Below are 144,179 nucleotides of genomic sequence, written 5' to 3' on the forward strand. Positions count from 1 at the left end.
TAATCCTACCAGGCTTTCCCTCTTGCTAGCTGCTTGACCTTGGGCAAGGACATACCTCCAGTTGTATGCCACAATTGTACTTTTCCTACTTGTTGTAAATATTCAATTAGGTAGTCCATGTAATTAATGTCTTTAGCATACTACCTGCAACACAATAGTCTCAATATATGTAGCTATTACTGATAACTCAATTACTTTGGGGCCCAGTTTTATTTAGAATAAGTTGGTATCTCTTGGGTTACTTCACTCCTCAAAGTCAGGTTCATCCAACAAGCCATCCTAGGATATGCTATTGTCCAGAGAATTATGCCTGCATTTAAAATAAATGATACCTGAAGGAATGGCCCTTAGTTCAGGAAAAATCAATACAAAGTTTTAGGTGTCAGGGATGCCTGAGTGGCACATTCGGTTAAGTGTCTGCCTTTGGGTCAGGTCATGATCCCAAGGTCCTGGATTCAGCCCTGCATCTGGCTCCCTGCTCATCCAGGAGCCTGCTTCTCTCCCTGCTGCTCTGCCAAATAAGTTGCTCTCTCTCTCTCTATCAAATAAGTAATTTTTTAAAAAGATTTTTTTTATTTATTCATGAGAGGCACACACAGAGAGAGGCAGAGACGCAGGCAGAGGGAGAAGCAGGCTCCATGCAGGGAGCCCTATGTGGGACTCGATCCTAGGACTCCAGGATCATGCCCTGAGCTAAAGGCAGACGCTCAACTGCTGAGCCACCCAGGCATCCCTAAATAAGTACATTTTTAAAAGAAGTTTTAGGTGTCATTTCTTAGGTAAAATTGAGACCTGCCTCTATGCTTCTTCTGAAAATCTAATGGCAGCAGCAACTAAAGGTGTCTTTTCTCTCTGATGAAGGCAACACTTTCTGACTTGTGGTTTAGTTGACTTTTCCATCAGCTCTCCAAAAGTTTCTGAAAGAGGACTGCAGGGTGAACACTGCAGACTGGAAAATCAGACTGGCCCTGGGTCAACGACTTGCTCTAGCATCATGAGCTTAGTTAAACCCAACTCTCTAGAGGGCTCTGAAACTAGCACACTAAAACTCCACTGCAAGAGGGACTATAATTTTATTTTATTTTATTTTTGTTTTTTTTTTTGTTTTTTTTTTTGTTTTTATTTTTATTTATTTATGATAGTCACACAGAGAGAGAGAGAGAGGCAGAGACACAGGCAGAGGGAGAAGCAGGCTCCATGCACCAGGAGCCCGACGTGGGATTCGATCCCAGGTCTCCAGGATCGCGCCCTGGGCCAAAGGCAGGCGCCAAACCGCTGCGCCACCCAGGGATCCCGGGACTATAATTTTAAATGCTGTTTTGGACAAGGGGTCTCATTTAATTTAGCAGAAAGTTACCCTTGGCCAACATCCCTTCCAGCTCCTCTTCCAGCCGAGAGGAGGTCTGGGACCAAAGGCTGGTGGGAGGTTGTGCTCAGTGGGAAAGCTGCTGGTCTGAGTTGAGAGCCAGAGCCTCTCCAGCATGGGATGAGCTCGGGAGAGCACCCTGAGGGTGTAGGGGATCCAAGGAGAGTGTTGCATTTTGTTCTCAAGCTTTTTGGCACCAATACATCCTACAGACCCGTGAGCAGGGAGCAGATGAGCTTCCCCTCCTGCCCACTCATGAGGCCATCACTGTGACTTCTGCTGATCCCGTACTTTTTTGTGTATGCATCTTTAGTTGTCTGGATTTTTCCCTTGAATTAAGAAAGAACTCCAGAGTGAATCAAGGGGTATGAGAGTAGGAAGTGAAGGCCCCCAAACCTGGAATCACATCCCTGGTTATTCTTTAGGCAAGGAGTAAATATTTATGAAATATTTGTTGAATACTGAATTGCTACATAGACACGTGTCTGTATTCCTAAGCATTTACTATAGTAATGCTTCACCACCTTTGCCCATTGGGAAGCACTCATATATTATCCCATTTTTGACAGGTTAAAGTGACCCACACCAAATTAAGCAATTTCTTAATGGCAGCAGAGACATCAGTTAGCAGAACTGGAATTTCAGATCCCTTCATGATGAGCTGTGCTAACGCACATACCTTTCAGTATTAAAAATACCATGTATAGACTATTCCTTGATAAAAAAAAATGCAGAAAATAGGTGATGAGTAACATGTATGTTAAATGTTAAATTGTTTTCTATATTTTTATGTTAGGCAGAAAGGGCAGAACACATGACCATAATTCTGATTTTTTTGACGTAGTGCTGGCCTAGGGTTATTTCTGTTTCTCAGGAAACAGCTTGAACTGCATTAACTACGCAGTTGCGTTCTTAAAAAATTCATTTTCAGTATAATCCCAGCAGACATCAGATGAGACACTTCCAGTATTTGTAGTCACCTGGAATAAAATACAGAAAGAAGTACAAGCTTGTGTAAAGAAGGACAAGTGTCACACCATGCACAAGTTTAATACTGTTAATAGCTAACTGTGTATGGTAATTATATTTTCTAAACCAAAGTCTGGCATATGATCTGGAAAATACATGTGGGAACAATATGGCAAATATTAACAACCAGAATGGTCTCAGAATATTTGGATGATCTTCTTCCTGTATTATTAAACATGAAGAAAGTATTTTGGGATAACTTGGAAAGACATGAACATTCAATTCATATTGACTTTAATTGTATCTTTTCAATTCCTGTACTGCATATTTGCCTACCTCTCACATATCTGAAATAACCATTAGTAATGACAATTCAGCTTTAGAATCTTAAATATTAAAATCTTAAATGTTAAACTTCAGATCCTATGTTGTTGATTTTTCCCCTAATAAACTCCAAAGACTATGGTCTATAAAGGTATCAGAAAATGGTACATTGAATGATGTCAATGTAGGCAGACATAGTGGCCTCTTTGATTTAAAAATCTCTGTTTTCTCTGAATTATGGAGCTGCTTTGATTTATTCTGAAGTTTAATTACTGCCAGATACATTGTTATTTCCTTGATTTGAAAGAAAAATAAGAAGAACTCAGAGAATTAAAATAGCTAGAAAAACTCGACTTACTATCTACCACTATCAATGCTCAGATACAGAAAAAGAACAAACAGCCAAACCAACATATGGCCGATTGGCTCCTGGCCTCAAGGAGCCTCTAAGGAAACCAGACCAATATAGAGATAATTGCAATACAATGTGGCAAGGTCTTGATGGGGCAAGAGTTCACACCAGGAGCTAAAGAACAGCTACTTGCCCTCCATCACACAGCCAATGAGCAGTTGGACAACATCATCCAGCATGGTGGATACCTCATGGCACCGCCTCTCAGATAGCTTCCATTGAAGCGGAGTGCTCAGGATTTCACAGAATGTATAGAAAACATACTTAAGGGGATAAAGATAGGTGGTTGTCTTGAGGATAAGCCTTACATCACCTAGCATGCTGTATATAGTGATCTGTTTCTGCTCAAGAAGGTTTTAATGTCCAGTCTTAAGAGTAGGTACAAAAAAGTAAAGCACAGGAAAGCAGGCACTTCTTGACAAGCTGCAAATTGTAAACTTAATACACAGTCGTTTCTATGGTCAGATTAGACTTGATTAGGAACCAACAATGTATTTGCTCATTTACGCATTCTAAGAATTTGATATTGGCCCAGTTACTAACCTCATCTTCCTCATCTGTAAAATGGGACATTAGTATCTATCTCAGAGGGTTGGGGTGAGGATTAAATGAGATAAGCCATGTAAAATACTTGGAATTTCACCTGCTACATAGTTCTGTTTTCCCTATATATTTTTAAAGATTTATTTATTTATTTTCTATATATATAAGAATGCATGTGTGCTCCTGTGTGGGGAGGGACAGAGGAAGAGAGAAGCAGAGAGGCAGACTCCCTGCTGAGCAGGGAGCCCAACATGGAGCTCGATCCCAGGACCCCAAGACCATGACCTGAGCCGAGATCAAGAGTCTGCCACTTAACCAACTGAGCCACCCAGGCGTCCCCATAGTTCTATTATATTTTTAAGCCAAAATATAGTGTCTGAAGTAGAGATATTAATGAAAGGGAATACAGTTTAAATAATTTGGTTTAGGAGAAAGGCAGAATTTATACTCTGAAATCTTCCTTTGTTCTTTTATTTATTATTCATGTGAGAATCATTTGTTAAAAATAGCATCCTTATCTTTCAGAGTGTCACACTGAAATATTTGTGGATGAAATTATGTGGTAGCTGGGATTTATGTAAAAATATTATAGTGGGTGGGGGCTTAAGAAGGAGGGAGTATAGAAATGAAGCACGATGAGCCATATGTTGATCATTGTTGAAGCTGCAATAGGCATGTGAAGCTTAGTTAGATTCGTCTTTATTTCTGTGTATGTTTGAATCTGTACATGAAAGTTAAAAAATAATAGTAAGGTCAGGATTCGTAGCTACTCTCTGTTTCTATGTATATATTCTCTGATGGAGATCGAATGTCCAATTTTTCTTTTCAAACCAGGCAAGCATGAATTTATGTCAACCTGATGCAGAAATCATGTTGCTACGGCAACTCGTCACCATATTAAATAATTGCAGAGTCAAAAATGGCAGCAGGTTTCCTTCAGGAGATGATCTGAGTATCAGAGAGAGAAACCCACCTCAAAGATCCTTCCCAGCCATCCCACACCCTCAAAGAGCCTCCATCCTTTGCTTACCTTAAAGGACTGAAAGGTGTAGATGCCAACTGAGTTTGGAGCCCAAAAGATTGGGGGATGGGGAGCCTCTGCTACAGACCCCTGGAAGAAGTCACCTATATTCAGAGCGAGCTCTCTCCCTATGACTGGGCTTCCCATGGGGTCTGCAGAGCCTGGGGAAGGGCCCCTGGTTGTCAAGCAGTGAGATCTCCCTAGGAAGAGAGACCATCAGCAAACATCTGTTTCTTTTCTTTTATGCTCTTTCCCAAATTTGGGAATGACAAATGGTCAAGGACAAGAAACGGAGCTCAATCCCAACTTCCTGCACAGAGGACCGTTTCCAGAGAGGTTCACCATGTGTTTTTAGAATCATAAGTAAACCGTGATGTGGTCAAGGATCTCTGGGCATCATTAAGTCCATGTCTATGCCTTCAGAAAGATCTCCTCTAAACACCCCAGAGGGGGCTTAAGGAGCAACCTGAAAGCAGAGGGACCCCAGGACAGAGGCATGTAGGTTCATTCTGCAATACACACTAGGCCCTCTCGGCTTTGATCATTAGGGATCGGTGGTTGCGGTCCCCACTCCTTCACCTGTTTGCCAGATCATCCTGAGCAAGTCATTCAATCTGTGTGTTCATCTGTTTGTTTGCTTAAAAAAAAAAAAAAAAAAAAAAAAAAAAGATCCCAAGGTTCTGATGAGGATGAAACAGGATAAAATCTGAGGAATGTGTGAGTAATTGCTACTCGAGTGAAGTGGGGCGCCGTCATTCCTTTTTCCTGTCCCCCCTTCTTTCCTCTTTCTCCCTTACTCTCTCATTCCCTTTCTCTCCCTTCCTCCCTTCTTCCTTCTTTTTAAAGAATTCTACAAACCAGCCTGAGGTGTTGTTTTTTTTTTTTTTAGCATGTCCCCTGGACATAGTCCTCTCACATTTTCAGCAATTAGTTTAATTCTAAGCATCTGGGCATCATCAGTAAGCACCCAGTGCACTGCACGCTAGTTCTTGGGTTTAATCGTGCATCGCATTCCCTGATAGTGAGTACACTAACCCTCAGTGCAGTCTTTCTCCTTCAAGCTCCCTCCAGCCAATTGAATTCAATACTTTATTCTTCACACGAATGTGAGGTGTCTCTGAAAATTGCCTACACGGCGGTACAACCTGGGAAGCTAGCTACCTGGGATTTCATCTACTCAATCAAGAAGTTGCCTTTATTATGGGAGTAATGAAATGTTTATTTTGGCTGAGCCAACAGGGAGAGAGGTTTTTTTTGTTTTTTGTTTTTTTATGTTTTCCCAACACTTGGTGCTGGCTGCAAGAAGCCCCCAGCATCCTGCTTGGCATCAGGGATTCAAAACATTTTTAAAGTGACAGAACGTCTGTGCTGGTGTGTATTTTAATATATCTCAGTGGTTTTGAACAGGCTGTTTTTCACGAGGCTGCTTCTGTTCTGGTTGATTTTTTTCCCCCCAGGTAGAAATACTGACAAATGTAAACAGTCCTTATTTAAAGCTTTTTTTCTTTTTCTTTTCACCCTTGAAAATGGTCATTCCAAATCCTGTCTTTGGCTTTCAGAATACGTGATGCCCGTCAGGCCATTGAATGGTATGTTAATTACAAATTGATTGAGCATGTCTCCATTTAGTTGCCACAGCATGCTGGCTATGGAGAGTGAAGCACATTTCTCCTCACGGGCTCCCCATGGGGTAGAGGCCCCAGAGCATACAGGGGCTGAGGCATGAAATGCAGCACACACAGGAAGGAACCTGCATGCATGAGGGAGAGGAATAAAAGTGTAGGACAAAGTCTCAGGGAACCCAAAGGGCAATGGGGAGCCACGGTAAGTCCTAGAGCAGTGACACAATGAAACCTGTTAAGAACCACCTAACTTGTGGTTTCCTCTGGTTTCTCTGGTAGTCTATAACAATCAGATCAGATTGTAAGGCAATCTACTCAATGGCCAGTCAAATGACAGATAATGGTCTAGATGGGGTTCAAACCTACTAAGTCTGAGATGCGCCAGTATGAGACAAAAACACTAATACACTGTAATCATACTTATTAACCCAAAGATTTAAAACTAGCAATGGAGGGGCACCTCGGTGGCTCAGTGGTTGAGCATCTGCCTTCGGCTCAGGTTGTGATCCCAAAGTCATGGGGTGGAGTCCCACATCGGGCTTCCCACCGGGAGCCTGCTTCTCCCTCTGCCTATGTCTCTGCCTCTTTCTCTGTGTCTCTCATGAGTAAATAAATAAAATCTTTTTTAAAATTTAAAAATATATAAAAATAGCTGTAGAACATCTTCATTTCTAAGAAACATATGCCAAGGATTTGTTAAGAAAAGGGTCCTTTGGAATTAAAGAGCTTTGTGAAGAAGATCCCTCACTCTTAGCAATATTTGCAACATCATAAAAAACAGATGTTGAAATTCATGCAACCATTGCAAAATCCTGCATGAAGAAACAGGTAAAGTCTTCCCATTAAAGCAGCTTAAACTCCAACTCAGAAAATAGCTACATAAAAGATGCCAAACCCATCCATCAAACACACAGACTATTTATATGCTGTAAATGTCAGTCATATTCCCAGGACTACCAGTTTAGAAGTAAAAAAGGTGTCCAATCAATAGGCACCATCTCATATTTCTCAGAACTTGGTGTGACTCACTTGGTAGGAGCTCCAGCCCTACCCTCAGATTCCCAGATTCCTCCCAGACACTTCCAAGGTTTGAGGAAGAAGGGACAGTTGGAGAGGTGCAAGCGGTCTTTCTTGGTTTCCGAGACTATTGAGCAATGTTCCTTCTCCCCTGGGCCAGCTCAGGGCAGGCTGTCATGGATGGCCAGGAGTGGGAGAAGGAGGGCCTACAGGACTAACTGAGACTCCATGCTAAGTATGAGTATGCCTCCACCTCCACAGCTACTAGGACTGCCTTTTTCTGCTTCCTGTGTTCCATGGAAGCTTTAGTGAAGGCAGCTCTTCATTTTTCCCTTTCCCATTTACCCAGTCTAATTATTATAAGCAAGAGCTCTGAAGTCAGACACACTTGGGATTTGAGACTCAACTACTCTTCTAACTTTGTGGCCAAGGGCAAGTCACTGAGTCTCAGTTTTCCCAGCTATAAAATGGGAACGATCATAATAGTACCTCTGTAATTAGAGTGTCTTCAAGATTAGATTAACTGATTCATGTAAAAGGCTAATCCTAGTGCCTGATCTTGGTAAACGTGTTCCCATGGACGTTACTACACTTATCAGTGTTGCTGTACTTCTGCCACCAGTCCCCTTCACGGTGGCATTTGCCCATTCGGCCAGGAGTCAGTGGGAGACAAGGCAAGAGGGCAATCTGCTTGATCCACACTAAGCTATTGTATGGAAACCGCGAAGTGCTTAACACAATGTCTGGCATCTGCCTTCAGTGCAGGTCCTGATCCCAGGGTGCTGGGATCGAGTCCTGAACTGGGCTCCCTACAGGGAGCTTGCTTCTCCCTCTGCCTGTGTCTCTGCCTCTCTCTGTGTCTCTCATGAATAAATAAATAAAATGAAAAAAAAAGAAATAGTCCTTCCCATCTTTAAGCACATGTCTATTGCTTGTACGAAGGGCACACTTCTGTCCTTGGGGTTTTCTTTTTATCATTTTTAAGCTTTTTGGAAAGATCAGAAATATATCTATCTCAGCGTTGTTATTGTTAACCTTTGTGTCCCCTGGAGCACCTCTCTTGTTTCCTTCCCACCTCTTGAAAAACTCATCCTACCCCTGGATCAGCACCAGGAGAGTCCCCATCTTTCATGGGGAGTGTGTAGCATCCTCAGCCCCCAGAGCATGGACAACAGCTGCTCCAGCCTCCCCTCCTCTCCAGATTCTGCTCTGCTCAACACAGCAAGCCTTGGCCTGTCAAGAGTCTTCATGCCAGTGAAGGAGTCCTGAGACTTTTTTAAGTAAACGCGACACCCAACATGTGGCTCCAATTCACAATCCAAGATCAAGAGTCACATGCTCTACCAACTGAGCCAGCCAGGCATCCCTAGACTATTTTAAATATTTCATAAAGGGACACCTGGGTGGCTCAAGGGTTGAGCATCTGCCTTCAGCCCAGGGTGTGATCCTGGAGTCCTGGGATTGAATCCCACATCGGGCTCCCTGAATGGAGCCTGCTTCTCTCTCTGCCTATGTCTCTGCCGCTCTCTGTGTGTCTCTCTCATGAATAAACAAAATCAAAATTAAAAATTAAAAAAAAATAATAAAATAAATATTTCATAAAGTCTAACAAGAGTCATCTATGGGCATGCTATAAAAGTACCCATGTCTGATTAAAATGCCGTGAGTCATGGCAAGAGGCAAGAAGTACATCGGCGACATGAGGCAGTACTTTGTCCCTCCTGCTGATCAGATGCTCTGAACTTAAAAAGCAGAAAACCAAAAAATGATCATTTCTTGGGGATCCCTGGGTGGCTCAGCGGTTTAGTGCCTGCCTTCAGCCCAGGGCGTGATCCCAGAGTCCCGGGATCGAGTCCCACATCGGGCTCCTTGCATGGAGCCTACTTCTCCCTCTACCTGTGTCTCTGCCTCTTTCTCGCTCTCTCTCTCTCTTTCTCTCTCTCTCTCTTTGTGTGTGTCATGAATAAATAAATAAAATCTTTTTTTAAAATGATCATTTCTTTTTTCTATGATGGGAGGTAATAGGAAGAGTTCTTGGTGGTTAAAGCCTGGCTGCCTCTGCCTTACTCAATTCTGTTTTACCAATAACAAATTTTCATGAAAATTAAACCAAAGGAGGGCAAAACAGGTTATACAAAAATGTAAGGATATTATGAGCCTTAAAGGGCCTGGTTTCCATAAAACCCAAAAGCCATGCTTAGCTTCATGAGGGAAATGTACTGTTGCTTTTCAAGAGCATCATACTCAAAAATGCTTAATTTTCTGAGCACCTATCAGGTAAAGGGTAGAGAAACTTGGACTGGACTCCTCTGCCCTCCCTAAACCGTAGAGTAAGGCATCCAATAAGCTATTTTGATCATACTTTTAAAGAACTTTCATTCTATCTTTATATTTTTCTGGTGATGACTCCGACCACATTGCTTAATGAGGCCTCAGAATCCATACCACTTTAAACCCACAGAAGAGAGGGGTAGCCTGGAGGGACTATTTCACAGCTTGGGCAAGGTGATGAGTATTTCCAGTTTGTGCTCTTCGGCCTCATTAACACTCATTCTTATAGTTTATTGTTCTCTGAATTGATCATATTAATAAATAAAGCATGTGTAGGGAGGAATCTCCTAAAAAAGGAGCTCACTCATCCTTGAAAGATTTGTTTCTTTAAGTGTCTGCTTGGGGAAAATGCTGTGGTAGCATTAATAGACAACAGCATTTTAATTATGAATCTAATATATTTGTATCACAAAACCTGGCATTTTCAACGATAAAGCACTGTGATTACAAGAAGCATTTTTAGAAATAATAAAACCTCTGCTGAATATGTTCATGAACCACATTAAGATTCAATTTCAGCTCTCATTAGTAATATCAACTAATACAGGTGGGTTGATTATTTTAAAATGTATTAAGTGTAAATTGATTTTGTATTCTCAGAAATAATATTGAGGGACATTCTTTAGTCACTCCCAGGCCTCCTGCCCCAGCTCCTGACCTTTAGGTCTCTAATTGTGGAATATTCTAATTACAAACAGCTTTTTTATTTTCATTATATTATCTTGACTATCTGAAAGATCCTAGCTGCACTTTGCTTCCCACCAAACTTGGGTTTGTCTGTTTAATGGGAGCCAGGGTCCAGTTTGGGGATAAACTCAGGACACCAAGTCCAGGGCAGAAGCTGGGGAGACAGGCGGACAGTGTCCCAAGGGCAGGCTCATGAGGCAGCTGCATCATTTCCAGACTTTTCCTCTCACAAGACAGAAGAATAGCAGAGCCAGTGACCTCACATCTAAGTCACAGCATTAGTTTGTTATGTAACATGAATTAAGACTTTTTGACTATGACTTTATTCCACTTCTGGCTAGATCATGAAGCACTGATTGCCAACGTCCCCTGGGACCTGTAGCAAGGGATCTGGATATTCATACCTCTTTCGTTTGTTCACAAAATCCATTTCAGAGTATGTCTCATAAACATGCTAAAATAATTATATGCTTCCTAGGAGATTTCATCTTTGCCCCAGATAAAGAAAGAAAGAAAGAAAGAAAGAAAGAAAGAAAGAAAGAAAGAAAGAAAGAAAGAAAGAAAATGAAAAATTAGAGAATTCAAGACCTTAACTGATTAGCTATCCAGTGCAGAAAACACTGGTCAAGGAGGACTTAGGGTGCAATAAGATGGGGGAAGGGAGAAGCATTTCTGGGCAAAAGAGCAGAAGGTGCAAAGGCTTGGAGGCAGGACACGTTGGAGAGCAGGCTGGTCTTACCACGTGTGGGGCCTGAGGGGGTGCTGGGCCTAGTTGAGAATTGCCTTAAATTTCAGGCTTTTGTCTGAGGAGGAGGAGGAGGATTATCTCCATAAACACATTTTATACTTAGGTTGTTTTGTTTAAAAAACAAACATAGGTGTGGTTGGCCATACCCTGTGTTATATAGCCTGCTTTTTTCACCTAAGCTGTATATCATAAACATTTTCAATGTTTTTCATTAGAGTCATTTTAAAATGCAAAGTAGCCATTCAACCATTCCTTGGTAATTAGGTAGTTAGATTTTTTCAACATTTTTATTATTATTATAAATTGGAGTAGTGCTGAGTAACTCTGTGCATAAAGCATTTCCTCTTATTTAAAAGTAATTCTGTGTCAGGTTATGTTCCTAGATGTCACACCAGCAATATGTGCCAACGTCCCCTTAATTTCCTTGCTAATGTGACTGTTTGCTTGATGGGTAAAAAATCACGATCTTCTAGTTTCAGCTTACATTCCTTTGATGTCTAGGAAAACTTAATAGGTCTCTGTGTTTTTCAACAAGTATTCTTAGAGTGATAGGTAGGGTCATAAAGTAATTTAGTGAGTAGATAAAGAGAACAAGTTTGGTATCTTACATCCCAGTATATCTGTGGAATGCACAGACCAGCAAAACAATTTTAGACTAGGCTAAAGGTCTTTTTTTTTTTTTCTAAAGGTCTTTTTAAAGCTATATTATTGTTTAAAAAACAATGTTTTTTAAAGGCTAAATTCTGCTTTGGAAGAAAGATATTAAGACAAGTTAATAAACTCTATCTTTAGACATGTACAGATAGTGAAATCAAATATTCATATGGCTGAGATACGAGAGGAATCTGTTTATGTGGTTTGGGCACAAATCTATGCCTAAACCAGTGTCCAAGTATCTAAGAACTTTCCTTTTCTGTTAATAGGAACATCTTTTTTTGACCACTGGATGTGTCTGAAAAGATCTCATGGGAGGGGAGCTCTGTGGGAAACTCCGATGGTTTTATCTATCATTACTATTACTATTTTATTACCATTTTTTACTATTTTGACCATTTTTAAAAATTGAGACATAATTGACATATAGACCAATGATTTAAAATAGTGGCTTCATTGAACAACCCCACACACAGGAAAGCTGTGTTTTCCAGCCTATTAGGACAAACTCCCAAATCAATTTACAGCTGTATTCATGAAACGCTCAGAGCAAGATAGCTGGTGAATCCACTTCAAAGCTCAAGTTCTAAGTGGAACTTTCTCCCCTTCCAGCTGCCTCCAGGGTAGGACCCTGCTCTTAAAAAGATTTGTTTGAAAAGTATGTAAAACTGGACGGGTTCTCCATGAAATAATTACCACCACTGAGCCAAAGCCAGGCCTCAGATGGCACAGAAGCCTGAGGTCTGCCTATTACGTGAAAAGCAAGCCCGTGGACTGAGAATGGTTCTGGTGGTGAGTAGAACCATCCTGTGCTTGGGGTTGTTTCCCACCATTAAGTTGATGCACCCTAGAGGCCAGCCCTGGAACCCCAGCACTGAAAGCCCCACAGACCAGTGCAGAGCTGGCTTCTGGTGGCCCAACCCGTAAAACCCTGGATCTGGCCTCTTAGGGACTGGGAGCCTCTCTTTGCTGACAGCGCTGATTGGGTCATGGACAAGGAAAGCCTCTGGAGTCCACAAATTGCCACAAATTACTCAGTCCTGCTCTTAGCCCAGGCCAAGGAGAAATGCATGTGGAGAAACCTGAATGGGCTTTTTTCCATTGCTGCCATTCCTTCAGCAGGTACGGTGCAGGGGCCACAGCCCCCACCATCAATGTGTGTGTCCTGCAGTCCCAAGCCCAGTGCCTATGTAATACGTTGTGGAACGCCTGGATGGCTCAGCGGTTGAGCGTCTGCCTTCGGGGTCGAATCGAGTCCCACATTGGGCTCCTTGAGGGGAGCCTACTTCTCTCTCTGCCTGTGTCTCTGCCTCTCGCTCTGTGTGTGTCTTTCATGAAATAATAAAATCTTAAAAAAAAAAAAAAAAAAAAAACCTTGTGGAAGCCAGTTGTTTAAAACTGCTTTTAGAAAATGCTGTCAGAACTCCAAATGGCACTCCAGGCTAAACACTGAAGATAATGACTCCTTAAGGTGCAGTCAGCATAAAGCCACCGAGGATAAGGCTTAGCCTCTCGGCCATGGTAGCATGTTCTTATCTTGGAGCCTCTGACATACTCTTTTGGGCCACCTCCATATGCATCAGATTAAAGGAGCAAGAGCGTTTTTGCCAAAACCCTTCTTGTGGAAAGCCAGGGTGACTAGACCGACCCTCTTTGGTTCAGTGTATTTGGGATAATCAACAAGTGGGGCATGAGCAAAGGACCTGAGGAGATCTGAAAAGTCACTCTAATGTATTTTCTGCCTTGGGACAGAGGGAATGTTCATTTAGGGGACTTGTTTTCTTCCATGCTCCTGAAACTGGACACTACTCTGGGGAGGGAAGAGCATGGAGAGCTGAGACAGCATAAAGAAAAGGATAATTAATCAGGTTGTTACTTGGCATACAGCCACAGCTTCCTTGGCAACATGGATCCTTCAGCTGTCAGCAATCAGAGTACGGGCAACTTTCAATTATCAACGCTATTGGAGGGGGCAGTGATGTGGATAATCCAAAACAGCAGATAATCCCTCCAAATCATTTAATTTATCTTTTGAATGGTTTTCACATGTACACATATGCAAACACACGTGATTCTTTCCTTCCTCATTATGTTCTGTGTAGGCCAAAAATAAAATTGATGTGCTTTCCTTGGGCATACACCAATTGATAAGAAAGTTGACTGAAGGAAGCTAGTCCTTGGATTAAACATTTTCCATGGATCATCCACTCATGGATAGTCAAGGGCTTAATATATTGATTTCATAGACTCATAGCACTGGAAGGAACCAGGAAATCATTCAATTCCAACCCTTTGCTTTGCAGAGGAAAAAACTAAGTCCTGGAATATTTGCCTAAAACCCTATAGCTAGCTAAATGCCCCTCGGTTGTCATCATTTAATTCACAAGATTTCTCCTCCCACTGACTGTCCTTTTAACCAGTTTCTTGCCCAGTGGGGAAAGTCATAGGAACTTCTCATGACTGCATTGATGCTAAGATGCCAGGCCCCAGACCAGAGGCCCTAACCCTGGCAGCAATTCAGAATTGCCCAAGTACATTTAAAATACCTCTGACCAATTATAATATTTTTTTAATTTTTTTATTTATTTATGATAGTCATACAGAGAGAGAGAGAGAGAGAGAGAGAGAGAGGCAGAGACATAGGCAGAGGGAGAAGCAGGCTCCATGCACCGGGAGCCCGACGTGGGATTCGATCCCAGGTCTCCAGGATCGCGCCCTGGGCCAAAGGCAGGTGCCAAACCGCTGTGCCACCCAGGGATCCCCCTCTGACCAATTAAACTGGAATCTGGAATTGGGGCTGGAGCATACCTCAGATGAAAACCAGGCATCAGAGTTTTAAAAGTTCCCAGGTGAATCCAAAGTATAATCAAGGTTGAGGATCACTGCCCAGACCCAGGATCCTGACACCCTCCCCTACTAGCTACGTGGCCTCAGGAAAATCTCACCAATCTATGCCTCAGTTTTCTTCCCTATAAGACAGAACAATGAGGATGATAGTTTTAATAATTACCTGAGTTGTTGGCAGGATTAAATGATTTACTATATAGAAAATACCTACTGCAGTTCTGTATGGACCAAATGTTTGTATCCTCCCAAAGTTCATATGTTGAAATCCTTTTTTAAAAAATATTTTATATATTCATGAGAAACAGAGAGAGAGGCTGAGACATAAGCAGAGAAAGAAGTAGGCTCCCCGAGAGGAGCCTGATGTGGGACTCAATTCTGGGACCCTGGGATCACAATCTGAGCCAAAGGCAGATGCTCAACTGCTGAGCTACCAAGGTGCCCCAATATGTTGAAATCCTAACCTCCAGTATGATAGTATTTGGAGGTGGGGATTTGGGGGGATAATTAGGTCATGAGGGTGGAGTTCTTGTGAATGGAATTAGTGCCCTCAAAAAAAAAAAAAAAAAAAGAGTTTGTTTTCTCTCTCTGCTCTTTGTCATGTGAGAATACAACAAAAAATCAGCTATCTGCGCACCAGGAAAGGACCTCACCAGATACCAGATCTGTCAGCACCTGGATCCTGACTTACTAGACTCCAGAACTGTAACAAATAAATGTTATCTGTTTAAGCTGCCCAGTCGATGGTATTTATTCTTTTTTTTTTTAAGGTTTTTATTTATTTATTTAAGAAAGAGAGAGAGAGAGAGCTAACAGAAGCTGGGGAGAGGCAAAGGGAAAGGAGAAGCAGACTCCCTGCTGAGTAGGCAGCAGAACATGCAGTGACCTGAATTGAAGGCAGACATTGAAACAACTGAGCCACCCAGGCACCCCTGGATATTTATTCTGTTAGAGCAGCCCAAACTGACTAACTCAAGTTCTTCATACATAGAAAACATCATGTAAACATTAGCTATTATTTTTATTGTTGTGGTGGTTACTATCCCTGCTAGTACTATTTTACAAGACCCCAAAGAAAGAACATACTAAGGGTTCTGGAAATATTGAGCAAAAGGAGATCCCTTTTAAAAAGTTGACTTGGAATCTAGTCCACAAAATATCCAAGGAGGAGAATGTGCAGGAGAAAGTGCAGGGAAGAAAGAAATCAGCTTCTGAAAACACATTTATGGTTCAACTTGGTGGGAAAGGAACAGTATTTAAATGAGCTGGACTAAAGTGCTAACTCTGTTTAAGTTACTACAGCATTTGGCCATTTTCACTTAACACTTAGCATATTGATTTGCACTTAGCATGCAACAGTGTATGCTTAGAGTCTGAATTTAAAGCATTACTGATCCTATTGCATTACAGTCACAAATCCCTCACCCCCCCCCCCTTTTTTTAAAGATTTTTACTTGTTTATTTGACACAGAGAGAGCACAAGCAAGGGGAGCGGCAGGCAGAGGGAGAGGGAAATGCTGGATCCCTGCTGAGCAGGGAGCCTGATGGGGGGTTCGATCCCAGAACCAGGGATCATGACCTGAGCTGAAGGCAGACACTTAACCGACTGAGCCACCCAGATACCAGATACTCCTCACAGATCCCTTTGAGCACCTGTGATGCATGTTATATTGGTATGAACGTCAAAATGTATGTTTGCTTCCTGAGGCTTATAGTGTCAGGGAACACATTTGGTATCAGTTTACTTGTGATTTTAAATTGTATATTATAATTTCACTCTGATGCCAGGAATTTTTAAATTTCCCATGTTATATTTTATTAGCAAACTGAAAGATCAAAAATGATCAGTTACTTGCCTTTAGAAATCGGCCTATTTACCATTCCTTCACAAAGTGGCAATCAGTTTTGTTCTAAGGAAGTAAAACTATAAAAGCAGCTTCAGGCAGCTGAAACTCACATGCTTCTCACTAAATGCTGCTTATAAAAATGTTAGCAAATGAGTTCCTTTCTAAACCAACAATTACTATCTACAAAAAAATTTGAGACTAATCATTTCTAATAACACAGATAAGCATCATGATATTTGTATATCATAAGTGCTACAAGATTTCAGAATTTAGTTCACTTCTCCCAGTAAAGAAACAATGTCAGAGTTAACTCATGACTTTATTTATTTATTTATTTTTAACTCATGACTTTAAAGACTTTCTTTAATAGAGAAGTTTCACTCACTGCATTTTTTTGGCAAGTTGTATTTATGTGTAACATACATCCAGAAAAGCATACCAATCGCAAGTGCACACAGCTTGATGAATTTTCTCAAAGTGTACAAACCCGTGTAAGGAACAGCTTTATGAAGAAGCTGAACATTCCCAATACACAGGGCCCTATCATGCCCAGTACAGCCTCCACATAACTCCAATCCTGATTTCTAACACCATAGGCTACTTCACCTTTAGAAAATGTTCTCTTTTAAGATAAACACCTATTTTTACGGAAATGGAATCATATGGTGTGGACCCTCTTGTTCCTGACTTTTTTTGCCCACCATGTGACATCCATGTATCCTGTCTCATACAGCTATAGTTTCCTGTTGTTGCTGTGTAGTATCCCCTTGTATAAATGTGCTACAATGTTTTTATCCACTCTCCTGTTGGTAGACATTTTGATTGCTTCTGGTCTAAAGCCAATAGAATAGTGCTGCTATGAGGATTCTAGTACATTCCTATACCTTTTTGTGGGCTCTATGCCTAGCAGTAGAATTGCTGAGCCTCAAGGTATAGGACTTGTATGTGTTTAGCTTTAGTAGATATTCCCAGTTTTCCAAAGTGATTGGACTACTTTATACTCCTACCAGCAGAGTATGATCATTCCAGTTGCTCTACATTCTCACCAACCTTTGATATTACATTCCTTTCTAATTTTAGCTATTTTCCCACTAAACACTTTAAGAGGGGCACCTGGGTGGCTCAGTGGTTGAGCATCTGCCTTTGGCTCAGGTCATGATCTTGGGGTCCTGGGATCGAGTCCTGTATCAGGCTCTCTTCAGGGAGCCTGCTTCTCCTCTGCCTATATCTCTGCATCTCTCTGTGTGTCTCTCATGGATAAATAAATAGCTTTTTAAAAAAAAGAAAAAAAGAATCTTGTGAGTGATGATATTGGGGAAGGCCAATAAGCCTGTCCTTGCACTGGGCCAGGTCTGTCAGTCTGTGGGGACTGGTAATGCATAACAGTCCCTGTAGGCCCCACACATTCCTGGCTGAGCTCCTTCAGAAATGAGAAAAAGGGAAGATGATGGAAAGGGACCTAGTTCTTACTGAGGATGCTCCCATGAATGTCACACACTCTAATCCCTGAAACAGTTCACAAATATTTGCTTAGGGGCTCCCATGTTGGAGCCTTATCAGGAACCCAGGACCTGCCCTCACACAGTTTACAGTAATTCCCTTGATGCCTTGGAAGGGTGTCTCTGGCAGCCAGCCACACTGGGCACAGCAAACTGGATCAGGGAGGAACTGAAACAGGGAGGTGCTACACATCTAGGCATAGAGGAGCAGGTGCTAGAAACAGTGAGGCAAAATTTCCAATGGTTTCACCTACTCACTTTCCACCTCCATAAAAGTGAGTTTCCTTTCTTTGAAAATTCAGACTCTCACCCTAAAGTGAGTTAATTTTTTGGCTTAGTATTTTGAATGCTAAATACTTTCTGCTTAAGACTTCCTTGGGGGGTCTTGGGCTAGTCCTACATTACTGGGCCTGTTGCCATCATGGTTTTCTCTGTATCTCTAGGGTACTGCTCCTCAGTAACTCTGAATGCTTACAAACTTTTACCACAAGAACTCATTAAACACAAATCTACTTTCCTGACACTATTGGCCCTCCTTACCTGGTGTAACACCTATGGGAACACACCTAGGGTTTAGAGTTCAACAGACTAATTTTTGAAACTTCTAGCTGCAAAATCATAGCTCCCTGAGCTTTAGTGTCTTCAACTGGTTCTCTGAAGATTAAATTAGATTAACTTGTGTAAAAATATTTAGTACTGCCCCTGGCAGACATTGGGCATACAATAAGCAATAGATAATGTTATTAGCTATAATTTAACATCTCACTTGTATTAGTCTGGATCCTCCAAAAAAAACAACAATAGGATATAAATAGAGAAAGAGATAGAAAGAGAGGAAGAGATGGCAGGGGGGGTGGGTTGTAAATTTGTCATAACCAGCTGGCTCACACAATTAACTAATTGGCTCTCCACCCAGGAGACCCAATGGTGTACTACCAGTCTGATTCCAAGTCTGAAGGCAGGAAAAGACCAATCTCCCAACTCAAAGTCAGTCTATCAGAGAGAAAATTCTTTCTTGTCCTTCCTTTTTGTTCTATTCAGATCTTCAGTGGATCATGAGGCCTACTCATAGTGGGGAAGGCCATTTGTTTTACTCAGTCTAAGATTCAAATGCTAATCTAGAAACACCCTCATAGACACACCCCAAATAATGTTTAACCAAGTATCTGGCACCTCATACCCAGTCAAGTTGACACATAAAATTAACCATCATACTAGTCAGATCATAAAGCAGTTTGAATGAGATGCCTCATTTCTGATGAAGCTGTGCTGATCCCATGGATAAGGCCACAGCTTTATGCCCAGGGAAAGTCAGGCAGCTACACTCACACACACCTTTAAAAAAAATCTCAGGTATATTTAAAACAAATATTTTAATTAAACTATATATAGTTTAATTAAACTATATATAGCATATAACTAACATTGCTATATCAATTAAATGCACACATTTAGTAGCAACCATCAGTTCCAAGGACAAACTGATTCAGTATTCATATATCACAGGGTGAGATATATCTGGGTTTTGGGGGTGCAGGATAGTGATTCTTCATCCTGAGATTACATTGGGCAAGTCTGACAAAGGAAAATAAGAGTTTTGATATGTAACTTTAGATTTTTGAAGATATTTACCATTTAAAAAACCCTCTAAGGTAATGTTATTTGAAGATACAGATAATAAAATATTCTAAGTAACCAATATTGTGCAAACTGATTAAATGAAGTTTATGTTTTTTCAAAAGCACTGCTCATATGGGAATCACCACACCTTGTTTAACCATAGTGATAAGCACCCTTGGAAACTCACTGTTTAACTCATGGAACTTTGGACTTTGTGGAAGTGAACAAACTTCAGAATCTATTGATTGCAAATGTTGTTGGTGACTCTGCTTGGAAAACATTTCCCCAAATTTGCTTGGCACCTAAAAACTGTCTGCAACTGGTAATAATATTAAAATACTTGAGCTTACTAGTTGATAGATTCAGCTGTTACCACTACAGATATCCCTTTGAAAAAACATGTGTTTCTACACATTGACTAAAAGAGTGAATTTCTAAATATTAAGACTCTTTTCTAATTGGTTTCTTAGTTTTTTATTTTTTATTTTTTAAAAGATTTCATTATTTGGGAGGAGAAGGGGTAGAGGGAGAGGAAGAGAGAATCTTAAGCAGATTCCTGCTGAGCACAGAGCCCAAAATGGGGTTCAGTCTCACAACCCATGAGAACAGGACCTGAGCCAAAACCAAGAGTTGGATGCTTAACTGACTAAGCCACTGACATATCTCCCTTTTCTTTTAAGATTTTACTTATTTATTAGAGAGTGAGTGAGCAAGCAAGAGAGAGAGAGAGCACACAAGCAGATGAAGAGAGAGAAGCAGATTCCATGGTGAGCAGGGAGCCCGACTCAGGTCTGGATCTTGGGACTCAGAGATCATAACTTGAGCTGAAGGTAGATGCTTAAATGACTGAGCCACCCCGGAGCCTTGCCCCTATTTTTTTAAAATAAATATGTTCCTTTGAAAAATATTCTGGCACCAACAAGTAATAAAACTACACATATGCATGCATTAAATTTTAAAACTTTTCACATTGAGGTGAGGAGCAATCATTTTAATTCTGTTATTAAAATAGCTATTGTACCATATGGGGCACCTGGGTGGCTCATTCAGTTAAGCATCTGACTTGATTTCAGCTCATGTCATGATCTCAGGGTCAGGAGATAGAGCTCCACATGGGGCTCTTGCTCCACACTCAGTGCCAAGTCCGTTTGAGATTCTCTCTGCACTCCCCTCTCTAAATAGATGATAGATAGATAGATAGATAGATAGATAGATAGATAGATAGATAGATGATAGAGTATTTTAAAATAAATTCACATAAAATGTGAACGTGAAACATAAAAGGTTTTACTTTTTGCCTATTATTTGTAAACAATGCAATAAAAATTTCAAGCATACATAAAAATATGTGTATGGTAATTCTTTCTGAATCCACTGCTCAGCTTCAGCAACCACCAACCTCATGGCTAACCCTGCCCCATTCACACTGTCATCCACTTCCTCCCTCCTATAGTATTTTGAAGGGAATTCCAAACATTACATAATCTTACCTATAAACATTTCAGCACTTATCTCTAAAGTGTAATGTAGGGGGCCTGGGTGACTCAGTGGTTGAGCATCTGCCTTTGGCTCAGGTTATGATCTTGGGGTCCTATGATTGAGTCCCACATTGGGCTCCTCGGAGGGAGCCTGCTTCTCCCTCTGCCTATGCCTCTGCTTGCCTGTGTCTCCTTTGAATAAATAAAATCTTTAAAAAATATAGTCTACTCTCTTTCCAGACAAACATAACACCATTATCACATCTAAAACAATTAGTAATCAGCCCTTAAAGTCATCAAATATGTAGTCAATGATCAAATTTCCAAAGTCTCATACATATCATAATTTAATATTTTAAAAAATCAAGATCCAAATAAAATCCATGCTTTGCAATTGACTGATTAATCTTCTAAGTCTCTTTTAAATTACTGGTCCTCCTCCATCTCTCTTCTCCCCACTTTGAAGTTTATTTTTCAAAAAACTGGGTTGCTTGTCCTAGAGTTTCGTCTCTCAGGATTTTGCTGATTGTATACTGGGATGGCATTTAGCATCTTTTTCTGTACTCTATTTTCTGTAAATTGGTAGTTGGAAGCTTGATCCATACGTATGATTTTTTAAGTGTTTTCTTTGGCTTTTGTCCCCCTTTATTCATTCAAGTGTTACTAAATACCTGCTATGTGTCCACTCTTGCTGGCTGCCACGTAAACAAAGATGCCTCAGGAATTTAGATAAGAGTGAAGGAAATGCATGCAAACAGAATTTTAATCAATGTGTTCAGTGTTTTTAAAAAGTGTAAAATATCTGCTAAGGAAACCCCAAAGAGGTAGCAACTAGCTCACCCAGGGAGCTAGTTTTTGAGGAGGTGCCTTTTGAACTGGGTTTTGAAAGTTGAGTAGGGGTTTTCCAGATGAGAACATAGGAAAAGAGGAAGAGGAGGCAATTTCTACTCTAAGAGATCAGCATGGGTGAAGGCAGAAAATTGTATGAGAAAATAAGTACAACTCAAAGCTCTACCTGTCTAAGGTAGGAACACTGATAGCTGTGTTGCTGAACTACATAAAACATCTTTAACTCAAAAAAAAAAAAAAAAAAAAAAAAAAAAAAAAAAAACATCTTTAACTCACTCTCCCCCATTTCTACTTCAGGAAAACCAGCTGTTGGCTCCTTCCTTCTCAGTGTCTAGAGAAATTGGTGGCTTTTACAGAGTTGATGGTCTTGCCCAAGGGGAAAAGGAGCAGTATATGGAGAAGATTCCAAGAGCAGCAGAGAAGGAATAAGAGGAGATAAGAGGTCAGGGGATCTGAGCCCTCATGACAACTCTGGGCAGTGCCCAGCAGACTGGCCTGTGTCTGGGGCTTTTGGCAATTTCAGTCATGGGTGTAATATTTTACACACATATTTCGAGGCTGGCTTTGAGGGTCAGGTGAGTGAAGTTTATTCTTATCATTTCCTCAGCCCCCTTAGCACACTGTTTTCATCTCCTCTCATCTCTCTCATTTCCTCCTGCTGCCTCCTTCGCACCACCCCATTAATATCAGAGCAGAGTCTGATTCTGCCAATATGAGAAGATGCTAGGGAAGAAAGAACTGATGAATGGAGTGGAGAGTGATTGAAGCAGAAAGCTCCCAGGACAGCCTTCCTGGTATAATGTTCCTGACTATCCCAGGCTGCTGTCTCTGACACAGTGTGAATCCCCACCCCTGTTCGTATGCTAACCACATGTGATCCCCCATCCCTAACCCTCGGTGGACTACCCAACATTTTTTTTCTCATCATTTAAAAAAATTTTTATTATTTTTTCCTTCCAAGGTTTTACTTAAATTCAAGTTAGTTAACATATAATGCAGCATTAGTTTCAGGAGTAGAATTTAGTGACTCACCACTTATGTATAAAACTCAATGCTCATCACAAATTCTCTCCTTAATGTCCATCACCTATTTAGCACATCCCACCCCACCCCACCACCGCCCCCTCCTCCAGCAACCCTGTTTGTTCTCTATTGTCAAGAGTCTCTTATGGTTTGCTTCCCTGTTTTTATTTTATTTTGACACTTTGTGATCATTTCCATCCATGATCATGCTGATCCCTCTCATGTGGTACTCACATCTCTCCCTTCTCTGATTGGCCAACTCCTACTCATTCTTTAAGGCCAGCTCTAGGCCTTCTGGAGCCTTCCACTCTGTCTAGCCTGGATGAACTGCTTCCACCCCTGTGCTCTCACAGCACATGCACAAATCTTTGTTCCTGTGTCCATCACTCTGTATGGTGACCATCTGCTTATATTCTCCATTTCTGTTCCATTTACCTCTTTCGGTATAGGGATTGTGATCCATTCCACTATTAGTCACATGCCTGGTCTAGTTCTGGCACACAGAAATATTCAGTAAACATTTGCTATGTGACTAATTGGAAGTATTAACTAGAAAAGTGTGCATCCTTTGCCTCACTCTTTTTTTTCTCCCAGTTATAAGAGGATATTATAGATAGTGATCTAGAAATAATGTCCTGACTTTACTATTGTGGCATAAGGCCTAAAAGTAAGACCCAATCTTATTTATGTCTTGACATCTAAGGAAAACTGCAAAATCATAAATGGCCTAAATGCAAGTTCTCCTTCCTACCCTACTCCAGAGGAAAAAGTGCCCCGGCCAAACAACCCTCCCTATCAAACCGATCAGGTGCCACTCCTGTTTATCCCTGAGTAATGGGTTTCAGTTCCCATCCCAGCCCTCGAAATTCAAACAAGCCAAAAACCTCCTCCCAGAGGAACCAGGGGCACCCTGCCCTCTTGAAACTACAAACAAGTTTGCCCCTAACAAGTTCATTCTGTTCCCAAGTGCAGACTGACCCTGTATGTGGTGTCCTCCTCTCTGGTCATCTGTATGAATGACTAATAACTTGCTCTCAGTCTCATCTGTCCAGTGTCAGATGTGTATTTGGCCTTCCCCAAAACCCTAGGATGGTAATCCCTCCTTCACCAATGGCATGAATAGGAGGCAATTAAAACAGCCATCAATTCCAGGACAGCAGTGATGGGGGGCGGGGGGGAGTGAGAGCCAGGTTGGCAGGGATGTAGATCCAAAAGTTCTGATTCATCGTCCTTGTGAGTTTCATGCCATGCTGGGTTTCTGAGTTCCTAAGGTAGTACCAGAAATCTGTTTGGGCTTCCCAATGCCACTGATAAAAATTGAACAAAATGGGTGCCGCATATCTGAGTAAAGGCTACAGAGGTTCTGGACAATAATACTACGTATTGTGTAGTCCAGATATTTCAAAACATGGTAGCCATGAAGTGGAAATGTAATTTTTTAAAAAGATCTGCAGTTGAAAATATCTGGCTTAGGGGATCCCTGGGATGCTCAGTGGTTTAGCGCCTACCTTTGGCTCAGGGCGTGATCCTGGAGTCACAGGATCAAGTCCTGCATCGGGCTCCCTGCGTGGAGCCTGCTTCTCCCTCTGCCTATGTCTCTGCATCTCTCTCTCTCTCTCTCTGTCTCTCTTGAATAAGTAAATAAAATCTTTTAAAAAATATCTGGCTTAGACCAAAGTAAGTTTCATAGGATTGCTGAAGGTTAAACTCTAAGAGAGCCCTAGGCTAATTTCCTTATATCCCATATTGCTTTGCCCTCTTTAACTCAACTTACTACAAGGGGAATCAGTTCAGAACCAAAGCACTGCCCAGCTGGGGTAACCCAAACAAGAGTATACTTCTTTGGTTTGAATGGTTTCCATAAATGCCTCACTTTCCACATGGCATTAGTATTGGAACAGAAGAGTTATTCTGAAACTGCATTTCAAGTTTGTGAAAGAACAGGCACATTCCAATCAGCAGCTTTGAGACAGAAACCACAATTTTAAGATGCAGAGCAGTATTTCTTCACTTAATAAAATACTTACCATATAGTAATTTTTAAGATCTAGGTACTAGAAAACCCTGATGAAAGAAATTGAAGTCACAAAGAAATGGAAAGGCATTCCAAAAAGAAAAAAAAAAAAAAAAGAAAGAAAGAAAGGAAAGGCATTCCATGCTCATGGATTGGAAGAAAAATTTGTTAAAATGTCTATACTGGGATCCCTGGGTGGCGCAGCGGTTTGGCGCCTGCCTTTGGCCCAGGGCGCGATCCTGGAGACCCGGGATCGAATCCCACGTCGGGCTCCCGGTGCATGGAGCCTGCTTCTCCCTCTGCCTGTGTCTCTGCCTCTCTCTCTCTCTCTCTCTCTCTCTCTGTGACTATCATAAATAAATAAATAAATAAATAAAATTAAAAATAAAATAAAATAAAATGTCTATACTACCCAAAGCAAGCTACACATTTAATGCAACCCCTATTAAAATACCAACAGCATTTTCCACAAAACTAGAACAAATAATCCTAAAATTTGTATGGAACCACAAAAGGCCCCAAATAACCAAAGCAATCTAGAAAAAGAAAAATGAAACTGGAGGTGTTACAATTCTGAACTTCAAGTTCTATTATGAAGCCATCATAATAGTCATCAAAACGGTACAGTACTGGCACAAAAATAGACACAGAGGTCAATGGAACAAGATAGAAAACCCAGAAATAAACTCACAATTATATAGTCAATTAGTCTTTGATAAAGGGGGCAAGCATATGCAATGGCAAAAAGATAGTCTCTGCAACAAATGGTGTTGGGAAAACTGGACAGCTACATGGCTGGAGCTACAGAGTATAAAGCTAAGCAAAATAAATCAGAGAAAGACAAATACCATGTGATTTCACTCAGATGTGGGATTTAAGAAACAAAACAGAGAACAAAGGGGGGGGGGGTGGGATACAAAACAAAAAACAGATTCTTACCTATAGAGAACAAACAGATGGTTACCAGAGGGGAGGTGGGTGGGGGATGGGTGAAATAGGTGAAGGGGCTTAAGAGTACACTTATCTTGATGAGCACTGGGTGATGTATGGAAATGTTGAATCACTATATTGTACACTTGAAACAATATGACTGTATGCAAACTACACTGGAATTAAAATAAAATAAAAATAAACCACCTAAAAAAGATATAGGTATCAGAAAAATGGGAAGTAACAACCACCAAAACTAAAATGAAGAAAAATCTAAGCTTCAGAAATCTATCAAAGTGATGTTCTAAAAAACAAAACAAAACAAAACAAAACAAAAAACAAACTTTCATTGCTGAATCATTCTTTTTTTTTTTTTTTTTTTTAGCGTTTTGGTAACTAATTTCAAAAGTGACTTTAGTGAAAAGCTTAGATTCCATCCATAGTTGAAGTCCATAGTTCTCTGCATAATTGCCTGAGATCAGCAGGGTATTACTTAATAATACTGGGCATTATCAGATGAACACATCTGATAAATGTCTGGGACACTTTGGACAAGGCTCAAAGTCATTTTTTTTTTCTGGGCAAAAAACAGTATACTAAAGATAAAGAATGGATTATATTCATTTCTCAAATTTTCTAAGTCTATTTTGACGTTTGCATATTACTATAAATTGCAATACTGTGTGTTATTATTTCAACTTGATCTTACTCTAGGAAGCACTTTATGAAAGCTAGCAATAACTATTACCTCAGCCTGAAAGGTGTGCTTGTTAATTTAGAAAAATCTAAATAAATAATAATGTTTCAGTAGTTCCATAGCTCTCCTTGTCATTTCCCACCAATATCCTCTTAGATAACCCAAAGATAGCACAGCAGACAACAGGTGCTGTGGCATAGATTGCCCCCCACCACAATGTTCAGTTCTATTTATAAATATTGTTCCATTCACCTTTATAGCAGAACATTGTTATGGAATAGTTACAGGAATCATCCATAGTCTCTCAGAACTAGAAACAGAACACAGAACTCTTGCTCTTGACTTTTCACACTGACTACTGGACCCTTGAAACTTCTAGTGTGCTAAGGGATATTGACAGCTCTCGTGGTCCAGCCCTCATTTCCAGACATACTCACATGTAAGTGAATCTCAGGGAAACACTGGCCCAGGGTATCCTTTTCGCCAGTCTTCTAAGAGGCTGTGGGAGAAGTGATAGGAAGCCTGTGGTCAGAAGTCTGGGTTCCAATCCTGGTTTTGTCACTAACTAGCAGAGTATCCTTTGGCAATTTCCTCTTTCTGGGCCTCACTTTCCTTTATCTGTAAAATGAAGACACTGGACCAGATGATCTTCAAAGGTTCTTTCAGGTACAAATTTTTATGTACACTAGATGATATCGAAAGATAATCACAACAGTCCCTTCTACTTCCTATTTCCTGCCCTTCAAAAAATAATTTACCTAATAATTATACTAAAATGCACACATTTTGACAAATGTATACACCTATGTATACACCACCACAATCAAGGTGCAGACATCTCAATCACTCCAATAGGTTCCCCCATGCCCTTTTGCTGTCAATCTCCACCCTCCAGCCCTAGGCAACCAGTCATGTGAAGCTTTTTGTCACACTAGATTACTTTACCTTTTCTAGAATTTCATATAAAAAGACTCATACAGGGGCACCTGGGTGGCTCAGTGGTTGAGCGTCTGCCTTTGGCTCAGGTCATGATCCCAGGGTCCTGGGATCAAGTTCTACATCAGTTCCCCCAGAGGGAGCCTGCTTCTCCCTCTGCCTATGTCTCTGCCTATCTATGTCTCTCATGAGAAAATAAACCCCAAATCTTGAAAAAAATAAAACAATAAAGAGAATCATACAGAATGTATGCTTTCACAAGAGTCTTCTTTCACTCAGCATAACCACATCTTTTTTTGTAATGTGCCTGTATCATTCTCCCATCCAGAGTGGGATCTGTTTCCCAATCTCTTGAATCCATGCTGGCCCTCCGACTTGCTTTGGCTAACAGAATGTAGGGAGAGTAATGCTTATGTGATCCCTTTCATCCCCTTGGAAGACAGCCACCATGTAAAAATGCTTGAGCTAGGCTACTAAATTATGTGAGACCACAGGGAGAGAGAGAGGTATGGCATCTGGAGGGGAACCAGACATGTGGGTGAGGCCACCTTGGATCTCTAGCACCAGTTAAGGTATTCTAGTCAAGACCACATAGAGCAGAGCCATCCTCACTGAGCCCTGCGTGAATTCCCAGAGTTGTGAGCAAATAAAATGGTCTTTGTTTCAGCCACTAAATTGGAGAGTGGCTTGTAACGACAGTAGTTAACTGAAACGAGTATTCTGCCCTGTTTTCTTTATCCATCAGATTTCTTTCAGACCCCAGAACTATTCAACAACTATACAAATGTTTTACCTGAAATCACTTCTACTTCTCTTACTCCCTTTTCTTCTCATTTTAAATTGAGGTATAAATGGCATACAACATTATATTAGTTTCAAGTGTAGAACATAATGAGTCAATATTGGTATATCCTATGCAATAAAATGATCACCATAAGCCTAGTTAACATCCATCACCACAGTTACAGATTTGCATGTGTGTGTGGTGGAAACTTCTAAGATTTACTCTCTTAGCAAGTTTCAAATGTGCAATATAGTATGATTAACTGTAGCTGCCGTGTTGTACACTACATCCCTAGGACTTGTTTATTTTATAGCTGGAACTTTGTACCTCTTGGTCCTCTTCATCTACTTTGGCCCTCCCCCCAACAACCTCTAGCAACTATCACTTTGTTCTCTATTTATGAGGTTGGGGTTTTTTGTTTCTCTCTTTTTTTTTTTTTTTAGATTCCATATAGAAGTGAGAACTTAAAACATTTGTCTTTCTCTGCATGACCTAGTTCACTTAGCATAATGCCCTCGAGGTCCATCCATAATGTCTTGTTCCCTTTTCATATGGTTCTTCTTCAAGTATCATAAATTGCACTAAACGCTAACTGCATGATAACCCTGTTACTTACATGGGCTTGAAAACTGTAAGGTGTTTTGGTTTTGTTGTTGTTTTGTTTTGTTTTGTTTTTAGATTTCACTTTTGCAGGTTAAAAAAAATCTCAAATTCCTTTTCTCTTCCCTTCAGATCTATTGTCTAGCATTTGGTTTACAGCATGTTCTAGGGAAAAGAATGCCAAGTTGGGAGCTAGGAGCACTCACTTCATACCTAACGAGCTGTATGGTTCCGGGCAAGTTTGAAAGCTTCATGCACCTGATTTTCTCCATGTAAGCTATGTCTTGGGCTGGTAGAGAGAAGATAAACTGTCAAAACAGATGGAAGAGTTCTTTAAAAGCAAAAGTACTTTTCATTTCCATAACTCTGACAGCCTCTCCGTGTGTCAAGTTCTCTGTGATAGGATTAAACATGCAAGATACTTTCACCAATCACCTGGAAGACAAGATAAACACTATTTCTGCCTTACAGCTTCTTGTTGGGAGAAATGAGAGATGTGTGAGGGGGTGGGTGGGGGAATGGGGGGTGTATGGGGGTGTGTATGTTTTACTTTTCTTCATATAATGTTTTGTTGTGGGCCATTAGGACTTGTTATGGTCAGGCAAAATCTGGTGAAGGAGATGCTCTCATGGAAGGATGAAAGCTGAGGTTTACGGGAAGAGATGCACTGGTCTGTGGGGGACTTAATAACTATAAGGCTTAAGATTTTTAGAAGCCTCCCCTAGCAACAAAAAAATTAGGGGAGTCCCATCTCTCTCCCCAAATATAATTCTAAATAAAAAATCATGTAAACCATAAAATAAAGGTAAAGAAGCCTTTACTGATTTCTGATTTGCACCATGATAGTTAACTTCAACGCTTTGTTTGAAATAACAAATACAATCTGATTTTTTTCTTTTCTTTTCTTTTTTTTTTTTTTTTTTTTTTTTTTTTATGGTGCCCCTGTTTGGGGGGATTATATCATGGTAGCAGCAGTAGCATCATCTGTGAACTAGTTAGAAGTGCTAATTATTGGGGCCGTACCCCAAATCTACTGAATCAGACTCAGGGTGTAGGAACTAGTGATTTGCGTTTGAACAAGCCCTTTCAGGTGATTCTGAAATGCTGAGGTTTGAGAAACACTGCTTTAGATACTTAGCTGCCCACTGCACTGTTTCTCAAACTGGCTTTCATTCAAATTTTCCAAGACCTTTAGAAAAATGCGAGTGTTGGGACTCTACTTCCAAGGATTCTAATTCTTTGGTCGGGGCAGGCCCAAGAAGCCAGTATTTTTTAAGGTCTCCCAGGCGATTCTAACATGCTAACCAGGGTTGAGAATCACTAGCATGCTGGAGAATACAACTCTAACCCTTAGGCTTGAGCAATTCCGGGTGGGGAAGAGATGAGAAAAGATGGGGAGGACAGAGAGGAGGTATGCTTTCAGTTTAGGGTGAAAAGAATGAGCAGGAATATAGGATAGCTCAGGAATGTTTAAGCAAAGTTGAACTTTAACACATTTAAATGTGAAATGGGGAAGGCCACAGTTCATAGTTATGCCAGGATCTTATGTGAGCATTTTAGACTGAATGAAAGGAAGAAAATTTAGAGGAAATTGGTGGAAGAGAGCAGAATTAGTACAACTATAATAACAGAGGTTTGGATTCCTTCTGGTACTAGAACCTTATTGTTCATTTATATTCTGAGTTTCCACTAGAATCTTACTGTTCATTTATATTCTGAGTTTCCACATCAGCATTTAGTTTATTCCTTAAGAAAATAAAATCTGGTAAAGGAATACTTTTGTTTTTAAAATTTTGTTTAATATTGCTGTTCTCCATATTATGTTTTATTGTATGTTACTATAAGATTGGTATGGTCAGGTAAAGTCTAGGTGAAGGAAACATTCTCATGGAAGGGTGAAAGCTGCTTGGATAGTAATTATCTTCACTTACAGCCAACTAAAGGAATCCAGGAGAGTCATTTTTAAACTTTCAAAAATTATAGCCATAAAAAGAAAATTTGAGAAATGGACTTTTTCTGGCCAAAACTTAGGTTTTAAAAGGATTTTATTTTTAAAGGATGCAGTGAAAGGATGGAAGGGGCCTGAAAGTGGAACAATATAAAGCAAGGGAGAGATTTGTTTCTTTCTTCCCACTGCTGTATCTACAGCACCTGGAACAATGCCTAGCACATAATATTCAATAAATAAAGTGTATTTGTTGAATGATCTTCCAGGATACCTCCAATTTTGCATACCAGGATGCCATGATTACTGGATGACTGAGGCATTGACTTATAAGATTTTAAACTTAGTTTTCCAACCTATCAGGTATACTCTGACAGGTTATTATAAACTCTCCTAGTCAAGGTTTGGTTGTGGTCCTTTCCTAACCAAAGTGTCAGAGAAAAGGAGGTTGAGACAGGATAATTCCTTAAAGGAGTTGGTTATTCTGATTCTCTTCACTCTCAAACACTCCATTTTCATTTCCTTGGAAACCAATCCGGGGCACCTGGGTGGCTCCTTCGGTTAAGTGTCTCTTGGTTTTCGCTCAGGTCACAATCTTAGGGATGTGAGATCCAGTCCCGTGCCTGGGGCTGGCACTCGTCAGAGTCTGCTTGTCCCCATCCCTCTCTTTCTGCCTCTCCCCTCACTCTTGTGGGCACGTGAGAGTGCTCTCTCCCACTCGCTCAAATAAAATTCTTAAAAAAATCCATCATTTATGAATCAGCCATTTTTGAAGGGGCGTTCAGGTAGTAAGTATTCAGCCAGCTAATTTTCGTGTAAAACACACTCTTCAGATGTGTAATAGACATGAGAGGCTCCAGGACAGAAAAATATATACGTAACATTGACATGTATAATGTGTTCTCGATGTCCCGAAGCCCCATGTCTTGCTCATCAGACAGGCCACCTAAACTCTCAGAGGTGAGCATGTGCCCAGGGTTACCAGGAATCCATCTTCCTCACAGAGTTTTCGGTAGGCTTCCCTCAGAAAATCAAGCCCCAGAAAGAAGAGAAAGCAACCTGAAAGCGCCAGCTCATTTATCTTCCTATTCTTCTTTGGAAAACGGAATGGTGGTGTGACTATCTTTTGGCTTATTCCTTATCAATTACGGCTCCACGACGCAAAGCGCACGTTTGACGAGATCCATTCTCCTGGCGTCACGTGGCTTCCGGGTTGGTGATTCCCTCACAAGGCCTTTACGTCACGCGTCACGTCTGTTTGGAAATCACCCATTTCACTAAATATTTGCAAAGCCCCCAGTACTTTGCCAGGTACCGCTCTAGGCTCCAGGGAACGACAGTACACAAGTAGCAAGTGGGGAGAGACGCCAATAAATGTGTAAAAATACACGTTATCAGGTGGTTATAAACGCAGTGAAGAAATAAAAGAGGGGTATGGGAGAGCAGCAGGAAGGAGTTGTAAATCCAAACCTTGCTGCTATTATTATATTGTGAATAGAATATTACACAGGCTGCTGTGTAATCCCACAGTGGAGGGCTTCTCGGGGGACTGCCAGCCCTTCCTGGGCCCAGCTGCCTCTCCTCCTCCCGCTGGCACCTTCCCTGGCTCCCCAAGTGGCTGTGAGCTCCCTGTCCTTCCCCCCCCCCCCCCCCCCCCCCCCGCCGGGGCCTGCGTCGGAGGCACCCGGGTGGATTCAACCAAACAAACGCGGGCGCTCCGTGTGCCTGAGCATCGCCCACCTCCACCGTTTCCTCATTATTCCCGAGACAGCTCTGGATGCTGCTGAAGGGCCCATAAAGCCCTCGGTTACGTCAACAGTTTTCGGGTGGCTGACGACTAACATAAAGGAGGTAAAGTCAAGGCGGGTGGCAGCTCTTTCCTGCGGCAGACACCGGGGCTCAAATCTGAAGAAAAAGGTGGGGAGGAAAATGCAGATTTTTCCCCCCTCTAATTGATATGGGAAAAAAAAAAATTGCGGGCGGTCCCCGCGGAAGGCGGCCGGGCGGCCATTCAGGAGAGGCCGTGTCGCAGCAGCTCTTCTGCAGACAAAGCCTCCTTGTAAGTCCCTCTGCTGCCACCGGATCACCACGTTGGGAGTAAGAAAAATAGCGCTGCTGCTCCGTCAGGCGGCCACACAATAGCGGCGGGCGGGCGGGCGGGCCCTCCGCGCCACCGGGCCAAGCGCCGTCATCTTTGTTTCCCTTGCCGCCCGAAAGTGAGGCTCCACATGTTATCGCCCCGAGGAGGACCTGAGGGCCGGCGTCCTTCCGGGGGCCGGGACCGCGCGGCGAGCCCTGGAAGCGGCGGACCCCCCGGACGCCCGCGCGCTCCGCCGTGGCCCCTCCAGCAGCTGCGGTCGACGGTTGACGCCGCGCCCACGCCGACGGCTCGGCGCCCGCGCCCGCGCCCGCGCCCCCGCCCCCACCCCCACTCCCTCGCGCCCAGCGGCCGCGGCTGCAAGTAGCGCCGTCCGCGCGCGGAGGGAAACGCCCGGGCGGCGCGGGGTGAAACGCCCGGGCGGCGCGCGGTACGGCCTGCGCCTCGCCGTGACGCGTCCGCACAAACGCCGCGGCGCCCTCGCTGCCGCCGGCCCTCGCTCGGCGCCCGGAGCCCGGCCCGCGGTGGCTACGGAACTCCGCGGCGGCCCCGCCTCCGCCCCTGGAAGTGGCCACGGCCGGCCGCTCTGCGGGAGCAGACAGGTCTCGGAGGCCCGGGCGGCCGGGGCGGCCGGGCCGGCGGCTCCGACGTCGTGGGGTCTCCGCGGGCCCCACGTCCCGAGCCTGTGAGCGGTCGGGCCCGTCGGCCCCCCCTCGGGCTGGACAGCAGGTGCCACGGGTCGGGCTGCGGAGCCTGCTGTGCCGAGTCGGCCTGTCTCCCCCCACCCCCCACCCCCCCCACCGCTGGGCTCCCTGAGCCTTGGGTCCTTCCACTGTGCAGCACGATGGTTGTGAGGATTCCAGGTGAGATAATGCAGGTAAAGATGCCCGCCCCACGTTTAGCATGGAGTGTCAGCGCTCCGGAATAGGAATAAAAAGGGACACACTCTTCATACACGGAGCTACATGGATGGACCTGCAAAACCTTGTGCTGTGGGGGAAAAGGTAAACACAGAAGGCCTTAGTCTGAATGATTCCATTTATATGAAATTCTAGAAGAGGCAAAACTAGGGTGACGGGAAGCAGTTGCCTAGGATGGAATGCAAAGGAGCAGGAGGGGACCTTTTGGGGGTGATGGAACAATTCTATGTGTTGATAGGAGGGGGGGTTATGAGACATATAGTTGACAAAATTTATGTCACCGTCAGATCCAAATAAGTGAATTGTATCATATCCAAATTACACCTCCCAAATGGGGGAGAGGGATAGTTGAGGACTAAGGGACACGTTGGTTTACAAAACTTGAGACCTGGATGTGTGCTCTCTCTGAATTGAGGGGCTCCTCCTCCCCTAAGAAGCCGTGAACACCACCACTAGGAAGAGCTCAAGTCCTAGAAGGATACACTATACCAGGCCCGGTTTATGCACCTCCCCGCATATGCACAGTCCCGCCCCCAAACCCTTTCTCAGTCTCTTAGTGCAAAGGCCTGGCCTCTGCTTCTGTGGCTTCCTCTTGTGACGGTCCCCCTCTGGTTGAGGGTCAGGCTTCAGCACTGCCTCTCAGACCACGGTTCTGAGGTAGGAGGCTCTGGCTCCTCCCATCAGCCCCAGTGTCAGGTGAAAACCCTTGCGCTTCAACAGGCTCTGGCTTCCCAGGCACTAGCCTGGAGAGGTCATCTGGCAAACCCAGAAGAATGGGGCCATTTGAGCTCCGTGAGACAAATTTGCACCAAATAGAACAAAGCAAGAAGTAGCCATCATATAAATTCCTCCCCTTTTTTCTCCACAGACAGAAGGTCTCAAGACAAGATGGTTTTGTATGGTTTGTCTGGAAGCTTTCCTTGGGGACTGAGCAATCAGCTCTACTTTCTTGTGAAGTTGTTTTCGGCTCAGTGATGTACTGTCTTGTATTTGCTTCCTTTGCATTTCCTCTTACCCTTGCTGCCCTGGGATTGTACCTCCTAATAAAATCTTAGCACTTAAACTTGGCCTCAGGCTCTGCTTTCTAGGTAATCCTTTAGCAGCATTTGGGCTTTAGGTCTGTGCTTTACTGAAAATTTCACAGCCGCAATAACAAACAAAATTAAGGTTATTTTTGGCTCTGGCTTACTGTCTTGTTAACCCTAAACTGCTACTTTAAAAGGCAACCTTTTCAGTACTGAACACGTAAATTTATATATACATGCCTCTGTATGAAGTTGATAGAGATAAAACTTTGCTTTTCCATTTATTGGTTCCTAATATCTCAAAGTAAATTCCTAGAACACAGACATTTGTAGGTTTTAAATATTTGGAAGCTTAAAAAACTTGAACTGCATGTAGGTGCAAAAGAAATACGTGTATATTTCAAATGTATTTGAAAAATGTTTTTCATCATGATCATAACGTTACTAGTTGGGTGACTAGTTATGTATTTTGTTTATTCATAAAACCATGCTGTCTTTCCTAAAATTTTATGTAAAAGCCTTTTAAAGCAACTTTTTCTTGAATGCTTTGCAAAACAGTTTTTCTTTGCATTATTTTAATTTTTGAAGCCTTCAGTAAGCTTATATTTTTAATGATAACTGCCACTCGCTTTGTGGCCTGTTTTTTGCAACTTTGTCAGACCTTTCTCTTCCCTCCCACATGACTTGCCAACCATCTGTAACTTGATCAACAGTTATTTGAGATGGGATTGGTTAGGGTCATATGTTAAAAAGGACATTTCCACTTTCTTGACCACAAAATCCTTCCTTTCCTGGCCACTTAAATACTGTTACATAATCTACAAACATGTGGATCTAATGATATTCTACATACGTTGGCAAAGGTCACACCTGCAAATCTACCTTGGCACAATATTTTTTATGACTCCTTTTTATTGCTTATAATGTGGCCTATCAGAGTGTTTAAAAATTATTTTAGAAAAATGCTCTACCTTCATCAACATCGTCATAGTGAATTGATTTTTACAGAGAAAACTTTGTCATCCTATCATGTGAACAATTTTTAATCTTTGCATTTGAAAAATCTGCATTTCTATTTGGGATTAATTTCAATTACAAGTAAATATGAAACCAAGCTGTACACAGAAAGTATATAAACACATTTTCACAAAACAAAAAATCATTTAATCATACTTTCAGTTATAATATGTGGTATCAGAGGACATCCCATTAAGCAAATGTGAGCTACCTTTTAAATCCTAGTACTTGATTCTCTTCAAATATATAAAGACAGTTAATGTTCTTGCAAATGTACAGGTTTTATACATACAAATAGGTGTTGGCCCCTTCAGAATAGGCCATAAGCTTGCTGCAATTGTATTTCCATTACTCAAAACATTTTAAGAATTCTTTAGAAATTTGCCAAAAGAGACTGAGTCACATTTCTTTAAATGACATCATCCCATCAGTGGTAGAAAATCCTCCTCCTCTGAGATTAGATTTAATTTTTAGAAATACCCAAAACTCATTTGAAACCAGACCAACTTTAGTAACATTGCTTAGCAGGAGAAAATTCAACAAGAAAGAATAAAAATAAGTGAACTCAGTAATACTTAAATTAACTTTGAGAAAAGGAGAATTAAGGAAAGATTGAAGCAGAAATCAGTGAATTAGAAAACAAAAAATACAGTTACTGATCAATTCCAAAAGTTATTTTCTTGGAAAAAATAGGAAGAAAGTAGGGAAATATCTGGCAAATCTATAATAGCAATGGAAAAGTTTTTTTTTTTTTTAATTATATGAGAATACTATATAGTTAGCTACATATTACTACATTTTTCTGGAAAAACACAAATCACTCAAATTGAATAAAGAAATAGGAAAAAAATAAGTAGATTAAAACCAGAGAAGAAATCAAAAAAGGTTTGGCCCTGTAGGCAAATTTTGAAGAACATATATTTTCTAAATGTATAAAGATATAAAAATTTAACCCATTTTATGAAGCAAATGTAATTATTGTAAAGCCTGTCAAAAATATTACAAAAAGTACAGTTAGAAAATATAAACTCATAAGAAATTCAATGCCAAAATTCCCCTTGAAAATATGACAAAATCAGGGGCACCTGACTGGCTCAGTCAGTGGAACATGTGACTTGATCTCCGGGTTGTGCACTTGAGCCCTACATTGGGTGGAGAGATTACTTAATAAAATCTTGGGGGTGCCTGAGTGACTCAGTTGGTTAATTGTCCAACTCGTGGTTTTGGCTCAGGTCATGATCTCAGAGTCATGGAATCAAGCCCTGTGTTGGGCTCCACACTGAACAGGGAGTCTCTTTGAGGATTCTCTCTCTTCCTCTCCATCTGCACCTCCCCACCATGCTGTCTCTCTAAAATAAGCCTTTAAAAATAAAATCTTAAAAAAAAAAAAAGAAAGAAAATATGAACAAATTGAATTCAAGTAATTTTTAACACGATTAGGTATATTTTGCCCTAGAAATGCAAGGAATTTAGATAATACAATAATTGAAGTAACAAATCACATATGAAAACCCCTATCATCTTAATAGGTGATAAAAATCTAACACTCCTGATGAAAACAACAAAATTTTTAAAAACTTCTTGGTAAATACTAAACTAAGACCTAACATCATATCCTTAAATAAAGTTTTTTTTAAAAAAATAATCATGCTAGGGGCACCTGTTGGCTCAGTGGTTGAGTGTCTGCCTTTGGCTCAGGTCATGATCCCGGGGTCCAAGATCGAGTCCCTCATTGGACTCCCCACAGGGAGCCTGCTTCTCTCTCTGTGTCTTTCATGAATAAATAAATAAAATCTTTTAAAAAAATAATCACGCTAATGGGTAAGACATCCAAATATAAGAAAGAGGAGAAAGTGTAAAGTTTATTCTTCAACCTCCCATTACCACCACTCTTCATTCCCAGAGGTGACCTCTATTAACAGTTTTACATATCCTCCCAGAAGTTTTCCATGCACATTAAAGGATATGACCATCCCCCTTGAAAAAAAACAGAATCATACTTTACATATTGTTTTGCACTTACTATTTTCATTGTGTAAAATACATTGGATATCTTCCCACATCAGTACATAGGTCTATCAAAATTTTTCATAAATCTGAGTTAGTGAATATACCATAATTTTTCACCTACCTACTGGGGAATATTTTGTCTAGTTTTCTACAATTATATATAGTTACAGTGAGCCTTCTTGAATACCTATGCGTATTGGTGCTAGTATAGGATTAATGCCTAACCATGGAATTGCTGGACCCATCTTTGGATAGATATTTGCAAATTAGCATCTAGAAAGGTTAGATTAGTTTATAATTGTACTAAGAGTGTTTGCAGAAATGTTGATAATTATCGAGGCTAGGTGATGGGCACATGAGAGAGTTCATTTTACTATTCAGTCTCCCTTTATGTATATTTTAAAATTTCAGTGCTTAATGATATGACGAGAGGCATTCTCATTAAAATCAGGTATAAAGATGCCTGCTATCAATACTGTTCTTTAAAATTATGCTGAAGTAATTCTTTAATAAGAAACAAATAAGTAAAAACAAAAAATAAAATATTGAAAAGCAAAAGAATATTTGCCTTTATTTGCTGATGATATTTTTTTGCCTAGAAATCTCAAGAGACTTGATTGAAAAGCTGTTATAACAATAAGTATTAAAAATCAGTAACTTTTCCAGTGATCCAGCAATAACCTGTTGGGATATATGTATTTTTTTAAAAGATCTATTTACATATAAATAGTATTGGCAAGAACTGGAAAGGATGGGTGCCCCAAAAAAAGAAAAAAAACCCACAAAAACAAGAAGATTTGAATAGATTGAGAAATCTGTTATGTCCCTAGAGAAATCTGTTATGTCCCTTTATTTGCAACTTTAACCAAAATCCCAATAGGATTTTTTTTTAAGTTGAAAAAATTGATTTCCATTTGGAGGAAAAAAATAGGAGTAACCAGACTACTTTGAAAAGGAAGAGTAATTACAGGAGATTCATTGTACCAGATGTTAATACGTACTGTAAAACTGCAATAATTACAGTGATTTTGAACTCCTGAGAAAAGATTGACAAATAGATTAATATTTCAGAAAAAATAGCCATGAAAGAAAATTCAACATACCAATAAATGATGCATCAGGCAATGAAGAGAACATAGATTATTCAATAACTAGTACTTGCAAGACTGGCCAATCATCTGGGAGAAAAAAAAATCATTTAGATGCTTATTTCATACTGTACACTGAAATCCATCCTAGATAAAGAGACAAATGGGAAGATGAAGCTGTAAATGAACTAAAAGAAAATACAAGTGAATATTTAAGGGATTTTGGATGGGAAGAAACTAACCACAAAAAAAAGGAAGATATCTTATAGATATATTTGCTTAAGCATTGAGAACATCTATATGTCAATTATACAAACAATATTAATAAGTTGAGAAATAGATATTTGTCATAAATATAAAATGGCAGAGTTAGTATTTGTACCAAGGTCCTTGAAAGCTTTTTTTTTTTTTTTTAGTTTATTTATTCATGAGACGCAGTGAGAGAGGAAGAGACATAGGCAGAGGGAGAAGCAGGCTGCCCTGTGGGACTTGATCCCGGAACTCCAGGATCACGCCCTGAGTCAAAGGCAGACACTCAACCACTGAGCCACCCAGGCATTCCTGAGATTCTTGATCATGCCCTGAGTCAAAGGCAGATCTGCTCAACTGCTGAGCCACCCAGGTGTCCTTTAAAAAAGCCTTTTCAAAAAAGAAATCCCATCTGTTTTTATCCAAAAGCAGCATTATTACATTTTGAGTTATGTGTTATGTGTTACAGATTCAAATGGGACCCCTTTGAAGAAGAAAATTCATTTGGAAGAATCATTTACCTCATTTTTAGAATGCTAGGTTTTTGTTGTTTATACGTTTTTTTTTTTTCTATGTCATTTCAGGTGATGATAGTTGGATTACAAATGCTTTTTGCCCAGTTTCTTTTTCAAAAGCACCCCTAAGATATTGTGCTTCCCTCTCTCCTCTGTCAAGAGGTTCACTTAACTCATCTCACTACACACCCAGGGGCAGATACTCTTACTGTCCCCATTTTCCGGATTAAGAAGGGTTTATCTTTGTGATGTAAGTACAAATAGGCTGGAAACTGAAATATCAAGATAATCAAATCGTTCAAAATAAAGTCATTGGAGAAGAAGCCAAGTCCAGTGAATAGGATTTAAGAAAGAGGCAGCTGTTAAAAATACCTGCCGGTTATACATGTGCTCATCCAGAATTCTTATATCCTGCCCCAACCTTGGCTGTCACAGACCATGCTCAAGTGAGATAACCTAGCACTCCACAGTTCCTAAATGAGGACCGGTCCCCAAAGGCCCAGGGCTGGAGAGAGATGGAGTTGTGGATGTGAACTGATGCCTAGACTTGTGCTAACACTCACTGGGGCATAAAACGGACTGTTCGAAGCATGTTCTGACCTTGTACTATGCACGAATTGTCTCATGAAACCATCACCAAACAACCCCAGGATTTGGGTACTTTTATGATGTCCATTTTCCAAATTAGGAAATGAGTACAGAGAAGTTAAGTAGCTTGCTAACAATCTCACAGCTAGAAAATAATATTTGAACCAGGCAGTTGGGACTGGAGCCCAAGCGCCGTGGCCACATGTAACTGTGTAATAAAGCCCTTTCATCTACAGGAGCTCATTGGACCCTCACAACTTGGTGAGGTCAGAAAAATTCTCCCCAGTTTACACTAAGGTCAGAAATAAGTGAGTTATTGGAATTAGTAATTTTTTTTTTTTAATGATCTGAAAGAAGCTGACAGCAGAGCATATATGAGCATGTGATAAGAAATGACTGCAGGGGAAATAAGCCTTAGAAGACTTGGATCAGAGAAAGAAATGCCGTGAACTTTAAATAAAGTACAAACTGCATGGATGGGAAGGGAGCTGGGAACAGGCAAGAAGAGTTTATCCTGAGCACAGCTAGCTCAGGACCCATCAGGTTTATAACAATGCTAGATGATAAACAGTGAAAGAAATCACATCCATCATGTCGAACTCGTCTGCCTTCCTGAAATACTACCTCCTACTCCATGTCACTGTTGGTCTAAGAATCCTGTTGATAATTTATGTCTCTGTTTATGTACCTGGCCTTTACTGCTTCAGATAACAAGGCTACAAGTTGTGTAAACCACCAAAACAAAGCTCCCCTCACACAATAGCATCTTCACCTAGTTTTAAAATACAATCATGATAATAAAGTTGGGACAAATACTTTTAGAATTTCCTTACCTATAACCAAACTAATATTAGTTGACTTCTGAACTTGTTGCTTACTTTTCGATTACATTATTTTTTATGCCTGCGGTGTTGCAAATACAAAAGAACTTCACAAGAAGCGTACGTGTTTTGAGAAACTTACTTTTATGAAATAATCCATATTAATTGCCCTGGAACTCTATTTAAAAGGAAAATAGGGGCTCCTGGGTGGCTCAGTTGGTTGGGCATCTGCCGGGGTCCTGGGATCAAGCCTCCAGTCAGGCTCCCTGCTCAGTGGGGAGCCTGCTTCTCCCTTTCCTCCTTGCTTGTGTTCTCTGTTGCTATCTCTGTCTCTCTCTTCAAATAAACAAAATCTTTAAAAAATAAATAAAAGTAGGAAAATAATTTATGTAACTCTCACCTACTCATTTATCTGATTTTGTTCAAGTCTGAACTGACAGGTATCAGAAAAGATAAATATATCCTAAACTCATTTCAAAATATTCTTGGGATGCCTGGGTGGTTCAGTGGTTGAGTGTCTGCCTTTGGCTCGGGGCATGATCCTGGAGTCCCAGGATTGAGTCCCACGTTGGGCTTCCTGCGTGGAGCCTGCTTCTCCCTCTGCCTGTGTCTCTGCCTCTCTCTCATGAATAAATAAAATCTTAAAAAAAAAAAATGTTCTTAAAGTCAAGATGCCCCATCAACTACAAGGGAAATTCTTTTACCTACTGTAAATTACAGCATTTACCTCAAGTTTTATGTAATGTTATATCAGTATCATAAGATTTATCACAAGAACATTATCTCTTTATATTTTCATAAATAAATTTCCATCCAAGTCATCTCTCAAAAGTGAGTGAATTCCATTCCTTCCTAACTTCCCTTTCCTGCTCCAAACACACATTCTTCTATAATTTTTGGCCATCAAAATCTTTCAGTGACCTGTAGCAACCAAACAGGTTTCCAGTATTTGATCTCAAATTGTTTTAAAAAAAATGGGGGGATTGTTCAGACTGAAATATTTGGCTATGCCTCAGGGGAAAAAATAAAAGGCACTCTTAATCCATGGTTCTAACAACATTGTTCTGATTTCTTTTCTTTCCTTTTTTTTTTTTTTTAATTGCTGGTGCTGGCATGAATGAAATGTAGGATGATTCATCTCATGAGAATTTGAATGCTGGTGGAAAATTGTACAGAAAATCCAGGTAAGTTGAAAGAGGAAAAAGATCAGGGATTTGTGAGAAAATTCATCAGAAACTGATGAGAGGCTCTGTGAATGCAGGAAAACAAACATAGCCGGCTGGAACTCTAATATTTGAAGCTTGCTAAAGACCAGCGACATAGGACACCAGGACAGCAGAAGAGCCGAGGGTGAAAAGTTTCTGAGCTGGCTATTAAATAGATGTAACTCACGGACGAATGTGCCCATGTGGGATTTTAATTACTCAGACATCTGTTTAGCGAAGTGTACTACTAAATAGGGATCAAATACAGAGATCAAATTACGTGGGGAGGAGAGTGGAGATGACATTCATGACTCAGAAAGGAGAGCTATCGGCCAGGGGAAAATCAATCCTGGCTTTACATCTCACCAACAGAGAAGCAATTATTTTAGATGTGGGGCTGGTTAGCATCCTAGGTCATGAATTTAATTAAATAACCCTCGAGTGGCAGAAAACAGAACAAACCACTGTATTTAACTGTCAGTAAGACATGCTGCAAATAAATGGTCCAAATTCCTGCTCTCTTCCTTCCCTCCTCCCACACAGATTTGGTGTAGTCCTCTTAAATTCACAGCTCTCTTCCCTTTCCTAATTTAGCCCACCCTTCCCAGCGGCAGCCAGTAAACTCATCTAAGCAGACGCTTAAGTCGGAGGCAGGATTTGACTTCAACATTTTCACAATGAGATGCTTGGGAAGATGGAAGAGATGGGGCAGGGATTTGGGCACCTTCCTCAGGCTCAATGAAAATGCCTGATAACTCCGAGAAATAATCCTGGAATCAAAAGAATTCTGTGGCCCTCTTGTTGACAGCACCTTGGAAAAGAAGCTGAAGGAGACTCAAAACAAGTAGTTTGGGGGGGGGGGGTACCTGGGTGGCTCAGTGGTTGATCATGTGCCTTTGGCTCAGGGTGTGATCCCGGGGTCCTGGATTGAGTTCCATATCCGGCTCCCTGCAGGGAACCTGCTTCTCCTTCTGCCTGTGTCTCTGTGTCTCTCATGAATAAATAAAATCTTAAAACCAAACAAGTAGTTGGAGGAAGAACTGTTGGAGAGATTCCTAAGCAGAAAAGAGAGGAAGAGAAGGTACTCAACTTTTAAAATGAATACTTAAAACCCACCCTTCCTGGGCTCTGCCCCTCACAGTCCTCTGCTGAGCTCCAGTCAGCAGTCTATGCACAGTCCCTCGCCTGTAGCTGAAGAAAGACGGCTTTTTAGAGCCTTCACCCCAACTCTCCACTCAGCATTCCTTTCCACCTCTCACCACTTCCTTCTGTGACACTATCATTCTCTCAGCAACCAGCTTAGGACACTGGTTTCCTCTAAAGTGCTTTTCTTCTGCTTGCAAATAACAGAAACCAACTGGAGAGAACCTAAGTGTAAATGTACTGGAAGGATACTCAGGACATCATGGAATCCAGGGAAGAGTGAAACCACCAAGCCTTCCCCTGGGAGAGTTGGCCCAGGAAGCCCACCGGTTCCTCCAGAGCATGGCACCAGCGACCCTGTCAAATCCAAAGTTTCCGGCGTTGATTCACATGCACAGAGTATGTATTCAAGCTTGCACAGTTTAATAAACTGAGAATTATACTACATGTGGGCTCATTCCTTTGAAACAGGTCTTTTTGGCTACCATGTTAAAGCCCTAAGGAGAACTGCTTCAGGCAGTGCTAACTTGAGTTGAGTGGCTGTGGCTGACAATATACCCAGATTCCAATGCCCAGTGTAAACCAAGTGGCAGCAGCCTTGGCAGTGCAGCTTGAAGAGAGCCTGTTCTAGCTTGGGCAGACTACTTTCAGAGTGTCCTTGCCAAAGGCTCTGGTGCCAACCACCATCAAGGCCCCAAGGAACTCTGCAGTGACTACTGATCTACTGAGTGCCAGGCAGCCAGGCTAAGCGATATGTTGAATACAAAGATGAGTTCCTGACCTCATGGTGCTGAAACCCAGACCTGTATCTCTTGTGTGAGCAGCAATCTGAAGACTAAGAATAATTTTTCACATGAAAACTGCTTTTTTTTAACTCCCTCCCTACTCCCACTCCTATCCCCGGTCTTCGTTGAGAAATCCAAAGATTTGCCTGACCCGTGAGGCAGGCTCATCCTAAATGAAGTTAAGATAAATCACCCCTTATATTCAGAGCCTTTGTTAGGCTTAATTAGAGGAGAATCGAGACATGATTAACCACAGCCAGGTGTCACTTATTTATATGATGTGACTTGGAAGGGAAGTGGTTATGATATTGTGTGGGTGTGGAATTACTTTTGGAAATACAACCAATTTTTTCTTCCCCATCTGAGTAAGTTAGAAGCTTCTGATCAGCAAGAGCTGCTAAGGCCAGAAAGAGGCTAGCCAGGGTTAAATTCACACAGTGTCTGAAACTGTGGCTTGGGCCTAGATCTGAGAAAATCTGATGTTCTGGTTTGGTTTGATTCCAATTTAAACTAGTTGCCTAAGTGCTCTTGAGTGTTGGGGGGATTCAAGTGAAGGTGTTAATTTTAAGAGTTAGCAAATTATTAAGGCTCGTTCAGGTTGTGGGTTGAGGATTTAATTCAGTTCATATTTGTGGTAAGGACAGAAACTAGGTCTGCCTAGGAAAGAGCTGCAGCTGGGGAATGGGTGCCTGGGCCTGTGGGTGCGTGGGCTCGCAGCTTTGAAGAGGAGCGTCCATTACAGTTCATCCCTTGTGCTGCTCAGACCCAGCTGCTGCTGCTTCCCTTGTTTTACTGAAGTGCAGTGGACACTCAGTGTTACGTTAGTTGCAGGTGAACAACACAGTGATTCCACACCTCTCTACCTTATGCTGTGCTCACAACAGGTGTAGCTCCCACCTGTCCCCATATCACGCTGTTACAGCACCCCTGACTATATTCTGTACACTCTGCTTTTCTCCCTGTGTCTTATTCATCCCATCACTGGAAGCCTGGACCTCCCCATCTCTAGTACCCATTTTACACAGCCCCACACTCTTCTCCCTTCTGGCAACCATTAGTTGTATTTATGGGCCTGTTCCTGCTTTTTGTGTGTGTTCCTTGTTCATTTGTTTCTTAGATTCTCTGTATAAGTGAAATCATATTATATTTTTCTTTGTCTTGTGTCACTTAGCATAATACTCTCTAGGTCCATCCATGTTGGCACAATTGGCAAGATTTCAGTTTTATAACTGTATTATTCCAGTGTGTGTGTGTATATGCACACACACTCTGCATCTTCTTTATCCGTTCATGTATTGATAGGTGCTCGGGTTGCTTCCGTATTTTGGCTGTTATAAACAATGTTGCAGTAAACATATGGGGGTACATATATCTTTTCAAATTAGTGTTTTCATTTTCTTTGGGTAAATACCTAGTAGTGGAATTATTGGATCATGTGGTATTTCTATTTTTAATTTTTTGAGGAATCTCCATGCTGTTTTTCACAGTGACTGCACCAGTTTACATTCCCACCAACAGTGCATGAGAGTTACTTTTTCTCCATATCCTCACCAACACTTATTATTTCTTGTCCTTTTGTGTCTAGTCATTTTGACAGGTGTAAGGTGAGATCTCATTGTGGCTTTTATTTGCATTTCCCTGATGAGGAGTGATGTTGAGCATCTTTTCCTGTGCCACCAACTGTTTCTTATGGTAAATTCATCCACCTAATAATCCCAACTCTAGGATTCTGATTGGCTTTTATTGCTGGGGAAACTTACAAGATTTGTGGGCAAGCTACAGTTGCTACAGCTGCAATAGATCTCAAGCCTTCAGTAATTGACACTTCTCCACCACCCATTCTAGGTCTGCCTCAGCTAGCATCCATGCTGTCTAGGCATATTGTCTGGTAGGGTGACCCAAATCCTCATCTCCACCATTCCCATCTTAGATTATGGCTTCTGTTCTTGTCTGTTTACTGTTAAAACTGGGGATGGGAGCATCAGGAGATTCCATTGGATCATTTGTGTGCCAAAAATTGTTCCCTCTCTGAATTCTGTAACAGAGCTTTACCCTCCCCTGATGATCAGGATCAATGATGTCTGCTAGTTTAGTGACTCCTTGACTTCCTGCTGGTGTCTCGGCCTAAGGAGACTAAAGTGACTTGAATTGCAGCTATAGAATAAAGTACAGTGAGACTCTGAAGTGAAGTATCATCCCCCTAGGTACGAGACCTCCTGACCCACAGATCTAAAATGGGGACATGAAGCACAAACCTTCCAAGTGTACCACTGGGAATGCCACCCACTTTCCCACATAGTTCTACCTACTGGGGACACAGTACCACATAATAGTTACTGATTAGGGTGGCATCTCAACCTCAAATGTATCATCTCCAAGCCAGAGCCTTAACTGTATCTTTAAGAGGCCATCCCACCATTCTGTCATGCTGGTGGCTTTATGCAGTATGAGATTGTACTCTTTGGTCCAAGGCAGTATTCTATGGGATCTTGTGTCAGTAGATCACACATTCTTACTCCTCAGATGGGTGCTGTTGGCTGGGTCATGTGGATAGGAAAGGAAAGTTCATTCTTAAAATATATAACAACCTTAGTCAAGATGAATACCTGCTTCTTCCAGGGTAGAAGAGGTCCACTTGTAGTCGGCTTACCTCCAGATGGTAGCTTGGTTACCTTGTGGGATGGTGCTGTAATTGGGAGGTCAGCATTGATTTCTCTGATTGACAGGTTGGATATTTGGCAGTAGCTGTGGCTGGGTCAGCCTTGGTAAATTGAAGCCCTGTTCATAACCACCATGCCTGCCCATCACCATGGCTACTCCACTTAAGTACCCGTTGTGCCAGCACTACAGTTGGGGATGAGAGAGACTGACTGATGTCCATGGCTGGACCATGAACATATTTAGTGGCTTTAAGACAGTGGCACTTTGATATGCATGAACTTGGGACACAAAATTCTTCACATTTTGTGTTCACACCTTATCCATGATATTTTATTATTTCTCCTTCTGAGCCTCTAGCCAGATTGTCACCCCATTTACCACTGGCTATGACCCTGTGTATATTCTTACCTGGAACTATTCTTGTTTCCATGCAAAGCAGACAACTAGGCACATGGCCAGAAACCTTCCCTCACCACTCTCTTTCAGGGTCCCCCTATGTAGGGCTGTGGCGTAGCAGCATCTCTTTTCGGCTTGCACTCTTATGCTGAGCCAACTCATCTGTGAAGAAAAGGTGGCCTTTTTTCTCTTCTGTCAGCCAGCCATAAGAGATACCCCCATGCAGCCATAGTTGTGAGCTAGTTGTGAACTCACAGTTGTGAATGCCAGTACATTCGTGGAGATCTGGGCCACCAACTGGAACAACTTACTTGTGCACTCTAGCCCTCCTGTTCACGCCCAATCCTGTTTCTTACATTTCCATTTTATGATAGGTTGCTGCTGGGTCCACCCAACTTATGACCTGCTGGGTCTGCTAGAACCTAGTCCCTATTATCTCTGGTTGCAGTTACATAATGTCGCACAATCAGTTGCTCTGTCTCAGTCAAGGCCATCTTTTCAAATGGTGTAAAGTTCTTTACTATAGATGGTATGGCCATGCTCCCAAATCCCAGAAGCCTATGCTGTGGGTTCTCCGGTTGGAGTTACCAGTAACTCTGCACAGTGTCCTTTCCTCCCACAAATCCCTCCAATACCACAGGGCCTGCTGACTAATCTGGCAGGGCTTCCTGCCTCCGGCACTGGGGCCTACACCTTGCTGCGATGCTTTGTCACCCAGGAAAAGGCCTGGGGCAGTATCTTGAAGTGCATGGGAAATAGTCACTAAATACACTTAGGGAAGAATTTTAGGCTCTATCCTCATAGTGACCAAACTGTCCTTCAGTCTGTTGGTTCTAGAATTGACTTACCCAACTGTAGTCAATCTTCTTTATGATTGTACTGCTAGGTATGCAAATTAGCCATATTGTTGCCTTTCGTGTACAGAAAGGTCCTACAATGATCCCTTCAATAAAGGCTATTTGGCTAGAAGAGAGAGTTACCTGTCATATCCCATCCCAGGTTCTGGGATGAAGAAAGGTGAACAGAGCCCTGGCAGAGCTGCTTTCCAGAGATCTGCCACCTTGCAATAACAATGTAATATTCTGAAACCACTTTTTAAAATCAAGATTAAAATGCTACATGGATTATTCCAAAACATACTTTGATTTTGCATATATATGTCCTTTGTTTGGTCTTTCAGTTTTTATAGATGCCAGAATAATGGTTGAATTAGTATGTCTGCTAACTTAAATTGCAGATTTTACTATAGAATGTACTTTTCTGTGTGAGAAGTAAGAGAAGTAGTAAGCCCAAATGTGTCCAAGCTTTGTAACAAAATAGACATGAACTGTTTATGGAGATTAACTTGGACTCCTTGATTTTTTTTTTAATCAATTGCTTCATACAATAGTATTGTTTATCTGGAATTCTCTTCCAAACCCCATATACAAAAGTGAAAAGGAGAGTAGCAAATATGATCTATTGAGCACCTATGTGCACAGTTGTGCAGGTTGTGTACTACCCAAGGAAACCAGCACATCTAAGGGGATGTGGTTCACATCATAGAAATCATGGATTTGCATATTTACTAAGAGAATTTTCCAGCAGATGGCAGTAAAGTGTCTTGGTCTAAAAATCAGAGTATTACAACAATTTCTGCCTAGATAAAAGTAAAGTGTCTTGAGGACTGTGCACCTTTTTCTAATTACACAAGGATACCATATAGTTAGTGCTGTCACTGCTTACTACATGCCAGGCTCTGTGCTCATTCACCCTGTTTAACCCTCAGGATCCTATAAATTGGGTACTATTAGTAACTTGCTGAAAGCCACTGAGTCAGGGCATAGCAGTTTTGAGATTCTAAAATGGGTCTCTAACTCTAGAGTCTGTGCTCTTCTGCACTAAATGATGGTCTTTCAGAAAAGCAAGGTGCCAGGACTTGAAGAGACATGACCACAGAGAACTGAGCTGCCCTGATCCTCAGGCTAGCCTGCCATTAGTGCTGCTGCATGCTCATCACAGTGTTAGTGCCACTGGGGACAGAAGAGCACACTTCATCCAAGAAAAAGGTCAGACTTGAGTTAGTGAAGAAAAGAAAGTGGGAGAATGATGACATTCTCTTTGGAATTTTAATTACATTTGTTTTAAACTATACATGCTACAGAACTTCAAAAAGGAGAGAAGTCAATATAGGTTGCAGTAGTTCTCAAAGGACTGGACTTCTTTATATCCCAAAATACTTTGAGTAAATACTTACCATCAGTAATGTATACATTCGATTCTTTAGTATAAATTTTAGCAGGAGTGCATTACCACCAATTCTGTATACATTGGAAAAATTATAGGCTTTATTTAATGTGTAAATAGCTATACCAACCCACCTTGCAAAATGATATATCTTTAGTATAATATTCTTGAACAAGTGTTGTAAAACTGATAACCCATAAATAGCACTCAGTTTAAAATCTCTGTAGCATTTAGGGGCACCGGCCTGGCTCAGTTGGTTAAATGTCCAACTCTTGATTTCAGCTGAGGTCGTGATCTTAGGGTCATGAGATCAAGCCCACACTGGGCTCTGTGCTGGGTACAGAGCCTGCTTAAGATTCTCTCTCTCCTTCTCCCTTTGCCCTTCCCCCTACCACACACACACTCTAAGAAAAATAAAAAGTAAAAATAAAATCTCTATAGCATTTGCAAAGTCATAGGTTCATGTATAAAGAGAAAAGAAAAAGACATTAAACCTTGTGGTCTGTTTCATAGAATCACTTAAAAATTATGAAATAAAATGTCTCCTAAAAAGACCAAAAATATAAAAGACAAAATCTCTGTAGCAAATACTAGCCAATCATTAACAAAGGAGCCCATTTATAAATATTTTATATTGGTCCTTAATTTACCACTGAGAACTTTTCCTTACACCAACTGAAATAAAAATAAAAAAGCCCCATCTTCAGTGAAACAAGCTATTATAGCTTTTTCTTTTTATTTTAAAATAGCATGGATAGCATGAATACACTTTTCTAAAATTTTTTATTTGTACAAAGGCTCAGGGAGATATCTAGAATTAGGTCAGCTTCTTAATGACATTTTCTGGGCTGTGAGTGATGTTTTGCATTTTTCTTTATCTTTTCCTATATTGCCTAAATTTTTTTAAAAGCTTACTCAAATACAATAAAAGTTACCATTCTTTAAAGCAATATCACTGATTATCTAATTTTATGCCCTATGAAATCCTCTTAAAACAAAGGTGGAGCACTTGGGTGGCTCAGTCTAAGCATCCAACTCTTGGTTTTGGCTCAGGTTGTGATCTTAGGGTGGTGAGATTGAGCCCTGTGAGGGCTCTGTGCTCAGCAAGGAGTCTGCTTAAAAATTCTCTCTTCTCCTCTCCCTTAGCCACCACCCCTCTCTGCCTCTCAAATAAATAAATCAATCTTTAAAAAATAAGTATTCATATTACTAGAAAAATAATTGCATAGACAAATCATATTTTAAAGGTCCACAGTCCCTTAATGGACTGTTAAATGCAATAGAGTTATGACTGTCATTTAATCCTTTTAATCTCTGAAGCAGAATAGCCACAAATCAATATTTTCCATACAGTGAATTTTGTGGCAAAATAAGCTACAGAATACACCAGCTTCAACATTCACTAGCACCTAACTTAAAAGAGTTGGCGATTTGAAAACAGACAAATCATTCTTTCAAGGTCAGTTTCTATACTTGACACTTTGGAATGGAGATGATCTCACCTAGGAATTTAAGGTCAGGGTTTATGTTATGCAGGACCTCACATCAAGATTAGAAGGGAGCAAATCTTTAATCCTTTCTTATTTAAGAGGGTAGTTTGAAAGGAAAAGATTAGAAAAACAGATCAAAACCAACTAGAATTAAAAACTTGGAAAAAAAGAAAACAGAAAAACAGGACAACCTCCTGTAAATATGAGGCTGTCATTTGTTTATATATGAAATAGGCCTGTTTTGTGTTCAGTGTCTCGTGCCTATTTTACTCTCTGCGTGTGGGCAAATGTGTTTTTATTAGAAAACTCCATGAGGACAGGCAATGTAGCTTTTCTTTATATAATCATCTAGTATCAACTCCACTTACCTAAGAGGATGGGGCCCGGTGTGCCCATTTGCCAGCCAAAATGTTTGATCTGCTATTGGCTGTCAAGATTCCCCTAAGATCATACATCAATTTCCACAGACTGGAAAGGTTTACAAAACCTTTACCTGCACCATTGGAGGTTAATTCATGAGCATCTTATGAGTAAGCCAAACAAGTATTTTAACCCCTTACTATGTGACAGAAATGACTAGAACCCAGATTTTCAACATCTCTTTTCAGCACCACTTATATGCACCTGTTTTCATAACAAGTGAACTGTATGAATAATGTTTCAACCAATAATAAGTTTCAAGTATTCTATTCTTGAACTGAAATCCTAAAAATAAAGTGCTGTTCATATAAGCTAAATGAGATATCTTAATGATAGCTGAATTTTAAATAAACTGCAGTGGGGGGAGAAGAGCAGTGAGACAGGGTTGGTCTGCTTGGAGAATAGGAATTGACAAAATTCAAAGCAGGGATGAAAATATCAAAGAAAATACCATCAATAAGACATACTATTTTGCTTTAGCACAAGTAGATAAGATTTTTTTAAAAAAGTCACATCACAAACTTTTCTAAAAATAAAGCAAGCCTAATTTTGCTTTAAGTGTGTTATATTAATGTTTCATAGCATATATTTTCCAAATTTCATGATAAAATTATAGTATTCATCCAAACAATATTAAACATTTTATTTCTTTAATAGTATTTGATAAGTGTGAAATGATGAAATGAAATCTTCAACTACAGTAACATGCAAAGACAAGAAGTAATAATAGGAAAGTCACGATTCCTAGAACAGCTGAGGAGGTTTCATTCCAGAGAGACTAATTTTTGTCATGACCAACATGGCCATTCTAAAACAATGGTACTAAGGAAGAAACATGAAAACTTTATTTTCTCAGATTGTTAAAAGGTTCAGAAGAGATGCTGGGCAGGCATGAAGGAGAAAAAGGAAAGCTACCACAACTGAAAATGAAAGTTATTTTCTTATGTAATAAATCAAAGAAATTACTACAAGAAAACAAAGTAGACCCCAAGAGGTATTAAAAGTCAAATTCCAAGTAATCCTAGGCTGATACAAGGCAAAAAGAAATGGGACAATCTTGGGTATGATGAAATTTAATTTAAAAAGATGCAGCAAAGTTATGCACTGTCAGGAAATGATGACAGAGATGAATCCAGAAGATACCAAAAATAGATGGGTAGGTTCTTTTTTTGGGGGGGGGGCGGGGAATCCAAGAAGGAAATCTGAAAGCTGGCCAGTTTGGGAACACTGTGGCCTGCAGGCTCTCTGGTTATCATTTGCCTCCTCTCCAGGCTGCTAGGGAAGAGCACTGTAAGAAATGTCCTTCTAAATCCAGACAGTCAGACAGGCAGACACACACACACACCCACACACATACACACACACACGCCAACTAACCAAGACCCTTAAACCTAATCATGTATTCCCCAAGGTCAGAAATACACTACAGGAAAAATGCAAAGGACAATTCTAATGCTGTTTTTCTTAAAATTTTATTGAAACCCCCTCTCACCCCTTTACAGCCCCCTAAGTGAAAATGCATGTAAAGTCTAACCTTAGTGGTATTTTTAAAAAATTATTTCTTAAATCTCTGAAAATGTGACTTTTGAAATTCAGGGAAATGAAGTGAAGACAGGGTATGCTGAGGACCCATTTTATTTGCCTGCTTCCTGGTTTATTCATGAGCAAGGCTAGACTCAGAAGAAACCTTTCCATGAAATGGGAAGCATGTCTGTAGTGGAATAATGCTTAATATTGACTTCCTCCCTCTCCAGCCCCATGATAGGTAAGGAACAGTTTGAATGAGGTGAGAAAAGAGCTTAGAAAATTTGGCATGAAGAGGAGAGGGACAGCTTCCTAAATTAGTAGGAGAACTCAACAGGTTACCAGAGTTTCCCTGTGTTTAGTGAATGCATTGATGTAAAGAGCATCAGAGTCTCTTCAGGTGCCCTATAGTTCTGTCATTAGTTTCCTTATTCAACTATTTCCCTGCTATGTCCTGCTGAGGAATTTGCAAGGCCAGTTTTTCTTGCCTATGTCTAGGAGGAACTGGTCAAATAACAGAGTTTTCAACATCATCTTTCACCTATATGTAGATGGGAGTGTGAGTGTTTGAGACTGGGAGTGGGGTGGTAACAGAACAGCAACAAATGCCTTAATGCCCTTTAGTGTCTTCTAAAAATTGGCCCTTAGAGCAAATCCTATGTAAATGACCAGTATTTCCACATCTTTCAGGCCACTAATTCTTAAAGTATTACGTAAATTTAGAAAAAATTATCCAAAGGTACTTCACACTGAATAAATCTAGAATGTACTTAGTTCAAATATTTAGAAAGAGCTTTAACGACTGTCATTCATAAATACTCTGTTGTGAATTAGAGTATAAAAACAGAACTCTGCTTATTAGTTAGTAATTGGTTGATAGCTGTCCACTCTCTGCAGAAGTGTGTCTGAATATCCAGGGGAATAATATCTGAAAAAGAAAATTTTCTTTTAGATACTTGTAAAAAGATTTAGCACAGTAGGCACAAAAGATTCAATATAAGATATTTATCTAAATTAATTCTAATAGTGAAACCTCAAATATCTGAATAGTTAAGCTTTGTGCATAAGGTTAGAGACTACCAAGGAAGAGAACACCAATTTACAAGACTGTGCTAGATAAAGAGCAAGACATGTAAGGGTTATGAAGTGGCACAGAAGGGGCATTTTTAAAACTAGATATTTGGATCCAGTGATAGTATTTTATTACAAAGATTATTTTTATTATGTTAAATGACTGATGTTGCTTTAATGATCATAACTAATAGGTTTTTTCATAAGTTAGACATTACTAATTGATGTCTGCATTCTGATTGCCTTACAGATTATTCTCACTGTATGTCTTAATCAGATCTGGTCACCCATAAAAACAAAAATTTCTGGGAGTATAATTCACATTAAAAAACTATTTAATAAATGGTTTGCAAATATCCCATCATACAAACTTAGGAAACTAGTCATTTTCATTGATTGGGGGGAATCTAAAGTACTAAAATTTATATTTATCATTTGAGCATTTTGTAAAATATATAGTATAGAAGTATTAGATATAATGATTAATGCATTATGGGATGCTTCATATCTATGGAAAGAAATTACATACACATAAAAGTATGTCAAAATTTGGCAGGCATTCTAGAATATAATAAACAGATAAAAAAATCTAAGCATAATTTGAAGTTTTCCAAAACACTCAAAATAATTAAACTTCCTAAGGTATTCTTTCCAGATAAAATCTAATGTTCAAGATTTGCTTTGACTTTGCTATACCTGTGCTTGACTTAAAAACTCACAATTTATATTACACTAATTTATCCTACAATTTGTCAAGTGGAGGTGGACAAAACAGAACAGTATTTTCTCAATAGTGTATTTATAGGCAGTCATAGTTAAGCAGACACATACACACATACATAAAAAGTTACCCAAAAGATGTTTCTCCTTGAAAGGCAGCCTACCCTTGAAAAATATGTCCTTCAACAGTGGGTCTCTTTCAAGTACTCTTACACTGAGGAAGTCAAAACTGTTCCTCTCTCTGAGTTAGTCACAAATTTTAAAACAGGCCTCACCTTCCTAGGCCTGATAAATAGGTGAGATACAAGAGAGGTACTTCTTATAAATGGTAAGAAGTAGATTTAGAAAAACCAAAACTTAAGAAATTGTGCTATTTCATGTAGTAGCCACTAGCTACATGTGACTGCTGAGCATTAGAAATATGGCTAGTGTAACTGAGGAACTGAATTTTTATATTTAGTTGTAATAAAAATGTAAAAACTAATCCTCCGAGAGAGAGAGAGAGTGTGTGTGCACATGCCCATACACATAAACGGTTTTAAGGGAGGGGAGGAAGAGGGAGAGAGAGAATCTGTAGCAGGCTCCATGCCTAGATCATGCAGAGCTCCTCATGACCCTGAGATCACAACCTGAGCTGCAATCAAGAGTTGGGCACTTAACCCAGCCTCCCAAGTGCCCCTAGATGAAACTTTTAGGTGTCTTTGGAACAACTTGTAAATCTACTGTAAACGTTATAGAATTCAAATACAGATAAAATATTTCTAATAAAGTTTAGCATCTGAATTGAAATGAACTGTATATGATAAAATCCCTACTAGATTTCAAAAACTTAGTATAAAAAATGAAATAGCTCATTAATAGTTTTTTTTTTTTTTTTTTTTTTTAATTTATGATAGTCACAGAGAGAGAGAGAGAGGCAGAGACACAGGCAGAGGGAGAAGCAGGCTCCATGCACCGGGAGCCCGACGTGGGATTCGATCCCGGGTCTCCAGGATCGCGCCCTGGGCCAAAGGCAGGCGCCAAACCGCTGCGCCACCCAGGGATCCCTCATTAATAGTTTTTTATACTGATTTCAGTATAGTCTAGGCAGAGATCCAGAAGACAGAGGAGTTCCAAAAATACCTTCTGTCTGTGGAATGGGCCAGGATTAGAACTCAGGCCTTCTAGTCCAGAGCCCCTTCCTGCTCATCACACCAACCACCTTATTTGAGATCTTTAAAGTTTACTAAAACGGCAAGGCAATATGAAATAATGTTTAGGCTAGTAACAGCTGAAAGAATGTATTCATTGATAATCTGTCTTTAAAGAATAATTAGTTCTAAAATGTCACCAAGTAATTCCTGAGAATTATATGATTACAAAAATAAAACCATTTCGAGCTTATATTTGTCCATTTTCATTGATAATGTTTCAAAGATTTCTATAGAACATTTCTAAATTGTATAGAACCTAATGTTTTAAAAAATATAATAAACATGAAAAGTCAGCTAATCAGAATTCTTCATGATAATTAGCCAATTTTTAAAATAAAATCCCAGATCACAGAGTGTGAGGCTAAAATTTTACAATGGTATTTTGACAAAGCACCAGATTAAATTCTAATGTGACAGAGTTTTCATTTTTCCCTAGTATTCTGTAAAGTAATTCTAGAAAGGAGTAAAAAGAAGACTTCTATTCCAGAAAGTACCTCACTGCCGGTTAATTCTGATAGGTCATTCCATTTAGGCCCCTTTGGCTTTTTAAATTTTTTTCTATAATTTTATTATGTTAGAAAATTACATTGAAAGTTATTTTCAACTTATATAAAATAGCATTCTTCCTGAAGGGAAGAATGTATGCAAATTAACTTTATTTTTTTCTCAATAAAAGATTTTCATATTTCCTTCACTTACTGGTTTTACACATATTTTATATAACCTTTTTTGTATATTATATATATATTTTATACAGTAGATATACATTTATGATATGCTACTCCTTATATATGTTATTCTATATTAATATCTTTAAAGCTAATTTATTAGAACTCTCTTGGTCAAGCAGTTCTCATAAACCTCACAAAAGTGCATGAACTGTACCTCTGGAAAGAATTTACTAGAAGAATATATATGTACAGAAAACAAACCTTAATATTAAAGAAGATTATTTTATGCTTTTACAATGAATGTTACTATATATATTAAAGACCACTGATATTAAATAGGAAAAAGTATTTATATACCCTATATAAATTACAAGATTTAAACTCTGTAATTTATATTCTCTAATAATTAACTAGGGAAAATAAATGAATGTAGGATTAGACAAATACAGGTAAATATGGTCTTTAATTCTGAATATTTTATGGGCATTTTTCAAGATTCAGTTGTTTAAATCATTCTATATTTTCTTGGTAACTTTGCTTTTATTTCTTTTGGGTTTAGTGGCATAGTTCTTCTTTAGGCTTATAAAGACCGAGGCTTAGGTTTAATGCTCTGCAAATCAACCTTATTTTAAAAAATTAATCTTCAAAAGAACTTCCTGCTATGTTACGATGAGGCACCTGCAGATCACAAACATTATTTTTTTATAGTAATATAGATAGTAACTTTCTTTTTGCCATTCAACATCTCTTTTCTATTTATAATACTCCTAATATAAATGTGAGCTTAGGGCAGAAAAATAATATGCAGGGAACTTTGAAAATCAGAATCTGTAGGCCCTTTCTAAATCAGTTTAACATTAAAGATTGTTAATTTAACTTACTCTCTGTATTTGGGTACTCTTTAGTGTTGGATTAGTATAGATATGTCTCAGATCACATTCCAGTTTGATTTGGAGATGTGGGTGTCAATCAGAACATTATTAAATTGAGGGGGGAAAAGATATCAAGAGAAAAGTAAAGGTATACATTGGTCTTATGTAGTATTTTAAAGACCACATTTTAACACAGTGGATATAAAATCTAGATTTGAAAACAGAAAAACTCTAACTTTGAACTACTCAAAGTCCATTTTTCCCACCTTACTATTTCCTCTGGGTAACAGTTGTTAATACTGTTGATGTATTCTTGAAGGAGAGATTCAGGCTCTGCTTTTATCTCTTGAATCTTTTTAAGTCCACCACTTGTTACAAAAAGTCGTCGAGCTTTGCTGTCATGTGGCAGTACCTTGAAAAGTTAAGCACATGAAAATGTCAGCTTTTCTTTTCCAAGTAGGAATATTATTAGTGAAAAGAAATAATATATCTGAGGAAATGTAAAAGAGAATTTATGTCCTATATATCTGTAACAGAATGAGCCTAAGTTTGCTGATGATTAGAAGTAAAATGTAGCCTTTTAAAAAATACATTTGCTTTTTATGTTATGGAGATGGAATAAAGGCAATGAACATGAGCAAAGGTAATGGGGATCCACTCACATATGTAAAAGTAAAGCAGCGTCCCTCCTCTGCTTACACTCTGTCAGGGTCTCTCCACTACCCACAAAATCAAAGGCAAGTTCCTTCAGCAGGCACAGAGGGCCTTTTGTGACTCGGGTCCTAAATCTCTCTCCAGCTTTCTTCCCCCTACCAGTCTGTAGGCTAAATTTCACTTCAGTAAGCTCAACAGATACATGCAGGGCCATTTCTTGCCTTTGCCTTTGCTCTTTCCTCTTCCCAGAATGCCCTTCCACTCTTCACACTTCTCCCCACATTTATTTGGCTCTTATTCATCTTTGAAGATTCAGCTCAAGTATCCCTTCCTTTAAGAAACTTTCTTTGGGACACTCCTTCCCTCTTATCCCGGGATGAAGTAGATGACTTTTCTTCTCTTGTAGCATTCTGTTGAACCACTGCCAGTGCACTTGCCACATAATATTTTAACTATCAGCTGCTATGTCTGTCACAAATAAATGCCATTGAAGACAAATGATATATTCACTCGTTCATTTACTCATTCATTTATTTCTCTAGTGCTTGGTGCCTAAAAGATGTTCAACAAATGTTTAACAAATGAATGGACATACTAAAGAGTAGCAGAGAAAGAAAATTGAGGAGATGATACAAAGACAAGAAAAATCAAAAAAGTAAAGGAATCAACAAATCCAAGAGAAGATTTTGAGAAGCAACCAATGAAAACTTTAAAAAGTCGCTGGATTTGACAGTGGATGTTCATGTGTTGAGATGAAGGAGTCAATGGAGATGAAGAAATAAATTATGCAAGACAACAATGACTGGCCAGACAAGAAAGGTCCTGGAGAGAGGGTGGGTTTGCATTATGGGAATCGCTGCTCCCTTCTGTAGTCATTGCTATGCTCTCTGACAGAAACACCCTTTCTTTTCCCCTCCATTCTCTCTCTTTCTTACACGACCAGCTGTATTCCCTTGTACTTCCTGCATTGAAGTCCTCTCTGAATACTTCAGACTGCATTCATTTATTCCTTCTTAAAAAAAAAAAAAAAAAAAGGTCTACTATGAAATCCAGCACACTGAAGCATTTTCTAATTGTTTTGTCTGGTCTCCCAGGTAGGTTATAAAGTTCCTTGAAGAAGAACTTTGTCTCATTCTTTTTTGTCTATCCTCCAGTGTTTAACAGAGTACTGGGTACATGTAGGCATTTAACAAATACTTAAAATTACAAAAGGATCTTGCTGACAGAATGATAATACACATCAGTGGACAATAAAAGATGACACTAGTGGAGTACCTGGGCTCAGTCAGTAAGTCTCCAACTCTTGATTTTGGCTCAGGTCATGATCTCAGGGTTGTGAGATCAAGCCCAGCATGGGGCTCTCCTCTCAGCATAGAGCCTGGCTAAGATTCTCTCTCTCCCTCTGCCCCTCCCCAGCCCCCTTAGGCTCAGGTCCACTTGTGCTCGCTCTAAAAAAAAATAAAATAAAATAAAAAGATGATACTAGTGTGTATTTCTAAAAAATGAAATAGCCTACAGCTACGTCTGTTTTAAATATCTTGTTTGGCCTGGAGAGTTTTCATTACCTCCTGTCTCAGACCCCAGCCACACTAAATTAATGTCTTTTTTACCTTCTGCCTTGCTTTCTCATCTCCTTCTAGTGCTCTGGTATCCTTAGATTAAGAAAACACAAAATTCTGCCCAAAGCAAATATTCCCAAAGGCACATTTCTAAGAGGATATGATATGTGGTACTGTCTTTATTTTATCTTGGCTGGCTAACTTCCACAAATCCCACTGGTTTACTCTAATGACTTATTTTAAACTCAGTTCAGGTTAGTGTTCATTTTCATAGTAAGTTCAATAAAACTAGAATACCTCACTCGGTAGCCTAAAAGATGAGACCATAAAATAAAACTTTCAGAAATAATGTCAGCTACTCATTTTCAAGAGCTGATGACTCCGTAGATGAGCCACTCAGCAACTTACTCCCTCCCCCTTTTAGTCGATCAAACTGGCTGATCACTTTCTTACCTAGTACCCAAAGGGGGAAAAGGTTTGATTATTTTCCTAGAAGGGGACAACAGAACCTAAGTGTCTAATACCCAGAACCATATCCTGAGGCAGCCTCAGCAATGTAAAACCTTCTGCTATCCAGTGACTATGGTGCTTGAGGGTCACCCAAGCTGTTAGAGATCATGGAAGACAGAACTGAAGCCTGTTAGTAGATAGTAGCATCTTTCAGATGTGTACCTGAAACTAGACCTGTTGCAGGGCCTAATATAAAAGTTGTAACACTATATAGTTTTTGTTCATTGTAGAAATATAGTATACAAATAATGTTAACTCCTTTATATAGCGTTATACCTAACTATTCACATGAATATGTGCCCCTCACATTCATTTCCATTAATTCTTTAAGAGTCAACCTTAACCACTTCTATGCTTTATTTCTTAAAAGCAACATTTTGGGTTTCTCAGTGCGGGGAGGAGGTTTGAATGCTTAATATGTGCCCGGCATTAAACTAATGTTTATTGCCATTACCTATTGTTATATGTAAACCTGTTTACATATAACATCTCATTTAATCTTTACAGTGACCTTATAAAATAGGAACTCTCATTACCCTCATAACCATACTGAGGTTCAGAGACATCAAGACTTTGCTAAAGATATAACAACTGGCAAATGGGAAATCCAGACACCCTAACTCCAGAGCCTGAGCCTGAGCTCATAACCCACTATGGTATGCTACTTCCAAAGACCCCATTTTCTTAAATCAAATCTCCTGATCACAATTTAACCAGTTCTTTATAGCTCAGGGTTGTCCCCCTGGCCATTGATGGCTGTGCAGATCCACTCATTCTTTCTCAGCCTTTGCTATCAATAGTTGATCCTGCTGGCTAAGCCTACATCTAGCAGCTTGACCTTTCTACCTTACTACTTTTAATCTGCAATGACTAAGAAGTATGATGGCTATATTTGTTAAAACTGTTCATAAAATAATTCAATAAACTCCAAATGACTGTCTGAAAGCATCTCCAGTAAACTGCACGGACTTTGTCATAAATGACTCAGGCAGCTTTTTAGTTTTCTTTACAAGATCCTTTTTTAAAAAATTTTTTTAATTTATTTATTCATGAGAAACACACACACACACACACACAAGCAGAGACACAAGCAGAGACACAGGCAGAGGGAGAAGCAGGCTCCATGCAGGGAGCCTGAGGTGGGACTTGATCCTGGGTCTCCAGGATCAGGCCCTGGGCCAAAGGCGGCGCTAAACCGCTGAGCCACTGGGCTGCTCTCTTTACAAGATATTTGCAGTGTTCCCAGATGAGTGAGACCAACATATACCAGGATAATTACTAAATTACTATCAATATAAATTATCTGTATTATGAGGTGTTTATATATTGGCATACTATTTACTCCCCAAGATCACTGAAAAAGCCAGTACAGAGGCCGTGAAGAAAGTGAGGAAGAAGGAAATGTGAATTATTTATATGTGAATTTTATTAACTTATGTTAATTTTATTAACCTATGTTACCCCTCCTGTTACTACAGTCAGTGAGAATTAAAAAGTAAAGCCTGCCCCCATCTTTCAGAAGACATTGACCCACCAGAAAAAAGTTAACAAGTCATTTAAGTTTTCTTCCCTCACTTCCAGAAAAGAGAGCATGCCTTACCTTACTGAACTGTCCAACCACATGCTTCAGAATATTGGGAGGTGCATCATACAGAAATGGCTCAAGGGCTGGTAGATAGGTGCATTTTTGTAGGATATTCTTGATGGCTTTTTTACTCTATTGAAATACAAAGTAAAATACAGACCAAAGTAGTAATCAAAGCTTGACCAAAATTCATACCTCATATTCCTAGAATTTGAAAATGAAATGAATTTCCAGGTCTAATCTGCAGTTTCATTGTTTAAGATAGTTGTCAAAAGGGCAGCCCACGTGGAGCAGCGGTTTGGCGCCGCCTGCAGCCCAGGGTTTGATCCTGGGGACCCTGGATCGAGTCCCACGTCAGGCTCCCTGCATGGAGCCTGCTTCTCCCTCTGCCTGTGCCTCTGCCCATCTCTCTCTGTGTGTCTCTATGAATAAATAAATAAAATCTTAAAAAAAAAAAAGATAGTTGTCAAAAAAACTTCTATAGGGCGTTGGTTTTATCATAGAATATCCTGCCAGTTGTATCATGTTACATTTTAAAATGTATTACTGATGCCTTAAAATAACCCATGAGGAAAGTAAAATTGAAAAGCAAAAAGCTATAGACTGTAAATTAATATGTATTATATTTTATTAGTGTCAAAATTCGTACATATTAAACTGTGAGATAACCAAGAGGTCCTCCTCCCTAATCAACAAATAGAAAATAGTTTATTGTAGAAAGTCATTATCAAACATTCTCTAAAAGGTCTCATGGCTTATAGGTATATAGTCAGGAAGATTCTATCATATGCATGATGCAGTGAACATTCGCAGATAACGCTGTGGTAGCTCATGGGGAGAAACCACCCCATCCACAGGTAGAAAAGAGCAGAGGTCTACTTGAGCGTATAGGAAAGCTCCGTCAGCAACAGGGAGCGCAGCCCCCACAAGCAGAACAACAGGCCACAGCTGGTCGTGATCGTTGTATTAAATAAAGCCTGCCCTCTTCACTTCGGAAGGCTTCACGCTTGGATTTGTCTGTGGATTTTCCACTGGAATTCCACACCGGCTTGTATGTGGTTTTGTGCGTCAGTGCATTCTTTCCTCTGATCACTCAGATTCTCTGAATCTCTCTCAGGCCTTAGCCTACCTGGTCTTCTGGGATCTTGCTATTGAATAGTTAGCAGTGCTTTTTGAAATGTCAAGGAGGATTTGGGGATTTTTTTGGTTTTATTTTTGCTTTTGTTTTTCTTTCTTTTTTTTTTTAACGGTAGCACTAGGATTTATTAAACTGTCTTAGTAAGGGTGCTGGGGCTTGCCCATGGTGCTCTTGATGCATAAAGTCCGGACATTGATCCAATTCTTCTTGAGCGAGGACACTAGGAAATTGACAGCTCAGTGGATGTTGTGCACGAGCTCATCGCCTGTCATCTTCACGTGGCCAACAGCCACTGCCAGACATAGCACCTTCTTCATCTGGAATTTGATGGCAGACTTCACTTCATCATTTTGGCCACCATGTTCTCATGGTGGGTCAGCAAGGAAGGGAACTTGCTTTATTCAGCCAGCTTTATTCAGGCCTGGATCCAGGATTCGTGGGATCTGCTTGATCAGAGATTCTGGAGCCAAAAAGGCATCATACTTCTTGACTAGTTTATTATTCTTGTTGAGTTTCTTCAGCGCCTCAGTGTCCATGTGGGGAATATCCACTGCCTTGGCCCCATCACAGTGCTGCTGGTCCCCCAAACACACATGGAGAACTTGGGGCAGGGGGTGGACTTAAGCCTGATGGTGCCCGAGAAGCGTTAGTCCTTCTGAGAGTCATAGTTCTTCAGGCTGATCTGCAGCTCCACGGTCTCCAGAAACTTCCGGCACTTGTGCTGGTTCCCGTTCAGGACCCCCCGCACCGCCTCATACAGGGTGTCGCGGGACACTTTGCTGCTCATGGTAGCTTGTGCCGCAGTAGCCGGAAAAGAGCTGCTTTTGTTTTTCAAGGAGCAGTTTGATTTTCACATCATTAATTTTACAACTGGCAAATGGATTCAGGAAAAACTTCCATCACATTTGTGTTATCCCTAAAGGCTTCATGGTTTCCTAGAGACCCAAGCTAAGCAGTACTTACCTCTTGACACATTTGTCCTCAAACATTGTTCATAAACTAAATGAAACAAGGAATTTAAGAAATGCCGCCCGACTTTCTTCCACAAGTAGTATAACCTAAGTTTGAATTAAACTCTCAATCCCCAACATATCTAGTTACATCTTTGTGAGCCATTTTAGGATTATGGTGACCTTAGCAGGTCAACAAATTTAACTTAACTGCTGTTGATGATAAGGTCTACTAATTGCATAGCACAGATCACATCCACTGTGCCATGGTGATGTACTGTCAATTTATTAATTAAGAACTCTAGAAAAGAGTCTAATGATCCTCAAAATTCACTGAGCTTTACTATCCTTTGTCAAGAAATATACCTATGACTCTAGGTACTTCTAGATAGGAATGTATGTCGCGATTAATAATCAGTTATATTTCCCAACGTGAAAGAAATATTAGTATAGTAGTTAATTAAGATTTTATTTACTTGTCAATTTCTGAGCTTAAGATTTTTTAATAACCTTATTGAGATATAATTTAGATACTATAAATTCACTCATTTTAAGCGCACTGTTCAATGGACTTTTAGTGAATTTACAGAGTTGTGCAACCATCATCACAACCTAATTTTAGAACATCTTCATCATTCCAGTAAAGAACCTCATTCCATTAGTAGCCACTCCCCTACCAGCCCTGGACAATTACCAACCCACTTTCTGTCTCTATAAATTTTACTTTTCTGGACAATTCAAGTAGGTGGAATCATACAATATGTGAACTCTTGAGTCTGGCTTCTTTCACTAAGTATAATGTTTTGGGGGTTCATCTATGTTATAGGATGTGTCAGTGCTTCGAGCCTTTCATTGTCAGAGAATATATTCCATCATACAGATTTGTCACATTTTATTTATCCATTCACCAGCTGATAGACATTTGGGTTGTTTTCACTTTTGGTGATTATGAATAATGCTGCTTTTGAGATTCATATACAAGTCTTTGTGTAGACAGATGTTTTCATTTCTCTTGGGAAGATACCTAGGAGTGAAGCTGTTGGGTGATGATGGTAAATTTATGTCTACTGTTTTGAGAAACTACCAAACTGGTTTTCAGCCTGACTGCAATATTTTACATTTCTACCAGTAATGTAAAAATGTTCAAGATTCTCCATATGATGATCAACACTTGTTACTGTCTTCCTAATTGTAGCCATTCTTGTGGGTGTGATATTGTATCTCATTATGGTTTTGATTTGCATTTCCCTAGTGACTAAAGATGTTGAATATTTTTTCATGCACTGATTATTTGTTGGTGAAATGCTTATTCAAATCTTTTGCCCACTGTTTAATTGGACTATTCATCTTCATACTATTGAGTTGTAGGAGCTCTTTATATGTTTTGAATATAAGTCCTTTCTTGAATATGTTATTTGCAAATAATTTTTTCAAGTCTGTGGCTTGTCTTTTTATTTTAATGATGTCTTTTAAAGCATATGAGCTTTTAATTTTGATGAAATCCAACTTATGAATACTTTTGTTTATCACTTGTGCTTTGTCATTTCTAAGAAATTAATGTCTAATCCAAGGTTTCAAAGATTTCTGTATTTTCTTCTAAGAGTTTTGTAGTCTTAACTCTTATATTTAGATCTCTGACCCATTTTTAGTTGATTTAATGTATGGTATGAGATAACGGCCCAAATTGATATTTTTGTTTGAGGATATAATAATTATCTCAGTGCCATTTACTGAAAAGACTATCCTTTTCCTTTTATTATTTTTTTTCCTTTTCCTTTTAAATTGCCTTGGAACCTTTGTGAAAAATCAGAAAATTGAATTTTCAAAATTCAATCACATTGATTTAGATGTCTTTATGTAAGCAAGTACCACACTATCTTATCTGATAGCTGTAGCTTTGTAGTAAGTTTTAAAAATGAGCAGCATTAAGTCCTTTTACAAGATTATTTTGGCTAATCTGAGTCCTTGTCATTTCCATCTGAATTTTAGAATCAGCTTCTCAAAATCTGGGGAGGAGGGAAGCCAGGTGGGATTATGATAAATATTGTATTGAATATAGAGATCAAAAAAAAAAAGAATATAGAGATCAATTTGGGAAGAAGTACTGCCATCTTAACAATATTGAATCTTCCAGTCCATAAATACAGTGTCTCTCCATTTATTCACACCTTCTTTAATTTTTTTCAGCAACGTTTTGTAGTTTTCAGTGTACAAATATATACTTTTCTTATTAAATTTATTCCTAAGTATTCTTTTTGATGCTACTATGAATGAAACTATTGTCTTAATTTCGTATTTATTTCTTTTAAGTTTATGGAACTTGAACTCATGACTATGAGATCAAGAGCTGCATGCTCCATCGACTAAGCAAGCCATGTTTGAATTGTTCATTACTAGCATATGAAAATATGATAGATTTTGAGACACCTGGGTGGCTCTCTCTCTGTGTGTCTCTCGTGAATAAATAAATAAGATTATTTATTAATTTATTCATGAGAGAGGCAGAGACACAAGCAGAGGGAGAAGCAGGCTCCATGCAGAAAGCCCAATGCAGGACTCGATCTTGGGACTCCAGGAACATGCCCTGAGCCAAAGGCAGACGCTCAATTGCTGAGCCACTCAGACATCCCTAAAAAATCTTAAAAAAAAAGAAAAAGAAAAAATATGATAGATTTATTTAAAATGCTATTTATGTTAGCCTGTTTGGTTTTTAAATCTAAATTCAATTAATTAACATATAGTGTACTAGTAGTTTCAGGGGTAGAATTCAATGACTCATCAGTTGTATATAACACCCAGTGCTCATTACATCACATACCCTCCTTAATGCCCATCATCCAATTACCCCATTCTCCACCCATCTCCCCTTCAGCAACCCTCAGTTTGTTTCCTATAGTTAAGTCTCTTATGGTTTGCTCCTTCTCTGATTTTTGTCTTGTTTTATTTTTCCCCTCCTTCTTTCCTCTATGCTCCTCTGTTTTGTTTCTTAAATTCCACATATGGGTGAAATAATATAATTGTCTTTCTCTGATTGGCTTATTTCATTTAACATAATACTCTAGAGCTCCGGAACATACACATTGTTGCAAATGGCAAGATTCTTTCTTTTTTTTTTTTTTTTAAATGGCTGAGTAGTATTCTATTGTGTGTGTGTGTGTGTGTGTGTGTGTGTGTGTGTGTGTATCTCACATCTTCTTTGTCCATTCATCTGTTGATGACATCTGGACTCTTTCCATAGTTTGGCTATTATAGACATTGCTGCTATTAACATAGGGGCACAGGTGCCCCTGAAAATATGATAGATTTTTTTATATATTGATCTTATGTCTGGTGATCTTGAACTCTTAGTAGTTCTAGTATTTGTGTGTGTCTATTCCTTAGGATTTTCTACACATAAGATCATGTTATATGTTTGTTTTAAAATGTATTAGCCTTTAGAAAATGTGCCTTATGTTTGCTTATTTATGGCAATGAGCAACTATTATACAGAATTTATATGGGGTAAACAAACCCTTTATTCTATTTCAGTAAATCAAGCATTTAGTAGTTAGTTAGTTATCCTTAGACATGCATAATAGATGATGATGTCAGAGAAGGAGTCATGAGCTATCTATGTAAGGCAGCTTGGGTTTGAGCCTGATTTTCCTATAAACTAGCATAGCATATATAGTTGCACATTCATTCATTTTTCAGATTAGACTAAAAATGGACTCTGTCCATATTGATAAAAGCTATTGTAAAACTACGGTAAGTAACTGGCAACACTGTTTTTTAATCTCTTAATAACACACATAAGACTATAAGTAATTAATAAGCTGAAGTTGTCGATATTATGCAAATATTTGATACCATTTCAATTGTTTTTCACAGAAAATGAAAGAAATAGGGGGATCCCTGGGTTGCTCAGTGGTTAAGCACCTGCCTTCAGCCCAGGACGTGATCCTGGAGTCCTGGGATTGAGGCCCACATCAGGCTCCCTCCATGGAGCCTGGTTCTCCCTCTGCCTGTGTCTCTGCCTCTCTCTCTCTCTCTCATGATAAATAAATAAAATCTTTTTTAAAAAATGAAAGAAATAACAAAACTTCTTCGTTGTTGCTTTCCTTAATTGATTATCTTTATTTTTTTTAAGATTTAATTTATTCATGAGACACAGAGAGAGAGAGAGAGAGAGAGAGAGAGGCAGAGACATAGGTAGAGGGAGATCCCGGATCCTGGGATCAGGCCCTGACCCGAAGACAAATGCTCAGCTGCTGAGCCACCCAGGTGTCCTTTTTTTTTTTTTTTTTCTTTTAAAGATTTATTTATTTATTCATGAGAGACACAGAGAAAGAGAGGCAGAGGGAGAAGCAATTAATGGATGATCTTTAATGAAAATTGCCTAAAGTTAATACTGTTTTTAATTCAAAAGTTAATTTTGTTCTGAAAGCATTCTGGCCCAAAGAGTTACAGTTATTAAAAGGAAAGGGGGCAGTGCCTGGGAAGTTTAGTTGGTTAAACATCTGACTCTTGATTTTGGCTCAAGTCGTGATCTCAGGGCTGTGAGATCCAGCCCTGTGTGGGACTCTGTGCTGGGTATGGAGCTTGCTTAAGATTCTCTCTCTGCCTCTGCCTCTGCCTCTGCCCCTCCCCCCAAAAGATTAAAATTAAAATTGAAAATAAATGAAAGGAAGAGGGAATAAATCTTTATGACCTTGTTTTAGGCAAAGCCTTTTTAGATAGGGCTCCAAAAGTGGAAGCAACAACAACAAAAATAAATAAATTGAACCTTTTAAAATTTTAAAGATTTTTGCTGCAAATAATACCATCAATAAAATGATGACAACCCATAGAATGGAATACTTGTAAATCATACATCTGATGAGGATTTATATTAAAAATATATTTTAAAAACCCACACAACCCAATAATAAAAAGATAATAGCCCAAATAAAAAATGGGCAAAGGACCTGATTAGACATTTCTCCAAAGAAGATATACAAGTGGCCAATAAGCACATAAAAAGATTTCTCAACATCATTAGCCATCAGGGAAATGCAAATCAAAATCACAGTGAGATACCAATTCACACCTACTAGGGTGGCTACAATAAAAAAAAAAGTAATATTATAGACAAGAATGTGGAAAATTGGAACCCTCATACATTGCTGGTGGGAATGTAATATGGTGCAGCCACAACAGAAAATAGTTTGGTGGTTCCTAAAAATGTTAAAGAGTTATTGTGTGACCTAGCAATTCCACTCCTAGGTTTGTACCCAAGAGAAATGAAAACATACATCCACACAAAAACATGTACAAATATGTTCAGAACAGTATAATTTGCCATAGTAGAAAGAGTAGCAACAGTCCAAATGTCTGTCAACTGGTGAATGGGTAAACCCAATGCAGTATAGTGATGCAATTGAATATTATTTGGCAATCAAAAGGAACAAAGTATTGATATATGCTACAACATGGATGAACCCTAAAACTTACACTACACGAAAAGAAGCAGGCACAAAAGATCACATATAATGTGTGATCCCATTTAAATGAGATGTCCAGAAGAGGCAAATACCCAAAGACAGAAAATAAATTAATGGTTGCCAGGGACTAAGCATGGAGGGTATGGAATGACTGCTCATAAGGGAATGAAGAGGTTCTAAAATTAGATTGTGGCGATGGCTACATCTGTGAATATACTAAAAACCATTGAATTATATACTTTAAATGAGTGAACTGAATGACATATGAACTATATTTCAATAAAGCCATTAAAGAATGAAGGGAAACAACCATGATGACAAGAACACAATAATTAAGTCAAATAATCTTAGCAATACTTTCATAACGAAGTAAAAGAATGAACTTAGTCAAATGCCAAACTAAGATGGCCCATTTCAATATGATGCCTCTAAATCAGAACAAATAAAAATGCAATTGTGTGAATACTTTCAAAATATATGTAGGTGAGCTTATTAGATAAAAGATGGACTTTTCCCCCTGTTTTTAATAACATACAGGCAGATATAAGGCCATGTGAAAACATGCAAGCATTTCCAAGAGACTGCTCATTGGTTCTCCTGGATCAGAACCAATTAGAGAATGCTTACAAAAGCTGACATGCCTTTGGGATAAAATGAACTTCAACATGGCCTTTAATTTGAAAGCTGCCACAGAGTAACAAATGAAAAATACCATTAGAGGTTCCTAAAGCTCTTGGATACATTTTTCCCTACTGAGATAATGTCAAATCAAACAGACTTGGACTTTCACTCTAAAGCCTTTAAAACAACAAATGTTAGAATCCAAGAAAGCTTGGGGAAGTAAAAATAATAATCAAGTCCCTACAATAAAAAAATATTTGGATAGACTTAAAGCCTTGGAAGGATTGCTGACAGGGATAATTATTAATAAAGATCCCACTTTTTAATTTAATGCTCCTTGTATTTCCTGAAAGTAAATATCATATCAAATATAGGCGGAAGGAACCTTTGCTTCTATTAGTAAACTCGAATGTTTTAACAAAACTATTTTTGTTAAACATATATATAATAAAAATGATCTTATTTCAAAAGGTGAAGTTTTCTTTTAAAAAAAAAGATATTTTATTTATTTATTCATGAGAAACACACATAGAGAGAGGAGAGTGAGAGAGAGGCAGAGACACAGGCAGAGCAAGAAGCAGGCTCCATGCAAGGAGCCCGACGTGGGACTCGATCCCGGGACTCCAGGGCCCTGGGCTGAAGGTAGCGATAAACTGCTGAGCCACCCAGGCTGCCCAAAAGGTGAAGTTTTCAAACTTATTTTACTCTAGTGATATTTATATGACAAAACAACATAATAGCTCATTAAAAACCAAGTTACATAAACTTTGTAGTATATAAAAAAGCATATAATGCTACCTAAGACACTATTTGCAAGGGTTTCTCAAACTATAATTACTATTGATTCCACTATTAATTATTCATGCTGTGGCTGATATATTCCTTCATTTCCAAAACTTAAAGGAAGATAAAAGTTGTTACCTGAAGGAATCTGAAAGTGATAGAGACTTCTAGATAATCTAGAAGTTGAACATGATTACTATTACATTTTGGCCATAGCATATAGCTGCAGAGACCCTGCAGAGGAGACCCTAGTCACTGGACCAGTGACTAGAGAAAGGAGGAGGTAGGAAGGTGGGGGTGGAAATAAGACCAAAGACGGGGGAAGAAAAGGCAAGCATGATGATGGGTTAAATATGAGGCAAAAAGAGAACTACATATATAAGCTAAAATTATACATATGTAAATCAGCTGTACTTGGACAACTCAAAACTGGAAATGTAATTGTGGTTTCTCACCAGAAAGCCAAAGAATCACAGAATTGTTAACCAGGGAAAGGCCTTAGCTTATTGTCAATCTTACTCTCTACCAAACATTGCCAAGGAATACACTCAACACTGGAGAAATATAAGGGAAGCCCTAAATCTATGAAGTCATTGCTTTGATCTAGAAAGTCTTACAAAAACTGAAAAAGAAAACACTAATCTTAAAAATTCCCTCAAGGAATCTGTAGAAAAATAACACATAAACATAACCAGATAAACATAAATTCACTTTTATAAAATTTATAAATACAATTAATGACTCACTACATAACCTAACTTTCAGAGTCCCTCAGCTATATAGTTCAAGTAAACTACCATCTAAAGTTGCTTCAGCCAATGTGCTTTCCTATTTATTTATTAACTAAATTTAAATGTCCTCTAACTTACTCTTGTTAATTTTATTTTGAGTTACTATCTTTTCTGTGCACTTTCCTCAATCCAAGTCAATTCTGAAAACTCCTTTCAAAAAAGGCACATGTTTTCTTAAGGGAGTTATGCTGGGAAACATTGTTTTCTTTCATTGAAATTTTAAAAGTATTAAACAACCCATCCTAATTAATGTTCTGCCAATCATTCTAAATAGCCAGTGATATTTTTTTTCCAGAAAGCATGCTATTTAAAAAATGCATGATTTTAAAACGTTTAACTTAGGGACATGTGGGTGGCTCAGTTGGTTAAGTGTCTGCCTTCTGCTCAGGTCATGATCCCGGAGTCCTGGAATCAAGCCCCATGTTGGGAATCCCTGCTCAGCAGGGAGTCTGCTTCTCCCTCTACCCCTCACCCTGCTCGTACTCCCTCTTTTTCTTGCTCACTCTTTTTCTGTCTCTCAAATAAAGAAATAAAAATTTTAAAAATGCTTTCACTTTAAAAAAATAAATAAAATGCATCTTTTGGACATTTTTCTTTTAAGGAACAAACACAAAGCATATAATTAAAAACTAGAGCAGAGTTAAGAAAGATGGAACATAGCTTCCAGGAATACCCTCTGACCAGTTCCATTATGCCTTTCAATAGCACCTTAAATTCTTTTGGACTCAATTTTTTTATGTTAACTGGACTACAGTTATAATTCCACCTCAAAGTTCTATTATTCAATTCCTATTCCATAAGAAAAGTCAACATGAATGCAGAATGCAAAAGCCAGACATTCATTTTACAAACCACTTTGCACCTATAGAGAACTTTATTTAAAATTATCACTGTTAGAAATAAGGGTAACCCATTTTTGAAGGAGAGCTACCTCAGTTCTGATAAATTTGTATTTTTTGACTAATAAAATCAACATTATCCATAATGATAATTAAAACATTTAAAATGACATATTTTTTAAAAGATTGTATTCATTTATTTGAGAGACAGAGCATGCACAAGCTAAGGGGGAGGGGTGGAGGCAGAGGGAAAAGCAGACTCCCTGCTGAGCAGGGAGCTGACCCAAGGCTCCATCCCAGAACCCTGAGATCGTGACCTGAGCTGATGCAGATGCTTAACCAACTGCAGCACCCAGATGCCCCTAAAATTAAGAACGAGTCAAATGTAACAAATCTTCATATGACTGTTAAAAATTAAGCACTTACTTTTACTTGAAGATCCTCAGAACTTTCTGTTGACATGTACAATGACAGTAGAACTGGCAAGGTGTTTGTGACCGCAACAGCCCGTGCGTGCTCTGGAGTGTGTCTCCCAATCTGTCCTAAGGCCCAAGCAGCAGCAGCCTTAATATGATCTTCTGGTTCTTCTGACAAGCAGACTGACAACTGAGGCACACCCTGCAGCGTTGATCAAAAGAGCAAGTGTTATGAATCTAGAGCAGGATTAAAGAGTCTTCCGTGTCTCTCAAACATTAGAAGGAATCATTTTGGCCTTGATCCTTTTTTTCCTAAACGGTTCAATAAATGAGCACATCACAGGGGCTGTCATTTTTCAAGTCAATAAAATGACTAGAACTAATTTACCTTAATTATCTGTAACAATCCAACTAAACTAAGAATATCTCTGCTAGCGTTTACTCCCAAAATAGAGAGGCATTTAACCAAACAACAGATGCCACAGACTAGTATATTATAGGCAAAACCAGATTCCACTGTGACAAAATTAAAATGTTTAGGGTTTTTAAAATCTTTTATTGTCCTTTGTTTAAAGAGTTAATTTAGAATCCTTTTTTAAAAATGCCTTTCACCAAGTATAATAGATCTGAGAACAAAATAACTATTATAGATCCAAAATCAAATGAAAGAGCAAGAATCCTATTTAAGTAACTTTTAGATGAAATACATTCATTCAAAACTTTCTTGAAATAGTAAATAATTTTCATTTCTTTCGTCCAATTTTTAAATGATAGTTTTGCCCATTTTAACATGATTAAATGTCAAAGTAGAAATGATTACTTTGTTACACAGATATCATGTACTTATATTTTACATAGACTTCAATTTTATCTTAGTAATCAAACAGAATTAACTAAAGGATCTCAAATACACCACAGTTTATATACCCAAGGAAGACTCAAGTAATCAAACTCTAATTCCAGATTCTGTATAGGCATAATTTTCTACCTAATTTGAGACTATAATAATTATCACCTTAAATTTAATATACAAAAGTCAGTGTCATAAGATCAGGCTACCATAGCAAAGGCCAAATGATCATGTATATTTTCTTTTTGTCCACCTTTAAATTCAGTTATTAGTAAGACTAATTTCCTGAGGAAACATGCCATATCTCTCTTTTGGCTTCTTTTGGCTTTTATTTTTCAGTTATTAGTAAGACTAATTTCCTGAAGAAACCTGCCATATCTCTCTTTTGGCTTCTTTTGGCTTTTATTTTTCTTAAACTAAAAATTGTCTGCCAATACAAAAAAGATCAGATCTGTCTTCAAAATGAGGCAACCTGGGCAGCCTGGGTGGCTCAGCAGTCTAGCGCCGCCTTCAGCCCAGGGTGTGATCCTGGAGACCCGGGATCAAGTCCCACATCAGGCTCCCTGCATGGAGCCTGCTTCTGCCTGTGTCTGTGCCTCTGTGTGTGTGTGTGTGTGTGTCTCATAAATTAATAAATAAAATCTTAAAAAAAAATGAGGCAACTTTCCAGAAACTCTATACTTCTGGGATATATCAAGAATGAAGGGGCAAGAGGAAGGGAAGATACCCTTATCCCCATCCCTCAAATTCTGACTATGGGCCTCAGTTGTTATGACTATCAAATGAGATAAGGAATGTGAATGTGCTTCAATAATTACAAAGTGTTATGGAAATAAGAGTTGTTGTTACTAGTCCTTATGGTACTGCATAGGACAAGGAAAGAATAATGCAGCGCTGGGTGGTGTGCCTCGAACTGCTGCTGCTACTACCCCAATCTTTCACTCACTGAAAGGCAAACTAGGTGGGAGAGGCCAGCAGCAACCCTAGAGCAAAGGAGGGGAATGCCTCCTGGTTAGTTTAGGGAAGAAATACAGGAAGCAAAAAATTGCTTCTTTCATCCTTCTTCCTATGTGTAAGCTTTCTGACTATGCACAAAAGAACTGCAAATCAAAAATCCCAATAATATCCCCATGGTGACCCTTTGGAAAGCACTATGCTCTAGTCACTACCATAGTCTTTGGTAATAGAAGAACAAAAGGACAAGCACAGGATAAAAAGGGAGTGAAGCAAAGAATTACCAAGGAATAGGTAGAAAATAAAGATTTGAGGTTCCTCTTTATTCTGAGGATTAGCAAGGGGAAAAAAAAAAAAAAAAAACACCAACCCAAGCCGCACTTCTGTTTAACATACAGCAGCAGGTTTTCTATGCTGATAAGAAACCCACACCCTAGAGGGTTGCCAGAGAGGCCATAAGCACACAGCTTTTGAAGCATTCTTTGGGAGAGCAATATTTATTCATTCAACAAATATTTTTTGAGCACCTACTATGTGCTAAGGCTACACTCCATGGTGGGTTAATAACAAGTTGAGATAAGGCCAAATCCACACAGACCTTGGAAATGATCACTGCCATTGCCAGGTTCTCAGAATGAGCTGCTACATAACCAAGCATCATGATGCCAGGCAGTCTTATGTTTCCTTTGCAGGACCCGATACAATCAATCACGGCAGCCACTCCTCCTGCGTTAACTATCAACTGTGAAAGCTAGGAGGAAAAGAGAGTCAGATCATCGTGACTATGATACATGAGATTATCTTTAAATATTACTTTAGCCTTGTCTGATTTTTTTTTGTTTAGGACCTAAAAAACATCTGGCAAAATTTGAAATATCATTTAGTAAGATTGTTATATTCATTAAGGAAACATACATTGACATAGATGGAACTGGAGGGTATTATGCTCAGTGAAATAAGTCAATCAGAGAAAGACAATTATCATATGGTTTTGCTCATATGTGGAATTTAAGAAACAAAAGAGAGGAGCATAGGGGAAGGGAGGGAAAAATAAAATAAGACAAAATCAGAGAGGGAGACAAACCATAAAAGACTCTTAACTACAGGAAACAAACTGAGGGTTGCTGGAGAGGAGGTGGGTGGGGGGATGGGGTAACCAGGTGATGGGCATTAAGGAGGGTACATGATATAATGAGCACTGGGCGTTATTTGAAACTGATGAATTACTGAATTCTACATACGAAACTAATGATGTGTTAACCAATTGAATCTAAATAAAATAAGTTAATAAAAAATTTTTTTTTAATAAAAAATTTTTTTAAATAATTTTAAGGCATGAAAAAAAAAGTACAAGTATAATAATCCTGCTATTTCAAGTGAGCAGCCACTGTGAGGAGCCACTCTGGTTCAGTTTTTCATGCATCAATAACACAACTTTTATCCTTAATAGATGTCAAAATTCCTCACTGAGACACTAAGCCTAGGGCTAGTTCATAACTAGCTAACTACTGAAACCCCCAATCACAATGTGTGAACATGAAACAGATTAATCACTGAATGCTAAAAGACAATGTCAGACTTGAAATATTCTAGCCTAATTATCCCCCCTTTGCTAGCAATGACTACTAGCTGATTGCACTTCAGTCCTGAAAAATCTCAACCAAATGAAGATGTTAGGTGACGTAAAGAATGAGGACTAAGTTGAGTGAAATGAAAATTGATGAGTCAAAATACACATGGAAAAATGTACAACTTCAGAATCCACCCAGATTCCTTTAGCATCTGAGAACTCCAGCAATTAGTAGAGGGGTTATACTAGGCTGTGGGCCATGTGGTCTCTTCAGACCTGGAGGTATCTGTCCCTCTCTTACTCCTCCCAGCTGACCTAGAATGACAAGGATGACTAAAGTCCACCCCCTGCTCTAGGTCTAGAAATGGAAAGCAGACAATTATTAAAAACTGAGATTTTAGATTCAAACTCCATTGATATAACCCAGTGGTTCTCAACTAGGGGCCCTTTGTCTCCTGGGAAGCATCTGGTGATATAGGGAGACATTTTTATCATGATAAGGTTAGGGGTGCTACTGGCATCTAGAGGGCAGAGGCCAGGGATTGCTGCTCAATAACCACCTGACAGTGCACAGGGTCAGCGCCCCACAACAAAGAATTACCTAGTCCCAAATGTCTGTACTGCTGAGGTGAGAAGCCCTGACCAGATCATGTGGCACAGCACTCATGCCTTGTAAACAAGTTGATGTTTTGCTTAAAAACTAAAACTAACTACATATTACTGTATTTTAACACCTTAAAAAATTTTTTTTACCTCAGGTGTATGTTTTGCAATCTCTCTAATTAGAGTAGAAGCATTTTTCTTCACGTATTCATCTTTGTCCTTCAGACAGGTAAGTACAACTGGAAAGATCTCTGCTTCCACCACCATCTCTGCCAGATCCACAGAATGTTTTGCAATCTGACTAAGAGCTGAAAGGACCTGATGCTGTTAAGGAAAAACCAAAATAAAACAAAACATGGCATACGGCTTGCTGTAGAGTTCTGATTTATACAGCCTTATACACACTCAAGTTCCTTCTTAAAAAGGAAAAAAACAATTATGTTTCTAACACAACCTTAGATTTAGGAGTCTTGAGACAGTCAATTCCTGGTCTCATACCTAGATACTCAATTTCTTAAATTCCCTAATTCCCAAATTAAATGCCTTCATTCTTCTGCACACTATTTAAATCTCTTATCTATGCAGATGATTGAAGAATATGACCTTTGCATGAATAGTATTCCTTAATTAATACTCACATTGTTAATTTATGATACATGTAGTACAAAAATGATCACGCAAAGTATAATCTGAGTTTTGGCATCATGCTGATAACATTTCAAACAGCTTTCCATTACTTAGTTAACATTAACAATTTTAAAATCTTATAGAATGTAACCACTAGAATGTGAAAGTATAATTGACTATTAACTAAAGATCAAATGTTAGAAAGCTATAAAAAAGACTGAGATAAATATGGCAATTTTCATAAGAAACGTAAATATAATAGTGGTGGGCCAGAAGAACTTTAGGTACCTTCCAACCCTGAGATCCAATCATTATGTAATTCCTTATTTTAATGATCAATGTTAATACCGATGCTACATATTTTAACCAGATAAGTCTACCATCTAATGTTTATAGCAAAAGGTTCATGCATTAAAAGACCAAATATATAACATATCTGTATCTGTTTTCAATGATAAATTTACTAATGATTTTTAAATGTATAGTAATATTAACCTACCCACATTTCTATTTTCTTGGAAGCCTGATTTGTTTCTCAACCTTATTTTTAAATACCTTTAATTTAGAATCAGGGTTCAGGATCATCTGGGCCAAGTGAGCAATGGCTCCCACGTCCACTACTGTCTGTGCTAACTCTGGAGAATGCTTTGAAATATCACTGAGGGCCGAAGCAGCAACCCTTTTCAAAGCAATTTCTGGCTCCTGGATACAGAGTACTAAAAGAGGAACAGCTCCCGCATCCACCACAGCTTGTGACAGTTCTGTGGGTCCAAGAAAAGTAATTAAGTGAGTATGGGTGACTGACCCTTGTGCAAGCCATTTTTCACCCTGACAGATACAGCAAAGAAAAAAGGGGAGGGTGTACTTCACTGTCTCGACATCTGCATTTCAAATCAGCCTTCCTGGTTTCATAAACCATGTGGACCAATCCTGAGCTGAAAAGAATACAGGTCAATAGATGGACCTCCATTTACATGAACACATTTGAGGTAGATTAGGCTGAAATGGCTTGTTATTCTTTTTTTTTTTTTTTTTTTAAGAGAGTAAGCAGATGTCAGCTGTTTAAGCTCTGACAATTCTGCACTTCTCAATAGGCAAGCATTTTATGCATGGTTTACAATAACAGAGAAAATTAAAGTACCAAAAATTTACCAACCACACTAATTAGGCAGTATTTTGTGCTATTTACATGAGTAAACATTAGCACGAATCTTGTGCCAATAATGTCAATTTTTAAATTCCTTTCATCTTATAATACTTTTAAAAGATTTTTTTAACTTACTCAGAATTAAAAGGTATACCTTCATTGTACACATAAAATGAGATCCACAACTGAATAACATATTTTAATATGTAAATGTTAATGTTTAGATACAGGAATAAATTTATTTTAACCATTTCACATGTCAGAAATAAAATCATTTGAGTATACATGCTGATTTGCTTATGTGTCCAAGACAAACTATAAAAATAACACATTTTAAATTATAGAGAATGGGAAACAAGCAGGCAGACCCATATAATATATATGTAAAAATAGGCCTTTTGAGAAGCATAAAACACCATACATAGTTACAGATTCTCCCCTCATTGTATTCATGGTCTCTCTTACTAAATCACATATACCCATTTCTAGAATCTCTTCTTTTCAAATTATTTTCTCATTTTCCCAGATTTGTAGTGCCTTAGCAATTTATGTCTTAATAGCCAAGCTAAGATATCTATTTAGCATATCACTTAAAGTCTTTAATTAAAAAAATACAGTGTTTAGTTTTTCAAAAGATTGGTGATATCACATTTTCTAAAAGGAAATAATGTTAGAAAACACAGGTTATAGTGTCCAATATTTGTTTTCCTTCAATTATTATAATTATCCTAGAAGTTCTATTATATAAATGATTCATTCATGCTTTCATTAAACATGTATCAACGAAAGGTTATTATGTGCCAGACTCATTCAACTCTGGTGCAGACGACACACTTCTACAAATTAACACTACATTGATTAGCAAATATATTTCAATTTGAAAAAATCTAACGTGAAATATGAAATACAATGGGAAGCTAATATGTAATCTTGAGAACAAGAGGAAGATAAGAGGAAGATGGTTAAAAAAAAAAAAAAAAAAGACAACAGCAACAGACTGGAATATCAACCTGGCAATATAACAGATTCCTCAGAATGTTCTCTGGGATTCTACTGCAACTGCCCGAAGACCAATAAGACAGCAGATGAAACAGGTGATTACTTTATTTCTCCTACCACCCCTACCCAAGGGAAATGGAAAGAAAGCATAAAGTGTGATATTATATGTAACTTATAGATATAATTTTCATATTTTATGTTAATTAGTAACATGCTACTTAATTCAGTTCAGTCCAAATTATACAGGTGTTGTATGGTAATATTAACTTTATGTGTACATATTTAAGGGCACCTGAATATATACACAGACAGTCCCCAACTTAGGATGGTTTGGCTTAAGGTTTTTCAACTTTATGATGGAGCAAAAGCAATATACATTCAGCAGAAATGGCTATTTATTTATTAAAAGATTTTATTTATTCATTCATGAGAGACACACACAGAGAGAGGCAGAGACACAGGCAGAGGGAGCAATAGGTTCCATGCAGGGAGCCCGATGTGAGACTCCATCCGGGGTCTCCAGGATCACACCCTGGGCCGAAGGCGGCGCTAAACCGCTGAGCCGCCCGGGCTGCCCAGAAATTGCAATTTAAATTTTGAATTTGGATCTTTTCCCAGGCTAGTGATACATACACAGTACAATACTCTCTCGTGATGTTGGGCAGTGGCCCCAGGCCTCAGCTCTGTCAGCCACATGATCACGAGGCTAAACAACCAATAGGGTTACAACCATGCTGCACCCATACAGTCATTCCAGTTCTCACTTGCAGTATTTAACCAATTACACAAGGTATGCAGCACTTTATTATAAAATGGGCTTTGTGTTAGGTGATTTTGCCCAACTATAGGCTAATTTAAGTGTTTTGAGCACATTTCAGGTAGGCGAGGCTAAGCTATGATGGTCAGTAGATTAGGTCTAGCAAATGCATTTTCAACTTAGGATATTTTCAGTTTGCAATGGATTTACCAGGACATAACCCTATTGTAAGTTGAGGGAGATCTGTAATGGGCTGCACATTTTATTTTGAGATAGTATAAAGATTAGTTCATCTACTTATGTTTGCTCACTTTTATTTATACTAAGAGTAGGAATGTGCCATAAACTATAACTGTTTAAAAGTATTATTAATAACTAAGGTTCTTTTTAAAAAAAAATCTACTATCTTTGTAATTCCCATGCATTTTATCCTTTTCTTGAATAACTGTTTAGAGTGCCATATCCTCCTTTTCCTGAACTCTATATGTTCATATGAAAACAAACTCTGTCCTTCTGACTTGTTACCCAATCCCATTCTCAGCTGTTTTCTATTCTCTCCAGAGTAGTGATGTTAAATGTGGGGAAGGCCAGTGATGGCACTGGAGAAAGATTTACTGTGAAGGTAATGAAGCTTCCAACAACATGGGTTGGGCCTCCCAGTTCTGTACTTGAGATGTCATATACATCACATCTCCAGATTTATATGGTTCTATAAAACCTGGGATCAGAAACACACTATTATTTATAAATGATAATATTCAGCTACCTTCCTACACATATAAGGTATAAGGAAGGCAGTGTATATACAAGAAAGAATACAGCAGGCCTAGAGAATGCACGCTGTGCTATATTACATACACTGCAGACTCTTTCATCCTGCCTCTGTCACCCCCCTTTTTCCTATGGCATATCTTTCTCCTCTTGCCTACTATTGCTTCCTCTGGCATTTCTGTGCCAGTCAGTGTTGGTGTCTACACAGTAGCCTTTGTCAGCCAAGGCGTGAGTAGAAGTCAACTAGAAGGCTCTGTGAAAGGTTTTTTTCTCTGTCATCAATAGATACACACAGAAAGAAACACCAACTCTTTGCTGGACATGGTCAAGTGTACGAATGACATCTGCAACTCTTACAACCATCTTGCAATGTTAGCGGAAGAAATCACCAATATTCTGAGGATGGTTGAGTACAGAAATGAAAAACATCTGTGTCCTCCATGACACTGTTCAGCTTCATAACCAAGCTTGGAACTGCCCTGACTCTGAACTTGTGTGTCACGTAAAATAAAAAATGTCCCTATTTTTAGGCCATTTGTACTTGATATTCTGTAACTTACAGCCAAAACATCACAATAATCCTGTCCTCTTTCATGCTCAGTATATTTACATATTTTCCTCTCTTCCTCTGGTTATAGGGTGTTCATTAAGTGCTTATACTATGTGCTAGAAACTTGGCTAGATCTTGGAGAAGCAGTATAGAGTAAAATACTTTTCTGTTTGAGCAGAGTTGGCTCAGGGTGAATGCACAAACAGACCACTACAAGAAAGAGCTAGGAGTCAAGTCTGTGGAGTGGTTGGGGAAAATGCATATGTAGGAGTGTAGCAGGCAGTGCCCTCCCACATTACTTCCTTTTCCCGGTTTCTTTTGTCCTATGCTTTTCTATTCTGAAAAAAAAGCAATGGTAACCAAAGCACATGCAAATTCTGGTACATTTAAAAATTCCTCCCTCCGCCCCTAAAAAATTCCTTCCCATAAAAGAAATCTCTTGGAGTTCATTTCTAACTCTAATTTGAAAATCAGTTTTGGTTGTTCAATAATTCTTCATACTCATGAAATCAAAGATTGATATACACAGACTCACATGCTCATTACAGGTTTGACCAAAGAAAAGCAGTGAGTCAAGAAATTTATCTCAGTGCCTGAAAATAGCTTCATTTAAAATTTTAAATATAACTTTAAAAGTTCATTTTCAAAAAATAAATCTTATGCAATAACATTCACATAATTATCCTGTTAGATAACAAGCAATATTAGAAGTAGTTATACAAAGAAAAATGCAGAGAAAGAGGGTTATGTTAATATAACCAACATACTAACAGGATTTATAGTGGATTGGTGGTACTATTGCTGATATATTTTTCTTCTCAATTTGCCAAATTTTCTTTGATGTGATTATAATTTTTTTAAATAAAAGAAATATGAACATGTCTTTGTCCATACACACAGCCACTGCTATGCTAACTATACTAATAATGCTATTATAAAGAAAAAATATAAACATTTTAGCTTATTTCTCAATATAGAAGAAATTTTCTATTTAAAAAAAATGGAAAAAAATAAAAATAAAAATAAAATGGTATGGGGACAGCTGGGTGGCTCACTGGTTGAGCGTCTGCCTTTGGCTCAGCGTGTGATCCCAGAGTCCTGGGATCCAGTCCCACATCAGGCTCCTTGCAGGGAGCCTGCTTCTCTGTCTTTCATCAAAAATAAATAAATAAAAATAAAAATGGTGGGGTATGCCTCCTTTAAGCATTTTGAAAATTGGAAATCTTTTGAAAATTACTAATATATAGTAGAAATACTATCCATTTACTCTTTTACACTTGCCCTCTTGTCTTAATGTATGCCCTTATTACATTTAAGTTAAAATATTATTTTTAAAATGTGAAACATTATTAATTTATAACAATATTTTAGACTGCAAATTGTCAGAGGGTATAAAACTATACAATAGCACTTCCCTTTTTCATAAATAATAATGAAAGCCATTTATTGCAGACATATGGAAAACTGAATATACAATCCTCAGATCTGATGGTCAGCTGCTTTCAGTAAAGGAATAACTGGTTCTATTGGGCCTCATGAACAGCTCATTGTTGAGTGAAGGATGTAAGGCAGACTCCTCCCTGGGACCATGACAAGGGTGGTCACCCTTCACACTTCTGACTCTCAGTTTTTCCATGATCCTTTCTAATAATATCTGTAAGGGCTTATGTGCCTACAATTCTTTGTGTATTCTTAATATGAAAAATTTGGGTGAGAACTCATTGCTTCTCACACAGTTGCCTTTTCTTAAGAATTTTATTCTGTGCTGTTCTTGGGACCTGGGCTTTTGTCTTGGGTTTTTCTTTTCCTAACAAAATAAAGGCTGAATTTGCAGTACACTCTAACAGGTGTGAAGTGTTACAACTTCAATGGATCAAAAACATTAATTTAGTAAAATCAAAAATACTCAGTATACTTCCATTGTAAAACAAAAAGACACTGCATAAAGGACAACAACATTCATAAAATTAATGCTATCTAAAGCTGGATTAATGGAATGTTAGAAATGACTTTATGTTGACAAGAGGAGGACAGGAATGCCCATCAGCATATATAACAGGCATGACTGTAACAGGGAAGTCAGGGAAAAGGGATTTTGTTTTAACAGGGCTCAGCTCACACAGGCTTGCTGGCTTCAAGTCCTCCTCTTAATTGCTGGGGAAGGTTGTTTGTTTAGATCTGGAGTGGCAAACTCACATGTCCACAGGGCCCAGGCAAGTAAGTCAAATAAGTGAAGACAGAAGGTGTAAGAAAAATACTAAGTGGGGTAGCAGTACAAAACAGGAAAAGTATATGCACCAGCTACAAGCAGCAGCAATTACTTAGCTTGAGTCCAGGGTTGCTATGTGAGAATATAGGCCTATAATTTTTCAAGAGAAGCCAGAAATCTGATTTTTAATGTGAAATTGCCCAGTTTTTAAGTGTTGGCTTTTTTTTTTTTTTTTTTTAAGAACACTCTGTGAGACAATATAATGCAAGCCAAATAAACCCCGTCCATCTGTGGGCCATCTACAGCCTGTAACCATCACTTCACAACCCTGGGCTTAAAATTCATACCTTCTAAAATGACCTGTGGGAGGCCTCCTAGATGTGCAAAAGTAATGATTTTTGGAGTCATAAAAGAACATGATTTGTTATTTATAAATAAAATAAAATAAATTCAGTGGCAAATTTCAGGAAACCGATGAAAACTTAAAAGTTGGCCTGCAAAAAAAAAGAATTAACCTAAACATATATTCCAATACTTAAGTAATTTTTCTCATACTGGAGATGTAGGAGAGAAGACTTTGAGCAAAATTAAGTGATCAGGAGAACTCATCAAAAGGTCTCAAAATGAAGAGATTCTCCGAAGGAAAAAAAGAAGAAAAATTACGAATTTAGCACACTCATTGAGAAATAATTAGGTAAATCAAACATCTCAGGAACTCTAATTTCTTTTAATTTTATTGTTTTTTAAATTATTTTTTCAAACACCACATTTAACTCACTGTTTCTAAGCCCTATAAAAAGTTATATTAAAAAGAGGGGCACCTGGGTGGCTCAGTGGTTGAGCATCTGCCTTGGCTCAGGTCATGATCCTAAGGTTATGGGATCGAGTTCCACCTCAGGCTTCTCATAGGGAGCCTGCTTCTCCCTCTGCCTATGTCTCTGCCTCTCTCTGTGTCTCTCATGAATAAATAAATAAAATCTTAAAAAAAAAAAAAGCTAAAAGAAAGTCATGAATCATCATTTCTCTGCACTCAGGTGGCCCTGTTTATCCACAAGATAGGATGGTTTTTGCATCTGGCCGTAAAATGTATCACTATCACTTCAAAACCTTTTTGAAATAAAGTAGGTTAAAAATACATTTAAAATTTGGCTACACACTTATGATAATCTTGTATTGGAATAATCAGTCACCCCATTCAACCAAATTTTTCATGATTTGGTAAAACTATAGCAAAAGCAAATATGGTGTTGGCAATTGCCAAAGCTGGTTATATACTGACCATACTCCAGTATGAGTTTAGGAATGGCATTTCCAAAGTGGAAGAAATTTGTCCTGGTTTTGGTCTAACCCAGCTAATCTACTGCTTAGTTATCTACTACTATGTAACAAATCACACCAATTTAGCTGCTTGAAACAGGAAACACTATGTCATGGTTTCTGTAGTTCAGGAATCTGGAAGCACCTTAGCTGGGTGTCTCAGGGTGGGGCCTTTCACTGGTGGGGCACTTGACTGGGTCTAGAAGATCTGCTTTTAAGCACACTCCTTATATGTTGGGTGTTGAAGAAGACTTCATTAGGTCCTCCCCATTTCTGGGGCCTTTCCATAGGTGGCTTATAATGAGGCCTTTCCCAGAGTGAGTGATCCAAAAGAGAGAACCCAAGACAAAGCCTGCAGTCTTTCATAATCTAACCTCAGAAGTCACATACCATCATTTCTGCTATATTGCACCAGTGAAATGTGGGAGGAGGCTACACAAGGATGTGAGTAGGAGGAGGTGGGCATCATTGGGGGTTGAGGGGCCATCATGGAGGCTGGCTTTATTCTTCACCAACACATCTAAGAGAGGCAACATCCTTCTGTAGGTAACAAGGCTCATGATATCTATAATTCTGAGCTGAGAGATAGACCTCTCCAGTTGCAGGGTGAGAAAAGGGTGGAGAGAGAATTTTCATATAATTATGAAAGAGTCTAATATATGATTTTTTATTTATCTCCTCCACCTCACAGATGCCATTTTTCCTACATTATTTCCACACCATGTCTTTCCAATCCTCAGAGCCATCAGTCTAACTCATACACATGGGTGGAGTGTTTGAGAGATTAAGGGTTAACGTACATACATATGCTTTGAAGGTTAAATAATTCTGGTTCTTTTAAAAAGTCAAGTGAGTCAAGTAAGCCATTGATCTGGAGTTAATGGTGCTGTAGTAAGAAATTACAATCAGCTGGGATGGACTGCACACAGGCTCAAATATAAAAAGCAGCTTCAAAATACGGTGAGAACAAGAAGTGGAGGCAAGAGAAAGAAAATGTGGGAAATGAGAAAGACTTGGGCATGGCCTTGGAAGTCAATAAGTAACATAAGATTTAGAGCAATTTTTAAAACCCCCAAATTTTGGCAATCTTTAGTTTTTGACTTATTAACAACTTCACAGCTAAGACTAAGCCAAATAGGAGGCAAAAGCTACAGAGAGAGTTTATAATGCTCCATCCACAAGAAAACGGATACTAAATTCCTGGGAATCAGATCTTTTACAAAATATACTTTTTGTATCTAGAAATGTTTTCATTTGTTTCCAATTGCTGGATAAGTCTATAATGCTGAGGCCCCGGTTGTACCTTCACTCTGCTTACAGTTTTGCTTCGCACTTCAAAAAAAGTAAACTGAAGTGGAAAGGGTGCATTTTATGATTGTGACATCCCTGGCACGCTTTCTTTGCTCTAGCCCAGTGCTAAGTCCCTGCCTTCAAGTCACTCTGGCTGCTGAAGAGGCTGGACAGGCAAGGGTAGCTGGTGTTCTCTACAAGCACACACACAGAGGAAACAGAAAAGGGAAACGAAACACTGGATGGTTAGAAAGTTTGCTCCATGCTTTGATAAAGGTGGCTCCTGGTCCAACATTCTTGGTGTGACTCCCTCTGAGTTGTTCCTAGAAGCTACCCATGGGCTTCCACTGCCCGCGTCTATTCCTAAGGATAGATCCTGCCTGATATTTTTAATAATTGCATAATACCCCCGTGAGTAAATACATGCCATAATTTACTTAACCATTTCCCTGCTTTAGAACATTCTCTTGTTCTAAATCGTGGTTTGAGTTTGGGCCATTATAAAGTACAGCAGAGTGAACCTCTTTGTGCATTAAAGATTATGTATGTTATTTATTGCTGTGTAACAAATGACCCAAACTCAGCAGCTTCAAACATCATCATCTATTATCTCACATTTTCTGTGGGTCAGGAATCCAGCAGCAGCCCAGCTGGGTGGTTGTGGCTCCAAGTTATTCATGAAGTTGGTGTCACACAAATGGCTGTAGTCATTTGAGGGCACAACGTGGGGACAATCTGCTTCCAGGCTCACTCAGCTGAGTGTAGTTGTTGGGAAGCTCCAGTTTCTTGCTGGTTGTTGAGGGATCTCTGCTTCTCACCATGTGGGCCTTTCCCTAGCTTGTCTGACTGTCCCCATTGTCATAGAGGCTGGCTTTCCCCAGAATAAGTGATGAGAGACAGAAAGGGAGAAAGACCCTGGGACAGAGACCTCTCTGACAGCTGGTCACCTATTCTCAGAGGTAACCTACCATCGTTTCTGCCATATTCTAGTGGCCACACAGACTGATCCTAGTATGATGTGGGAGGGGCCTATACAAGAGTGTGAATACCAGGACACAGGACCTCTGTGGGGCATCTTGGAGGCTGGCTACCACTGGTCATACATACGTACATCTAGAACTCCACAGGTTACACAAACATACATGCACGTGTGTGTTTACTTCTGATAGCGGCCCAGAGCTACAATTACTAAGGGGAAGAGTGTTGACATTTTTTGAGGTTTTTTTAAAAAATATATTTTTTTGTTTATTCATGGGAGACACACAGAGAGAGGCAGAGACATAGGCAGAGGGAGAAGTAGGCTCCCTATGAGAAGCCTGAGGCAGAACTCGATCCCATAACCTTGGGATCACGACCTGAGTCTAAGGCAGATGCTCAACCACTGAGCCACCCAGGCATTCCTGAGGTTCTTGATATTTTCAGATTAAACCACATAAACTTCTGTTTTTGTTCAATCAGAACCAATTGAATATAGGTAACTTCATGTAGGTCAACCTAATATACAGCAACCTAATAGGTACTGCAAAATTGTTTATTTTATAAGTAAATGTCTCCACCATCATGTCTCACCATGTGTGAGTTTGGCAGTCTGGCCACTTATCTTATAAAGTATATTTTAGTCCTTACATTGAGTAAGAGATTACTTGAAGTTGAATCATCACTTACTTCTCCCCAAATGGTATTTTTAGTTCTGAATTCCTTAATTTACTGTATACTACAGTTTAGTTTCACTGATTAAAAAAACATGAATATTATGTATATGACTTTTTAAGACCACAGCGTTACCAGTATATTGCCTTTTAACAAATAAACACAAAGCATAGGGTGCTAATTCTAAGTTAGTACTGTCCAATAGGAATGCGAGTCACATATATAATTAAAAATATTCTAGTAGTGGGGTGCCAGGGTGGCTCAATCAGTTAAGCACTGCCTCTGGGTCAGGTCATGATCTTGGGGTCCTGGGATGGAGCTTACTGATAGGTTGTTTCCCTGTTTAGTGGGGAATCTGCTTCTTTCTCACCCCTTCTGCCCTTTCCCCCCACTCATGGTCTCTCTCACTCTCTCTCAAATAAATAAGTAAAAAAATCTTAATTAAGAAAAAACTTTAGAAAGCTAGATAATTCAAGAAAGGAATCCAGCATTAAAAAAATAATAAAATAAAATTTTCTAGTAGCCACATTTAAAAAGCAAAAAGAAATAGGTGAAATTAGGGGCACCTGGGTGGCTCAGTCTGTTAAGTGCCCTCCTTCAGTTCAGGTCATGATCTCAAGATTCTGGAATTGAGCCCCACATCAGACTCCCTGCGTAATGGGGAACCTGTTCTCCCTCTCCCTCTACTACTTCCCCTGCTTGGGCTCTCTCTCTCCCTCTCCCTCCCTCTGTCAAATAAATGAGTAAAATCTTTTAAAAACAGAGAAATAGGTGAAATTAATTTTAATAAAATACATTCTTTAATACATGTCCAAAATATTATAATTTAAATATACAAGCAACATTCAAAATTTTTAATGAGATATTTCACTTTTTTTTCCACATCAAGTCTTAGAATTTAGTGGATATTTTGCACTTTGCTGCATCTCAATTTGGCTTCTAAATTTTCATTGGAAAAACTCGATCTGTATTTAGATTTCAAAAAATTTACAGCTGAAAAAGTAGATTCACATGCCTATGTTGCTTCGATCATACCTAAAAACTTACCAGTAATTGGTTATCGATTTTTAAATTTATGTTAGAGGTAGACAGAAATTTAGTTCCTTAGATGCCCTACCCACCATTCAAGTACGTGACAGTAACGTGTGACTAGTGCAGTACCATATTGGTAAAACTGTAGTTTAAAATCAAAGGAGATATAGAGAAATGGCTTCTAATAGAATAATCACACAAATAGTTAAATAACTGCAGTTAACACTTTTTCAAGGCCAGAGGTCCTATCTTGAGCAAAATACTCTAATGCAATTAATTTACACTACATTTTTCTAGCAAGCTGGTTCATTCATCTATAGCCACAGATGAGAGCAGAGTAGGCCCTAAAAGTTAACTGCAAAATCAGCCAGATAACATGGTAATTATACAGTATTTTCCCTGTAGACAGTGGATTTTAAAATTTATGGTAGGATAAGATGATGAACGTGACTTATTTCAAAATACAATTCTTTTTGTTTTAGGTGAGGGGGAGGGGCAGAAAGAGAATCTCAAGCAGACTTCTTACTGAGCTGGGGGCCTGTTGTGGGGCTGATCTCACCACCCCTCCCAACCTGAGCTGAAACCAAGATTCTGAGGCTCAGCTGACTTTGCCACCCAGTCTCCCCTCAAAGTATAATTCTATGCTAACAAAGTCCTAAGCTTTCAAGAAGTAATTCTCTTGCAGATGTTTATTAAATGCTTAATTGCAGTACTTTCAAACTTCAAATACACGATGACTAATGAACTTTGAAAATTACAAATATAAATAAAAAAGTTTTTTCCCCTCAATATCTAAAGGGTGTTGGACAGTTTTATATGCTAGTGACTGGAAAATAAATCAAGTTTGAAAAATGCTTTTGTTCAAACTCCAAAAATATGTTATGATGTACTGTTCAAACTTGATTTATTTCTAAACTAATAGGTTACAAATACCCTTGTCTTTACCTACTCAGTACACAATTTAGTGACATTTCTTGTGCAGATATTTCCAAACAGAAAACAAAGCCTCAGACTAAAAGAATATTAGATGACATCAAGTAGAGGAAATATTTTGATGGGTAGGACTTTCCTTTCTCCTATAACTGTACTATCAATGTCACTTGTTTTTATTTCTATGCCCAAAGTCTGTCCAGTGGTTATCTGGATGTAACGAGGTTCTTAAGAATAATATAAAGATTATTGCCCTTTCTGCAATGGCACAAAAAGCTTGACTTGTCATTCACCCTTTACTTGGTCCAACTTAGAATCACCCAGTATTTTATATGTACTCTTAGGACAGCACATTTCTGTCTAATGTGCCCAGCTGTCTGGATGACTTTTATACTCATCTCTATCAATTTTTCTACCTTACATTATAAAGTCCTGGAGGTAAGATATTAGCCAACTTATTTTACTTTGAAGACATGGTAACATACACATAAGTGCCTCAGATACTTTTTGATGATTACAATGATGATGATGGCAATAAATTGTTTGCTAGCCTCATATATAAAGTTACAGGCCTCAAGGACTTAGGAATCTGAGATTACAGAATTATGTTATTGTTTCATATTCTAAATTCTAAAAAAAGGTGCATGAAAAAAATCTCAGAAGATTTTAGCAAACAAGAGTTTATAACTTTAAAAATCACAATAAATGAAAATACAGAAGCATTCACAACATATTTTTCTTCTAGCTAGCACACAAACTAATCCTAAAAATGACTATCAAAGGAGGTAACTACTGAAGTAAAGTTATAATTAAAGTGTTACTTTAACATATTTGGCCTCCATGACAAAAGAACATGGATAAGACATTTATTTGCACTTTATCTTTTTTTCACCAACACTTAAATACGTAGAAAAGGTATTTGTGGAAATCAATGTTAGGATCAAAATAGGTATAACAGGTAATACATACAATCTCATATACATCAGATGCTCATGTGTTCCTTGACCCCTCCAAGATAAAACAAGTTGTACAAAGAAAAAGACAGTACAGAAATCAACATCATTATCTACAGGCATCAGTAAAGACAGTCATCTGTAGGACTTTTAAAATAATTTTTAATTACCAGGCTATAGTCCCCTTCACCCCCTCATCCACACAGTACAAAGTCCCTGTTTATCTCAGATATTTGTCATGAATATGTGGATTTTTCAAAAATTAATTACTGCTTCCTAAGGCTGTTCCACATGGGTTTAGCCTATTGGTATTGATAGATGGGTGGTATGAGAAGAATATTTGCAAAACTCTGAATTTTAAAATTATTTTCTCTATTTATCATGTCATCATTCTACATAAAGATAGAAAAGAAACAGGCTGGCCAGCTTGATCTGGATCCCTTCTTTATATTATCTATTAGGCAAATAGAATATAATCTACTAAATGTTTCTATAGTATCCAAACCAGCCAGTTCCTGCCAGCACTGCTCATTCTGGCAGTCTTATCTCCTAACTGCCACTGAGCTGGGATGGAAATCTCTCATTTGATTTAGTCCTGTGGACATCAATCAAGTCTATAGGAGAAAGGATAGTCACACATGTGGAAACCAGCCATGAGGGATTAAAAACAGAGGTATCTGGCAAGACTTTTAGATACAATGAGGAGCTTAAAATGAAGAATGATGAGCTCTCAAACACTTTACATACTCACAGTATAAAAAGGAAGAATCTCTGAAAGATTCTGAGTAATTGCCAGACAGTTCCATCATAAATTGCTGCCGGGCCAGAATAAATCCTTCCCCTCTCTACTTCAGTTTCCTCATCTATATAATATGACAATTATAGCAATGATTAAAATGTTTTAGGACACCTAACCAAATGTACTATATTCCTTTTGCTGGGCTTGAGAACAAAGTTTACTCTGAGACAGCAAAAGTATATAAAGAGATGGCATATTTAGCTAAAACTTCCAGAATAAACACTTAAAACTTATTTTTAAGTGGAAATGTGGAAAATCATACCTACAAAACCTTAGTATGGTTCCTCCTTCCTCATGTTTTCAGCTAGGCTATTGCTCTCACCTTAGTCCCAAGTGCTACCCTCCCTGCTCCCACACCCTTGATTCAAGGTCACTGGAAGCAGCTCCTCTGGGAAGCTGCTGTGCTACCACAGTAAGGAAGCCAGAGAGAGGCTGCCAGTGGGGAGCAGGGGAGCAGGGCCTGGAGAGGGCGACACACTCCTCTGGGCCCCTCCAGGTGGAAGCCCTGCACCTGCAGAGACCCATGGTTCATTCTTCCTCGCCCCTCACACTTTTAGTCCACGCAGGCTCCTCGCCTCATCCTTCTATTATCTCCAAAAGCAAGACTAATCCTCAGATACAGTGAGAAGTCAATATGGATGAGTTAAATATGTTAATAGAATAATGCTGCAGACTGGGAGAATCCAGAGAGAAGGAAGAAGAAAGAACCAATCTAAGGATTTATCTCAGCTTTTATTTAAAAAGCAGGAGAAAACAAAGAAATAGTTTATTTATCTTCCTAGTAAGAGGTCTATATGTCAAGTATATTCAATAACTGGTGATTCAACCACAGAAATTTAATGTTACGATTCACACAGAGTTAAAAAATAAAAAAACCCCACACCATTTCGGGTTGTTTGTCTCCAGTTCCCTTTGATTATCTAAAACGCTTTAAAATCTACTCATAGAAATAACTTTTAGAAGTTGTATCTTTCAAGTAAGAACAAGTCAGATGGTGCCTATTGATTTTTCTCTTCTAATTGCATGCTTACTTTATTTTTGTTTCTGAGACACAAAACGTTTTCCTTCTATTGCCCTTACAGGTACACTTTATCTCTTTTGCATCTCCACTTAAGGTTTCTATTTCCTGAACTGTCTATGAAATATTCTCCTAATACTAAGAAGAAAACACTGAGTGTCCTCCGATTAATCTTATTCTATTTTTAGGAAATCATTGAAAAAGAAACCAGGTTATTTAGAGGTAAACCCTCTATTTTCACTAATTCAGGATGTGAGTGATGACTTCTTTTATTGCCTACTGGGTAACAATTCCCTTTCCTTCTGAGAAATCTATGCAGTAATCTCTTCTGGGAGCTTCTGGGTCCCAGATCCCTAACTACTGTGAAATATTGAAATTACAGTGGGAATTCCATGTGGGAGCCAGATTATAGCAAGAAATTGGAATGGAATCCCTAAGACAGATTCTATTTATGAACTATAATCATTTAGCCTCAGACTCAACAAAAGGGAGATAGAGAAAGGTTATCTATAGGCACCTGCCTGACAATGTATCTGTACGGCAGTCTCTCAAAGCTCCTTTGCACCGCCTTTTGAAATATTCATATTACAATCTATTTGCCATAAAGTCCTCTGACCACATGCAACAACAACAGCAAAACCCAAAACTAAATATGATAACCAGTTTCTCATGGTAACCAGCTTCTGATTTAAAACACTGCCTTAGGAGTGCCTGGGCAGATCAGTTGGTTAAGCATCCAACTCCTGATTTTGGCTCAGGTCCAGGATTCTGGGTCATGGGAGCAAGTCTCGTGTCATGTTGGGCTCCATGCTCAGTGGGTAGTCTGCTCAAGGTTCTCTCTCTCTCCCTCTGCCCCTTCCCTGCCCCAACTGTCTTTCAAATAAATCTTAAAAACAAAAAAACTACCTTAGTTTCCTCAATCAACATATATTAAAGAATAGTCCTAGGTGACCCTATTTGGAAAACCAAAATCCAGATATTAAAGAACTATACTTTTTTAAGATTTTATTTTATTTATTTGAGAGAAAGAGAGAGTAAGTGAGCAGGGGTGGGGGGGAGAAGAGGGAGAGGGAGAGAGAAGCAGACTCTGATCAGTGGGGAGCCAGATGTAAGGCTCAATCCCACAACCCTGAGATCATGACCTGAGTTGAAACCAAGAGCCAGATGCTTAACTGACTGAGCCCCCCAGGTGCCCCAGAAAATCATTTTAGTATACTGATTCAGAATCGTTCTAGGCATGACAATAGCTTTCTTTCTCCACTTATTTTTGCATCATTTTCTTCCCTTTTTGTCTCTAATAGTGTTGCCATTTTAAGAACCAAATTAAACATAACCATGGGAGAACCTCTTCATATTTCCATTTTTAATTCCTTCTTCGCTCTTTTAAGATATATTGAGTGAAGCTGTTATGGTCTGTGGTTAACATGGGCTTTGAAGTCAGACATATTTAGACTCAAATTCAGGTTCCACCATTTAGGCAACTTTGAGTCACCCTCTCTAAGTTACATTTTCTTCCTCTGTTTAACAGGGTAATACCCACCCTATGGAGTAACAGTAATCAAAATGACATAATGTATCTGAAGCATACTGCACAGAGCCAGGCACACAGTAAGTACTAAGTGGTACCTACTGTTTTATACATACACACACACTTAAAAATATGGAAAACAAATATATCCTTAATTCTATCACCCTAGTAACACAAATGTGTATTTCTTTGAAATTTATGTCCACGGGCAGCCCAGGTGGCTCAGCAGTTTAGTGCTGCCTCCAGCCCAGGGTGTGATCCTAGAGACCCGGGATCTTGCCTTGCATCAGGCTTCCTGCATGGAGCCTGCTTCTCCCTCTCCCTTGTGTCTCTGCCTCTCTCTCTCTCTGTCTCTCATGAATAAATAAATCTTAAAAAAAAAAAAAAAGAGGAAAGTTTAAAAAAAAATTATGTCCACATAAAAAACTTATTTTTATATTATTATAATTGCAATATGTAATTTTATCTCTTTTTTACATTACAATCACATTTCCATGTTACCATGTAGGATTCATAATTAACTTTTTAATTTGCCAAGTGAAATTCCATTAAGTAAAAACTACCACAATTTAATTGCTAAATTCCTGCCCAATATTTGAGGGTTTTTGATATTATAAATAATACTATGATAACATTTGCATGAATATAACTTTTTCATTCTATGGAATGCTTTCTTTAGGATGAATTCCCAAAGCAGACTTTTTAGAGTAGCCATGAACTCTTTCACGACTTAGTTTTGCCGAGCTGCTTTCTACAAGTTTATATAATTTGTATGCCTTCACCAATGGGTATAAACATCATGTCTTCTCCAACCTTCAGTATTATTACTAATATCTTATATTTATTGAATATTTACCATGTGCCTACTGGTCTAAGTGCTTTGCATATATTATCTCATTGTGCTCACAGTAAATCTCTGAAACACCTACTTTCAGGTGCCATCTTTTGCCGATGAGGAAGTTAAGTGAGGTTCAGGAAGTTTAAAAGCCATGTTCAAGGTCATACAGAAACTAAGTGATACAACTTGGACTCAAACTCAGATCCTAACGCCACTGTGTTCTCAGCCATTTGGCTACATTTCTGCTTTTCTCTTTTTTCCTCTAAATAATATTAAATGGAAAAAGACATTTGCACTGATGTTTTAATATGCAGCCCTTCGATTACTAGTGAAGTTGATCATTTTTACATGTTTGTTTTAAAACTGTATTTTTGGGGCAGCCCGGGTGGCTCAGCAGTTTAGCGCCGCCTTCAGCCCAGGGTGTGATCCTGGAGACCTGGGATCGGGTCCCACATTGGGCTCCCTGCATGGAGCCTGCTTCTCCATCTGCCTGTGTCTCTGCCCCTCTCTCTCTCTCTGTGTGTCTCTCATGAATGAATGAATAAATAAAATCTTTAAAAAATAAAAAATAAAAAAATGAAACTGTATTTTCTTGTATTATCTGTTCATATTGTTTAACAACTTCTGTAAAGTGGTGGGGGAAATTTTGTTCCCTCTATATTCTTTACCAATCAGGTGTGTCAGCACAAACTTCACACAAGAGGTCCATGTCCTTCTTGATGACTTCATTGAGCTGTGAGTTTATAAAAGAAGGTACTCCTCCTTCCCCTTCTTCTTGCCAATATGGGCTCAATACAAATATATTCTAGAAATTATCATGTCCATTTCTCTTCAACACTATTCATTCAAGTAATATGTCTCCTGCCTGGTTTAGAACACCCCTATCATGAGAGAGAATAAAGACCCAATATCCCCCGAAGAGTGACAAACTAAAATTTTTTCACTGAACCAATTTACCAAGGTCTTTGAGAATCCATCAATATCTCACTCTCCTCATTCCCCACTCCCTTTCTCTTTCCATCTTCAAATTTCTTTTCTGCCAACTAAGATAATGACTGAAATGCGTAGGGTTTTCTTCTTTTCAAATTTTTATTTATATTCTAGCTAGTTAACATACAGTGTAATGTTGGTTTCAGGAGTAGAAGTTAGTGATTCTTCACTTACGTATGACACACAGTGCTCATCACAATACGTGCCCTCCTTAATACCCACCCCCCATTTAGCCCATCTCCTTTCCCAGCTCCTCCCCAGCCACCCTCTGTTTTTTCTCTATAGTGAAGAATCTCTAATGGTTTGCTTCCTGCTCTCTTTTTTTCCCTTCCGTTTATCTGTTTTGTTTCTTAAATTCTGCATATGAGTGAAATCAAAGGTGTTTGTCTTTCTCTGACTGACTTATTTCACTTAGCATAATACTTTCTAGCTCTACCCATGTCTTTGCAAATGACAAAATTTCATCATTCTTCATTCTCTTTGATGGCTGAGTAATATTCCATTATGTATCTATATCTATATATATGTTAATAGATTTGTATTTTATTTATTTATTTAAAGATTTTATTTAAATTCAAGTTAGTTAACATATAGTGTATTATTAGTTTCAGAGGTAGAATTTAGTGATTCATCAGTTGCACATAACATCCAGTTCTCATTACATTAAACGCCCTCCTTAATGTCCATCACCCAATTACCCCTTCCCCCCACCCATCTCCCCTCCAGCAATTTACCACATCTTCTTCATCCATTCATCAGTTGACAGATATTTGGGCTCTTTCCATTATTTGGCTGTTATTGATAATGCTGCTATAAACATCAGTGTGCATGCGCCCCTTCAAATCAGTATTTTTGTAGCCTTTGGGTAAGTACCTCGTTGTGCAATTGCTGGATCATAGGGCAGCTCTATTTTTAACTTTTTGAGGAACCTCCATACTGTTTTCCAGAGTGGCTGCACTAGTTTGTATTCCCACCAACAACGCAAGAGGGTTCCCCCTTCTCCACATCCTCACCAACATCTGTTGTTTCCTGTGTTGTTAATTTTAGCCATTCTGACAGGTATGAGGTGGTATCTTATCGTGGTTTTGATTTGTATTTCCCTGATGATGAGTGATGTTGAGCATTTTTTCGTGTGTCTGTTAGCCATCTGGATGTCTTCTGCCCATTTCTTAACTGGATTATTTGTTTTTCAGGTGTTGAGTTTGATAAGTTCTCTATAGATTTTGGATATGTCATTTGCAAATATCTTCTCCCAAGACTGAAATGTGTAGGTTTTTGTGAATTTGTGATCCAAACAATTTGGCCATCATTCAAAACTTATCTCCCATAATGTATGGAAACATCATTAGAACTGCATCTATAGCTCACTAAGCAAAACCAGATTTACCTAATAAATCTAAATTTTAATAATCCTGTTTTCAGATATGCTCCATTACCTGCATTATGTCTTGCAATATATCCAAGTGCCCAAGCTGCAGCCTCCTTGACTCCAGGGTCAAAATCTTCCAAGCATATCACCAGCGTATCCAGTGCTCCACAATCAACTATTGCCTGAGCTAGTTGAGGAGAATGTTTACCAACTGCTCGTAACACAAAAGCAGCTGCTTTTTTGTAAAAACGCTACAATGATAAAATAGATAAAACTCAAAGTGAATTAAGCACTCATAAAACCAAAGGTTAAAATAGACCAAAACCAACATGAAAATGACATTAGTATAAATAAAGGTCAACAGCTTTTCAATACAAAAGATGAAAAACATCCTGCAAAATCTTTTGATGTTCTCCTATTGCTTTTGTTCAGTAACTAAACTGAAATAATGTTAAGTCTTAAGTTACACTTCAAATGTTTTGTTCTGAAACATTCATTTGGAAATTGTGTAAAATAAAATAAAATATAAACATTGTATTTCCTACCAATTCAGAAAATAATGAGATCTTCTGTATCTGCATCACATTGAAAAGTATTTGTTTGACCCATGGGAACTCTTAGATTGTTAGCATGTGCAACAAAACTGTCCACTGACAAATTCATTTCCTTTACTTGGCCTCAGTCTCTAAGCATGGTAGGCCTTTCATGACCTCAACTAATCTTTTGGGTGTCCCAAGTTATCCTGAAATAACAACCATGTTTCGAGATACACTACCAATTATTGGATAAATGTAAAGGCAAAACACTCATGATATATTTTAAAACCCTTCCTGGTAAATAAACTAGTCAAACAAGGGGATGTGTTACTTATCCCCTCTTAGAAATGCTTTTTTAAAAACGATAAATACAAATGACTTCTATTTGTAAGGTGAATTTTAAGTAATGCTTCATATTTATAATATTTTCTATATAAAATTTTATCAGATTGAGAAATAAAAAACCTGAAACACAATACTAACATGTTTTTCTTCATATAACTAAAAAAATTAAATGTAGAGGAAGTGTTTGGCTATAACACTCACTGTTGTTTTATGGTTAGCATAATCACATAGTAATAATCTCTTTTTTTTATTAATAGAACCCGATTAATCCTCTATTTTAGATTCCAAGTTTTTATTTCTTTACAGTGACAATTAAAAGTGACTAGGTGACTACAGCACCCATTTTGAAAGCATACTATTTTACTTTAGCTAAAAGATTAAAATACAACAAAAATTATAGGAAAGAAAATATATCAAGTGTATTTTAACATATTAAATATAAAAAATTGGTATATGTTGATGATATAAGAAATATACAATAATAATATTTTGATTTGATATATTTCTTTAGGTTCTTAAATGTCAACATATAGATATTAAAATATTTGTTATAAAGATTAAAGACAGTAACAAATATCTACTTACTATAAAACTTAGAGTTTTAAAATAGCTATTATTTTCTTATAATCATGGAAAAATAATGGTGATAAATTTCCTGTCATCACCTTAAGCTAATGTGACTTTTTATATGGCAGAATTTTCAAATTCACAATTACTGGGCATCGATAGTCACTGTTAACTACAGTGCCTATAATTCACACCTTCTGATCCCATTTCCCCTTTCTCTTAATTTCCGCTTCTCCAAATTCCACTCTCTTCTCTCCCATTCCTCACCAAAAGAATTGCCTTAAGAAAAAAAAAAAAAAAAAAAAAAGCCATGCCAGGGACTTTGTACCTCATAAAGAAGAGATTAAATCCTGTGAGAAATGAATTAAAGGACTGGTAGATGAAGGAGACAGAAGCCTAGAAATACTGCTTCACATTCTCACTTTCTCCTTACTTCTGCCCTAGCACTTTTTTTTTTGTCTCTACAGCTCATGGACATTCATTCGCATTTAGATCTATTGAGAACCTTCTTCATGGGATACCAAAACACAGACTCTGCCCTCGAAAGAAAGAGCTAAGAGTCCAGGAAGAACAAAGTCTAATAGTATTTGATGATAGAAGGAACACCTGCAAGAAAAATAAAATTTCTGAGACCACTGGTAGAGATAAGACAGTCAGTAAATGACTCTCCAATTTATAAAAATAAGCAAAATTTTAAACAATTAGGATTTATATTTTTATTCTGATAAAATACACAAAATGTTTACTATCTTAACCATTTTTAAAGTGTACAACTCAGTGGCATTTAGCACATTCACAGTGTTGTACAAACATCACCGTCTAGTTCTAGAATATTTTCACTGGCTCAACAAGAAACTGCATACATGTTCAGGAATCACTCCTCATTCCCCTCTCCTCCCAGACCTTGGCAACCTCTAATCTCCTTCTGTCTCTATGGATTTGCATATTCTGGAAATTTTCTATAAATGGAATCATACAATATATAGCCTTTTATGTCTGGCTTCTTTCTCTTAGCATAATGTTTTCAAGATTTATCCATGTTGTAGCATGTGTCAGCACTTCATCCCTTTTTACAACTGATAATATTCCATTATATGGATGTCCAACATTTTATCCAATCATTCTTTTGTTATAGTGAATAATGCTGCTATAAACATTTGTGTACAAGTTTTGTTTGAACACCTGTTTTCAATTTTTTTGGAAATCTAACTAGCAGAATTGCTGGGTCATGTGGTAATTATGTTTAACTTGACTGCCAGACTGTTTTGTATAGCAGCTGCACCATTTTACACTCATATCAGCAATGTAGGAGAGCTCCAATTTCTCCAAATCTTCACTAACACTTGTTATAGTTTTCTTTTCTTTTTCTTTCTTGTGTGTGTGTGTGTGTGTGTGTGTGTGTGTGTGTCGTGGCCATCCTAGTAGGTAAAGTGATCTTTTGCTGTGATTCTGATTTGTATTTCCTAATGACTTATGCTGTTAAACATCTTTTCATCTTTGTTGGCCATGTATATATCTCCTTTATATGTATATAGCTGTCTACTCAAGTCTTAAGCCCATTTTTAAATTGGATAGTTGTCATTTGGTTACATAAATAGGAATTTAATCTTAAAATATATCAAGAAATATATAGCCCCAAAAAAGAAACATACATCCTTAGGTTATGGTAAACTAATAGAATGGAATAAACAGACCAAGACCCTATCTGTAGGAAGGTCCTTAACTATTGTTAGGTGGTGCTGTACAGAAACATAGAATAGAGCCGTATAGAAAGGGAAAAAAATCGGGGCACCCTTAGATGACTCTTGAAAGAACCGACATGCTTACATACTTGGTATAAAATACTTTACCAAACCTTCCATTACAGGTATTCTCCTTCCTTTTGTATGCTTCTCTTCCCCTTGCTTCCAAGCTGTCTCACAGTTTCCACTAACCAGATTTCACCTGCATATAAGGATTGCTGAAAACAACTTTTTATTTAGCTAAGGCTCCTACAGCTCTCTAAAGCTGATCCTACAGGTTTAAGACTCTCATTCACAGAAGTACTGCTTTATATATAATCCCATTAAAAACTGTGTAATCTGTTTTCTTATATTAACAGTAATGGAAAAAATGTGCCCATCACTCCCAAGATAAAATACCCTAAAGGTAACATTATATGCAGTTCAAAGAATTAAAGGTTGTATTAATATCCTAAAATTCTAATGCCTACAAGCATGCCACTGTACCCAAACTAGCAGATTTTTAAAAATATAAGACAAAAAAGATACAAAACATTTTTTTTAATCTTACATTCTGTTCTGCCAATGAATAAACAAGCTGGGGAAGAATGTCACCCTTCACCACTGCTTCTGCTAAGTCATTATTATAATTAGCCAGTCTCCCAAGAGCCAATGCAGCAGTCTGTTGAATCGTCGGGACCACATCCAGAAGAAGAGGCCTCAGCAAAGACATTACACCTGAGTTATGAACAAACATATGTCAGCAAAATTAAATGAGAAAGCAAATATAAAATTCAGCATATATGTAGATAAAATTAACCATAAAAAATCAGTAAAAACAAAAAAATTATATACTAAAAACTAATGATATATTTAGAAGCATCTAACTGGAATAATATAACCTGTAATTATCCAAGCAGGGGCATAGCATGAAAACAAGAAAGGCTTTGGAGTTAGGTTAAAAGTTTAAATCCCTGATTTGGCAAATAGTAGCTATGTGACCTAACCAGGCTGTCATGAGGAGTGCAAAGAAAGATTATGGAGTATGTAGTTTAATGCCTACCTACCACATGGTAGAGGGTAGAGGGGGGATCGGGGTAGGTTTTCCCCAGCCTTTGCAAATCCTATCTTTCAGGGCTTAGACTTCTATGGAGACTTCCATCTGTCTTGTTTTCTTTTGTTTTTTTCTCTAATTCCAGCTGTTCGGTCTTTTCTATGATTTCAACTGGCTAGGGCCTCACATTGATGAAGGGATGCAAATTCAGATTTCTGACACTATTTCAAAGAAACAAATTCTTTGAGATAAGTGTTTTGTATTACTAGCTCTCATAATACTGACTCTAGAGTTGAATACATAGTAGGTATATCATCATCACAGCAACAATAGTAAAAGATAGCTTGTATTTATCTGGCACTTTATTATCATGCACACGTTGTTTTAAGGACTTGTTTTCCAAAAAAAAAAAAAAAGGACTTGTTTTCCATTTTCCATATTAGTTCACTGAACTGTCATAACAAACTTATGAAGTTGGCCCTATTACGTCCATTTTACAGGTAAGGAAATGGAATGGTGAAGAAGTGAGAAAGGTAAAGAAAGGTGAGAAAGGTGAAGAAGTCATTACAAAACTAATAAATGGTGGAAAACAGAAATTCAGACATTCTTCATTAATGATTGCTAAACATATAATACATATTGAAAGTTGAGGAGGTAGGGATAAGGAGATAAAAAATGATTACATTTTGGACATTTGATTGGCTATTCTAATTTTTTATCTTACCTTTGACTTACTATAAAATACCCAAAATAGTCAACTGCTATTTGGGCTTTAATGATGCTGTTTTAGTCTAAGGTTACAAGAAAGGTAATGACAGAGTTCAAACTGGAACAAAATGCCCTTTGACCTTCTAAACTTTACTTAATTTGCAGCAGGCTATTCAACTAGATGTTATTACATCTTTTCTTTAAAAACATACCACAGTGATCTAGAAAAGCAAATATTATCAATATTCTTTTATAATGTTATATCCAGAAACATTTGAAATAGAATAAAAACAAAACATTTATAGTAACACTTAGGATTAGACCAAATTAAGATAAACACTACTACCAAATAACATAAGCAGAGAATAATGATGCTTATCACAGATACATGTAACGATGTGACCCGGGGCTTTTCACAGTTTCCAGTTTCACTTAGTGCTCATTTTTATGGCAGGGGTGGCTTGGTGAGGTCATCTTGTATGAGATCACAGTTGCAAGTTTGAATCGCACTCAGGCTGGTTAACTTTGCAGGCACTTCTACTCACGCCTAGATCACAGCTCACATTCAACAAATCAGTGTGTCTGTGCTCATAAGTGTTGCTAATATGACTATCTATAGTTTTTATAGTGATAATTTCTGAAATACCTCACAATAAAAAGGTCAAAGTACAGAATGATAACCAAATATTAACATGAGTTCTTTCTAGAAAGTTGAATTTAAAATAATTTTTTGGTCTTCTCCTTAGTTGCTTCATTAATCTTTTTTTTTTTTTTTTGGCTTTTTAACTGTAGCAAAATACACATAACATAAAAATTACCATTTTAAACCATTTTTTAGTGTACAAATTAGTGTAATCATCATTACTATCTAGGAACTGCTGTGCCATTTTACATTCCTACCGGCAAAGTACAAAGGTTCAAATTTCTCCACATCCTTACCAATACGTTTTACTTTTTGTTTTTTGTTTTTTAATAACAGCACTCTAGCAGGTGTGAAGTGGTAACTCCTGCGGTTTTGATTTTCATTTCCCTAGCACTCATGTCAGTGAATGCCTTTTTATGTTTTTTGCTTATATTGGCCATTTTACATGTTCTTTGTTGAAATGTCTATTCAAGTCCTCTGCCCATTTTTAAATTGGGTTGGTTTTGGTTGTTGTTGAATATAACTTGATTTTTCATAACAAAGATGCATGATTTTAACATAAAATAAGTCAATAATTACATTTCATGTTATTTTTTCCTGATAATTCTGGTATTTCCTCCCCCGCACCCCCATTTGATATATATAAAGGCAGTGGCTTATTGCCTTTTGAAATATAATTGGAGGGCAGCCCGGGTGGCTCAGTGGTTTAGTGCTGCCTTTGGCCCAGGGCGTGATCCTGGAGACCCAGGATCGAGTCCCATGTCCAGTTCCCTGCATGGAGCCTGCTTCTCCCTCTTCCTGTGTCTCTGCCTCCCTCTCTCTCTCTCTCTTTCTCTGTGTGTTTCTCATGAATAAATAAATAAAATCTTTAAAAAAATAAAAAGAAATATAATTGGAAAATCAGCCTATATTAGGTTATTAATCCTGGTTATTTTGAATTAAATCTCAAAAACTTTGAACTTTTACATTAAGAAGTTGAAGAATAAATTCATCTATCTGGGCCTATAATGTTTAACTTAGTTTTAAGTGTTTATTATTAGTTATGGTATTTAGCTAATAATATCATAAGTCTCCCAATTTTGTAAATTTTCAGTTTGTAGTTTTAGCAGTAAAATATTTTACCTCCCTATATGTATTTCACCTGTCCACATAATCAAAGGAATTTTTTGCTTTATATATTTTCTCCTCCATTTTTATTTTTTTTTTTTAAAATATTTTATTTATTTATTAGAGACAGAGAGAGAGAGAGGCAGAGACACAGGCAGAGGGAGAAGCAGGTTCCATGCAGGGAACCCAACATGGAACTCAATCCTGGGTCTCCAGGATCAGGCAGTGGGCTGAAGGTGGCGCTAAACTGCTAAGCCACCGGGGCTGCCCTCTCCTCCATTTTTCTACTACATCTGGCCCAGGAAAAATAAGATAAACAAAATGACACACCATTCCTTTCCTTCTATCCCTGTATTTAATATCAAATTTAGGCCTCTATGCAGATGCCTCTGCTCTATCATTCTTTTTTGTAAAAAATATTTTTATTTATTTATTCATGAGAGACACATAGAGAGAGGCAGAGACACATAGGCAGAGGGAGAAGCAGGCTCCCCACAAGGAGCCGGAAGGACCCTGGGATCAAGACCTGAGCCAAAGGCAGATGGCTCAGCCACTTAGCCACCCAGGCGTCCCTGCTCTATCATTCTTTTCCACATTCCCTAGTTCAGACAGTAACACAATAAGACTTTTGAAAAATTTAAAATCTTTGAACCTATAAAAGTAAAAGCTAAAGTTTCAGTTTAAAATATGTTTGTTTGGGGAGGCCTGGGTGAATCAGACAGCTAAGCCTCTAACTCTTGATTTTGGCTCAGATCATTATCTCAGGGTTGTGAGATGGAGCCCCGTGTCAGGCTTCAAGCTCAGTGAGGAACCTGCTTCTTTCTCTCTCTCTCTCTCTCTCTCTCTCTCTCTCTCTGCCACTCCCCCTGCTCAAGCTCACTCTCTGTCTCTAAAATAAATAAATAAATATTTTAAAAAATATATCTTTCTTTGAGTAAGGTAATCTTTATTACCTTATTTCTATTTATTACCAAATTTCTAGTCCTTGAAATATCTCTTAGTGATTCATAATTATCAGTCCCCAGAGACATGTTTTTATCTTTTACACAGATTAGGTATGGAGACCTTGTTATTCTAATTATGTCTGTCCTAAAAATACAGATAATGATACAAGAGGAACCAGGGAAGGAAGGAAGGCAGTATGAGAGGGAGGAAGGGAAAGGTAAAGGAGAAAAGAAGCATATATGACATAAAAAGAAAATTTTCCTTACCTGCCTGTCCATTAGGAATCCATGGTGATTGATCCTTAGTGAATGAATGCATGAAAATTTAGAGTCCGTAAATTACAGCACTTTGAATAGTGGCTACAATATCTGATAAGCAAGGTCTCTAGTGACAGCTAATGACCTCAGTGAGGTTTCTACTGAAGGATCCCACAGGTTCTAATATTAAAAATAATGATTCACATATTATACCCTAATATCCATGTTTCTTTTATAAAAACTGATCAAATGATGTGAAAGTGTTTCTGAAACTTCTAGATAAATCTTCACAATCTCTCTCCTCCCAACTTTATAGCTTGGAGTTTCTTATCTATTTTTCTTGTTTCAGTGCCAGAGATATAGATTCTAATACCTACATTCAATCCAGTTATACAAAAACAACAACAAAAATAACTTTGCTGATCCTGCTGCCCCTAGTCATTCACTCAAAAAATAGATTAGGATTCACCAACTGGCAAACAATAGGATTAAACACCTGAGCAAAGGCAGCTCCTTCCCTCAAGAAACAAATAATCTAATGGAGGAGATTATAAAATACCCTCAAAATAATCACAACTCCTTTGATGTCCTTATGTTTTAGACTTAAAAGTGATTTCTATCAAGTATATTTTTTACTTTCCAGTTTTATACTCAAAATTATCATAAACATAAAATATGTTGAAGATTTATATATAACTTACAAGGCATTAAAAATTTCAATTCCAACAATATACTTTTTTAAAGTGTCTTTCTATATGACCGTTTACCATGAAACTATTACTATAGCTCATTTATGAAGCTTTTATTTTTTTAAGATTTATTTATTTATTCATGATAGACACCGAGAGAGAGAGGCAGAAACACAGGAGGAGGGAGAAGCAGGCTCCATGCGGGGAGCCCGATGCGGAACTCAATCCCGGGACTCCAGGATCGGGCCTGGGCCAAAGGCAGACGCCAAACCACTGAGCCACCCAGGGATCCCTTCATTTATGAAGTTTTGAAAGAAGTCATCTCTGCATACAATAAATCAATATGTAGTCAAGGATTTACCTTTGCCTGTCAATGTTACCATCTGACTGGGACATTCTGTTTGGGGTCCAATAAGAATATAGAGGGACTTCATGCTTTAGAAATAGAAGGAGGGATCCCTGGGTGGCGCAGCGGTTTGGCGCCTGCCTTTGGCCCAGGGCGCGATCCTGGAGACCCGGGATCGAATCCCACGTCGGGCTCCCGGTGCATGGAGCCTGCTTCTCCCTCTGCCTGTGTCTCTGCCTCTCTCTCTCTCTCTCTCTCTCTCTCTCTCTGTGACTATCATAAATAAATAAAAAATAAAAAATAAAAAAATTTAGAAATAGAAGGAATCTCTTGCCCTGCTTGTTATGCAACTGCTTGTGTGGAGAGACAACAGACTGAGATCATTAAAGCATGTATTTAGAGGGAGATTGGCTGCCTTTGACTCCAGGCTCTGCCACATGTCAGCTGTGGGACCTCAACAACATTAACTAATCATCTCTGCATCACAGTTCCCTCATGTGTAAAATGGTGACAAATTCTAGGAGTGCCTCATAAAGTTGTTGTGAGAATTAAAATGAGTTAAAATTTTTAAAGTGCTAGGCAGATGAGTTGGGGTAAAATATATACCAGTAAGTGCCTGGTAAGTGAATGTGCAAAAGGAATCCATTCCCTTTGTTGCCCATATTTCTCATCAACATGTTATTACTATTAATGTATAGGACTCATTAATCAGCACCTTCCATTATGATGAAGAAATATTTATGGTTCCCTGGCCTCAAAGATTGAGCCTTTTCTATCATGTATTTTATTTTTTTTTAATATTTTATTTATCTATTCATGAGAGGCACAGAGAGAGAGGCAGAGACACAGGCAGAGGGAGAAGCAGGCTCCCTGCAGGGAGCCCAATGCAGGACTTGATCCAGCACCCTGGGATCAGGACCTGCACTGAAGGCAGATGCTCAACCACTGAGTCACCCAGGCATCCCTCTACCATGTATTTTAGAATTACCATGGTAGAATAATTATTCACCATTCATTCAAGAAGTATCTAGTAAGAATATACAAGGTATTGAAAACACAATCAGGGATGCTTGGGTGGCTCAGGAGGTTAAGCATCTGCCTTTGGCTCAGGGCATGATCCCTGGGTCCTGGGATCCAGTCCCACATCGGGCTCCCTGCAAGGAGCCTGCTTCTCTCTCTGCCTGTGTCTCTGCATCTCTCTCTCTCTCTCTAATGAATAAATAAAATCTTACAAAAAAGAAAAAAAAGAAAAGAAAAGAAAACATAATCATCTTTGACCTCAAAGAACTTATAAAGGGGTCAAGAGAAATATAAAAAAATGCAAACGAATGCAACACATTATGAGATATGCAACTAAAAGAGAAGTAGAGGGTGCTTTGCAAATATATATACAATGGAGCATCCAACCTAGACCTTGAGGGACACAAGGAAGGAAACCCAAGGTAAGGGACATCCAAGTGGAGATTTGAAGGCTCTCAGATGGGTCACAGATCATCTGCTAAAATAACTGGAGGGTGTGGAGATGGGAAGGACTGGAGAGTTTTCAAACCAGAAGGAACTGTATAAATGAAGCTCAGAGCCAAGAGAGTTTGTCAAAACTGAGAATTCAGTGTGATCATAGCACAAGAGGGGAGCAAAGAGTTGGGAAACAAGGCTAAGAGATTAACAGAAGCAAAAGTACTGAAGAGCCCAAAAACCTAAGTATTTTGAATTTAATCTCAACATTAACATCAGTGTTTCTGTACTTTGTAAAGAAGGGTTACTGGTTACACTGGAGAAAAAGGACGAAAAGAGACAAGATGGGAGGCAGGAAGACTACTTAGGAAGCTATTGTATGAATCTGGGCCAGATGTGAAGATAGCCTGGAGAAAGCTAATGGCAAAGGGAAAGAGAAAAGTGAAAGGTCAAGATATTTACAAGACAAACCGATTATTGTGAGGAAAAGGGAAGAATAAGTGATATTTCCAAGTTTCTAGCTTGGACAAGATGTATGCTTGTTGCCAACTGTTGAAGAAGCCATGATAAATTCATACTGGCCTGAAATGTAAAGTGGGAGGGCTGATATGGCAAGTGATAAAGCTGGAAAGTTGGTTGGGGCCAGATCAAATCTGGCTATAAACTGAATTAAGATTTTGTAATGTTACTCTAAATAAAATGGAAAGCCATGGGAACCTTATTGTTTGTACCACCTACTCTCAGGGAAGCAAATAAATGGGAATGAAGACTTTGAATAATTCCAAGGCCCAACACATATGGCTGAGCAGGCTATGTACTGCACAAATCCAAGGGATGCCATTCACATAGATCATGATACAAATGGCACTTCTGAAGTTGTACAAATCACAGCAGCCATCCTTGATGTAGCATGTTATGTGGCTCTCATTTGTTTTATGTGAATAAATGTCTTATCTTCTCAGTAAAATGATAAACATCTCTAGAGCAGACTTTGTTTTACACTTCTTTTCTATTTACCAAATCATCTAGCACAGTTCTGAATATACAACTAACTCTTATTAAGGTACTTCTGGTCTTGGCTCTAGAAACTATAATCTACTTCAATTTTACTATACCGACTCTCCCATCACAGAGTAACTCCAATTACACTTACTAACTTTACTAATTTTAAGTTTTTTACTTCTGTAAATTACTACATTTACATGACTATATTTTTACTGAAGCAAGTTCCATGACACTGATGAATATTATAGCATGTTCTCATCTTCCTTCACTGGTCATTTTTAACTTGAAAATATTTAAGTGTTCCTCTCTTGTTTTTTGTTTTGTTTTGTTTTGTTTTTAGAATTAATAATTTTCAGGCTTTGCTTTGGTTTCTTCTAGCCTCTATGATTATATACCACTGACCACCATTCCTGCATTTGATTAAGAAATCACAAATTTCAGTATCACATCTCTTTGCCCTGTTTTCTGTGAAATACTTCTTTGCTGCTATAACCATAGAATCAATTATAATTTTAGATGTTATATCCCTTAAAACACACAAAGAGTCCCTTAGTTTATTTGAGGGATCAGAATGAATCATGAAATGTATGGTCTTTTTGCACAGAATTCAATTATAATGGTAAATAATTCAGGAAACATCTCTTTTCTTCTTTTAAATGTATTCTCGTTGGGTAGCCCCAGTGGCTTTAGCGGTTTAGTGCTGCCTTCAGCCCTGATCCTGGAGACCCAGGATCGAGTCCCACATCAGGCACCCTGCATGGAGCCTGCTTCTCCCTCTGCCTGTCTCTCTCTCTCTCTCTCTGTGTCTCTAAATAAATAAATAAAATCTTAAAAAAAAAATAAATGTATTCTCGTTAATTGTAGTATCCTCTGAATTTTGTTTGGTAAGTCACTGTCAATTCAGATGTCTGTGAGTGAAGGACTACCACAGCTGATTTGCCATTGTTGAGTAGGGAAGGGTGAGAGAAGCTGGGACCAAGAGCACTGAGTCTCACAGTGACAGCTAGCAGCTCTTCCAAGGGGCACAAAGCACAGTAGGTATTTATTTACCTAACATATACCTACATAGTACTTATGTGCCAGGGACTCCCTTAATAAATTAATAAATTAAAAAAAAGAAATTAATAAATATTTTTTTAAAAATCACAAATATTAACTCATCAATCCTCATTAAATCCTATGAGGTAGATACTATTTGATAACTCTAGCATCTATGCTCTTTTGTTTCTCCTCCCCTATATCAATCACATCCCATTTGCCAATGAAAACCAGCCTACAGGAGCCAGGTTTCAAATGCATACCAAAGGGTATTATCTGTTGAATTCATTTAATTCTATCATTAACATTACTGTAGTTCTCTTCCATGATTACTATATTAAACTGAAATTTCATTCATTCTTCCAGTGGCTAGGTCATAGCCACCACCGTCTATATGCAAGATTTAAACTCAGAGATCATAAAGGTTATGGCAAGTTCAATTGACATGATACTTTAGATAAAATGACTGGAACTTACATGTTTATAATTATACACATAAATTTAAAATGGGCCTTTAGTATGGTTTTCAAATGAACATGTAAATTCCACATGTTCAAACCTCTCTTTCCAGCCAAAGTGACTCTCGTGAGCTCCAGAGCCCTACGTACCCAAACTGCTCACTATAGTCACTGGCACACAGATACCCCAGACACTTCAACTTTGACACTATTAGAAAAGGAGGTCATGGTCTTCCTCTGCTTTTTGTATCTCTTCTCCATTCATGAATGGTGACCATGAGTCACCCCGAGCTCTCCTTTCTCCTCACCTGTTCCTGCCCTTTCCCCTAAGACACAAATGCTACAGATCTGTGAGGCAGCATGACTGCTATAACAACACTGGGCACTCACTCGGTCTTCCTGATCCTCTTTTAATTCCCTACAATCTATCCTCCACATTGCTGTGAAAATCATCTCTCAAAAATACAAAATGGATCCCTTTACTCCTCTAATGAAAGCTTTTTGATGACTTTCTGCCCATTTCAGGATAAAAACCAAACTTCAGATGAGGTCCTTCATAAATAGGCCCGTTTTCCTCTCCAGCCATGCATTGCCTCTCTGTAGCCCTATTATCCCAAGAGGCTCCTGCCATAGCTAAACATTAGACTTTTCTATCAAGCACCACCTTTCCTCTTGCCTCTGTGCCTTTGCACATAATGTTCCCTCTATCTGAATGCAGTTTTCCTTGCCGCCTTCTTCATCTGGCTAACTCCTAGGAAGTTCAGTTAGGTATCTCCGTCTAGAAGTCTTCCATGAATGTACTCCTCCAAAGCTTGAATTAGGTACCCTCCATGTATGCTCCACATGTTGTGTAATGGACACTTATCAACAAGTATGTATGTAGCTCTCTTTCAGCAAATAAGCTCCTTAAGTGCATTGTCTGTGCCTCCTATTTTTTGCATGATCAGCATCTAAACATGCCCCTGGCCCTTCGATACTCAATAAATGTTGAATGGTGAAGGAACAAACTGAAATTTAATGTGCAATTTTCTCTTTTTTAGGCAATTTTGAGTTAAAATAAAAACAAAATGAGCTCCTGTTTAGGGTGACTTTTTTAAAGTTTTGGAAATGGTGATGATTGCATAACATTATGAATGTAATTAATACCACTGAACTGTACACTTTAAAAATGGCTAAAATGGGTAGCCACTTTAAAGCGGCTCAGCGGTTTAGCGCTGCCTTCAGCCCAGGGCCTAATCCTGGAGACCCGGGATAGAGTCCCACGTCGGGCTCCCTGCATGGAGCCTGCTCCTCCCTCTGCCTGTGTCTCTACCTCTCTCTCTCTGTGTGTCTCTCATGAATAAATAAATAAAATCTTAAAAAGAAATGGCTAAAATGGCAAATTTTGTTATATTTTACCACAATTCTAAGAAATTACCAATATATTGGAATTCCTAGCTAGCTCAGTCAAAAGAGCCTTCAATTCCTGATCTCAGGGTCATGAGTTTGAGCCCCATGGTAGGTATAGAAGTTATTTAAATAAAAAACTACTAAAATATTAACAATGTACTAAAACCCACTAAATTTTACACTTAAATGGGTGAATTGTATGGCATGTGAATTATATATATTTAAAAAAGTGATTTTTAGAAACCTTTTAAAAATAAAAAAATAACAAAATGGATAATGCATGTTCATAGTTCTTTTTTTAGGTATATAGAGCACATAGATATAATTGTACCTTATTTTGAAAGTTTTCTAGAGAGCTGAATTTCTAAATATTGAATTAGTCCTGTCTTCTTCTGGCAATGGATTTTCTCTTTTATGATTTATACCTATGAAACCCACCTGCCTGCAGAAAATTGGAATGTTCATGAATGGGGTCAGTAGAGAATAAATAGAATTATAAAAGGATTGTCTGCTCCAAGAGGTTTCATGAGTAATATTTGAAGAGGTCACTTTTGGAAGGTAATCAGTTCAAAAAACTTCTTTCAGATAAAATGTTTTATTCACATTCCACTTACTCTAAAATTTTTTGAGATAGTTTTCTTTAAAAGATAGAGATACAAAGATAAAAATTAAGAGCCATGTAGTAGGGGTGCCTGTGTGACTCAGTTAAGTGTCTGCCTTCAGCTCAGGTTGGGCCTTGATCCCAGGGTCCTGAGATTGAGCCTGTTTCTCCCTTTCCCTCTGCTAACTCTCTCTGCTTGAACTCTCTCTCTCTCTGTGTCAAATAAATAAATAAAATCTAAAAAAAAAAAAAAAAAAAGAGCCAGTAGTAGAGAGATGAGAACTGATAATTTTATCAAAAATATAGGTTAAGAATAGCTACTACAACTGAACTTTAAACATATCACTGAGTTTCCTGGCAGCAAAAGTAAAAAGGGAACCACTTTGTGAAATGAAGCTGGAACAAAATTTTTTTTCCTGAAATTTCATATGTAGGCCTAGCTTGACACTTAATGATTAATAAAGATTGGTTGAATAAAAGAGTATATCTTTACATTAAAAATGTTTAATAAAATAGACAATGTCTTCAGTGGTAGATTTAAGGAAGCTATGGAGAAATCTAAGTATTTTTTAATAAGCCCTCAAAAAAAGGCATATTATTAGACTAATTCTACAAAGACATTTCTATGGAAAACTAACATAAGCTAGTCTATGTATATAACTTAATAGTGATTCTAATGACACAGAAATAGAATATACAGAAAAGTAGATAGAGATCATTTCCTTTGAAGACACATGCACACATACATATAGCACAAATATCACTTATTTTCACCTGGACTTAGAAAACTTGAATAAAAGTAAATTAGGCTCAGCAGTTGAGCATCTGCCTTCAGCTCAGGTCTTGATCCTGGGGGTCCCAGGATTGAGTCCCAAATGAGGCTCCCTGCATGGAGCCTGCTTCTCCCTCTGCCTGTGTCTCTGCCTATCTCTCTGTCTCTCATGAATAAAGAAAATCTTTAAAAAAAAAAATCTAATTTAAAACTGATCCACCCTTAGGACAGAAAGCATTAGGTATATGACAAAACCAATATTTCACTTTGAAAATTAGGGAAGTCTGACGTGTTTGGAGAGGCCATCCAACCCAGTATAAAGCAAAACCAAATTTTTTCTCAAGGGTGGCTTTGATTTCTCCTAGGGCCAGTACTTGATAGAAATCCCAAAGTTCTGAGCACAGTGAACATGGAGTAAAAGTCCTTCACACAAAGCATAATTAAGTTAAAAAACAAAGGTAAGTGTTAGATATAATCAACCAACAAATATCAAGTGCCTCTCTCTCCACTGTGCTCTACTCCCCACCCCACCATGTTCTTAAAAAGTGAGCGACAGTCACAGGGCGGCTAGCCACCTTGGGCTCTAAGGAAGTCTCCCTTGCACTCTCCCTCATCCCAGCAGGGACTCAGTCCAAGGACTCTCTGAAGTACTATCTTAGTTTGCAACTTCCAGTGGATTACACACTTTTCCTGGGGTGCTTTTTAAAGAGCTTCTGCCTTGATAAGGTTTTCCTTAGAAGTCAGAGGAAGCTGAAGGTCCTCCAGAGTTCTGAGTCCAGTGTAAGCCCTAAATACAACTCCCACTCCCTCAAACCTCAAACTTATCAATTAAAGTTAGTTCCCTGCACCCGGCCTCCACTCAAGCTCCCATAATGATCCTCAAGGAGACCTCAAAAGCCAATTGCACACAATTACTGGATAGCCTTTGGCACCCAAAGGCCTAAAGAAATGACCTGGTTTAACAGTTAACATTAAGATGTATTAGGAACTCCTAGAACGACCTAGAAATAGCTTACTAACACTTACAAGGTAACATAGAGTGCAATGTCAGGCAGCAATTAAACATCTTCTAGTCTTAGTTTGACTGGGACTCTCTTTATAATGAGGGTAATTATCAACCTTTTTGCAGCTTAAGTATCCACACTGAAGAAGATACCTATACTACCTACCTGAGCTGTTATAAGAATCTAATTTTTTAAGAGATGTGAAAACACTCAGAAGAAAATTACTCCTGGGTCACCTGGCTGGCTCAGTGGGTAGAGCATGTGACTCTTGATCTCAGTGTTGTGAGTTTAAGCCCTATGTTGGGGATAGGTTACTTTAAAAAATTAAATTTTTTAAAAAAGAAAAATAATTACTCCTTTCATTCTATTTCAACATGTTGAACATCTGCCCTATGCTAAGCATTACGCTGGGCATGGAATTTACAGTTTGTGGAGAAAACAGAAACTAAATCATTGCAATCATAATGAGTATCATGAAAGAGAAATATTAGGAGCAAGAAAAGCATAAATCAAGAGCCTTAACTTACTGTGAGGGCTTAAGGAAAGTTTCCCTGAGGAATCAACATCCAACAGAGCCATAAAGAATGAGTAGAAATTAATTAGGCAAAGAAGTACAGGAAAAGGTTCTAGTCAGAGGAGCAAAAGCCATGAAAAAACATTGAAAGGTAGAGTTAGGAAATACTTAAGTAACTTTTCAAAAACATTAAATTGTCACATTAAAATATAACCACACAAACTTGCCATTTTTAAGCCCTACTCTAATAGGGTCATCCATAGCCTTTTTTTTTTTTTTTTTTTTTTAAATCATCCAATTTTTCCTAAGAAAACAAGGATACCCTAACCCTGGCTACATTACTTTCTACTTCTGTACCAAAGCTTAAATAACAAAATAGATAAATGTCCAAGTAGGAACAAGGGTTTGAAACATAGAATACAATTTTGAATGATCTTATTTTTAGGATGTATTATTAGGTGCATACAAGTTCAGAATTTTTATAGTTCCCTCACTTAAGCATATGTAAAACAAACAAAACACAAAATCACTATCCCTATCTTTTAAGATCAGTGCTTAATTATCATGCATTCAAAACTCTAAGACTCCTTTTACATTCATGAAATGTATTTATTTATTTATTTTTATTCATGAAATTTAAATAGCATGATTGATTAAGTTTTTTTGAAGTTGCTTTACTCATTATCTTTTCAGTTTCAATATCCTTTGGATTAGTGGTTTTTGTAAGAGAATCATGCTACTTGTACCTACCAGGCTATGTTTTAAACATAAATGCTTACCACAGGCTTTACCTTCTCAGAAAATTGAGGTGCTAAATCATTAATCTGAACATTTTCACCCTACCCCAGACACGTGTAACTTCAGATCATTTTGTGTCAACAAATAATTTTCTTGAATTGTAAACTCATCAAATTGCCTAGATTTGCAAATTAGCTTCATAAAGATGCATATTTAAAGTGTTAAAGTATGTAATCTTCTCTATTGCTACTCTTCTGAAAATGTACATAACTAGTGATTAGCCATATTTATTGTTTTGCTATACATTATATGTTAAATATTACAAAATATTACTTTAAACTTTACTCCCATTTTTCTTACATAAGTAGCTGCTTCAGAAAGTTTATTTTATGTAGCTAAGCAGTTTAAAAATAATTTTCTTGGAGTTTTTATATTAGCTTATTATAAAAGACTTTCTAAGCAACCTAAGTAAGAGAGCCTGATAGTCCAATATGCCACAAAATATATTACTTATATTTTATAACTAAACGATCACCTCCATTTGCTGAAATTCTACAATTGGTAGAAGTAACAATGTATTGTCTCTACTATTTACAATGTGTTACATGTGTTACTAATTATTCAAAGAGGGAAGTATCAAAATTCATTTTTAAATAGCTGCAAGATGTAATGGTTCAAAGGCACAGGGTTGGAGGGTGCATAAAGAGATTCTATAACAAACATTAAACTTTTAAATGTTTTCCTATACGTATTTGATTTAGAAGGAATAAAAATCTCAGTAAAAAAAAAAAAATTCCTCTAGAGTAAACACATTGTACACCATTCTTTCTAGTAACAATTCTGGTTAGAAATCAAACTTATTTTTTGTCCAAATACTCTAAAGAAGATATCTTGCAACACTTTGTTTGCTTTAGTAATTACTTTGGACATATTTGATAAAGCAAGTATTCTTGTTAACACATCGAAAATATAATGAAAAAGATCACAGATTTAAAATGAAATAAAACTCCATATCGGATAATTTTCACTTTTAGGTTCCTTTCAGAGTGAATGAATTAAAAAATTCTTAACAAGTGAACTACTGATTTATCATGATGCCTATAAGGAAAATGTTTTCTACCTTATCTTGGATCCATGGTACATATTTATTTAAGCAGTTCATTAGGGGAGAAAAGTGAGAAAGCAAAACCAAACCTTCCCAAGTGTGCAGAGAATACGACAAAGTCAGGAATAAGATGCATTGGTACTTTATGCTATCAAAATGAAGTCACTTGATTGAAAGAAAAACTTGATCATAATATATGTGATGCATAGCTATTGTGGCTCATTAAAAAGTATTTTAAAATCCATGTTGATTATTATTAAAGAACAATCCATTTGAATGGTTTATAGACTATTATGTTCTCATAACAAAATTTACAGATTTTAATTAAAAGAATAAATATGTTGAAATATTCATTAGCTATATCTATTTAAAATTATTAAAGGAGAGCTTAAATTGAATCTAGATGACATGAAATATGTTAAAGTAAGCTCAAGAAAAGAAAAATCTTAGCATTCCATCAACAACATTGATCAAGAGCAGACAACTTCAAAATATTGTTATATTCCTTTTGTATTCCCTTCCTTCATAAGCCAGACCATAAGTGGAAATGGGCGGCTACTTCAGATGTCATATGTAGGTCCCATACTTTGGTGATCACTTAGCCTAATGGTCTGGATGGATTGATTAAATTCCATAACACATTCTACATTGTACACTTACAGGAAAAGATAACCTGCCACTATTATACTAAAATCTGATATTCTGTATCTTGTTACTTAAACTCCTGTGTTACAGTATCAAATTTTTAAAATAATGTCAATCATTTTCCCTTTTAAAAAAAAGTCATAGTTTAACTGTTTACTTATAGTTCAGAAATTAAATATCTGTAAACAGATAGGTGTCCATTCACAAAAGCCATTGAGTAGGACTGAGGGGGAGGGGACTAAAAATTAAGTGCATTAAAAATAATGTAATATGCTCTAATAAACTTGTATTTGCCAGTATATATGAAACACTGTGCCCAACACTGTTCTGGGTACTTTGGGGAATATACATACAAGCACATAAGTACACACACACATGCAGAAGAAAGAAAATTAATCTACATGAAACAACTGCAGAACAAAAGATGATCAACTTTGAAATTTTTGAAAGGAGAACACATTAGTGGTTTTTCAGGGTTAGGGACAAGAAGAATGTAGGTGTGGTTATAAAAGAACAATAAAAGTGATCCTTGCAGTAATGAAAGTGTTGTGTATCTTGACTACAGTGATGATGGATACACACAGGATAAAACTGTACAGAACTAAACATACACATACACAGAAACACACAAATAAATACAAGCAAAACTGATAAAACCTGAATACAGTGGATGGATTTCTATCAGTATCAACATACTGGTTGTGACATCATGCCACAGCCTTGAGGTACAGGGGATCTCTGTATTATTTCTTACGGGATTATTATTTCTTACAATTCATATAACTCTACAATTATCTCAAAATAAAAAGTCTTAAAACATGATTATCAAATATACTTTCTCTATTCTAAACACAACCCCACCCTCAAATAAAAGCATACAAGGAATAAACACCAAAATCCTTCTCAGTGACAGAAAAAATTGCCATTTAGGTGCAATTGTAAGTCCCCCCCCCTCGCCAGAGAAGCCAGAACAAACATTATTTCTAAGCATTCTTGCCCTGTCAATATGTCCTTAAAATATCTTTTAACTCCGTGTTAATTTGAATGAGTTTTAAAGATCACAAACTATAAATTGAACATTTATGATACAGTAGTGCTAAAATGCTACCTTACTTTGAGTTTAGACGGCAGTGGAATCATCCCTAATCCACCAGGATCTTCTCCATCTATTTATGTTAATTGATCGGAAGCAGATCACACCCCGTCTCTCTTCCTCTTTCTAGAGTATGCATGGGTTCGGACTGAGGGGGGTGGAACGACAGCACCAGAAGGACTTCCCAAAGCTAGCACTTCACCTACTTTGAAAGTCTTAGAAATTATTCAAGCAAATCTTTGCTCTTTCACTAATGCAAGGCGAGAAGTAATGTGTCAACCGCTCTGGAATTCCTTTGGTGTGAGGAAGTCCAAGGTGATCAAAGGCAGGGTGACAAGCCACGGCACCCGGATAAAATGGGTCTGATTGAGGTAGATTTCCATTTGCGTAAAATGACTTCCAGGCCATTCTTCTGGCCTTGACTTTCAACTTGACACTCGCCCGGTTGCGAAAAGCTGGAAACAGGGACGTCGGGCCCCTCTCACGCCCATCTGGACGCTTCACCCTCTCGGCCTCGCACCCCAAGAAGACCCGCTAAAGTGGACGGCTGCTCTAGGGTCTCAGCGGTGTGCTGCAAGAGCTTAGGGGCACCGTCCTCCCGCCGCCACCCAGCGCCTCTCCAAAGCTCAGCGGGCAGGGGAGCGGGGCGACGGGGAGCGGAGGGGTGGGGGGAGGGGGAGGCCGGGGTGGAGGCAGGGGGCGGGGAGGCACCGAGGGCTGAGTACCCGGGGCTGCAGGGCGCGGCGGGGGCACCTAGAGACGCGGGCCCGGGGGTCGCGGGCTCACCCGCGTTCTGCAGCGTCTCGATGTTTTGGGGTCTGGTCGCCAGCTCCGCCACCATCTGCACGAACTGGGTCCGGGCCTTCTGGTACTGCTCGAACACTGCCGGGGACAGACGCGGTGGAGCAGGCCGCCCGGGTGGTCCCCGCGCCTCCCGCCGCCCGCCGTCGGGGCGCCCCCGCCCTGCGCCTGCCCCCGGGGCCCTACCTTGCAACACCTGCCTCTGGCTCATGGCGCCCGCGGCTCTCCGCCCGCCACCGGCTCGGCTGCGAGGCGGCCCGTCCGCGTCCGCGCCCGACCTGCGAGAAAGCCCAGGGGGCGAGCCGCCGCCTCCGACGGGAGCCGTTTCTGTGTACCCGCGTCGCCCGGGCAACCGACCGGAACCGGAACGCGACCGTCTCGCGGCGACCGCCCGGGCCGGGCGTGACGTCAGGGCAGCGGTTCTGGGCGCGGGGCGCGGGCGGGCAGCCCCCGGGGGAGCTTCGCCTGCAGGGGTCCCCTGGGCGCGTCCCGCTCGCGCCGCCGCCGCGGGGGCGTGCGCCGTCGGGGCCCGGGTCTGGCCCGGGCAGGCGTCCGCCGGGAGCCGGGGCTCTTCGCCGGCCGGACCCACAGCCGCCGGCTCTCCCGACTGTGCCGCGGACCGGGTCCCGGCGGGGGGTACCCCGAGAGCGCCGGCCGGCGCGCGGCGAGGCTAAGTCAGCTCCGTCGGCGCAGTCGTCCTTCCCTTGGACGGCCAAGGGACACCCCAGCTAGGACGCCGTGTCATCCTTATACGCATTGCCAGTGCAACCCCGACGCCCGCTGAATGGTTTCCCCTTGGATCCAGCTCTCCTGTGCCTGGCATTTCTGGCTTCAGGATTCCTGGAGGGGCAAGACAGCCGTGTCCATAACTACTGCTTTACAAGTATTTAACAAGCACTTCTAGAGATTCAGTGAGAAAAGTAGACGGGGAACATACGATTGATAAATATCCTGTCTTCCGTGACTTTCTCCTTCCTACCAACCTTGCTGTTTCCTCCCTTCTGTGGTATTTAGACATCTGTCTTTTAAATTGAGGCTTCATTTTGTTGCTAAATGACATTTCCAAAAGAAAGGGAGAGAAAATTTTTTACCTGGAAAGTCTTGATTCACATGATCTTAACTAGACTTCCCTAGGTTGTATAAGTGTAAAAAAATTTTTTTTTACCCAGTTTCTTTTAACAGGGATTAAGTAGCCTATCACTGGTTTCTAGCTTGCCTGAAAACTGTATAGGGGATGTTTCAAGGACAGGTGTCAACTTTAAGTGTTTCTCCATCAGAAACTACAATTTCACCAGGTGTCAAGTGAGTAGATAGCCACAGCTGCTGCTAAGTAGTGCCAAGACAGGAAACTTCTTGATATCTCCTCTTCAATAGAAGGGAGTATGAAAACTTAGCTTGTTCTCATATTTGAGGGGAGTCCTATATAATAATCTTTAGGCTCTCACTCCGACTTGAGCTCTCCGGTGAAATCCTGATATTTTATAGAGCCCCAGATACTTGGGGAATAGACCACCAATAAGAGAGATGAGTAAGTTTAATCAGTCAGGTCCCTGCTACAGGAGCAGGTGCATGCCTTTTGCTCCGCAGTTCAGAAGCCAGGACTACTCACAATCCCTTTACCTAACTCCAAAGTCGTAAGTTTCACGATGATCTCCCCACATTTCTCTCGGGTCTTTTAAAATTAAAGTTTTTGTATGTTCCCATGTGGGGGAAAACAGATTGAGCAAATAATTAAAATGGCAAATAAAACCTTCATTGTAATTTTGTTTTCGGTTCCTTGTTGCATTATGAAAAAAAATCCCCCTTAAAACTAAGAGGTTCCATATTTGGTTTCAGTCCTTAAACAATTCAAACTCCTAAGCTACCACAGCTGCCATTTTTAGTAATTGTTTTACTATGATTTTCTACTTTAAAAGTGTTGAGATAGGAACTCAATACTGAAAAAGATGCCTAAGCCTATAAATATACTACGTATACAAGTCTACTTATGGAATGCTACAAAGTTTAAAAACTTAAGTTCAGATAGTATATAAACTATTTTTAACTAGAGGTTCTGAATATCTGTCATTAACAATATCTGTGGTTAAATTATATTTTCCTGATAAAACATAATATAGGATTCCCACTTTATATCTGAAATTGGACACATTAAAGAATCTAGATCTTTGCTCTTTCTTCTAGCATTTTTTTTTGGGGGGGGGAAGGCTTTACCATTAAAGAGAGAAATGCTACAGAATGATTATAATATACATAGAAATGAATTATCAACAATTCAAGTGTAAAATATGGCAGATTTACTGACAAGAAAGCCAATCTACATTTTCTGACCCACTTTTCAACTTAGTAACTTCAAAATAAAATACCATTCTGTTTTACAAAGCTAATTGAATGCCCCAATATCACATACACACCTGTAGCATTTAAGTAGTGAGAAAGACAACTGTTCAAAGGGATATTTCAGGGTTTAAGTGCTATTTAAGATTACTGTTCTTAAAGTACCAGCTGACTTTAAATACAGATATACAATGTACTTAATCTATTAAACTATACATTTGATTGAGGATAAAACACATTATCTGAACAAATTGAAAAGTGTTTCTATGAAAGATTTGTTTGGAAATCTGGCTCCTTTTGTAAAAAGCTAATCATGTGTAACTTCAAAATCACTTTTGCATTTAATTTTTTTTACTTATGCAAATTAGACTTAAAAAGACAACATTATAAAGTCAGTTTAGATATCCTGTTCTGCTTCTCTAAAATCTGATTTGGGAATTCTGAAAAATCTCATTATCATGGGAATATATTTTACACATGCCTGAAAGAAATTTTGCTAATTTTACCATACATATTTTTTTTCTTCAGCTCCTCGCTGAATTTTAAAAGTTAAGGTTTATATATGCTGATTAGATATTAACATCCACATTTTAAAAATTGTTGAGGTGAATCAAGTGTATACATATTCTTCTATCAAGCCAAACACATATTAAGTATCAAAGTATGCCAGACATTTTGCTAGTAACAGAATGTGTCTGTCTTCTAGCACATGAGATCTAGTGGGAGAAAGACACCTAAACAAAGTATTAGTTCATTCATCAAGTATATACTGCAGCCTGCCCATGTTTTAAGAGCTATAATGGCTCTAAGCCATACAAGTGCTTTGGAAGCAAAGACCAGGGACTTAGGGTAACCTAGGTGAAGAAATGAAAATATCTAAATCACTTAAATAATGAAAGGCTTCTTGTTTTTGATAAAAATTAGCTGGCTTTTATTTAGATATGAAATCTCCTTCCCTCCTCCCCCAAAGAATTAAAACGTAGTATTAGCATTTAAATAGGCATTCATTTGGCAATTGCATGTAATTATTAAGTTATAGAATACAATAATCACCTTGCCAAAAACAAATCTAAGGTCACTGAAACAACTCCATATTTGCATACTTGAATTAAAAATAAAAACACTACATATCTCATAACCAAATTAGTGGACTCAAAATATTATCTACAATGATGAAAGCAAACATATGACTCCTAAATGTTGCTTTGGCACTCTTTCAGGGAAAAACATCAGGATTTTGCATTTGGGTCTCAGCAGACCATCCATTTGTGTAATCAGGTTTGTCAGCAGTGCAGAGGAGACTCAACACTCCTTTCCAGGAGGGGAAGATTAACATTTCTATGCTTGGGCTGTATTTGTCTTATTTCCTATTCTTTGCTTTTCAAGCCTTTTAAAGACAATTCTTCACATTTTAAACTTTAAAGTGTTTACGTTTCAGTGTTGAGGTCAGTAAAATGTTAAGAGGACAGTGATTGAACTGGCCCAAAGTTCTAAGGCTATACCTGTAAATGAATTTCTTTTCCAGTAATTCAATGGATGCAGAGACTGAGCTCATCTTTTCCACTCTCAAAATAAACCATGATTAGGGGGATTCCATACATGAATAATTTCGCTTCCAAAGGCACCATAGAGCACAAAGTGATTGGTACTAAAAATGGATTCTTTTAACGTAGAAGCCTGAAATAGGTACTAGGACATGTATTTAAAAAAAAGAAGAAAAGAAGAAGAAGAAGAAGAAGAAGAAGAAGAAGAAGAAGAAGAAGAAGAAGAAGAAGAAGAAGAAGAAGAAGAAGGAGAATTATTGCTGCTTGGTGTGTGTGTATGTGATATGGATAATTTTAAGGAAGTGAGTTTTCCTTAAAAATTGTACCCAAACCCCGCATCACCAGATAGAAAACTCTAAGCTCCCTGACATAGACCTCTGTCAGCCACTCCCTCTCAACACTACCCCAGCCCCCAACTCTTTAAAATCTTGGTGTTGTTGGACTCGTCTCAGGGATGGTAGGTACTGTCCCTTTCCCATCTTTTTATTAGTACAGGATACAGGAGGCAAAAATGGCAGGTGTCACATAGGAAACGACCCCCCGGGGCCCACCCCGCCCGCCTCGGGTGCAGGACCTGGGAGGACTCGGCCCGCGCACCGGTCAGGTGCAGGTCCAGCCGCCGCGGCTCCCCGGCTCCGCCAGACGGAAGCCTAGTGCTTGGCCGGCGCCGCACCACTGGACACTGGCGGGTCTCCGCGCCGGGCGGACGCGGGGTTCCCGGCTCGACGGCGCGGGCCGGCAGGCACCTGTGTTCAGTGCCGATGGGGCTGTTGGGGTCCCAGGGGAAGGGAAGAATGCAGTACTCCGGGAGGTCCTCGACTTTTCTCTTAGTCCCCAAATCCTCTAACTCCGATGAGCACCTCCGCGCAGTTCCTAACGAGGGACGGGGCTCCGGGAACCAGCTGGGGCTGGGCTCAGGTGGTGGTTTGGATCAGAAACCGTCGCGGGCCCCGCGGTGAACCGCTGCGCTAGGCAGTACAGGGGGTGCGGGGGAGCCCGGTCGGGGTCGGGGTCGGGGTCGGGGTCGGGGTAGGGGGAGCTGACGGGAGGAAGAGGCGGGGGCGCCCCGCCCGAGGGCGCGAGTGCGGAAGCGCGGCGCAGGCTCGGCCCGGCCCGGCAGCTCCCCCCTCCGCAGGGCCTCCCGGGCGGGCTGCGCGCTCGGCCTTGGGGATGCCCGAGGGTGCGAGCGGGGTGCGTCGGGGGTGAGGGGTGTCCCACTCTGCGTGCATCCGCCAGCTCTGCAGGCCTGGCTATCTTGAGGGAGGGAACCGCGGGTCCCGCAGAGCCGGCGTCTGCTGGGGGCGGGTTGCAGGAAAAGAAGGCCTCTATCCTTTCGTTTTGCTTCCCCGGGCCAGGGCTCCGGCGAGAACCGCACCGCCACGCGGGCTCCCGCGGAGGGGTCCCGGCCGAGCCTCCCCGCGGCGCGGCCGGGCGGTGGGCCCAGGAATGGTGCGGCCAACTCTCAGGGGCCGGCCCGGCCGGGGCGGAGCCCCGAACCCCCGAGCCGAGGTCCCGCGGCGCGGGCGCAGCCGGAAAAACTCGCCGCGGCCGCTCGGGTCGGCCTTGCTTCCCCCTGACTTTCTCCTGCCAGGAGTTCTAAAGAGAGCCCGGTGGTGGTGGTGGGGGCGGCGGGGGGGAGCCTGAGGGTTCAGACTTTTTTTTTTTGCCGGGGGTGGGGTGTTGAAACCCCGTACCACCTTCCTTCAGCCAGCTCCCTAGACCCCGTGGCGCAGGCCAGATCCCAGAGGCGGGTTGAAGAACCAAAAGCTTATTTGAAAAAAAAAAAAAAAAAAAAAAGAGCCAAATCTCACTGCGCATGTGCGAGTCTCATTTTTTTTAAATTTGACGTCATTTTGTTATATCAAGTTCCAAACCCAAACTTCTTGCTCATTGATTCCTCTGAAGAATAACTGACTGTATGCGCTGACCCCTCGAAAATGCTGAAAAAGTAATGAGAGAAAAATTTCAAGGTTTGTGCTTGAACAAAGATGGCATAGGCTGTTTATCCACTCTGCAGGTCGGTTTCCCCCACAGGGATTATCAGATCCAAGAGTAAGCTCCGCTAAAACGTAGACTAGGTTGTAAGACGCGGTGGCACAGCATCTCATTCTTTACGAGGACATATTTGCACTGCAATTTGCCTTCTCGTTAGCCCGAGCAAGCTATAAAACATCTTATTTTTTGATATGCCAGAGGGAAATCTCTGAATATTGCTACTGAGTTATTTTAATTTACCTCCTACTCCAACATTACCCCCTATTTATTTTTTTAAGTGAAGGATAAAGGTTCTCATATGGGTAATATAAAAGATTAATGACTACACGTATGAAGAAAATAATACCTCTCCCATTAGCAAGACAGGAAATGAATTACAAAGAAATGCTTTTTATTCTAGGAGTTTTTCCCTCCCTCTGCTGAAAGAATACGTAATTGCTTCTCATTTTAATTTTAAGTCAAGAGTAAAGTTCTTGGAAGTTTACAAATAAACTTAGAAGTATACAAATAATGCCAGAATGTTTATGGCCAAATCTCAAATAGAAACACACTTACTAACAAAACTCTTGGCTTACAAGGTCTTTTGCAATATTATGGACACCAAATGGGGATAGTGAAGATAGAGCCTTTTTGTTGCACAATTAGATAGAAAAAAAAATAATTTAAAAAATGTGATGCTTATGCATAGTGCTTTCAATGTATGGCAAGAATTTAAGAATGATACCAAGAAACTGGCATCAGTTATCTTTGTGGGAAAAGGATATTCCCAGAACCCATGGCAGACCATGGTAATATAATAGACTTGTAGTGCACTAGAGGCTCTCTTTCAGTCTAGAGAGCCTACATGAATTGTGTGTTAAAGTTCATGACATGCATTTTCTTAAGTCCATTTTAAAGGATGCTTATATATTTTGTTGTAAACTTAGTTTATTATAATGACTTTCCTTAGAGGTGTTCTCCAAAGTGCTAAGAATTTTCATAGGTGAATAATTTGAGTCGAATGAGCATTTGGTAAAAGTAAGTGAGGTCCTTTGCATCTCCTAACCTTTTTCTCCTTAGAAAATGATGGGGTAGTTTGAAGAGAACCCAAGTAAAAATATTTTAAGAAAATTGTCACGAGGCATATTTAGAAAGAAACAGCTGGTAAACACATTTTCCCAAGCTTACTCTGACCAAGTTCTTCAATTACATTAGAAAACAAACTGTAATGAATCATGTTCAAAGCAAAAACACTGTCCTGAATTAATTACTGATAAGATTAATTTTCTGATTCATGAACAACTAAATGCTTTCCAAACATCACTTTATCTTCCCAGTATGATTTACACTTAAGTATTTTGGTAGTGTGTTTATTAAACTTAGGATTGTTATTGTTGTTGTTGTTGTTGTTGTTTTTCCCAAGAGGTTGGAAAGGAGTCAAAAATTGCGTGGTAAGATTCTATAGAAATGTAGCCGATTCCAATAAATAGTCCTCTGTAGGGAAGTACATTATGGAAATGACGTGGTTGTCAGACCTAATTGCTTGGCTTTTGAGTCCTTATAGAAGAAATTCTACAGCCTTAGGGGTATAGACTCAAAAGCAGCATTTCTGGTTTCAGTTTAAATAAAACAATGAAATCCATCATTATTCAAGTCAATAGCGATAATTCACATGAATATGAATGCACTTTGATCTTATCCTTCAATTCAATGAAAGACACAGTCATAATGAAAAAGGGAGATAATCTCTTTAACTTGGTCCAAAGCAAGTTGTTGGAGCTTTTCTTTCTTGAAAGACCGTAGAAGGGAACTTTTCACTAAAGCCTTGCTTTCCTATTTTTAAGGTGGTGGTGGGGTGTTTGGGCAATCTACAGGTCATTATGTTGCCTCCAGGAACCAAGTAATGCTAACTTTCTTCTTTGAAGTAAACTGTCTTATTTAATGAACTTGACATTTTGTGAAGCTTAAAAGTGAACCCCTTTTAAAACATCACACCTAAGATTTTAGGATGCGTATTGATTTGAGTTCACCATCAGATATGATTAAGACATATTAACTATTTTCAGTATGTTTTAAAGCTGATTTAAATTAAAAAAAGATATTTCAAGATGCATTGTCTTGGTAGATTTGCAACATCCAATACAACCTCTTAAGTGTTCCTGTTGAACTGTTAATATCATGCTTGTGCTATCTGAAAGTACCAAAGTCTCTTTAAAGTCTCATCCTGCATTTGCCTATTTAACCAATTTTCAGAGTTTAGTGGGAGAATAGCAAAGTTACTAGTTCTTAAATACACTTTATCATTGTCCTTAGAATTCTGGGAACATCTGTCAGATAATTTTGGTACAATCTACCACATTTGAAATATAATTAGGTAAAAAATATGCATGAATGAGAATATCTGACTAATGGCACTAGCTTGGAAAATGTCTAGCTTTTCAGCGAGTTCATTAAAGGTACCCAAACTTTATAGCAGTTATTAATAATTTTTTAAAATAAGTGTTGTTGAACTTCTGGAATCCTCTAGAAATTCAAATATTTGTTGAATTGTGTTTAAAGGACTGAAGCATACAAAGATTTATAAGACAGGTGGTTGTTCTCTAGGCGCTTTAAACTTTTGAAATCATATTTCAGCTGATTTACATGAAATTTTAATCCTTGAAGAACACTCAGCTAACTTAATGGCTATTTAAAGAAGGGACAGTTATCAAGCGTGAAGAAATCTGGCAATACATATATTTCCCAAATTATCCTACTAGCTAAATAAAAGACTGTGCTGGATACTTTTCTTCAATAAAAACCTGTTTAAAACACTAACAAGCTTCTGTTAAAAAAAAATTAAACCAGTGTCCTAGAGCCACAGATATTAGGAAGGCAAAAAGATTCCTGAGGGTTAAGGTCAATCATTTTCTTTATGGATCAGACCAGTCTACACTGCCAAGAGCTGATGTGGTTCATCAAATGAAATGAAGGGGGGTGGGATGCTCTATCCGCTTACGCATAACAAGTATTTGGATGTGAGGCTGGAGCAAATCAAAATATTCGTGGTAGACAAAGAAGACAGAAGATTGTAGCATTTTCCTGTGGTTCTAACCCAGAGGAAAGCCACTGTTACCAAGAGCAGATACAACCATAAGCTCTTCTTTGTGTCCATGTTACCAGAGAGGGAGTGGGCGTCTATTCTTGACTTCTTTCTTTACCACCATGCTTATTTCTGATGTCAAGAAAAGCTTTCTACGGGATTGCCCATTGACAAAGCATTTCAGCTCAAGTTGGAGAGCAGGGCACCTGGGGCTGGGGACTAAGCAAAGCGCCCTATCTCGGGGGCTCAGGTGCCTGTTCAGCGAGGCGCGCGCTGCAGCGTGCTCTCCTAGCAGCCCCTATTGTCTGCGGTGGGGGCAGGGCCAAGCCAGGGGAGCTGGCTTTTGAGCCGAGCTGAGGGTACTGGAGGATGAGGAGCCGGGGCGGGGGCGAGCGATGTCAACCAGGGCAACCCCCAGAGTTTCAAACGCTCGACCCCGAGGTGTACGAGGATGCAGCGGTACCAGCGGCGGCTGCGGCGGCCCCGGCTGCAAATCGCCGTCGTGTGGTTGCTACTGGCAACCGAGCCTCTGCCTAGCGCGCAGCCCTGCAGCTCCTGGAAGGAAGGTGGCGAGGGGAAGCGGCTGCGGCGCCGCCGCCTCGCTGCGGCCCGCGCCCCGCGGTCCCTTCGGGCTCTGACCGCGGCTGTGAGGCGCGGAGGGCCGAAGGGCTCTTCGGATGGGGGTGTCGCCGCCTCGGAAGCGTCAAATTACTGGCGCCCTCTGTGCATGCAACATGGCAGCTCCGGCTCGAAGACTGGGTGCATTCGGTCGGCCGCGGAGGCGGGGGCCGCGCGCTCTGCAGGGCGCCCACCAGCTCCTTCACCAGGCCGGGAGCCGGGCCTGCTCGCGCCCCCGACCCGGGGCCGGGCGGAGCCCCGGGCTGCCGCGCGCGCGGACTCGCCTCGCGTTCACCCCGCGGCCCTTTGTTCTGGCGCTAGGCAGGCGCCTCACGCTTCGGGGGCTGTTCAAGGAGACCCTCGAAGACCCGGCCACCCCAGGTGGGACGCCAGGCCTCCCAGCGCCCTGCGCCTCTGTCTAGCGTCCCCGGTCCCCGAAGGGCGCCGGGCCGGGCTGGAAGCGCGAGCGCGGGATCCTAACCCGACCTTCGCGAGGGGCCGCCTCTCGTCGGGTGGGTTCCTTCCCTGGGCGGAGCTCCTCACGCCGAGAGGTGTGAGGCGCGCTACCCGGCAGGGCTGCGGGCCGGCGGGAAGACCACGCCCGTCACGGCCGCAGGGCAGTGGCATTCTCCGCCGGGAGACGCGGAGCGCTGCGGGCTCGCCAGCGCCCCGGTCTCCGAAAAACGGGGAGGCAAACGCCGCGCTGAGGTGTGCGCCGGGCCCCGCGTCGCCTCGCTCCGGCCGCCGTCGCCGCCCGCGAGGAGACGTCCCCGCCCTGGGTCCGGGGCGCGCCGAGAGGCCCACCGGGAGTGGCCGAGGGGGCCGGCGCCCCCGCGGGGGAGGGTTGGGGGACACTTGGCATCTCTAAAAACCGCGGTGGAAGAGTGACACTGCCACGTATACAAGCCAGTTGTGACGTTCAGCACAACGTGCTACTGAAATACCAAAATCCGCCACCAAATGGCGGCTCCTGCAGTCTGCCGCGCTGATAAAGAGGACTCGCCCGGCGTCGCCCATTTTAGGCCGCTTTCACTTCTCCGCCGTTGCCCCGACTCCCCTTCCCGAGCCGTTCCTTTCTCTCCCGGTTTTCGGGGCGCCCGCGGGGGGCCCAGGTCAGGGGAGCGCTCGCGCCCCGGGCACCCGGCGGGCGCAGGCTCTGTCGGGAACCGGCGGCGGCGAGCCAGCGTCTTTCGGAGGCGACATCCCAGCGTCGGGCCGCCGCGCTCTCCCCGGCCGGGGGCGCGAGGGCGCGGGGCGGCGGCCTCCAGTCTCCGGCCTCCCAGGGTCGCCTGGCCCCCAGGCCTGGTTAGGCGTCGCCTTGGGGCCCCACGTGTGGGCCTGTGCCCAGACCGCGAGATTGCTCCCGCGAAGCCACCCCCGCCCTGGGCAGCGTCACCGACTAAGCCCCAGGGGACCCGGGCCCGACCGGAGGACCCTCTCCCACCCGCCTTCCCAGTCACCGCCCTCGAAGCGCGGCCTTCGGGAACCTTCAAGATGGCAGCTTGATGTTTTGTTAGTAACGGAGTTTGCGATCTATCCAATAAAAGCTCCAATTGCAAGGACACCCCTTTCTTGAAGGAGAAAGGGCGTAGCATTTGAAGCGGGAGGAGGAGGGGGTGCAACGCACGGACGAGCGTCGGCGGGCTCGGCGGGCGACGCCGCGGCCTCCCCGGACGTGGGCCGCCTTTCCGCCCGCGCCGAGCTCGAGGCCCGAGGCCGGGTCTCCGCGCCTCCGCCGCGCGGCAGGCTGCGGAGGTCTCGCCCGGTGGGCCAGCCCTCGTCAGGGAGGCGGCCGCCTCGTGAGGCGCGCGCACCCCGCTGTCGCCGCTCCCCACCCCCCCGCCTTGCCACAGGTTCCGACTTTGGAGAAACGTCTTCTTTTTTTCCGCCGCGTCCCCAGCCAGCGGGGCCTGAGAATCTCGCTTTCAAATTTGGCGGGATCCGAATCGGCCGAACCCAGGCCGGCGCGAGGCAAGCGGCGCACGCGCAAAATGGCCTCCCGGCGCCCTGCGGCTCGGCCGGCGCGTAGGGCCTGGCGGAGCCCCCGCGGCGCGCGGTCCCCGGGGTCTGAGCCGCCGCGCCGGCCCCGCGCCGAGGGCCGCTGGCTGGACAACACGGACCGGGAGAATGGCAGCTTCCTCCTCAATGTGTCCTTGTGGGGAAGACTCCCTGACCGGGAAGCCAGCCCGGGAAGCCTGACCGGTGCAAGGGAGGTCATTTCTCCAGGCGGTCGTCCTGTGCCCTTTCCACCGGGCACCAGAGTAGGAGAAGGCTTTGCTTGCTTGCCTTTTTTTTCTTTCATTTTTATTCCTTCCTTCTTTTTTTTTTTTTTTTTTTTAAGTTGTGGCTCTTGCCACCCTAATCACCCTCGCCCCCGCTTTTTCAAAAAAAATTTTTTTTCCTTCCAACTGCGCCGTGCGCTCCCGTCTTCGGCTTGAGTATCGTCTACTCTTGGGGGCATTTATTCCAAACACTGTGGATCCCGGATCCCGGATCCTGGACAGACTCCTCTGTCTCCAGTAACGTCTTTATCTCGGCAGCGTCCCCATGCCTTCCATCTCAGTTTTCGACGCGTTTCCCGGGTGCCCTGGTCCGCAGCCTTCCAGGCTGTTAGCCAACTTAGTGGGGGGGACAGGATGGAGGGCACCAAATCGGCACCGAACCTGAAACCACGTCCTCTGTGCAGTTTGGACTTTGTGATGACTCCAGAATCAGAGCAAGAAGTAGTATTTTTACTGAAATATGGGGGACTCTAAGGGAACGACACCTGCTATTTTTCAAAATTCTCTCTGAGAAGTCTCTGGAGGATAATATTCTTAGGAGTGCAGAAGAATGGGAGTAATTTAACTCGGTGGAAGTTTTATTGAGTGCTTACTATATTTGGAGGGTTAAATGAGATGTCGGGATGAGTTTTCCACATGCGCTTGAACTTCTTCAGGAAACTCACAAGGATCCTAGAAATAGCCTCTTTGCAGTGATGACTGAGTTTTGACGTCGTCGACTTGATGAAGACAGGGCTGGCAGTGAAGTCTTCATGTGAGAACTCTAGAAATTGCACACTAAGAAAAAGAAACTGGTGCAAATAAAGGAAATCCGTTTCAAGAACCAAAAGAAGAAAAAAACGTTAAAAAAAATTAACTGCGGAAACAGGAAACACTCGACTGTGTAAACATTTTCGGAGACTTTCATAATCAAAACTGGGCGATTTTGAGATTTGCAAGGAGATCCACAGGCTCAAGGTATTCGCGGGAGTATTTCCCAAATCCGACTTATTAGGAGGTTCTAATATGTACTACTTTCTCTTTCTTATAAAAGACCTGTCCATCTGAAATCTGTGGTCCCAGTTTAATACAAGGTTTTATTTGGAAGGAGTCATTATTTTTTAGAGCCATCTTAAAAATAACCACCTGTTGTGCTATTTTATACTTGAAGAAACATCCTCAAGTGAAATGATGCTATCTAACCCAAAAGCCTCACGCTGGAGCTGTCTTCTGTCGTTTCACATCAAGTGTCTTTAAAGTGTTAAATGGGATCATCTTAAATGTAATTGCATCAAGACCTTAGCTTTGGATAGAATGCAAAAAGACTGTATGAGGGAACAACCATAGTATTTCAGGATATGATGTAACCTCCATTTTATAGAAGAACTAGACTAAATCAGAATTCCCAACTATCATTCCAGGGAAAATGAGGGGGAAAAATGTATCTACCAGACCTTTAAAATATAAAGGAAACGGGGGAAAAACCCCACTTCCATCACCTCACGATTCTGAGACTAGGTCCCATGTACAGATTGTTTCTAAAATTAAGATTCTGTCCCCTCAAAAGATGACCATAAGCTACTTTTAAAAAGCCGAACATCTTCATTTCTTGTTGGCCAGTGGGAAGTAGTATTTCACATGGGTTCTTAGATTTCACAATAAAACTTGATCTAGATAGGCCTATACACAAACTCCAAATATTGGGAAAAGAGTAAGAGGAAAGGATGTAGGAAAGTCGCATTGTACCTCCAGAAATCCTAACGTTTGCACGTATGAATATGGAAACAAAGCAATATGGTTGGTAGGTTAAGTCAACCATAGGGCAGCTTCTTTCCCCCCCCCCCCCACTCAGTGCAATTAACGGCCGGCAATTTTAAAAGCAAAAAGTACTTGGAAAGTGGTATGCATGTGTAAAGCAAGATAGATCGCTATTTACACAACAGTAACCAGCCTCATTCTCCTTTTGCATTTAAACTGAATCTGTGAAATCAATTTAGGCATTTTCTGTGGAATATTTTTTAAGTACTAACTTTGAGATATATAACCCTAGAATACTTTTCAGAAGCAAAAGCCAAATTTAAAGCCGACTTTTCAGGTACCCTGCCTTTACTGCTAAGAGTTACAAAGTTAGCAACTTTGATATTGGTTATTGTGAAGATTGAAGGTTCTTAAAGTGGTAGCTTAGCAAAAGTTTTAAAACTTAATAGTCACAACTGTGAAAGCTGGTTATGGGAGAATGCAAAACATAATTTTTCTTCTGTTTTATTAAAACACATTTTAGCTGAAATACCCAGTAACGCTTAAGAAATTTTCAAATGGAGTAGGGAAAAAAATCCTTTCAAACAAAATAAATGCATGTTTTCAAGTATGGTAAAACAGTGTTAAGTAAGCCATAAATTTAAGATCTGATTTTTAATAAGTAATTTAAAAAATAAGTCCATCATAAAAAGGTTGAATTGTAAAGTCTTTTAGTTCTTACAACTTGGTTTTGTGTAAGTCAAGTGACAGGTCCACTAGCATTTGAAGTTTTTAGTTTTTGAAAAATATTTTTTCATTCTTTATATACATGACCATCCAAAGTTAAAGTATCATTTGAAACTTCCATTAACTAAGTTTTCTTTCTTAGATAACATCATGAAAAACTTGAGAAGCCTAGAAAAATGAGTTAAATTCACCAAAATTGGCAAACATGGGTAACTTTTACTTCAAAGATTGTAGAGTAAATAAACAGATACATCTTTCAATTGGGCTTTCAAGCAATTATACAACAAAGCATGGACTTCTTAGCAACATCACTATTTAAGACAGCAATGGATTCTCTTTAGTTTTACCTGTTGTAATCCACAGTAGGTTTTCCAAAACTTCCGCACATTGTGCTTTTCATATCAAATTTTTATTAAAGTCTTAGCTATTTTCTAAATGAATATCCTTTTTTTTATTGGATTTTTCCCAATTACAAATGAAATTTAATTTTACATCTATAATTAGAAACAACACTTACAATGGTACTGTACAAATTTAGGTCAAAATAAAAATATATGTATTTTGTGGCTTCATAAAACTTCATTTACTGTATCTTTAAAGAAAGCAGAAATAACAGTAATATATGTAAAAGTAATGATTTAATGACTATAAGCAAGACAAAGCAATAGAATTGTGCTTCTTTTGCAGACTGGGAACAATGAAGTGTTTAGCTACAGTTTTCCCATACAAACATGAAACGATATTCATATAGAATAAACACCCTCACAAATAACTGATGGGTGATGAACACACACCAAGTTCGACCAAAGCAAAACACAAACTGAAAACGATTATGGTTTTTCATATTTTAAATTCAACATGTTCACTCGATTTAAAAATACCTGGAGAAGCTAAAAATAAATTGCTTTTATTTCAAGACATTAGAGAGAGGGTATATGTCATTGTTTATAACTGTAAAAGCAATTCATAAATTTGAAGTAACTGCTAAACCACATGTTAAAATAATTTTAGATAAAATGCCTTCTTCCAGCAATTTTCTGGTTTACTTAAAAATTTGTTTTAGAACTATAGTGATCAATACGCATTTTAAAAACACATTCATTCCATCAAAAGCAACGGGAAATGAAGACACCATTTCCAAAGTCCTTAGTTAAAAGTTTTTCTTTACTACAACAATTAATTTGAAAAGTAAACGTATTACTAGAGAAAAATCAGTATTATGATTTGCCAGTTGCTTCCAAATGAATTTTGATTCCCAAATGAATTGAGATTTAGAGGTCCACATTAAAAATGTTCTATGCTGATAAGGCTCAAACATAGGGTTATCTGCAAAGGTCGAACCAGTTGGGAGAATTTTAACAACCATTTCTGAATGCATGAAACACAATATTTTCTTTATAGTATTTATAAATATATCATACAATACTGTTTCCTGTTATGTCATATACCAATATGGCATTGTACAACAAGCATAATGCCATCTGATTCTTACAAAAGCGAATCATTTAAACAAGTCAGTAAAATAAACGGTAGTACCCGCTTTTAGGCATACAGATTGTAAAACTGAAGTTTACTTTCCTTTGATCGGTTTTGTGTAGCAACAGAGAAGTAAAAATCAAACAGGAATCAAAATGGCTAAATATGCAAGAAGTCATTATTCACAGTGACATGGCTACATAGAATGCAGTATTCTATGCATATTCTTTCTGTTTGTTGAATTTCAAGATAAAAAGCACTTGTTTTCTACAGGTTCACAAAACAGCATAATAACAAGAACAATCAAGGAGAATGTAATGTAGGCGTTAGTTGAGATTAACAAACTATGGCCCAATGTTTATATCCATTGCAGAGTATTTTCAAATCTGAACAATGGTTACAGAAACCATTTCACATCTTCCCTAACACACAGAAAAACATCTTGCCTGCCTTCTCAGAAACCAATTCTTCATAGGAACAATCTTTCTCTTCCATTAACGTCCATATGAGTATCACAACTAGTCCATCTTTTATAGCCAAATTTCATGTCACTACAAAAGAAAGCAAATTGGACGACAGTCACATGTATTAGCATCTCTAAAGCTGTAACGGCATGAAGATATCTATATAAATCAGGGCTTTAAAATTGTTTTTTCCTCAAGAGTCTCAGGTATCAACCAGATGAAGTTGCTGACGACCCATTTACTGACGATTTTCGAGGTCTATTGGCAAAGGAAGATTGGTGGTTACCGCTGGGGCTGCTGCTGGTTCCATTCATAGTGCTGGAGATGTGAGGGAACTGAGGATGAGGAGACTGAACGGGAGTGCTGGGGCTGGGCAGACAGGAAGAGGTTGAGGGAGCGCCTCCTGCGGGGCTGTTGGCCTTGTCACTCCCAGAGTCACTTTCCAGTTCTCCAGCATTTGTCAGTCCATCTCTCTGGTGACTCATCTTCATTCTTTTACAGGTAGGTCGAACTCTGTATTTCAAAGGAAGGGGACCATTCTACAAAGTGAGAAGGAAAAAAATTAGTCCTCTTTCAATACAGTTTACCACGATAATCATCAAGCATCAGCTATAATACTTACCCTTCTCCAAGTATAAATGTAGGCAATATCCATTAGTGTATAGTAATCCTTTAAAGGTTCCTCTTCGTACATGACATCAATCTATTGGAAAATAGTATTTCAGTTACTAAGAACCATGAAGAACAAAGATAAATTGAGATTTTCTTTTTGGTCATCTATATGCAATCCAAAAATGCTTTAAAAAGCATTCTCTTCAAACATCTGGACAAGGAAAGAATCCCTCTTGACACTTTAAATGAGGAAAAATATTTCCTGAAATTACTAAGGAATCTTTTTCATAGCATAAGAAAAAATTCATACTAAACATTTTAAGAGACAGTTCCAATAAACTGCTAATTAAAAAAAAAAAAAAAAGGCTGCTTTTTTTGGGTTCAGAATCCAAAAAGAAAAGTCACTGAATCAAAAAATTTCACATTAAATGCACAAGAACTATAAAGTAGATACCTGGAAAGTATTAGGTATGTCCATTTTACTTCTGAGAAACTTTCTTAGGTGCATCACAGTCATTGCTGCTGGGCAACGTAAATACCTTTTATCATTCACCTAAAAATACATTTAGAAAAGTTATTTTTTAAAATTCCTAACTTTTGGGTAAGAAAAAAATTTCAATTAGAGTGCCTCAATATAACAAAATGTATGAATACCAAAACTGAAATTGACTAAATTCTCTACTATGAGTTTACTATTATAAATAGGAAATAGGCAGATTACTGATAAAATAAGAAAACTTTACATACATCAAGGCATTAAATATTATTTAAAGTACTTTTTAAGAACAGTAATCATATATAAATTCTATCTAGTTACTATCAGATATAAATCATTCTTAAACATCAAATATGATCATTTTCTCCTACTTGACAGCATCATCCAGCCTTAGTTATATTCTAAAGGGCAACATACACCTTCATAAAAATCTAGAATCCAAACAATGTTTCTTCTGTGTTTTTGTGATATGGAACATACCTCCTCCTTAGGTTTCTCCTTGTCTTTGTTTACTTTCCGATCCAATCTAAGAAACATAACTTTATTAGTGGAATAATGTATCTATGAGCAGATTAGCATAAAACACATTTCCTACAGAATTTACCTGTTCTGGTCAAAGAATTCAATGGATAAGCTTATTATCTCATCATCGGTTATAATTCTTTTATCCTCATCTGCAACTTCTCCTCTATCTTCATTAGAGCCATTGGCAGCTATAAAGACATTTTCAAATTTAATTTTAAAGTTAAATAATTAAAATATTACATATATAGGAAGATGGAAGTGGTACTTTAATTCAATTTTAATCAATTAATGAATAAGTTCTCCCTCCAAATAAATTATCTTTTCCCTCTCTAAAGAGTTTACCATCAGCTGAAGGATGAGCTGCATAAAAATCCCTTCTTCTCTTCATTTCATCTAAAGAGGGGAGGGCAAAAACAAAGAAAAGAAAAGAAAAGAAAAGAAAAAGACAAACTTTTGTTATAGCAGGTAAAACTGATGAAATACTTTGTAAAAATTCATTTGTAAGCAAGTTACTCACTTTTGAAAAGCCCTGGAACTAATTTGTATACAATATCTTGGAGAGTTTTATCTGACCTGAAAAATAATTAGTAAATTATTAATAGCAAAAACTTAAAATGCTCTTAAGTTATGATAGATTCTTTGTTTTCTTTGTGTTATAGTATTATTTTATTTGATTGTGAGTCTACATCAGCAACATAATAATTACGGGAATAAAAATTCTTTATATAGTAGTAATCTTTTAAGTCAGTAGAATACTTTTATTTTACATTCATTAAGAAATTCTTTGTATTTCACTGCAAAGAACCAGAGAAGTGTGCCTTTCAAGTTATAAAACTAGCTAATATGAAAGAATTAAGAGAAGAAAATGGAAGTACTTTAAACACACTCATTCCAGCCCGTCATAAAGTCAATAAAGCAATGCAGAAATGCAGAACTACTTCAGGTTTTAAAAAAGATGGTTTTAAAAAAAACTCTTAAAATCCACTTGAATAATACCAAATTTTGCAGTTAGTCAAATTAAAATGGGAAGAAATGAAAAGCAACCTCTACAAAACATACACATCAGGTGGGTATTCAACAGTAAGTTTTGTGTGAAAAATAAAACAGCGTAGCCTTTACTAAATTATGCCATTCCAATAACGATTAGAAACAATAATTCTAAACCTTTTCTTACCTAATATTCAGAAGTGGTCTGGTTTTGTGAACTTGGACATCACAGATAGGACAATACTTGCTGGTCTCCAAGTAACGCACAATACATGTTTTACAGACTGGAAGTAGAAAAACAAAGTTTTATAAGTTTAGAAATTAGATATTAAGCATTGAAATTAGTGTCAAAAATGGAGAACCAGTGGTAACAAAATAGTAAATGCCAAAAGGTATTTCCAATTAACTAAGCTAATTCAATTAACATCCTGAGAACACTCATCTGTTGCACACTTATACACTTAAAATATGCATTAACAAAAATTCACCAAATGCAAGAGTAGAAAATGACTCCATCACTTTTGTACCAACATTCTCAAGGATTGCGGGAATTGTTAGTAGTTTCCAAACATCAGAAAGACATGTGAAATATAAATGACACAATAAAAGAGTCTAAAACTATGTACTTACAGGAATGTAGACATTCTATTATGGTTGTGGCATCAATGAAGTACCCTCCACAAAGCACACACATTAGGTGGGGATTTAGCTCAGTGATCTTGATTCTGGTTGTTCGATGCATTTCTGCTTGATAAAATATCCTGCAAGACACAGAAATATTGGCTATCATCCACAGAAAGAGAAACGAGATTATCTCCCAACTTCTAGTAACCCAACACTCTGAAATGCTGAAGAGTTCATAAAACTCGTTTAACACTGTACAGCTGGACTGTCCCAACGTTTTCTACAGAAGGAATTTACTAATCAGATCTGAATCAATTATACTGAAACGACAAAAAAGGATTCAACTAAAGTAACTTCTGGTCCCTCAGGTCATTCCAGGAGGGAGAAGAAAAGGTCTGGGGTGGGGGCTGGGAGCTGAGAGTATTCGGGTCTCTTTCTTCCATTTGTCCTCCTGCCTAGCAGCCCCAGGGCTGCTGCAGACGCCACACAGTCCCCGTAGATATTTACCAACCGCCAGGGCTTGTCCCAGGTCTCCAAATTTACTGTAAAACTTCCTTATGGATCTTCAATCGAAAATCCGGGAGCATGCCCTGGCTTCCCAGGGGTTCCTGTTGTTTTAGGCGGTTCCAGCAACCAGAACCTGGCACGTTTTCACGCGATACAAAGGGAAAACAAATTCTGCCCTATCTGCATCCCTGGCATTTCCGGAGCTGGGTGCTGGGGCCGCAGGAGCACCTCCAGTCGGCCTCGGGCTGGGGCCTGAGCGCGCGGACGCCCGGGGGCCGGGATGCGAGGGGCGGATCCGGCGGCGCCCCGGGCTCCGTCTCGCTCCGGATTCGGAACTCGCCTCTGTCGGGGTTTCCATAGCAACTTACACTTACACTTGGCATCCGGCCACCGCTGCAACTCCGCGCGAAGCCCGGCCGAGCCCGGAGCTCCGGCGGGCGTGCGGGGCGGCGGGGCGGCGGCGGCGGGCGCGGGGGAGGGGCCGGCGCGGCGCGGGGGCGGGGCCGGCGCGGGGGCGGGGTGGGGTGCGGGCGGGCGGCGCGGCTCGGGGGTGGGGCAGCCCCACGAGGCCCGCGGCGCTGGGGAGCAGGATCCCGGCCGGCGGCCAGCCTGGGGGGCCCGGAGCTAGCGAGCGCGAAAGGAAAATGCAAACCGCACTCCCGGCCATTTCGGACACTCCTGGGGGCCTCTTTCCAAGTCGACTCGGTGCGAAGAGCTTCTTTCAGATCTTGACTCTATCTCTCCTGTTAGCAATCACTAAGTCAAAAATTTCACGAAGGGATCTTTTGAGAATTGCCAACTGTGCACTTAGCCCGAAACCGTCAGGGCTCAAATTGCAGAGATGTTTATTGAACTGAACCTCTTTAAAGCTTTCTTCTCTAATAAGAAGTTCTCCTGCAGATTAGATGAGCGATAGAAAGTTTTGCTAAGGCTAAAAAGTAAAATCTGTTTTACAAGAAGACAAGGAGGGGGCAAAGCCGTGTGTTTTATTTGAACTATGCTGGAGGCGAGACAAACTACTTTAATCGGTACGTAGTGACAATATGTAAAGAACCATGTGAACAGCCCATTCCCAACGCTAAATCAACACCTTGTCAACCCAGAGCAACGATAGGAGACAAAAACAAATGTCATTTTCTCAACCTAACCTCCATTCACATCCCCACACGATGGAATAATATTCCCAATAGATACCATATAATATAGAAAAGTCACGGTGGGGAACTGTCAGCAAGAATACACCAGCGGACAATCAAGGGAAGTCAATTATTTCGTGTAGTACTCTTGAAAAATATATTTCTTACCCCCACTTCATTCATTTCAGAACCTAAAATAGGACCAAGCTTCTAGACCAGACTGAAGTATGAAGTACATTCTCAAAGCCGCTTTGAATAGACATCTAGGAACCTGTGAAACCTGAAGATGCATCTGAGGTTTTTAATTCTTAGGGAATTTTAATGCAGAAGAAGGAAATATCAATCAACATACCTCAATGGCTCAAACTAACCGCTTTAGAGTACTAGAGAACGGCAAAAACAAAACAAAGTCTCTTTTATGAAAGTGATCACAGTGGCAACTGGCAACTTCAACCAGAAAACTTCAAATGTGATTCTTCAGTTACCTTTGGATTACTTGTTTACAAGACTATTGTCAACATATTGTTAAAATAAATCTAAGTGGAGTTGCAGAGGAGTTGTGGGTGGAGCACTGTCTCTAAAAAGTAGCAGTATTTAAATCCACTGTGGTTGATTAAAGACAAAACGTTAATTCTTAAAGAAAACTCTCCTTGTGAAACCACAGGACCTTTCCTAGAAAGATAGCAAGGTGGTACTTATGTCTCCTTGTGAAAGCGTATCACACTAAAGCCACCGCACATGAAGTTTAGGAAGGGACTTCAGTAAGAATAGCTGCCTTTCTTACTCTACAGAAAACACCAAATACTAAAACACAGGTCAAACCTCAGTGGAAGGTAGTCTACTGGTTGGCTTTTAACATTTAAGTCACAGGTACTAGTCTTTCAAATTCATCTTAAGTCTTAATTCACACAACTCTTCAACCTCAGTTCTGAAGAATTTGGCCACAGTCCTATTACCATTTATAATGCTGGTAAACATCACTATCATATCACCTTGTTACTTACATAAAAATCAGTTATTTACCTTTTTGTACCACTTGAAAGTCCTGGCAACCTAAGGATGACTTCCAAAACGTTTGACATGCTTGATAGATTTAAGAAACAATCTCTTCTTGCACCTTACAAATGAAAGCCTTCCAGGTTCCAACATAGAAACTGCCAGGTAGGCAAGTAAAACAGCACCAAACGTACCATAGTAAAAATACTCAATAGTTAAAACTTGTCATTATAATCTACTCGGGGCTGTCAGTTTAGTTGGGAGGCCTAACACCAGTACTGTCAAAATGAAGCAAAACAGAAGAAAGTTCTTATGTTAACAATCAGCTTGACTACTGCAATCTAAGAAATGCAAATGAGCTCTGTAACCCCAATTGGGGTTCACAGCCCCAGTAGAAGTATGGGCAAAGTTTGGGTTAACTTGACTCCTAGGGAGAATTTAGCCTAGTTGGGTACCTTAATGCACATCCCAGAACTTGGTGGTAGAGTACTAATGGATTTATCAAGTACAATTAAATGCTCAATTTTCTTACAAAAGCATACATGTGTACACACACGCATACACAGTTGGGATTTACACAGCTTGGATTTAAAGATACTAGGCATATAATTACTAGGCATATAATTTGCACAGATAGGCTATTTCAAACCCCTCTGCCCTTTGGGGCAAATGAATGGGAATGAACTCAAATATTAAGAAGTTTGTAAATCTGCTCACAAGATCAATCTCTAAGGGGTTCTGCTCAATCTACTTAAAATAAAATTCAAATGTTAACATAGTCACATAAGTTAGTATATACAGTCAACAATCTGCATCCTTAACTTCCAACTCTTTTTTTGCAGCTTGTGATGTGTTTTCAGAACTTGGGGGTTACGGTTCCTATAAAATAGACGTTAAAGTACTCATAACATTCTAGGTTACCACCAACCTACACTTGGATAAATATGCCCAGAATTTTGCCTACTTTAAAAGAAAAGGGGTTAAATGCATGCTTCTCTTTCAAATATTGGACCGTGACCACTAAGCCCACTAAATCCTTTTATTGCAATTGGGAATGATCAAAGTCTCTCTCCTTGTTTACTTCCAATCATTAACTGTAAATTTCTGGGGGAAAAGATCATGCTATATCGCTGTCAAACCCAAAAGACTGTGTAAACCCATGTAGTCAACTTTTTAGAGCTCCTTTTCCAAAGCATCTCTTCACCACATGACCCATGCTGACATTTAGCAAAACCTATAAAACGTAGTGGGCTTAAGTCATGGTTCTAAGTGCATCCCATAGTAGAGGTGGAGAGAAAAACTGCAGCCACCGAGGAGGAAAAACAGAAGAGAAAAAGAATGGGGGGGAAGAAAGGGGAAACCTCTTGCAGGAGTGACGTCCAGTCACCACCATCACTCCAAAAAAAGCTCCAAATTTGAAATGCCCACTTCCCAGTGCGCACGTCCCAAGCCATGTTTGGAGAAGTTACCTAAGACTCCCAACAAAGAACACCTTGAAAACTTTACCACTTTAAAGACAAATGCAGGAGACCTTGGAAACAACTGGGAACCGCCATCTTACAAGCCATCCAATTTCACACAAGTGTCCCTCCAACTTAAGTTAATAACATTTTTGTCTGGGCTCTTTCCAGTTTAACATCCACCTTGGCGGCATCGCTGCCCCCCACGTAACCCGTCCCTATAAAATGAGGGCGTTCTCTGGACGTTTAAACCCCTCAAAAGCCTTTTCTTCGGGAGAAGAGGGAAGCCACTTGACCCGAGCAGCTCCCGATTTCAGGAACCCGTCCCCGTTTCATCAAAATCTACCTCTCAACAAAGGGCGCCGTGGCGGGGCGAGCCGCGGAGGCTGGAAATAGAAGAGTTCTTCTCGGGGGCCATGTGCGTCGCGAGGGTGTAGAGGGGCGCTCGGGGGAGAAAGGAACTAAAACGTGGGGCCGCGCGCGGCGCGTCCGGGGCTGAGCGGGCGGCGGCTGGAGCGGCGCCGAGCCCGGCTGGCGGCGGCGGCGGCGGCGGCGGCGGCGGCGGCGGCGGCGGCGCGGCGCGGGCTGCGGGTCGGTCCCGGCGCCGCGGGAGTCGGCGGGCGGCGGCGGGCGCGCGCGCGGGGGCGCGGGCGGCGCGCGGGGCCGGGCGGCGCGCGGGGCCGGGCGGCGGGCGGCGGCGGCGGCGGCGGCGGCGGCGGCGGCGGGCGGCGGCGGGCGGCGGCGCGGGGCTCGGCGCCCACGCTGTCAGCGCCCTCCCGGCCGGCGCGGGAGAGGCGCGGGGGGGCCGCTCCCCGTCCACCCGCGGCCGGCCCGGGCCCCGAGCGGCCCCCGCCGCCCCCCAGCCCCGTCCCGGAGGCGCCTCGCCTCCTACGTACCCGGAAAAAGCAGCCGGCGAGAGGCGATCGAAGCGGGCGGAAAAGACAATGAAAGTTAAAAGTCGTTCAGCAGAAAATGAATGTGAGCCAAGCGGCCATCTTGAAGCGAGCTGCAGACGCCGCTGTCAATGGGCAACGAGCGCAGCCGAGAGGAGCCGCGGCCGCCGCGCTCGGCTCATGCTGCCTCCCGAGCCCGGCCTCCTCCTCCTCCTCCGCCTCGGCCTCCTCCTCCTCCGCCTCGGCCTCCTCCTCCTCCTCCTCCTCCTCCTCGGCCTCCAACGCCTCCTCCTCCTGGGCCTCCTCCTCCTCCTCCTCCTCCTCCTCGGCCGCTGCCGCCTCCTCCCGCTCCGCACTCGGGGGAGGGAGCGCGCGGAGGGGGCGCGATCAGTATTATTCTGCGGGGCTGGGAGGTGTTTCTAATCCGGATCGGGGCTCCCTCGCCAACATCCCCATTGTCTCGCCCCGATCTCTGCCTTTAATACTACGATTATTATTTCATAGTTGCCGTGGGGGGGGGAGGAGGGCGAGTGGGGGGCGCCGTGTGTGTGCGTGCGGAGAGGCGGGGGGAGGGGAGGAAGGATGAGGAGGGGGGAGGGGAGGGTGGAAAAAAATGCACCGCTGAAGGCAGAGTGGAAACTGA

General features: G+C 39.6%; 2 protein-coding genes, 3 long non-coding RNA genes and 1 pseudogene across 16 annotated transcripts; 2 read left to right on the plus strand and 4 right to left on the minus strand.

Moving 5' to 3' along the window:
* Nucleotides 1-2,126: 2,126 nt before the first annotated feature.
* On the minus strand, nucleotides 2,127-33,107 carry LOC140633203 (uncharacterized). The gene is made up of 3 exons (XR_012030834.1): nucleotides 29,029-33,107; nucleotides 26,933-26,994; nucleotides 2,127-2,346 (listed from the first exon to the last, which is right to left on the minus strand). It is a non-coding gene; the product is annotated as an uncharacterized lncRNA (long non-coding RNA).
* Nucleotides 26,806-29,179, plus strand: LOC140633204 (uncharacterized). The gene is made up of 2 exons (XR_012030835.1): nucleotides 26,806-26,934; nucleotides 28,948-29,179. It is a non-coding gene; the product is annotated as an uncharacterized lncRNA (long non-coding RNA).
* Nucleotides 32,074-59,244, plus strand: LOC140633202 (uncharacterized). Of its 5 annotated transcripts, none has more exons than XR_012030832.1 (6): nucleotides 32,074-32,611; nucleotides 42,220-42,275; nucleotides 42,891-43,140; nucleotides 43,251-43,377; nucleotides 43,647-43,838; nucleotides 58,665-59,244. It is a non-coding gene; the product is annotated as an uncharacterized lncRNA (long non-coding RNA). The 5 variants fall into 5 exon arrangements; XR_012030830.1 differs by lacking the exon at nucleotides 32,074-32,611 and adding an exon at nucleotides 33,618-33,862; XR_012030833.1 differs by lacking the exons at nucleotides 32,074-32,611; nucleotides 42,891-43,140 and adding an exon at nucleotides 33,618-33,862.
* On the minus strand, nucleotides 52,871-119,409 carry SPAG6 (sperm associated antigen 6). Of its 4 annotated transcripts, XM_072825400.1 has the most exons (11): nucleotides 119,250-119,408; nucleotides 119,049-119,144; nucleotides 101,268-101,434; nucleotides 97,595-97,778; nucleotides 77,936-78,141; nucleotides 76,904-77,077; nucleotides 75,179-75,331; nucleotides 72,787-72,978; nucleotides 61,792-61,908; nucleotides 57,735-57,880; nucleotides 52,871-53,869 (listed from the first exon to the last, which is right to left on the minus strand). In XM_072825400.1, the coding sequence occupies exons 1-11, from the start codon at nucleotides 119,272-119,274 to the stop codon at nucleotides 53,800-53,802; spliced, it is 1,530 nt and encodes a 509-aa protein (XP_072681501.1). In that variant the 5' UTR covers nucleotides 119,275-119,408; the 3' UTR covers nucleotides 52,871-53,799. The 4 variants fall into 4 exon arrangements, with proteins under 4 accessions (XP_072681501.1, XP_072681503.1, XP_072681504.1 ...); XM_072825402.1 differs by lacking the exon at nucleotides 61,792-61,908 and having other exon boundaries at nucleotides 119,250-119,409; XM_072825403.1 differs by lacking the exon at nucleotides 57,735-57,880 and having other exon boundaries at nucleotides 119,250-119,409.
* LOC140633201 (large ribosomal subunit protein uL1 pseudogene) lies at nucleotides 62,013-64,341 on the minus strand (annotated as a pseudogene).
* Nucleotides 119,410-133,556: 14,147 nt separating the features above from the next.
* On the minus strand, nucleotides 133,557-144,165 carry BMI1 (BMI1 proto-oncogene, polycomb ring finger). 5 transcript variants are annotated; one of them, XM_072825405.1, is made up of 10 exons: nucleotides 143,540-144,165; nucleotides 138,551-138,681; nucleotides 138,108-138,204; nucleotides 137,451-137,506; nucleotides 137,276-137,326; nucleotides 137,013-137,121; nucleotides 136,889-136,934; nucleotides 136,367-136,465; nucleotides 135,923-136,003; nucleotides 133,557-135,839 (listed from the first exon to the last, which is right to left on the minus strand). In XM_072825405.1, the coding sequence occupies exons 2-10, from the start codon at nucleotides 138,660-138,662 to the stop codon at nucleotides 135,510-135,512; spliced, it is 981 nt and encodes a 326-aa protein (XP_072681506.1). In that variant the 5' UTR covers nucleotides 138,663-138,681; nucleotides 143,540-144,165; the 3' UTR covers nucleotides 133,557-135,509. The 5 variants fall into 5 exon arrangements, with proteins under 5 accessions (XP_072681506.1, XP_072681510.1, XP_072681509.1 ...); XM_072825409.1 differs by lacking the exon at nucleotides 143,540-144,165 and adding an exon at nucleotides 142,990-143,145; XM_072825408.1 differs by lacking the exon at nucleotides 143,540-144,165 and adding an exon at nucleotides 139,426-139,491.
* Between the last annotated feature and the right edge of the window lie 14 nt (nucleotides 144,166-144,179).

This window comes from Canis lupus, chromosome 5 (genome assembly GCF_048164855.1).
Source record: "Canis lupus baileyi chromosome 5, mCanLup2.hap1, whole genome shotgun sequence".
Taxonomy (NCBI): Eukaryota; Metazoa; Chordata; class Mammalia; order Carnivora; family Canidae; genus Canis; species Canis lupus.

Excerpts from the sequence above, each read along its gene's own strand:
- SPAG6 (XM_072825400.1), bottom strand. The coding sequence starts at position 119,274 with ATGAGCCAGAGGCAGGTGTTGCAAG. Across the intron at positions 75,332-76,903 it reads TTGCAAAACATACACCTGAG|CTTTCACAGTTGATAGTTAA; the intron begins GTAAAAAAAATT and ends TTTTCCTCCTAG. Across the intron at positions 61,909-72,786 it reads CTGAGGATCTTCAAGTAAAA|AGTAAAAAAGCCATCAAGAA; the intron begins GTAAGTGCTTAA and ends GTATTTCAATAG.
- BMI1 (XM_072825405.1), bottom strand. The coding sequence starts at position 138,662 with ATGCATCGAACAACCAGAATCAAGATCACTGAGCTAAATCCCCACCTA. Across the intron at positions 138,205-138,550 it reads AATAGAATGTCTACATTCCT|TCTGTAAAACATGTATTGTG; the intron begins GTAAGTACATAG and ends TTCTACTTCCAG. Across the intron at positions 136,004-136,366 it reads ACATACCTAATACTTTCCAG|ATTGATGTCATGTACGAAGA; the intron begins GTATCTACTTTA and ends ATTTTCCAATAG.